The sequence below is a fragment of the Artibeus jamaicensis genome, unplaced genomic scaffold, assembly GCF_021234435.1.
Source record: "Artibeus jamaicensis isolate MK-2021 breed Jamaican fruit bat unplaced genomic scaffold, CSHL_Jam_final contig_464, whole genome shotgun sequence".
NCBI classification, from domain to species: domain Eukaryota; kingdom Metazoa; phylum Chordata; class Mammalia; order Chiroptera; family Phyllostomidae; genus Artibeus; species Artibeus jamaicensis.
The window spans coordinates 5517316-5658970 of NW_026521842.1; the positions used below are offsets into that span (position 1 = coordinate 5517316).

The window sequence follows — 141655 nt, forward strand, 5'->3', positions numbered from 1 at the left end:
GAAGCTCAGAGAGTCCCAAAGAAGTTGGACCCAAGAAGAAACACACCAAAGCACACCATTATTATATTAGCCAAGATTAAAATGAAGGAGAGAATCCTAGAAGTAGCAAGAGATAAGGGGACAGTCACCTACAAAGGAGTTCCCATCAGATTGTCAGCGGATTTCTCAAAAGAGACCTTACAGGCAAGAAGAGGCTGGAAAGAGGTATTTCAAGTCATGAAATCCAAAGACCTACATCCAAGATTGATCTATCCAGCAAAGCTTTCATTTAGAATGGAAGGGCAGATAAAGTGCTTCTCAGATAAGGTCAAATTCAAGGAGTTCATCATCGCCAAGCCCTTATTATATGAAATGTTAAAGGGACTTACCTAAGAAAAAGAAGATACAAAATATGAACAGTGAAAGGACAGCAAACTCACAGTTATTGAGAACCACAGCTAAAACAAAAGCAAACTAAGAGGATAGCTAAATTAGGAGCAGAACCATAGAAATGAAGATCACTGGAGGGTTAGCAACAGGGGAGTAGGAGGAGGAGAAGGGGAGATAAGGTGCAGAAAATAAGTAGCATAGATGGTAGGTAGAAAATAGATAGGGGAGGCAAGAATAGTATGGGAAATATAGAATCTAAAGAACTTGAGACACGTGGTCATAAACTAAAGGGGGGGAATGGTGGGGGTGGGGAGGTGCAGGGTGGAGGAGAATGAAGGGGGGAATAGAATAACTGTAATGGCATAATCAATAAAAAAGTGAAAAAAATAAATAAAATGCTGGGTTTTTTTCTACCTTTTAATTATATTAGCCTGGGAACTGTGCTTTCAAAGAGAGACATCTAAACTGTTTGGCAGTTATGAGCGTGTTTCTCAGAGGTCACGCAAGTTGGGTCCAGGTCGTCACACTCGCTTTTCTCAGCTGTTAAGTCCCACCATGTTGAAGCAACATCACGTAGCTCTGGTGTATTTGAACCCCATTTTGCAGCTAAGTATTTATTAACTTGATCGTATAATTACCAGTGTGTTTCCCATGGTGATGACATTTTGATTTTTCTCTCTCCTTGCTGCCTTTTGCTTCTGCAGAGAGCCGTGCCAGACACAGGAAGGATGGGGAACAGCGAGAGCCACTCCGGGCGGCCCGTTTGTTTGCATTTTTTCCCGCAGGAGCAGGCCGAGGTGGACAGACTGTTTGATGCTCTGTCAGAGAAAAGCGACTCAAGTACCTCGCCCAGATCCTTCTCCCTGAAGGCCCTGAAGGCAAGTGCATGGTCATCATCGGTTAATGTTTAGTCTGGAGTCTGTAAACTACGGCCCACAGGCCCAAACCGGCTCTCTAGTTCTGTAAGACTCAACTTTAAAAAGCTGGTTTTCTGTAGAGAGCCAGACAGTATGGACTTCCACCTCTGCAGGACACTGTGGCCTCGGTCACGGTGACACTGCTCTGCCTTCACACCAGGCTTCTGACTTGAGATGGGACAGAGGGCTGGCCCTGCTTCCCACCCCTGACTGTCATCTCCCGACTTCCTGGTGACAGACCAGGATTCGTAGGTCCAGTAACCTCGAAGTTCAAGTGTCCCTTTGCCTTTAGGATTTGTAGGCGATCGATGTCCTAGGAATCTTATGATGCTCCTAACAAAATAATGTTTCAGAGTCAAGGTTCCCCTGACAAGGAGTTAAAACTTCCCGTTTCCCCAACTTTTTGTCCTGTTCCATGGGGCTTTAACTGCTTGTCCTGAGGGCTCAGGCTGAGGCGAGACCCTGGCAAAGAGACAACGCCAGCCCAGCTCCCTGGGCCGCGGGAAGGGAGGCAACGTGGAGGGCATTTCAGTGCCTCCTCTTCTGGGACACGTGGAATAGGAGCTGATGGGCACTGGGGGCCCCCCAGCATACTCACTATGGGTGAGCGGCCGGCCAGGGAGGTTATGTGGGTTACAGCAGTGTGGTATATGTACGTGTGCACAGGTATCTCCACTAGAGCAGAGCCACCCGTCTGCCTGGTCCCCCAGCATGCTGGGGCAGACAGACCCAGCCCGGCCAGTTAAGGGCTTGACTGCAGAGTCGGTGGCAGTGTAAGTGTTTATCGAGAGAAATATGGGTAAAATTGATCAGAGAATCTTGGTGAGTGTATAAAGTTTCCTGTGAGATGGAATTTACGATTGCTTTCCTGGTAGAATTTGAAAACACCGACAGAACTAGAGATATTCTTTCTGAGTAATTAGGTGAGACGCGGCTTCACAAAATCTTGGAATACCGACGTGTCTCGAACAGTGTAGGTAGAGCTCTTACCGGAGAATCCAGTTTGCAGACCCTGCTATGATGGAAGTTCGTGATTTGCTGTCTCTTACCGTTTATGTTTAATCCCTGGACCAAATCTGATCTGATGTTGGTCAAAAGGAAAGCAGTATTTACAGGATGTAATTGGAAAGACATTAAGAACTAGATTTTAAATTGAAATAAAAATTAATTAAAAGTGCCTATGGAGCACAAAGAACTGAGATAAGAAATGAAAGCTGGCTAATATAGTTGGAAGTCTGCAGTGTAGAGGAGACCAGTTTAGCTATAAATAGACATCTGCACTGTCTGTTCCTACACTCAGACATGCAGATGGCCGCTGTCAGTGCAGGATGAAGGAGATGCTCTAAGTAGAGCGAGAGGGCCGGTGCTGGCCACAGGCGGGAGTGACATGGCCGACCTGGGGAGACTGGAAAGTTTGGAGATATGGGAACAGATTGTGGAAGAATCTGGTGGCCAAGATGAGCCATTGGCCAGGTCATGTTATGTATGTGGTATGGTGTGGTGCCTTGGAGGGGGAGAGGGTACAGGTGAGGCTTTGGGAAGGCAGCGTCCTGGTGTGGCAGTGGTTGGCCTTGGTCTCCTTGTCACCATGTTTAACTTGTACCCTGTCTTGCCTTTTCTCCTGCTTGTCCTCCACAGAGCCACATTGGGGAAGCTCTTCCCCCAGAGATGGTCGTCAGACTGTACGATGGCATGCGGAGGGTTGACATGACAGGAAAGGCCAAGGGGCCCAGCGGGAGTGTCTCCCAGGAGCAGTTCACAGTGTCGATGTCCTACCTGCTGAAGGGGAACTCCAAGGAGAAGAGTCTCATGATCCTGAAAATGGTTTCTGCCACAGGTGGTCCTGTGAAAGCAGGAGAAGTCCAAAAGGTAGAAAGGCCACGAGGACTACTGCAGCCATCCCGAGTGGTCTCTGTGTTCTTGGGTGGGGGACTCAGGATGGAGGCATCATAGAGCTGTCTACCTCTGGGGAACTCAGATCCCCTAACTGGTGGAGGTCAGAACTCCTGGACAAAGGCCTTGGCAAAACCAGACTAGCCATGGGTGTCATTAGAAAAATGAGTAACTACCTAAGTTCCATTATCTTTTCCCATAGAGGGCCATTGTAGTTGACATTCAAGAGGTAAAATGCTCTTCCCCTTCTTGATATGACATAGGTCACTGTTCATGGCTGAAAGGTCATTAATAGTAAAATTGTAATCTTTAAGTTTACAGAGGATCTCGTTGGCTCTGTAGTGCACGTGCTAACCCACAGACAGGAGCTGAGAGGCTGGACTCAGAAGAAAGCCCCAGGCCCCCCGCCCAGGGTGCAGGTCCTGGCTGCTCAGCTGGTCTCCGAGATGAAGCTTGCAGGCAAGTGCCCTGCGTGTGTGCCATCGTGCTGAGCCCTTGGTGGTGGCGTACAGTGGCCCCACACTGCCCCGACTGCTGTGGCCTTGCAGCAAAGTGCTGAAATCTGAAAGCGCGAGTCTTCCTCCTTGGGGAGACTGTTTCGATTGTCTAATTTGGTTTGACTGCTCATAGTATTTCCTTATAATCCTTATTCTTTAAGGTCAGTGGTGATGTCCCCACATTTACTGCTGATTTTAGTCATTTGAGTCTCCTCTTTCTTTCTTGGTCAGTCTAGCTAAGTGTTTGCCTATATTTTGTTGATATTTTCAAAGGGTCAACTTTTGGTTTTGTGGGTTTTCTCTGTTGTTTGTCTAGTCTGTATTTCATTTACTTTTACCCAAGACTTCTATTTCCTTCCTCCTGCTTCCTTTAGGTTATTTTGGTTGTCTCTCTAGTTTTTTAATTTTTTTAACGATTTTTAAAATTTATTTTGAGAGAGAGGGGAAAGGGATGAGAAAGAGAGATACATCCATCAGTTGCCTCTCTCACACACACCCCTCTGGGGACCTGGCTGGCACCCTGGGCATGTGCCCTGGCTGGGGATCAAACCAGTGACCCTTTGGTTCACAGGCTGGCACTCAATCCACTGAGCTACACTAGCCAGGGCATCTTTCTAGTTTTTTAAGCTGGAAGGTAAAGATAGTGATTTAAAATTTTTTCTTTTTTAACATAGGCTTTTTTTTTAATATTCTTTTTTTTAAGGTTTTATTTATTTATCTTTAGAGGGGAAGGGAAGGAGAGAGGGAGAGAAATATCAATGTATGGTTGCCTCTCATGCGTCCCCTGCTGGGAACTGGCCTGCAACCCAGGCATGTGCCCTGACTGGGGATCGAACCGCGATCTTTTGGTTCGCAGGCCCGTGCTCAATCCACTGAGCTATACCAGCCCCGGAGGGAAGCTATACAAATTTCCCTCTAAACACTGCTCCATTGCTTCCTGTAAGTTTGTATATTGTGTTTTTGTTTTTACTCATTCTCAATATTTTCTAGCTTCTCTTATGATTTCTACTTGGTCTGTTTGCCATGTAGTTGTTTGTCATTCAATTTCTGCACGTTTGTGTGTATCCCAAATTGCCTTCTGTTACTGGTTGATAAGTTTATTGTTTTGTAGTTGAAGAACATATGTTATATAATTTCAGTCTTTTTAAATTTATTGAGTCATGTTTTATGATCTGACATGCTGTTCTGGAGATTGTTTTATGTACACTTGAGAAAAATGTGAATTCTGTTATTGTTGAGTGAGAAACAGTATATGTTTAAATTTTTTAAAAATATATTTTATTTATTTTTAGAGAGAGGGGAAGGGAAGGAGAAAGAGAGGCAGAGAAACATCAATGTGTGGTTGCCTCTTGCACGCCCCCTACTGGGGACCTGGCCTGCAGCCCTGGGCATGTGCCCTGACTGGGAATTGAACTGGCGACCCTTTGCATCACAGGCCCGCCCTCAATCCACTGAGCTACACCAGCCAGGGATAAATTTACTTGGGATTTAAAATACCTTCTGGGGCATCTCTGTGCAAAGTAGACTTGTTTTATACAAGTGCTACTGTTTTATTATAAAGCTGGATTTTTAAATGCAATTTGAAAATGGGTTATATTTTAGAACTTCATTGAAGCGAGGTATTTGGAACTTGGGAAGAACAACATGATGTGTATGAAGTGCTACTAGTTTGTCTCCTGGTGTGGCCGGTGTATCACCCCCGCTCTTAGTGGGTAAGAGACAGAACAGGATGGCAGATGGTGCCTCGAAACTGCTGCGCACAATTGTAGTTAATGAAACCTGCTCTTCCTGGTAAACTGGAGGGGCGCCAGGTAAGTTAGCAGCCACTGCCTCTCCATCCTTTGCAGATGGCTTTGCTGGGGCCAAAGCCCTGGACCAGTGGCTTTGGTGCAGCGTTCTTGGAGCTGTTGCTGAGAGTTCTGGGGCTCGCTGAGGGTGTGGCTGTCTGTCCTGGGCCTCTGAAAAGGCCTGTGCTGGGAGGGGAAAAAAGCATGAGTGTTGACATTGAAGTGTTTAGATTCACACCGTCCAACAGATGTAAATTCATGCACGAAAATAAAACACATGGAATTTTAAGTATTCTAGTAGCCATATTAAATAACAAAAAGAAACAAGTGAAATTGACTTTAATAATGTGTCCAAAATATAATTTAACATTGGCAATCAATCAAAAAAGATGGAGCTATTTTGCATTCTTTTTTCCGTACCAAGTTTTTGAAATCGGGTGTGCATGTCACACTTGTTGCACGTCTCAGTTCAGACAAGCCACATGTCGAGCGCTCAGAAGCCATGAGAGGCTCCCATGCTGGGCAGCACAGGTTTAGGGGAGTAGATACAAGGAGATGTAATCACCGCTAATACTGTTTTCCCCTCCCCTAGACGGCAAGAAGCTGCCGGGGCCTCAGTGGCTGGACTGTGACTGTGACCTAGCTGTGATCGAGGACTGGGTGTTCAGGGTCCACCTGGTGGCCACATTCCTGAGTGTGGTCATCCACAGAGGCTTTCTCCTGCACTTCTCCCTCGATCTACCCACTCTGGTCCCCCAGCGTGAGGTTGACCGGGGCCAGGAGTTTGAGAGTGTCCTGGACGTGCTGTCGGTCATCTATGTCAACTCCCACCTGCCCAGGGAGCGGCAGCACCGCTGGCGCCTGCTCTTCTCGTCCAAGCTGCACGGGCACAGCTTCGCGCAGCTCTGCGGGCACATCCCACACCGGGGGCCCTGCGTGCTGCTCCTCGAGGACCGCGATGGCCATGTCTTCGGTGGCTTTGCCTCCTGCTCCTGGGAAGTCAAGCCTCAGTTTCAAGGTAAGACTGACTCGGCCACTGAAACCCAGGGGTAGTGCAGCACTGGTTAGGAGTCCTGGTCAGACGGCTGCGGCGTGGGGACCTCTCGGCCTGGACCAGGGGAGCGAGTGTCAGAAAGGATGGGCACGTTTCCTTCATCATCTCCTCCAAGGGTTTGTCTACACGCGTTGGTGGGGGGACATGAAACATGATGCTGCTTTGTGGTGGATTTCACGGATTGCGTTTTGATTCTGACAGCGGGGCTGGGTGAGCAGGACAGGTATGCTCACCCTGGATGCCAGTTTTCTTAAATGACGCCAGGTCCTGGCTGTGGGAGTGGCGGGGCTGCGGATGCCTCACGCAGGGTTCTTTCAGATGGAATGTTTTCTCTCACGGGACCATCTTCCTTCCCTAGGACCTCCTGCGCCTCTGCTTTGCTGCTCCTGCCGTGGTTTTCGGTTTTGTGGTTTTACTGGAGTTGGGCAGTTTTTGTGGGATCTTCAGTGCAGCGAATGAATAGCTCTAAGCAAATTATTCCCCTTCCTCGGGGAAAACGCTCTGGCAAACATTTTAAAGGACCGTTGTTGAAAACGCCCACGTGCTGGGCAGACTTGGGTGAAACTGCCTCCCCAGGGTCTGCAGTCACTGCCTGTCCCACGGTGTGTGGCCCAGCTGCCCGAGTCTGTGTCTCTCAGTGGGGCTCCTCGGGGCCAGCAGCTGTGACATGGGGGGCTTTTCCTAGTGACTCTGAGAGACCAGGTACCTTCCCGCTCTCACTCCACAGGCCCAGTGAACTCTGGGCAGGGGTTAATACCCTCCCTGGCTGGCTGAGTGGAAGAGGGGCTCCAGGGACCTGAGAGTCAGAAGATGGAGGAGAGGGGCCTCTGGGACGGAGACTGCACTTCCGAACCAGGCAGTCATCGGCTCCCACCCGTTCTGCCTGTGACCCCCCCCCGCCTCCCCTCGCCATCTCGCTCTCAGCAGTGCAGCGCAGCTGCCTTCTCACTGGCCTCTACTTTTAGTCTCGCCCTGCAACCCATTTGCCATATCTGGCTCTTCTGGAAACCCTTTAACAGACCACCCCCCAGCCCTCAGGGTGGTGCACCTCTTATCTCCTTTTCACAACCCACTCCGGTCCCCCTGCCATCCCTGCTCAATCCCACTGAACTTCCTGCAGCTTCCAGAACAGGCTGTACTCCCCTCGTCTCAGGACTTGGCACGTGCTGCTTTCTCCCTCTTCCACCTGTTTGGACAACCAGCTTCTTATTGGGACTCAGCCCAGGGTTGCCTCCTCCAGGAAGCCTTCCCACCCATGTGAGGGCCGTGTGCTCCCTGTGGTCCTCCATCAGGCTGCCCACCTCGGGAATCATCCCTGTCTTTCCCCCCGCTATTCAGAGCGTCTGTCAATGGGGGTGCTGTGTCCAGGTGCAGAGTTGCCATCACTGGAGAGGGTTTAGCAGCGGCAGCAGCCCCTTTGCCTGAGAGGTGTGGATGGAATCCTGAGAGGAAGGTTGGGTACCTCCTTCCTGGAGATCCTGTTATTTCTAGGATTTTATTTTCTCTCAGTTATAGAATGTTCCAGATCTTAAATGCAGTTGCTGCTACCAGCTCTTTCAGAGGACCGCTGGGTCAGAGGTCCCCAAGACTACCCACACACCAGTGACTCACTAGCAGCACTCATGGACCCGCCCTAAAGCTGCGCTCACAGCCATGGCTTATTTCCATGAGAGGATGCAGAGTGGGACCAGCACAGGGAACAGCGTGTGGGGTGTAGTTGTGGGGTTCCAGGCACTGGCTCCCAGAGTCCCCTCCCAGGGGGGTCACACAGGACGTGCCGACCCCCCAGCAACAAGCTGTGATGACAACGTGAAGTGCTGTCCAGCAGAGAAGCTCAGTAGGGACTCGGCGCCCAGGGTGTTGTTGGGGCCGGTCACATGAGCACCCTCTGCTGGTCTCGTCCCAACGCCCCGGACTCCCGGGGGAAACAGGCGTTCAGCACAGTCCCTCTGTTTGCACAAACAGTTTGGGCACAAGGAGCCATTCCGATCAGTTCTGGGGGTGGTGGGGACCCTCCTGAAATCCGAGCTCCCCGACGCCAGCCGAGGGCCAGCCTTGGAAGCAGGCCTTCCTGGGGCCCACGGTCTCAGGCCAGCAGGAGCCCCACACTGCACACCCACCTTCCTTTGCCACAGCCTCCCAGGGAGTGGCACATCCTCCCTGCAGCAGTGCTGCTTCGAGGCTTATGGGAGTGACAGTGGCCCTTTCTCTGTGTGGTTGGAGGCTGTGCTTTAAAAACAGGAAGAAACCCCCTGGAATCGTTTTTACAGACAAAACATTCGCTTCTTCCAACTCCTTTAATATTAACTCCAGGTTAGCACCGAAGGGCCTAATGTTTTATTAACACGCAGAATTCCTCTTCCTGAAGAACCGCGGAAAAAATGCAATTAGCGAGTTTCCCAACTTGGGTTCATTCTGTTCTGAAATACGGGGCTGGAGCTCCAGCAGAGGGCAGCCTTGCACCAGAGTCGGGTCAAAACCAGACTGCGCTCTTGTCCATTTGTTTTGGAAACAATCCCTTCTGTTTGAGACTTGAAGTGGAGTGACCGATACAGGGTCACTTCAGTTTTACTCTGTCTTCTGTGGTGCAGATGACAAGCCTGTGGCTTTGGACTGAGCACGGAGCCTCAACAGTCCAGCTCTGGTCCCGGGCAGGGGCAGGGGGCAGGGGGCTGAGTCCTGTGGGCCTCGGCTCCTGGAATCGTGGGAAAGCGGCGTGTAAACTGTGTCCCAGTGGGGGTGTCCAGTATCGCTGTTGTGAGCATTAGATGGGAGCCTCACTGTTGGTGTGTTGTTTTTGCAGGTAATACTGACTCCATGGGTCCTCATCATCACCCTGTCCTAGAAAGACTTCCCCCCACTCGGCCTCCCTGCTGAGGGCCGGCCTCCTGATGGCCTAGAGTGGGGTCCTTGGCAGCTGAGGGGCCTCTGCTCTGTGGCCCCATCACCTTGCTTAGTGTTGGGACCGAGTTATACATTGGCTGAAAGACAGCCTTGGGGTTGCAAAGCAGAGTGATGCCATGCCCAGCACTGGGGGCAGCAGGGTGGGACCAGATAGCTCGTTGCTTTTAAAATCCTGCAGTGACCGCCGGCCTGCTTGCTCCTTAGTTAAGGGGGCACCCGCCTTTCCTGACTGGGATGCATCCTTCTGATGGACAGTGGGCAGACTCCCCATCTGTGCTTCTCTGGTGAGAGTGAAAAAATGTTCCCAGCAAGCTGATGTCGTTTTATTTTTAGTTGTCACTCTCACCCTCGAGCCCTCAGCTCATCCTCTGGGGCCCTGTCTTCTGTGCGGCCTGGGAGCGGCCCACGGGTCTGCAGTGGCTGAGCCCCCGGGTGTGTGTGAGCTCAGGGCACATCTGGAGACCCATGTGATGGCCCTCACTGCTGTGCCTTCACAGCGGTGGCTTGTTTGCACTCCTTGCCTCTGTCCGTGGGCTTAGGTCGGCGATCCTGCTCATTTGTGCTCTGGTCACTTTCAGGGGACAACAGATGCTTCCTGTTCTCCATCCTGCCCAGCATGGCTGTGTACACTTGCACGGGCTACAACGACCACTACATGTACCTGAATCAGGGGCAGCAGACCATCCCAAATGGACTGGTGAGGACTGGGGAAGAGCCGGGCCTCCCGCCTGCTGGTGTCCATCCCGGTGGTGTGCCCAGGCGGACACTTCCCGACATTTCGGGGCACTGCATGCATTTGGTCATGTGGGCATGCCGCGTTCCCTTCACGCTGCCCGGGTTTCCCAACTAGGACAGAATTTGTCTTGTGGAAGGACGGAGTCTGTTGGGGTGTTTTGGTGCTTTGTGTGCATGTGGTGGATTTGACCAGTTTTCCTTGTAGTCAGATGGTTGGCCTATGGCCTTCATTGCTGGACATGGCATCAGTGTCAGACCTGTCACCAGGCCCTGCTGCCCTGCCACTTGCCTGGATGAGGAGCTGGGGGAGGGGCAGGCCCAGGGCTAGATGCCCTGGACCCATGGGGAGCTGTCAACAGTGACTCACAAAACAGGGTGCAGAGCTCCAGTTGGGGTGGCCATACTTCCTATTTGCTCTGTGCTCTGGCTTGGAGACAGCTGCAGGAAGAGGAGGATGAGGGTGAAAGCTAAGGGAAGGCAGAGGGGCTGGGGTGGGCTGGGGGGCAGGTTGAGGTGAGGGGCCGTGCCAGGTGCCCATGTATATACACACCAGCCCGGCATCTGCAAGCCAGCTAAGTGTGGGTGGAAAATGGGTCTCTTGCCAGCACTGCAGCCAGCTTTTTTTCTCTGCTTCTTAACAAAACACTCCTTTTGGGAGCTTCCAGCCCTGTGCTTATAGTGCCAGGGGCCAGGAAGGCTGGTCCCTTTTGGCAGGATGGAGAGTGCCCCTTGTGCTCCTTTCCAGGCTTGTGCTTGCCTCCCACGGAGCCACCTGGGGGCCCCCCAGACACCTCCCAGAAAGGGCAGTTTGGTGACTACAGCGGCAAGGGCTTTGGCCTCAGGAGCAGCACCCAGCAGGTCCCCAGGAATCGACAATAATTAGTCCAAGGGAGAGAAGCAGCTCTGAGAATCGATTGTATTTTCTTGCTTTGGTCTGTTGCTCAAAAGTAGTTCCGGGTCATCAGGGACACAAGGAGGCACCCAGACAAGTGATCGGGGAGGAGCAGCAGCAGTTCTGCTCTCATTGTCGTGAGCGTAGAGCCAGCAGTGTGGTGGGAGGTGGCAGGACAGCCCTGCAGCACCACCGCTCTGCTTCCTGTTTCCTCTCCTTGCAGCTGACATACTGAGAGAGTGCCCTGGCCTCTGTGGGGCGAGTGTCCCTGCCTGCAGGGCCTCTGTCACCGAGTTCTCTGGGCCCCGAGGGTGCGCCTTCTCTGTCCTCTGCTGTCAGCCAGCGCAGCCCCATGAGGAAGAGCCCTGAACTGGGAGTCCGGACTCCTCAGTGATTACTCCAATAACTTGTAATGGGATATGTACCAATCTATATATTTCAGTTAAAAGAAGAAAATTACATTCACTTCTCATCCACCCTCCCTTCAGACTGGTACCTGGGGCTGATGTGGGCTTGGAGGCTGACATTCAGGCCGAGGAGGTGCTGATGGCCTTCCCTTCGCAGGGCATGGGTGGGCAGCATAATTACTTTGGGCTGTGGATTGACGTTGACTTTGGGAGAGGACACAGCAAGGCCAAGCCCACCTGTACCACGTACAACAGCCCTCAGCTGTCAGCTCAAGAGGACTTCCGGTTTGAGAAGATGGAGGTGTGGGCGGTTGGAGACCCCTCCCAGACAGAGCTGGTGAGCGTGGGGGGCGTTTTTCCACTTTCTTGGCTTTACCCCTTTTACTGGGTGGAAGCATCTAGAGACAGTTCATTCTGAATTTGTTTCCATCAGCTCTCATTTTCAGTGGACACTTTCAGCTGGCCAGAGAGATGCCAGTGGGTGCACAGCAGAGTCCTGTTAGGGTGTGTGGGGTGGGAAAGGGGGTGGGGATTAGCAGAATGAACCACCAGGGAAGTGGGGCCTGCCCAATGTGGGAACTTGGGTGGGTGGGTGGCCTGATTCGTAAGATGTACCAATCTATATATTTCAGTTAAAAGAAGAAAATTACATTCACTTCTCATCCACCCTCCCTTCAGACTGGTACCTGGGGCTGATGTGGGCTTGGAGGGTCTGTGGTTCTGCAGTGAGTCATCGTTGGGCGTTCTGCACCTTGTCACCTCCCTAGGGTGGTGTGCCAGGGTAGGGGAGTGTCAGTGAGGGAGCCAGAGACCCCACCACATTTCCTAGTGGCTCCAATGGGATATTGATCCACTCTAGTAAGCTTGAAACCAGCATGGCGTCACTGCCTGTTCTGCACTGCATGTCACTGGTCACTGAACTCACCCGCTCCCCTTTTCCCAAGGCCGCCCAGAGCAAGAGTGTTCTCGATGGGAACATTGAGGCCCAGGTCCTGCTGCATATCACTGGGCACACTCGCCACAGCGACGGGCTCCGGGAAATCCCCGACCAGGAGTGAGGAGGAGACCGGAGCACGAACCCCTGGACGAGAGCACACAGCTTGCCCACCTTGTCCCCGTCCTGTGCACGCCCGGTTTTGACGCAGAGCTGCGCTAGCCACGTCCAGGTTGTCCTGGACGTGCTCAGTCGGGACAATAAAATTTCTCTGATGATTAGTGGGTATATGTCCCAGGTAACCCGAGTGTCAAATCAGTAGCTTAGCTCTTTTATACTCTGTTAATTTAGACCACTGAGATGCAAGGACACTGAGACGTTTGGGGTCTCTGGTGGAGTCAGCATTTCATGGGCAAGTGAGTGCTGTGTGTAGGGGGTTCCCTCGCTGGGGGTCTCTCAGCCTCTGGCCAGGCCTCCCCAGTTAAAGTGCCTTGACTTCCATTTGGACTGGTGAGGGGCAGAGGCGTTTGAATGGGAATCTCAATGTTTTTCAATGTGTTAATAGGGGGAAATAGTCCAAGATTTTGGAGATAACAGTGGCATTGGTCTTCACTAGGTGTTTATGATAAGGGTCCCTATCTGCCTTCTTAGCTGCTTCTAAAGGAGTATGTGCCATGAGCGAATGGGAAAATGAGGAGACAGAGGCCAAGTTGGGTTTCTGTTGCTGATCTGGTGTGGGGGACGTCTGGAGGCCCCTGTGTGGCCCGTCGCATGCGTTAGTGGTGAGGGGCTTGCAGCACTGTCCTGGGCTCTGGGCCTCCAGACACGCCCCTGCCAGGACCGGCTCCCTGCTCCTCTCCGCTCCCACGGGGAGGGCTGGCAGTTCCACGGTTTGGGCTTGATTGAAACACACCCCAGAGCTCCTGCCATGTTAGCAACCGCTTAGGTGGGCTGGGCTTCCGAGCAGAACTGCCACCTCCCAGGCCTGGAAGAGCTGTGTAAACACACTGTGCGAATCCCTTCCTTCAAGGAGCTGGGGGTTCCTCCCTCAGACATATACCTCATCCTCCTGTCTTTTGCTATGCACTTGGACCTTTTATTACAGAGTTTACCCTGATTATAAGCCATAGCAAACTGAACTGTCTGCATTTTGAAGGTTTTGCATTTTCTACCAGGAGGCTCATCAACCTTTGCACTTAGCAGTGCCCTTGACTGAGCAGAGGGACCCTGCAAAGTAGCCTTCACAAGGAAAGCGCACACTCAGGCAGTGCGTGGAGGGTGTGCGGGGGCAGTAGCGTGACACACACAGATTTGGTCATGGTTGATTTTCCTTGTGAAAAGCCAGTTTTGCCCTGGCTGGTGTGACTCGGTTGGGTCTTGTCCTGAGAACGAGAAGGCCACCAGTTCGATTTCCAGTCAGGGCTCATACAAGAGGCATTTGTCAATTTTGCTCACATTGATGTTTCCCTTTTCTCTCTCTCTCTCTTAAAAAAAAGAGGGGCCAGATTATAAAGCTTCTCGAGGATATTATGTGGCTTCTTAACTGGGGTAGCAGTTATAAGATTTGGGGATCCTCAGATATTCTTACCATAAATCTGAAGGACTGGGTCTTGAATCTTCAGTTTGTTGTGGAATTAAAAAAAATTAAATAAATGCAGTTAAATACCTCACTAATAAAAGGTCCATTGGCGTCTGTACCCTGAGCGCCCTTTACTGCTGCCTCTGCCTGTGGCCATCAGAGGAGCTTCGGTTTTGTCTAGGCGTGTGTTTTCTGCCTCGCCCTTGTTCTCACAAGAGTACAGATCACAAATGGGCACAGGTTTCCAAGGACTTACACTTGCGCACTTACACGGGTAGGAGGGTGCCCAGTCCAGGTGCTTGGGAACCTGGGGGTGCTGCCCTTGTGGTGGGCCTGCCGTTCTGGGCGCACAAACCCCTAGGGCCCCAGTTATGGTCGGGCCACTGGCCTGCCCCACCGGGCCCCGCCTGGGACCAGGAGACCTGCGATGCTCATTTTAACAAACGTTCTTTTATAGGACAGGAATAACAGTTCACACTGGAAGGACCAGCGGTCTCCCCATAAGTGAAGACTGGTCAGCACCCAAAAAGGTGCTAGAAGGAAGAGGTGCAAAAATGCAGCTCCTGATACAAACATGGCTGTTATTTTCCCCTACAATATTTTTTAATGAAAAAAATTACTATATGTGTACATGGCAAAAAAAAAAAAGGTAAAAATATAAGGATGTAATTTGAAAGGGAAATCCTCCCCCCTGCCCCCCCCCCCCCCCCCCCAGCATTTCCTTCCCAAGAGGCAAAGTGCTCCTGACGAAGCCACATAGGTCTCCTTCCGAGGTAACTCTGCACAGTCGGCCTGTGTTTTACACTCTGGTGTGTCTCTCACTTCTTACTGGGGGAGATGGCTCCATATTCACCCGTCTGTCTCCCTCCGTTTTCATCGACTGTGTGACGTCCCATTACACAGAAGCACCGTCATTTCTAGTGTTCAGCCATCCCCGAGTGCGGAACATTTTGGTCGCAGCTGACTGGCCGTGGTAAGTATCCTGTGTATCTTGGTGTGATGTTTGTCTGGAGGATGAACCCTTAGAGGCTGAGTTGTTGGATCAAAAGGTGCATGAATTTCTATTGAGATATTGACAGGTTAGCCTTTTGAGCTCAATTTATACTTTTAACATACTAGAGTGCTTGTCGGCTGTATTTTCACCCACACTATTTAAATTTGGGTTTTGTTTACCTAATAACATGAAAACTGTAACTTTGTTTTGTTTCTTTTATGCATGATAGTGAACAGCTTCATTTCTCAGAAGCCAGCTTTATCGTATCCTTCACCTAGTTTTCTAGAGTATGGGTCTTTCTAACTGATTTACAAGAGTGCTTTTTCTGAATGAGGCAAGTCAGCATTTGATGTGTATGGCAAATATTTTTCCAGTTTGTTCAACATTATTTTTCTTCACATAAATTTTGCATTTTATGCCATCATATTTGCCAGCATTTCTAAGCTTTTCTCTACTTTGAGATAAAAAAGTCCCTGTTTTCTTTTACTTCTGTGCTTCCTATTTTTACAACATACATCTTCAAACCATTCAAAATGTATTTTAAAATGCACTTCTATCTTACCCCAAAGTAAATTTCAGTACCTTTCATATTAAATGGTATGTCTCTTTCCCACTGACTTAAAGTGCTACTTCTTCATTAACTGAATGTCTGAATGAACTTAGATTGCTGTTTCATATTTTAATTACTGGAATTTGGGGGTAAAAAGATGTAAGAGCTATTCCCCTGTAATGACTGTTTTTCAGAATTTTCCGTCATATACTTGCCTGCTTATTTCTTGTCACCTTTGGGAGCATTTTGTCTGCTTCTAAAAAGTTTGGGAGTAGCATTTTCGAGATAGCATTAAATATAGATTATGGAGGCAGAACTGACTGCTGGCTAAAAATTTATGATTCTTGCTGTCCAAGAACAGATTGCTACGTAAATTTTTGTTGTCGTTGCTGGCACTATAAGTGGACCTTTTTCTTCCCCCCTAAAATAATTGATTGAACATAGAAAAGCTCTTGAATTTCCTGTATGTTTTCATCCCGTTGCCTTGCTGAATTCTTTCATCCACTGGCTCTCAGTCCTGATCCTGCATCGGGGCCATCTGGAGGACGACCTCCACTACAGGCTGTGAGGCTCCTCGTCTGGAGTTTGATTCAGTACGTCTGGGAGGGAGGGACCCAGGAGTTTATATTTCTGATCAAGCTCCCAGGTCATGCTGATGCTTCTGGTCCCGGGACCTCGCACTGAGAACCGCTGCTGTTTACTGTTCTCGATTGTCTATGATTCCCTGGCAGTGTGCAGGTGGTATCATTTTTTTTTTGTCTGAAATCTTTATCTTTGCCTTCCTTTCTGAACCACTGTTTTTGTTCTGCTTTTTGAAAGCTATTTCAACATCTTTTTCCCCAACCACTTTAAAGCTGTTCTGCTGTGTTTCAGTCTGCAGGATTTCTGTTTCTTTTTTTTCTCAGCTTTACTGAGATGTAATTGACATAGACTGTTGTGGAAGCTTAAGGTATGTGACGTGTGATTGCAGGTAATACGATTGCATACCCGGAAATAAAGGTAATTTCCCCAGCCTTCCGATTTCCAGACCTCTTTTGGTATATAAACAGGACAACACTCCAACCAGCTGAGGCACCCAGCCAGGGCCGATTTCTAGACCTCTTATTCCTTTTTCTTGGTTAATAGTATCCGCAAATATTTTTGAGAACTTTTTAAAAAAATTTAAAAAGAGATTTTACATATACTTTTAGAGGGAAGGGAAGCAAGGGAGAAAGAGGGAACAAAACATCGTCGATGTGCAATTGGTTGCCTCTCGCACTTCCCCAGCTGGGGACCTGGCCTGCAACCCAGGCATGTGCCCTGACTGGGAATTGAACCGGTGACCTTTCGGTTTGCAGGCTAGTACTCAAACCACTGAGCCACACCAGCCAGAGCTATTTTTGAGAACTTTAAAACTATAATACATCCTTTTTATTTCTGACCGTAATGGAAATGCATCTAGTCTCTTATCATTAAGCATGACACTGGCTGTGTGGACATATTTCACATATGTAAGTATTTTCATGTAAAGGAAGTACCCATTTGTGTTTATGTTATTAAAAGTTTTCTATCAGGAGTAGTTGTTGAATTTTAGAAAAAGTTTTTAGCATCCACAATTTTCTCTTTTAGAGTTATCACAAGCAATAGGGCCCCAAACACTGAGCCGCGAGCGTGTTCTAACTGCCGCCTTCCCGGTGTGCTAGTCAGCGGCCGGTGTGGGCACTGTTGCAGCGACGAGTGTAAGTGGGTTGGTGGTTTCTAGTTCTGTGTTCTGTGTTGGTCAGATTTTGTGACAGTCATGCTTTAGTTTTAAAGTTCTGCTAGCTTTACAAAAATAATTCAGGACCTCTCCCTTCTCCAGGTTCTAGAAAATGCAAATGAAAGACATTCTTAAAGTTTGGATAAAGTTCACCTGGTACATTTTGATTTGGTAGGTGAGGACGGGGTTAACTTTTGATGACCTTATTTATTTGTTTTATCATCTGGGTTGTTTTAAATCAATACTGGGATCAATTTTGATAATTTTTATATCTCCTTCCTAAATTTCCATTTTATTTAAGTCTTCAAATTCATATAAGATTGACTAAAATATTTGAAATCTTTTGTGGATTTTTTCCCATTTATTTATTTTTAGAAAGAGGGGAGGGGAGGGACAAAAAGAGGGAGAGAAACATTAATGTGTGGTTGCCTCTTACGCCCCCTATAGGGACCTGGCCCACAACCCAGGCATGTCCCCTGACTGGGAATTGAACCAGTGACCCTTTGGTTCATAGGCTGGTGCTCAATCCATTGAACCATACCAGCTAGGGCCTTTTGTGGGTTTTGTCTTTTGTTTTCTTTTCATTTTTCCTAGATTATGTTTTACCAATTTTTAAAATTAATTTTGTTTTCATATTTCTTCCTAATTATGCTTATTTTTGTCAATGTTAAACTTAAAATTTCAACTGCTCATTGCTAGTATATAGAAATACAGGTGATTTGTTTTAACCTTGTATCTTATGGCTTTACTACACTCACTTATTTGTTTGACAAAGATTTTTGTTTAGGTTCCTTGGGATTTTCAACATAAACCATATTGTCATCTGTGAATAGAATCAGTTTTATTTTCTCCTATCCATTCTCTTTTTTGTGCCTTTTATTTTTTCTTTTCTTGACATATTGCACTGGCTAGGAATACCACTACTATGTTGCATAGGAGGGGTGATGCTGTACATCCTTATTTTGTTCCTAATCTTATGGGGAAAGCATTCAGTCTGTCAGCATTCAGTGTGATGTTAGCTGTGGGGTTGTTTTTGTTTCGTAGATGCTCTTTATCAGGTTGAGGATGTTCTGTTTGTAGTTTGCTAAGAGTTTTTCATCATGAACGGGGTTTGAATCTTATCAAATACTTTTTCTGCTTCAGTTAATATGACCATGTGGTTTTCCTTTCTTAGACTGTTAATATGGTGGATGACATTGATTTTTGAATATTGAACTGGTCTTCTGTTCTTGGATTAACCCCACTAGGGCTAATGGGTCTTGTACTCTTTGCATGTGGCTGGATCCAATTTGCTGTTTCACTGAGGATTCTTGCATTTGTGTTTATGAGGTATGTTGGTCTGTAGTGCTGTTTTTATCTAATTTGGGTATCTTAAATGTTTAGTAAAATCTACCAGTGAAACCAGATTTCCTTTTTGGGGAAGAGTTTTAAATACAACTTCAGTGTCTTTTACTGGTTATAGAACTTCTCAAATTATTTCATCTTCAGTGAGTTTTGGTAGTTTCTGGTTTTCAACGAATTAGTTTATTTCTTCTAACTTGTTGAATTTAGTATTGCCTTATTGTTGGAATATTTTGAGGGGTTTATAATGATAAACTATCTTTCATTGCTAGTATTGGTAATTCTTTTATGTCTTCGATAAACCTTTACCCAGACTGATAACCACTGATTTTTTTTGAAGAACTCACTTTTGATTCTTTTCCTCTATTTCTGTCAATTTCACTAATTTCTGCTCCTCACTATTTTTATTTTGGTGAATGTTTCTCTGCACCCAATGGGTGGGGTGTTTTATAGCTGCACATCAAGCTAAGTTGCTCCATGGGGCTCCAGTCTACTATATCCTTGATGAAAAGGTCTTCATTTGGGTATGGTTTGGTTTCTTCATTATATTGGGCTGGCCAAAAATGTGTTTGGTTTTTTTTCCATACAATGGTTCTAGCAGCACTGAATTGTTTTTAACTTCATTTGAAGCAATTTTGTTAGATTGTATTGAGACAGCTGGCATATCAGTGTGCATTAAAAAAAACGTATCAAAATTGGTGAATTTTTGTGTAGCCATTTTAATATTGAAGTTGGAAGAAAATAACAGTTTTGGCATATTAGGTTCTATTATTTCAAGAAAGTTTAAGATGCAACTGAAATGCAAAAAAAAAAGATTTGTGCAGTGTGTGGGGAAGGCGCTGTGACTGAGCAAACGTGTCAGCAGTGGTTTGCGGAGACGATGCTCCACGGTCTGGTGGACCAGCTGAGGTTGGTAGCGATCGGACGGAGACACTGAGAACAGTCAGCATCGTACCACACAGGAGACAGCCGACACACTCAAAGTGTCCACATCAATGAAGTTACTGGTGAAAATGAAAAACGAGTCTTGTTTTTTGGAAAACACTAAACGGACTTTTTGGCCAACCCAATACTTCATGGCTCACATTTTGTGTTTTATTTAGTAAAATTTTACCTATCTCATTTTTTCCTCTACAAGCGTTATTGTTTTATCTTTTCCATTTACAATCCACTTTGGGTTTTTTCTTTTTTTGGCATGGTGTAAGTAATGGTTAAGAGTAACTTTCGTTGTCATTGAAAGTATCAAGCGACTCTGGCTCTTTTTATCTTTTCAAGGGGAAGCACATCTTGGGCCACTTTGCTGAAGGACTCTGAAAGGCAGAGGGGCACAGGAGTGTCCTTGGCTCAGGGCGCAGTCCCGCAGTGGTCACCTGCTGCGTGTGAGCAATCAGCTGGCCTCCATTGCTCAGCAGTTGCCAGAGGTTGGCCGCTGCTGGGCGGAGGCCACCCCTGCCTGAAGGGTCCTGCCGCCAGCCCTCTCAGTCTTCTTTTTGCAGGGACGGCACACAAGGGCCCCTCCCCACTCAGCTCTGGTATCACTTGGCTGAGGTGGGGGCAGAGCGCCATAGCGACCTCCCCAGGCTATATTACTCTGGAGGGGTCTGGACTCTGCCTGGGAGCTGCAGGGGTTCACTCTGACCGTTGACCTGGCCCAGGTGACGCCATCCTGGGTAGCCTGTCTGTGGCCGGGTGCCATGATACTTCATGTGCCAACTTGAGCTAGGCCATGGTGTCCAGTTGTTTGGTCAAACACCAGTCTAGATGTCTCTGAGATATTTTATGGATGGAATGAACCTTTAAATCAGTAGACTTTGAATAAATCAGGTTACCGTCATAATGTGGGTGGGCCTCACCCAATCAGTTGAAGGCTTAGGAGAAAAGACTGAGATCTTTGAGGAGGGATTCTGCTTTGGACTTGAGCTGCAGCCTTAACCCTTTCTCTAGCCTGTTACTCTGCCCTGAAGGTGTCATACTTGCCAGCCCCAACGATGATTTGAGCCAGTTCTCTCCCTCCACTTTATTGGGTTTTTTTTTTCCCTAGAAAACCCTGCTAATAACTGGGTGGTTATAGTTATGGCCTCATTTCCTGAACGGTGAGCTTCCTTGCTGGTCCTCCATGCTGGCTTTTGCCCAGCTGCAGACGGAGGACTGGGACAGAGACCTCTGCCCTGCTGTCCTTCAACTTGAAGGACAGACACATGTTAAGGACAGTCTTTGGGGCAGTAGGCAGTAAGACTCATTGTCAGACAGGCAGGAAACATGCCAGTTCCTGGTTCTGGAGGGAGAGGCTGTAAACTGTTCATTTTAAAAGCTGGGCCTCGCCCTGGCTGGTGTAGCTCAGCAGAGCTGGGCCTTCACGGAGGCGGTTCGGGATGTGGCTGCTTCTTGCCACATGTGTGGTCACGAGCCCAAGGCTGTGGCTTTTCAACCTGGCCACTTGCAGGAAAAACACTAATTAAATCCATCAAAATAATAATCAGGCTCCTGGCAGAGCACTTCACAAAAATACCCGAAGCCCCATTCAGTGGAGGAGGAGATGGGGCCTCCGAGGGGCCAACAGCAAGCAGAGAAACAACCAGACGCCTGGGCCCGGGCCCAGCCCCCATCTTCCCAGGCTGCCAGGTACCCGCGCATCCTGCACGAGTGGGCTGCACCACCATGAGCTGCAGTACAAGTACCTAGGCAGACGTGGTTTATAAAAATCACTGTGATTTAATAAATAACAAGGTCTTTCTGTACAGGGTCCTCATAGTCTGTCCCAGAGCCCGGAGGGAGGGGATGTGTAGATACGAGTCTGGGCCAAGCTTCTTGCTGGCTCCCCAGGAAGAACTCAGTGAGTGACCTAATGCTGCGGTGTCCTGAAAACAGCCCTCTTCAGACATAAAAATATGGTTATTTAGGGGCTTTTACACGGGTCGGGGGCCACTATACAGCTTCACAGTGAGCCCGGGCTTTCTGGGCTCTGCAGCAGAACTTTTCACATAGTTTGAGGAGCTCTGACAAAATGAACACGGATGAGGCCAGGCCAGTTAAGAGCAGCAAGTCTGAAACGGGAAGGGGAGGACAGGTCAGAGAGCACAGCTTGTCCTTCTGGCCACCAGCCCCGCTCTGCCCAGGACTCTGCCAGTTCTCCCCAGTGTCAGGGCAGCGCCCAGCATGCAGCTGGCTACGGGCCTGCCATGCCGCTCTCAGGAACTGACTTATGGAGAGACAGGCAGGGGGTCAGGAGCTGGGGCCCAGCTGCTTCCATTGCCCTGAGCCCCCCGAGCCAGCTCCACAGGGACCGGTAGCCGTTCCAGGTGGTTCAGGGCAAGGGGCAGGTGTGCTGGGTAGTGGGCATGTCACCAAGGTCAGCAGCCCCTAACCCTCACTTCTGGCCCCCAGCCCCTCTGACTTATTCTAGTGGGTTAGTCCCCAAAGTCTCCCCCGGACCCCGCTGTGTCTTACTGTTGGGAACCACCCCTGACCCCCTATCGTCAATGATGCATGACACAGGTGGTGTCCAAGCACAACACAGTGTCTCCTTCAGAGCTGGTGAGCTGCCTTAGTGCTCAGGGATGGGAACACCCATTAAAATGTGGGGGCTCTTTTGTCTGTGCCCACAGGGTATTCACAGGAGACCTACTGAGACACTGCTTTTCAGATTTTAGGGAGAAAGAGCCAATATTCCCCAGTCTTGCCTTAGATCCCCTGTACTCTGCCTGGGAGCTGCCTCACCTGCCCGCCCAGGGTGGGGTTGGCTGATAGAGAGCTCAGGCCAGAAGGGAGGGAGGAGGCAGGAGGCAGGAAGGCCGTGGTGTTTGGCTCTGCTCCCTCCAAGTTCCTGTGGTCAGTGTCCCTCTCCAGGCGCCTGCCTCCCCCTCAGGACCCAACCCTCCTCCCGCTTCTGCTCACTGTCATCACAGCCTCAGGCAAAGGAGGTCAAGCCCCCTTGGGCAGCTCCCAAAGAATGAACAAGGGTCTGCAAGAAGCCTAGTTGAGGATAGAGGAGAGTCCTGGGGGCTCTGGATTAGGAACATGGGCTTGGCCCCTAGAAAGCTGGTCACTAAATCCTATCACTTTCAGCAAGAACTTCTGGGTGGCTGACGCCCTGTAAGCAGGTGTCCAAGTCACACTGGCCCCTGTTTAAATCCTCCACTGCCTGTGGGGGACAACTCACTCCTCATCTGAGGCTCACAGCATGTCACAGGCTAAGCCCAGACTGTCACTGCACCTGCCATCTGTGCCCTGAGCCTCCATGCCCTGTGGGGACCGAGATGCTAAATCCCCTTCTGCCCTGGGCCGTCCATGTCCCGTCACGTGGCCATCCTACCCAGTGCAGGCACCAGTCTGGTCCTTTGGGGATGGAATGGCCCCAGGTTGGGACTTAGCAGCCCCCCTGCCCAGGTGTGTGATCGCCACGGAATCTGGGGAGCCCACCCCCTCCTACTCACCGAGCGCCCCCAGGTTCTCCGTCTGGAATACCCTCTGCAGGGGTGGGACGTAAATCACCGCCAGCTGCCCTAGAACTGACCCGAGCACTGAGTAGAGGAACATGCGATTCCGGAGGAAGCCGATCTCGAATATCAACTTGGTCTGCAGGAGAGGGGCACATAACTCCCCCTCAGACAAGGGTGCCTGTGTCTGAGGGCCCCTGGGGGGCTCGGGCAGGGACCACGCTTCTCACTGAGAACACAATTCAGTTGTACAGGGAAGGAAGCTGAGAGGGCCCTGAGGGCGGCAGGTCTCACCTGAGAGCGACAGGTCAAGGCATTGAAGAGGTCAAAGAATACAAAGCAGGTGAAGGTCATTGTCGTGGTACGCGGGGTGCTCGCCTTGTCTTCGGGGATCTGGAACATAAGTGCATGAGAGGAGGGGATGCAGCCCCTTCACCGAGAGCCCAGGGAGGGAGGGAGCACCTGTGATCGCCACTTGTGTTCAGGTCACCGGACTTGGTTTTACTGGGAATTGATCAAAACCTCCTGTCAGTCTTGAGTCAACTAGCGGGACCCAGAAGAGTGTCTCCTGACTGCCCCGTCCCCAGGACCTGGCCCCTCTGTCAGCACCCGGGAGCGGCTACTAACGGGCCCTGATGTTGGAGGGAGAAACCATGGATTAGGAAATGGAGTGTCCCTTCCTCCAGCAGGTGACACCTCTACAGTTCTACATCACAGAGTGTCACTTCCTACAAGGAAGGCAGAAGGACCCCGACCCCACGGAGAACTGAGAGGCCTGTGAGGCTGAATGAACAAAGCCACTGACCCCTCCCTGGCTCTGGCCCTGCTGGTGAGACCTGCCTCAGGTCCCATTGTGGTTGACATGGAAGGGGTGGGGTGGGTGCTGGAGCCCGAGGCGAGAAGGTTCTGGGCCGGCTCCCAGAACTTCCCTCTGCTCTGGCCCCTGCAGCAGTCCCCATTCCTGTCTGAGCTCATCTGCTGGGTGCCGCTGCAGGGACCCACACTGAGGACCTGACTGTTACAACAGGAAGGTCTGTGTCTCTGCCTGCACTGGGCTAAGGACACAGCTGGACAAAGGTGGGGCCTCTGCCACTCTCCCGGGCAGGGGCAGAGTCTGGGAAGAAGCAAAGCCGCTCTTAGAGCACAAGAGTGGCCTTCTAGCGTCCCATCGCCCTTCCTGCACACGGGCGATTGGGGCGGAAGGTCTTCGTCTAGGTCACTGGGTGGCTCAGGAGGGGGCTCCCTGAACTTTCAGGCCACAGAAAGATGATTCCTAATAAGATCCTGCCAACTATCACCTCCAGGAATAAGACAGGAGTTTCTTTTAGTAGATTTCAAATTATTTCCTGGTGACAATGGAAAGAAGCAAAAGCATGTGTCCCATTGGAAAAAAGCCTGAATTCTCTTCTCTGCCCCTGAGGCCTCACATCCTCCTGCTCCGTCCCACCTCTGCAAAGTCAACTCCTCGTGCCCCCGCCCCACAGCAGGGACAGGCCCCCTTGCCCCCCACACACCCAGCTTCGTATCAGCCGCACAGCCAGGCACTGAAGGAGCCGAGCGGGCGAGGACTTTCCTCACCTCTTTCCAGAAGATGAAGAGGGTCCCGCTGATGATGACAGAAGCCGACAGGAGGATCTTCAGGATGAGGGCTCTGCTGAGGATCATGGCCTTGACATTCCTCGGGGGCTGCCGGAGGGCGTCTTTGTCCACCGGCTCCACCCCCAAGCTGCTCAGAACAAAAAGGGAAACTTTGGAATGAACCACTGAGAAAGGCAGTTTTGAAAAGGCACGCAGCAGTCACACAGAAAAGGAAACCTGAAGCAGAGATGTGTTCAAGTCACCATCAAAGGCGCGGCCAGGATGGGCAGGTAGCAAAGGCCGCCCTGTCGTCCCCTGTGAGCCAGAGCTGTTCCCAGCCTCACGGGGACCTCCATGCCCTCGCTGGAAGCCGGCCCTGCCCTTCTGACCTGTCCCTAACTGCCCAGTCCCTTGGCTCGTTCCAGGGAGTCCCCCACAGCCTGAACCCCAAAGGCAGCCTGCCCACCTCCACCTGGACAACCGGCACCCCTACCCAACATCTTGACCTTGGAACCACACCTAGTCATTCCTCTGCTCAATTTCCATCACCACAAGTGGCCCCAAAGTTGGGCCTGGCCTGTTGCAGCTGGCCAGGGGAAACAGGAGCCAGGCCCTGCCCACCATGGAACTCCCTGTCCACTGAGGGGCAGCTGCCTTCAGCCAGTGCCGAGACAGTGGTAGGTGGTGTGCGGTGCTGAGGAGGGAGTGGGGTGGTTGAGGCCCTGCTCTGAGCAGTTATGGCTGAAGTCCTGGCCCTGTCCTCAGGAAGAGCATGGAGAAGAGGGAGCCCTCCCTCTGGGCGTGGGAGGGGACAACCCAGTACAGCCCTCTTCCCTTCAGCAGCTGTCACTGGTGGTGATTAAATTAACAACAGTAACAATAAACCAGCTATCTCGGGGACAACACCTGCTGTGCGCTCAATCCCAGCAAAGTGCTGTTTGCCTTGGTCTTCCTCTCTCCAAAGCCCATTCTCCCTTCTGCATCAGCCAGCCCGCCGAACTCTCCCTTCTCATTCATTCAGCCCGTAATTGGCTGAGCCCCTCCTATATGCCAAGCACCACTGTAGGAGCTGGGGGTCCTGCAGGGAACAAAACAAAAACCTTGCCTCTGCGAAGCTGACGTTCTAAAAGGGAGATGGACTATGTATAATTAGATAAGCAAGGAAATACATGTTTTCCTGTCTGGGGAAAAATGAAGCAGAGTAAGGTGACTAAGAGTGAGGAGGCTGCTGTTGGAGTAATCAGGGAAGACTTCTCGAAGGCAGTGACGTGAATGAGCAGGATGAGGCCATGCAGCTAGCCCAGGGAGAGCATTCCAGGCAGAATGTCCCACTGTGCCCCATGCTGCCTGCAGAGGTGCTTCAGCGTGTCCAGTGCACTCCACTCGCCGTCTCTCCCCCAAGCGCACCGCGGAGAAGTTTTCTGGGGCTCCTTAGGGCCCGTGATAGTGCCTGTGCACCCCTTGCACCAGGCCCCGGTGCCGAGGAGGGGTGCAGTCAGTGGAGGCTGGCAGAAGCAGCGCGGCGGCCCCAGCCGGCCGGCGCCTCACCTCTGTGCCGGTGGCCCGTCCATGATGATGTTGATCCACAGGATCTGCATGGCGTTCAGAGGGTTGGGCAGGCTGCACACGGTGGACAGAGTGATGAGGCTCAAGGCCGAGATGCTCCTGCAGGGCACAAGCCGCAGGACAGGGCCCCGTCAGCAGCTGCTCGCCTGATGCGGGCGCAGCCCTTGATGGCACGGGGACAGGCTGGCCTGGACTTACGTGCTCAGCTGAAATCGGACAAAGTTTTTGATGTTGTGAAAAATCCCCTTGCCTTCCTCCACCGCATTCCTGCAAGAGATGAGAAAGCATTTGCTTGCAAACAAGGCCTGGTGGAAAGCCAACTCTGGCAGCTGCTACATGAAGTGTCGCCTCTGGGTGACACTGTGCTTGTACCCCTCCTTCCTGTTCCCCTTGCTGGCATTATCAGGAACACACTAATAGAGAATGATGATATCCCAACAGGCTTCATCAGCTGCTGGAGACAGGCCCCTCAGCCGGGGTCACCCTTTTGTCCGAAGTCTAAATTGATCTGTCGTCTGAACCCTGGGACCGCAGCCCCTGCCCAGGACTCCTGAAGTGCCTCATGCGCCTCTGTGATTCACCAATGGCGAGAGGCGCGGCCAAACCACTGAAATCCAACAATTAGATCCAGGGGCACAGCAAGAGAGAGAGCTGAGGTTGAAAACATCATTGTATTGTTAGAAGGCTCTTCGTGAAAGTGCTTGAGCCCCTAAGGTAGTAGAAAACTGTCTAAACCCTCCCCTTTTTTACTAAAGTGTTCTGCAAAAGAACTGAAGCTGTAGAGCTAGATATTAACTACACTTTCTTACCAAGAGGAACTGTTTTAGGAATTCCTAGGGTGAATCCATTTATAAAGCAAAGGCCTCTTTTGTAAAGCCAGCAATCACACCAAACTTCAGAATTTGTTTAGATTTTTGATATTTGGTTCAAGGAAAGGTTTTCCCCACCCCCAGTTATTGTAATTTACATAAACCACTCCGGTGTTAATGACCTGGGTGTTCTGTCCAATCTCTTTTCAGTGCCTGCAATGTATGTCCCAACACAAACAGCACTAGAGTCAAACTGAAAATACTTGTTTTCCTCAAACTGAATACATTCACTTGTTTAGTGTTTTTCATTTAACACTAGAATGTGAGCATTTCTCTGTCATTAAAATGTTCTTTGAAATGGTTTTGTGATGGCCACACAGGATCCCCTCTTGCTGCTGGCATTTAGGGACCCAGGATGCCCTGTGCGTGGCGGACCCAGGCATTCCTATCAGTGCACACGTTAGGGTTCTGCTGCGCCTGTAACATTCCCCTGGTGCTGCCTGCCACTACCCAGGGTAGCCCCCACGGCTCTGCTCTAAGTGTTTTTTGGGACTGGGACACGTTGTATCTACAGATCAGCAGGTTAGGGGAGAGCTGGTTACCCCACACATTTTTGGCACTAAAAACACCTGAAGAGAACTCACATGATGGCTGAGAAGTCATCATCCACCAGGATCATGTTGGCAGCCTCTTTGCTGACATCAGTTCCCGTCCGCCCCATGGCGATCCCAATGTCTGCAGACTTCAGGGCTACAGCATCATTCACCCCATCCCCAGTCATGGCCACGATTGCCCCTGACTCCTGCAAAGCCTTTGGAAAGAGCAGGCAAGGGGAAGCATGCAGCCTGAGGCCCTTCCTTCTAGATCCTTCCTCCCCCCGATGCTCTGCTGCCCACACCATGTGGCTGACAGCAGAGTCCCCTCTCTGGACAGCACTGGAGGCACCTGGCGGGAGTCTGATCCCAGCTCTACCCCAGTAGCTGTGGGAATGAGCAAACCTTGATCCTCTCCACCTTAGTTTCTCCATCTGCCAAATGGGAACAATAGTCCCTCCTTCCTAGGGCTGTGGGGAGGCCTAAACTCAGACCACGGATGTGACAGTGCCCCGCAGTAGCAAGGGCTGGGACATGTTGTCCATCACCGTTAACAAATAATAATCAACTCGTCCCCCGAGCCACACAGTGCCAGCATTTTCTTTGAGGAATAACTTGCATAGAGATTTACTGTGCAAAACAAAAAACCCCAAGAACAACATAAAAGAGGCAATAGAGTCAAAGGGCAAACTTTTGAAGCGTACACGTGCGGGAAACCACGCACATTTGCAGGGCTCATTCCAGTACTTTCAGTTTTTGATACACAATCTGAACATCAGATCCACTCTTTGGCACCTGCAGTGTGCCGGGCACTGTGCCAAGAGCGTCATAGGCCTGGCTCCCTTCGATCCTCTTGCCAGCCTTGTGAATTAGTGGGTGCCGTTCGTCTTTCCCCGCTTGACAGACAAGGAGATGGAGGCCTGGAGGTACTTACAAGAATATGCCAGAGAGCACTCGACTAACAAAGGCCAGCCTCTTTTTATTTTCCCCTTTGCATCACCCAGCTCCTGCCCCTTGATTTTGGTGCATGGGGTAAAGGGCCCCAGTTCTGCCCTCCCCAGAGGCTGGGTGAAGGGCACCGCTGAGGCAGCTGCCCTGGACCTAGGGAAGGAAGACCCAACTTGAGGATGGCTGGGCTTCTTCCACTGTGCGCCCTGGGCCATCCTGTGGAGCAGAGCCTTCACCGATGCCCTGGACTTTACCCCGGATGACAAGTGAGGCAGAACCTGTCCCTGCACACAGCTTACCTTTATGATTTTGAGTTTGTGCTTTGGGCTGGTCCTGAAGAAGACAGATACCTGGATATAGAGGTGTAAGAAAGCAGAGTCAGTGAATACAAAGCTGGGAACACACACCCCTCCACCCCCTCCCAGTGACCCCCGGGAGGACCCCACCTTCCTGACACGGTCGGCCAGCTTGCTCGGCTCCAGACTTTCCACCTCCTCCCCGGACATGGCGCTCAGCTTCCCATTGCACAGGCCGATGTTCCTTCCTGCGTGGCAGGGACAAACCACTCCAAGGGTTTGCTCTGAGGCCTGCGCCTATGGTCCCTTCCCCCGCCTCACGCCACCCACCTGACCTCAGTTCCTGCCTTGGCCTCAGAATAATAAGAACAAGACCACAATGGCTACCATTTACTGAGCGCCTGCTATGTTATGGGATCTAATTCCATCCACAGAATTAACCTAAAACAAAGGCCTCCTGACCCTGCACCTCAAAGATCAGGAGGCTGAGAGGGGAGTAACTTCCCCGAGGTCACAGAGCTGGGCATACTGGAACCTGACAGGGTTCTGTCTGCTTCCACAGTGCCAGGCTGCCTCATGGCAGAGGGGCAAGAGAACCAAGGCGTGACAACCCTCACAGCAGTAGCAAGAGGAGTAGTGGGAGCGGGTTGCTAGCTCTCGTCCCCTGCTGATGAAGAGTCTGGGGGTCGGAGTGGCTCAGTGGTTTGTCAAGGGCACAGAGCCGATGGCAGAAGCCGGACTGGAACTGTGCACAAGGATTGATGCTGCCTGTGAAGATGAAGTGAGATCACGGATGAAAAGCCCCGGCACATAGTAGGTTCTCATTATATTGGGTTGGCCAAAAAGTTCGTTTGTTTTTTTCTGTATAATGGCTCTAGTAGTGCTTAGTTATCTTTAACCTCATTTGAAACAATTTTGTTAGACTCTATTGTGACAGCTGTCATATCAGCCTGCATCTAAAAAAACTATTAAAATTGGTGAATTTTTGTGTAGCCATTTTAGTATTGAAGATGGAAGAAAATATGCAATTATTATCCTTTATTATTTCAAGAAAGGCAAAAATACAACTAATGCAAAAGAAGATTTGTGCAGTGTGTGGAGAAGCTGCTGTGACAGATGGAACGTGTCAAAAGTGGGTTGTGAAGTTTCGTGCTGGAGATTCCTCGCTGGACGGTGCTCCACAGTCGGGTAGAGCAGTTGAAGTTGATAGTGATCAAATCGAGACATTAAGTGAGAACAATCAACATTATACCACGTCAGAGATAGCCCACATACTTAAAATGTCCAAATCAATAAAGTTATTGGTGAAAATGAAAAAATGTCTATTATTTTACGGAAGTAACTAAATGAACTTTTTGGCCAATTCAGTACATGAGGTCTTCTCCGCTTTTGGACAGTCTGCCAGCATTTTAGGGACAATGGCTTTAAGGGTGAAACGCAGGTGCCCAAATCTCAGAATCTTTCCTGGGCAGCGAGGTGAGCACTCCCGACCAGGATCTCTGAGGATCAGCAGAAGGGGTGACCCCACTGTAACGGACTGCAGGTCCTTTCCTCCTCGCCCCCCTCCCCCATTACCTATCGCCAAGGCCGTCTCCAGGGCATCCCCCGTGATCATCTTCACGGACACGCCGGACTCGGAGAGGACCTGCACCGCTTCTTTCACACCGGCCCTCGGAGGGTCGATGATTCCGACAAGACCCAGAAATGTCAGCTGCCCCAGCTCGGGCCCAGATGCCAGGGCCAGCACTGCAGAGAGACCAGACCCACGGGAGTGTCATGGGGGTGCAGGGACCGATTTTACCCCCGGGAAGCCCCAGCCCCCACTATGTTGCAGTCCCTCCTCTGTCTGTGAGGGGCGAGGGCACTGAGCTCCTGACTGTGAGGGGAGGCAAAGGTCTTTGCGGTGGTCACCAATGTGCAGGGCCGAGGTGTCACCCTGAGAGAGCACGAGAGACGCGCTAGAGACAACTTTCCTATCAGAAAACAAGACCTCTGTCCCGGGGTGGTATACAACCCTCACCCCGCCCCAGCAAGAGTGGCCGTGAGGAAGTCTGCAAGACGGCCTACGATGGGACATTTCTGACAATTGTCCTGGTCTTTCATTTGCTCTGCTCTCATTTTGTGACCTCCAGCAGGCTGGGGGTAGCTGCTACCAAAGGTTAAAAAAACATGTGGGAAGGAAACAGGGCAAGAGGCTCTGTTCGCTTGTCTTGGTCTTGAGTCTGTTTCGGTGGCACAGAAGCCAGGCCCAGCTCCAGGGGACAAGTGCTCCGAGAGGGGATGGCACGAGAACTGACCTTCGTCGCCTTACTGATAATGGAGGGGCCTGTGGCCCAGAAGCCCCCAGCTGCACCTCCCTAAGGCAGGTGCCATGTGCCGGTGCTGAAGGCGCCGTCCTCCCCTTCCCGCAGCTAAGTCCCCCGCCCCCACACTCGTCAGCCAGCTGCTAGCCAAGTACAACCTGCGCTCCCTGAAGGGGAGAACCAAGGCAACGGAAGTCCCATGCTTCTCATTTTCCCCTGAGGGAAGACAGTGCTCCAGAGTGTTTTTAGACACTGTCTCTGAAAACAGGCTGACAAGTGATGCGATAGGAAACGTGGTTTTTAACGCTCAACCCGTCAGGAAAGGCATTGGCCCTGGTGCAGGAAGTTAGAAATGGCCAAGGAAGAAACGTCTGCCTTGATTTAAAAGGGTTCTAGGTTTTCCTGACAGTAAGTAATGAGCAAGAAGATCAGTTGGGAAAATTGTTTCTGGGTGTCCCGGGCATCTGTCTCAGAAAACTCAGTACCAGGGTTCCACCTCTTCTCACACACAAGCCACATCTGGACAAATGGGTGCAATTTGGTGGCAGGGGCTCCCTACGAACTGCACACTTGCTTCACTTTCATGGGCACACTGCCTGCCTGCTGTTCTGACCAATCACCTTATTGACTAAGGACCCTGCATTCATGCACTTGAAAAGTCAGTGTTATGTGCAGACTTAGAGCTTGGGGCTGGGGCCACAGTCACTGACCCCGCAGGCCGAGCGACCCCATCTTCTTCTCCTCCTGCTGGCAGAAGGATCTCTGTTGGGGTGTCAGGGGCAGAGGGATGCCCCCGTTGTTGTACATGGTGCAGTAACGGATCACTTCTTCGAAGGCCCCCTTCATGAAGTAAATGTCTTCTTGCTCCTTGAAAAAGATGAAAGGAAAAAGATCTGTCGCTGGAGGCTTCAACTCTCCATGACTGTCACCTCTACCACAGAGAGATGTTCACAGCAGGGTTCTTTACAGTGGACTGCCAGCTGTCCCTGACATAAGGCATATCAGATAAGTCACAGGAAAGCCACACAATGGAATACCATACAGCCCATAAAAAGAACGGGGCTGATCTTTGACCCCTACCACTCCACTCTACATTAAAAGTTACCTTGTTAATGTCACTGAGATTATCCAGTACATTTCATTAATTGATCATCTCTCACCCAGTGTTATGTTCTACGTATGTGATTGACTGTTAGATATCTACTTGTATTTCAGAATGTTCTATCCCAGACTCTTAAGGGGAGTTACCTTGGGTTGGGGATGGGTAGGGAGAGAAGAAGGGAAAAGTTATAAGGAGGTTCCATTTTAAAAATCACATTTCCAACATTTTTTGATGAGGATATATTAGAATTATCTTCATGGGGAGATTTAAAGGTACCAAGACATTTAAAAATAATCCGTAACTCCTTTTATGCATCCAGAATGTACATGCCCACCCACTCATGGCGAAGGCCTGGAGTGAGCTGGGCCTTCCACCTTGAATAAGATGGGAAAGCTCACCGTGGACTCGACATGATAGATCCCAGAAGGAGTGGGACAGAAGGGGAAGGCTGGAGGAGAACATGGAAAGTAATAATAAAACTTTTTTAAAAAAGTTTTTTCAATTGTAGAAAATCTGAAAAGCTACAGGAAATTTTAAAATAAAAAAAGGGAAAAAAAGACCAGCCAGTTGCCTCCCACCCAGGGACAGCCATGAACATGCACGTGTGTTCACACTGTGGAGGACCCCCTTCGGGACTGCGGGGCGTGTCACCCATGGTGACGGTTAAATGAGCGCAGGTGTGTAGAGAACTTAGCGCAGGAAGGACCGGGAGTTAGCGTTGGGGTCGATGTCCACAGAAGCATTCTGTTGCTCCAACAGGAATGACTCAACAGCTGCATCACACGCCAGCACGCCTCGCATGGAACACGCATCTGAATCCGCAGCAAACCCAGGTGACTGGGTCCCACCCCTAGAATTTCAGGAGTTCCAGGGTGGGACCTGAGAACCCACATTTCTGACAACTTCCCAGGTGATGCTGATATGCTGGTCCAGGAACCCCACTTGGAGAACCAGGGATTCAGACAACAATCTCAGAAGAAGACCCCAGACAGTCAAAGACGTAATTGCTATTGACTGTATTCTCATGTATCTGGAGCCTCATGGAAGTAGCCAGAAACTTGAAACTCTTCTCCCTGATGTCTGCATTTTGCTTGAATTGGAGGTAGGGAGTGGGTGGGGGGGAGGGCAGAGAAGCAAACTCACCTCATTCTTGGGGCTGCATTTCACCGCCATCCACTTCTGCTCCGAGCTGAATGGGATCTCTTTTTTCCTCACGTATGAATCTTTAATATCACTTAAGTCCATCTAGGATAATAAAATGAGACACTTTCCGTGAGTCATTCTAAAGCAATCTCTATGCAAATCTCAGTCTATTTAAATTATTCATTATTCAAACCATCTTGGGCAGATGAGAAATCCAAGCAGTTAGCTCACAAAGAAAGGCCATTTGCTTTCCAATGTCCCAACCAGGAAAAACAATTTCTCTTTTCTCTTGTCCCAGGAACAGAACCACATGGTCTTTGAAATAGCTTCCAGCTGAAACCTGCTCAGAAACAGAAGCCTGCAGGGTTTCTGTCAGGAGAAATGTTCAGACTTGAAGCTGTAGCGATTTCCCAAAAAGGACCCCTGGGTTAGCAGGGTGGCCTGTTGTCACAGCCTCGGGTCCTTGCCAGGCCTGACACTTGCTGGCTCTTCGACAGTTTGGGGGCCAATTACTTTATAGCCCTGAGCCTCAGTTTCCCCAACTGTACACCAGTCCTAACCTGTACATTTCACTGCCCCACAAGGGGTGAAAATTGGTCCAGGTGTGGAGCAAAAAAATCTATGTATTCATATGTAAAGCATAGATGTGCATATAGTATATGAACAGATATACCATATGTCTGTGGCTTTAAACTTCCATGGAAGGAGTGATTAGAAAAAAATGTCTGAAAAGGCTCCTTAGGAGGGTCTTATGGGATGCACCGTGTCCCTCCGAAAGATGTGCTGAAGTCCTGACCCCGGCACCTGTGGAGGTTCTTATTTGGAGACAGGGTCACTGGAGATGCCACCTCAGCAAGACCAGTCTTAGGGCAGGCCTAATCCAGTACGACCGGTGTCCCAACGAGAGGAGGGCAGTGCCACGTGAGGCTCAGGCAGAGCTCAGAGTGACGCTCTGCAGACCGCGCAGCGCCTGGGATTGCCGGGAGCAGCGGGAGCGTGGCCTGCCGACCCCTTCGGTCTGGGCTTCCAGTTTCCAGGCCACGAGAGAATCCATTTCTGTTGTTCTGGGGCATGCAGTTTACAATCGGATGCTTTGTTTTGGCAGCGCTGGGAAACTGACACGGGGGCAAAGGTGAAGGAGACGACAGCCACGCAGTGCTCAGCACCATGCCTCTCACACTTCAGCTGTTATTTACTTTATTCTAAAAGGCATATTCAAAAGTCCCAAACCAGGCCCCCCAAATAGTTTGGAGCCGTGAAGGAGTAAAACCCTAACGCATAAAGAAAGGGGGTTCTGCAACCTCTGCCCTCTCTATGCTGCCTGGGGTTGGCAGGGGGAGCAGGGCAGGACTGCTCCCGGGGAGTCACGCCTGCTGTCCCTCCCTGCAGCGCAGCGGGCGCTGTTGAGTGGGCCTGGCTCTCACTGCTCTGAAGGGGGCGACACGTGCTATTGGTATTACTGATATTCTGGAGAGACTTCCTTCTGTGAGTGGAAGGAACAGGATATGGTGTAGCCGTGTCTTACAGCACCTTGTTCACCTTCATGGAGATGCACAGAAAGGGTAACCGTCCTCCGCACTCATCCACCCACCCCGCATAGGCTCCTGGAACACGCCGTTCCAGGCTGTGACACGGGCAAGGGGCAGAAATGAGGGGCCCCGGGTCTCGTGCTAGGAAGGAGACAGGGGAACAGATGGGGATGGGACAGTGTGGCAGCTTGGGGTGCCTGAGTGGGCAGAGGTGTCTACGGAGGCGGAAATGGCAGGGAACTTGAAGACAATGTCTGAGGTAGTTGTGAGAAGGGTTAGAGCACAGGAGGCAGCGGCTGGAAGTGGAGCGGCTGGGAAGGAGTGAGAGGGTCTACTCCCACAGGACAAGCACCCATGGGTGGGCTTCTACCTCGACAAAGGGATCTGATCGGACCTCTTCTGTCATTTGCCCCCGTACACAAAGCAGAGAGGCACCCCCATCAACCCACCACCCATCCCTTCAATCCTCATGAGCAGCTGCTCCACGCCAGGCACTGGGCCCAGAGTGGGGTGCATTTCTGCCAGTCACAGAGCTCAGGGTCTAACCACTGAGCCCCGGAACCAACTGAATGTATCAAAAGGAAAAAAAATATCTCCCACCTTCATAGCCAGGGCGATCAAGGCGCCTTCCGTGGGCTGTCCCATCATGGTGTTTTTTCCGACGACAGCATTGTTGGCAACACAGCCTGCCTGAAAGGGGGTGTTTCTGAATGTCTGTAGTTAATGTTCGGAGCCAGCACCTGCGGGGCCCTGGGCTCCCTGGGGCACAGGACAAAGTCAGACACTGAGACTTGAGCCACTTTTGGAGTCTGGCTGGGGTGGGGGTGGGAGACAAGATTTACTCCTCAAAACACACCGGGGTCCCCACACTTCAACATGAGCACAGTAAATCTCCTGGACTCTGCTGCAAGTTGGTTGTCTTCAAGGCTTGCTGAGCAAACCCAGTGGGAAGGCAGGCAGACTATTGGGGACAGTGTGGGTGATGGTAAGCGGCTGATACTGGCCATGGGCTGCTGTTCAGGGTGACCAAGTATCCTGGGATTAGACAGTGGTAATGGCTTGCACAACTTTGTGAATATACTGAAAACAACTTAACTGTATAATTTAAAAGGGTGAATGCTGGGGTATCCGAGTTATAGCTCAATTAAAAGTAGTAATGAAAAAGAAACACACCAAAGAGCGTGGGGGAGGCCCAACTTCCCTCCCTCACTGGCTGGGTGATCTTGGGTGCTCACACCACTTCTCTGAGCCTATTTATTTATTTTACTTACTTACTTATTTAAAGAGTGGCCTTCTGGTTGGCTACCAGCAAGAGGACCACACTCTCTCTTCATTAAGGTTTTGTTTATTTATTTTTAGAGAGAGCGGAATGGAGGGAGGAAGAGAGAGAAACATCGTGTAAGAGAGAAACATCAACTGGTTGCTTCTCATATGTGCCCTGACCAGGGATGTGGCCTGCAACCCAGGCATGTGCTGTTACCAGGGATCGAACCAGCGACCTTTCACTTTGCAGTGCAACGCCCAACCCACTAAGCCACACCGGTCGGGACTGAGCCCACTTCTTAATCTGCAGACTATTGAGGTAACAGGACAGGCCTCACAGGGTTGCTGTGATAATTAAGTGGCCCTGGAGGTGGGGCCTGTGAGGGGCAGGTGCTCATTAAATGTCATAAAGGAAGACAGCTGAGCTCAGGCTTCTCGGAGGGCACTGCTGTGCGGGAGGACTAATGCGCGTCTCTGGGAGGACGCATGTGGCTGGTAAGTATGAGTATGGACAATACCAGGAGGCAACACGCATCACGGGATTATCGTCCAGCCATCACCGAGCTCCTTCTCTGTGCGGGCTGCTCTAAAGCCTTCCCAGCAGGCAGCGAGGCAGACAGAGGGCTCTGGTTCTTTTCTTGCCTCTGATGTTTCCATCTGTCTCCAGGGCCACTGTGACAGCCTGACCCCTGGGGGCAGCCCCACCTAGAACCAGTTGGTCCAAGAATTGTTCCTCTTTTCAGAGCAAATCCCCATCAGCTCCATTTTAAATGCGTATTTCTCCCATGGTGCTTTGTGACACTTACCTCCACTAATTTCCCCACTGAGACATTGGAAAACTCCTTAATGACTTCCTTTGATGGTAAAAGGCAGACTGTCCCTTGCCCATTGTACCCAACTCCGCTGACCTGCAGGGCAAAGGGGCAGAGAGGATGGCATCAAATGTCAAAAATACGCTCCCCAGGTTGACCCCTAGTATCTTTTCTGGGGCTCCATCCCAGGGGCAAAACCGTAGCCACAAACAAGGCTTTGGGCATGAGGATGTTCCCGGCAGGACTGTGCATTAATCAGAGTAACTGCCAGTAAACTGGGGTAATTTTCCTCAACGGGATATTCTGCAGCCAGGAAAAATTCTGGTTAAGAAAACTACATAACAGCACAGAAGAGTGCTTACGTGTGGAACGGAGGCAGGCAAACTTTTTCTAACACAGTCAGAGGGCAAACATTTTAGTATTTCGTCCGTGCAACCCCTTGTGACAACTCAGCTTCACTGTTGGGACTAGAAAGGAGCCACTGACAACAGACAAACAGAAGGGGTGGCCGCATGCCAACACGGCTTCATTTACAAAGACGGGCAACAGCCTGCGGGCTGCCACTGCTGGCCCTTGGTGTGGAATATGTTGTGAAAAAAGCAGCAAGATACCAAACTGCACATTCGGGGAGCCAATGCACAGGCGAGACTCAGAGCCACAAATGGACTAATCATGGTGAGTTTACATGGGAGGTTATGGATGATTGTTTTCCAGCTTTTAATTTTTATAATGTGCTTATCATTACAGTTAATGAAAAATAAAGATGGCACCCAAAGTCAGTCATGCTCCCTGCAGTTATCGGTAATGAGCAACTTGCGCAACGTAACTGTCCTTGTTTTGTCCTTATCATCGCCTAGAAGACTCCCTGTGCTTTCCCAGGAAGGAAAGGGGCTGGCAGGGCACACACTTGCCTTGGACCGTGTCAGCTCACACAATACCCACCTCGGCATGGAGCCCATCAGACGTCACAAGTTGGGTGACAGTCATTTCATTGGCAGTCAGCGTCCCCGTCTTATCAGAACAGATGACGTTGCAGCAGCCTGGCACAAGGGAACACCAGGATATGGAGGAAAACACAGGCATCACCACAAGTTTCAGGCTTATGAAATACCCAGCTTGAATAACCATGGCACCAAAACATCCATTCAATTCAATTGATATGAATTCAAGCAGCTGGAGTCCCTCACCTAAAGTCTCCACGATGGGTAACTTCTTCACAATGACCTGCTTCTTGGCCATCCGCAGCACTCCCAGGACCAGTGTAACCATGACAACGATGGGCAGACCCTCTGGAATGGCGGCCACAGCCAGGCTGGATGGAAAGGCAGACAGATCACCTTTCACCCACACTTATGAATGTTGTGAATTCCAGCTGGGAGCGGCCACAACTCTACCTGGTGAAACTTGTCTCTAGTGTCCCCAGAGCCTCTATTGTCTCCGTTCCCCATTCCATGATGCACCTGCCCTCTTCCTCAACATCCACTGCACTGAGCTCCATCCCTGCAGACCCTTGCTTTTGGGAAGGGACCTCATCTACCAAATATCTACACTTCAGCATGAATTTGTCTGCCAATTGTTTTGCCTCTTTCAGTGCTTTTGCATTTAAATTGCTCTCATTTATTAAAGAGAAAAGTCTCTGGGCCCTAGGACAGGAATTTCCAGAATCAGGCAATAAGTAGAAAGTGGGATTTTTTTGGTTCAGAGGGTCCTCCCTTAAATTTTACCTTTCATGTCTAATGGTTTAGACACTTCTGGTGAGGAAGACAGACAAGAAATTAAAATCGAGGGAGGCGCAGTGACACGGCTATGCCTTTGCCTGTTGCAGCAGATCTGTTTTGGGGCATCCACGCTCTTCTTTATCACCCCTCCAACTCTTTCTGTACGTGTGACCCCGCTCTCCCGTAGCCACGGTTGATGGGATCAGAGGAGAACATGTGATCTGCGCTGAACCAATAAGCTTCTCTTTTTTGGGAATCTGAGCTGGGATTGACAACATGGGTCCCCCTCCTGTGGGCAGTGTGTCAGCATGTGGTAGGCTGCTAAGAAGGGGCTCTTTCTGCCTCAGTTTGGCTCCAGAATTGGGGCTGACTGCCCCCACAGTTCCCCATCACTGGCCGGCCAAGGGCAGAGGTCTGGTCAAGGGCCAGCTGACCTCAGGGCAATGGGGGAGGCAGGAGGTGAGCAAGGGGGATGGTGCTTTTGCACAGAGCTGTGCAAGAGAGCATCACCATGCCACGCCCGCCACGGTTCGCCCCTGCACTTGAAACTGCAGCAGAGTCCTGCAGGCCTTCAGTAAACTTCTGAATGCACGAACACACCGGCAAACATGTGGTGGGTGTCCAGGCCCACACTGGCCTCGCACATTGTGAGCACTGTATGTGGGCTGGTTAATAATCAGAGAGCCCAGCTGAGGAGGCTCATTCAACCAAAGTCACACACGTGTACTCCATCCAATTTAAGACAATGCTGCTTGTGAAGAACACCATTATCTTGTGCACCACTAAGAAAGAGCAAGACACAGCCAATTAATCAGCAACACAGGCCTTTATCATGTCACTTATAAGGAGTCTGACTTCAGAGAAGTTAAAATGTGAAAACAGATGTGCATCTTAGAATCAAAGAAATACAGTACATGATGGTGACCTTTTACCCGAGACAGCGGAGCATCGTTACATAAACCAAGGTGACCGAATGTGGCCCAGGGGCTGCCGGTTTCTATGGTGATGGGAAGAAGGCGGCGAAGGCCGCCTCGGTTTTATGGTACAGGCTGGCAAGACTAACTGAGCAAACACTTTCAAGGGCTATGAGGGGGACTTCCCCCCTGTATGGCGTGGGAAGGGTGGCTTTGTACCAGGAAACTTTCATAATCAAAACCAAAACGAATCTACAAACTAATAAAGACCAGGGTGGACCAGGACAAGCAACATACCTCAGGTCACCCCGAGTGTCGCTCAAGGCAGAGGGATTGGGATGAAGTGTTTAAGAGAATGATTCTCATTTCTCTGTTTCGGAGAATCTCTTCCTCACCGGCTACCCTGCCGGTTCTATATTCTAATTTGGCCATTCTGAGGGACTTGAATTCTGCTAAAAACCTCCTTGCAAAGTCACAAGGGAAACGAACAGTTAATTTTCTCTGAGTGACAAGTTTCCCAGAGATCAAGGAGAACAAATGAGACCGAAGAGAATGTTAAGATGGAAATCAGGAGTGAGCTTGGGGTTGGAGGGCAGGGATGGACACGGAAGGCCTTTTTGTTGTTTACCTGGAAATACTGAATCACCATTTGGCTCATGGCACTTTCTGTGGTTATTAGACGGGCAATGGACTGTCAGTAGACAAGTGGATAAAACAGCTATGGGACATTTCCATAACAGAATATGACTCAGCCACAAAAAAGAAAATTTTACCTTTGCCGCAGCACGGGTGGGCCTGAAGAACATTGTGCTAAATAAGCCAGTCAGAGAAAGACAAACACCACATGATTTCACGCATATGTGGAATCTAATGAGCAAAGGGAACCAATAAGCAAAATAGAGACAGACTCACAGAGAGCAGGCTGACAGCTCTCAGGTGGTGGGGGGGCCAGAGAGGGTGGAGGGACTGAGCAAAGAAGAAAAAAAGAGAAAGAACTCATGGACACGGACAACTGTGGTGATTGTGGGGGTGGGGAGTGGGTGGACGCGGAGAAATGTATAGGGGGATAAATGATGATGGAAAAAATTTAAATAAATGTATAAACAAACAAATACTTTTTCTAAATGGGAGTGGGCCCTGGCTGGTGTGGCTCAGTGGATTGAGCCCAGGACTGCAAACCAAAGGGCAGCTGGTTTGATTCCAGGTTGGGGCACATGCCTGGGTTGCAGGCCAGGTCCCCAGCAGGGGGTGTGCGAGAGGCAACCACACATTGAGATTTCTCTCCCTTCTCTCTTTCTCCCTCCCTTCCCCTTTCTCTAAAAATAAATAAATAAAATCTTTTAAAAAAATGGGAATGGGACGCATCATTTTTGGGGGGAGGCTCTTGAGCATCACGGCACCTGAGTGCTCAGGCTGCTCCGTCCCTCGGCCGTCACCCCTGCCTCAGAAGGCTCAGCAGCCCCAGCACTCTTTTCGGGAGCTCAACCTTCTTCCCTGGTCCTGCTTCTTGCTGGGTCCTGACTGCGACAGTTTCCCATCCCGGCCTCACTCTCAGAGTGCACTTCCCGAGCTGGCAGCATCAGCGGCCACTGGGAGCTTGTTAGGAATGCAGCGTTTCAGGCCCCACCCAGACCTCCCGAGTCTGCCCAGTAACCGGTGTTGCACAGGCTCTCCCAGGACCCTGGGTTTCTTTAGCTAACGTCCAAGACCCTGCTCGGCAGTGAGCCACTCATCCAGGACGTCCTTCCTCACTGCCAACTCCCCTCTCCACAGTGCAGCCTGCCGCTCGCTGCCCACCGCCCCCTGCTCTTGCTCCCCTGAAACAAGACGGGTTCCTGCCTCCCATCACCTTCAGTCTCCATGTGAAGAGTGGCCAATGACTTTCATCTCTCTGCTCCAAGAGAACAGTGGTGATGGCATGGCCTGGTCGAGAAGCACTCTGATGAAATAATGAGAACCGAGAGAAAGGAGCCCGTCATCTGCCCCGGGATCTGTGCCTTAGCTGACCCCACCATCTCATTCTGCTCACCCGGCCCAGCCCCAGTCCCCTCCTGGTGTCCCCCAGACATGCCTGCTCCTTCCCACCTCCAGGCCACACTCGTGCCCTTCCCCCTGCTGGAAGGCCCTCCCTGCTCTTGCCTTAGCAGGCTCCTTCTCATTGCTCCAGCTTCGACTCCTTGAAGAAACCTCCCTGGCCACCTTTTCAGGGCACATCCCCTCCTGTCTCTCTTTTTTATTCTCTGACTCTGCAATTGTTCCCTTTGTAGCACTGATTATAAGTCATAATTATTTATTAACAGGCACTTAAATTTACATTTGCTTTCCCAGTGAGCCTGCAAACTTCATGATCCAGCTCCAGCAGCGCTGGATGATGCAAACGGACAGTCAGCAGATGTCCCATAAATACCTGTAGGGCACGCGAACCAACCAATCTCTGATGGCCGCCAGGGTGGGCAGCAAGGGGCACTGCCAAGAACCTGGCTTTGGCTCAGAATGCAGCGGGTTTGAAATTGGTCTCTTCCATAACCCAATTCTGTAACTAAGTGTGTTACCCTTAACCTCAGTTTCCCAGTCTATGAAATGGAATCTGTGGAGCTTTGTAACAATGAACTGAGGTCACGTGTTCCACTTGCGCTCCTCCTCCTTGTCACAGCATCACTAGACCCCTGGGTGTGCCCCCTTCACCACCTGGAAGATTCTACGGAATCTAGGGAATCCCACCGCTCTCTCCATTTGGATCATGTTCTTGGCAGTTTCAACATCTATGTCGATGGCCCTTCACATCCACCCAGCTTGTACTTCCTTGAACTTGCTTCCCTGTTGAATTTCTCCCCAGCAACTTCTGCCTAGTGTTGTGGGTGAATTGTGTCCCTTCACAAAGCTATCATTAAAGTGCCAAGCCCCAGGACCTGTGATTGTGACCCTATTTGGAAATAGGGTCTTTGCAGATGTGACTAACTGGTTAAGGTGTCCACCCTAGTCCAGTATGACTGGGGTCCTTAAAAGAGAAGAGACACAGAGATGGCCACTCAGGGAGAGGCCATGTAAAGACAGAGGCAGAGACTGGAGTGATGCAGCCACAGGCCAAGGACTGCAGGCAACGCCAGAAGCTGGGAAAGGGGCACGAACAGATTCTCTCCAGACCCTGCCAACACCTTGACCTCCAATGTCATGCTCTAAGTGTGAGATGGATTTAGTGAAAGCAATACGATTAGGTCGCGAGGTCAGTGTAGACACTGACACAGATGGGTAAGTGGCCATCAAAAGCTCCATGAAGATGGTTTCTATTTTCTTTTATACCCTTTGCCACACCTAACTGCTCAGGATATAAAGTTGGGAAACCTCGGCTGACATGAGATCACAGCCCGGCACATTCAGAACACCCTGGGCCCCGTCACCGGCGGCCTTACAAGCCCTTTCTTGCGGCTGTTGCAGAAATGCGATGATGAGCCTGGCACATTTCAGGAAAAACGTCCTGAAATCCAGCAGGCCTGTCTGGACAGCACAATGGCCTGCCTTTCACGGTTCCAAAGCATTTGGGAGCAAAAGCCCAAACCCTGGTGGCAATCCACTTATTTATAGATCATTTAAAGCAAAAACCTAAAGACAATGACCTGTTAGTGCAGCTTCTTATACCGAGGACTATCTTTTTCAGATATTCTGATCTGGTTTGGATGTGTTTCCTAATGGAAAAGGTGGACTTTATTTTTCGTCTTGGAATCAGTTTCAGATGGAAATTTTCAAATGTCTGTCATCTGTACTTCGCTTTTATGATTTCTGTCGCACCTGCCTGCCTTCTGTATTCTAAGTACATAGCATTCTTTAAACCAGCTTGTCTTCTTTATCTTAAGGTTTAAAAAAAAAATCTCACACCCCCAGGATTTGGTCCTAATGAGATTTAATTTGTTAAAGAAATGGCAAAGTGTCTAAAACCAAAGACGTTTCTGATTTCCATTCATTCCAAAAACGGTTACAGAACAGTCCTGAGAGAGGACGCACACCTTCCCACGCACTGATTTCGCTGGCCTGTCCCTCCATCAACGCACATGGTACAGCGCGACCGAAAACCAAGGCTGCTTCAAGGACCTGCATGTGAACCTGTTCCATCGCTAACCGGCAGGTAAGGGGCATCCCTTCATTCTACACAGACAAGCTTGACCAGGCGCCAGACACATGTACATCGAAGCCTTAAAGAGAGGTTCCGCTGCCCACACTGGCCAGTACTGGGGAGGCAGCACCCCGTGGCCTCCAGGTCCCCGCCCAGGCTGGGGGGCCCAGGCCCCTGGGAGGTGTGTTGCTCCGATGTACTGTAGTGACAGTTACTGCACGGCTGACTGCCAACAGTTGACGTTTATATATAAACCAAAACAGCCCCAGAGGTGCTTGTAATAACAGCCTTTGGTGCTTTCTTTAGTTGTCCCTTTTGGGATATAACGCCCATACCATAAATTCCCCTTTTAAAGTGAGTATGTAACTCGGAGGTTTCTAGTATATTCAGAGTTGTGTGACCATCACCAAAATCTATTTTAGAGCATTTTCATCACCTCTGAAAGAGCCCCTGTAACTTAGCAGTCACGCCTCATTCCCTCCCCCCGGCTCCTGGAAACCACAAATCTAAGTTCTGTCCATGGATTTGCCTATTTTGGACCTCTCCTATAAAAGGAAGTTACACAATACGTGTAACTTGTGTAACTTGTGTGAAGTTACACAATACGTGGCCATTTCTGTCTGGTTTCCTTCACTTAACATCCCGTTTTCTAGGGCCTTCCGAGCTGTAGCAGGCGTTGAGGCTGAATCACGTTCCACTGCATGTTTTTCATCCATTCACTGCTTGATGGGCCTCTGAGCTTGTTTGCACTGCGGGTTTTATGTGCTCTGTATGTATTTTTGCTCACGGACATTAAAATAATTTTCCACATATCACCTGAAGCATCTTGCCGGCACCAGCAATGGGGGGGGGTGTCACCATATGGAAACCACGGGGCTTAACATGAGCCTAGAAATGTGTTGGCTTTTCTGTGTCCCAGAAGGGTCACCGGCTGCCCTTCCATGGGGACATATCCAGTTAGTGACCATCCCTGACATTCTGCCTCCCTTGTCTTGGTGAGCAGCCGTGGAAAAGCTGGGGCAACTTCAGTCACTGCACAGCACCTGCTCCCTGTCCCCCTCCACATTGTCCACTGGGACTTGGGGGTGTGACTCTCGCTTGTTAGAGTCACCATGTGGAGGAAAGGCAGGTTCCTTGGGCTTAAAGTCAAGGGCCCTGAGTCCCAGTCCTGCCATCAGCTGTGTGGCCTCAGTGGCATGTCCCTTACCCTCTCCTGTAGATTCTTCTGTAAAAGAAGGACCTAGACCGTGCTTCAAAGGAATAACCGGAGCAAACACACACTGTGCACCCTGGATGGTTGCAGGGACCTGCACCTGCTCTCCTGTCATCCCCGCCATGACCCCAGGAGGGGCTGTCTCATCCCTCCCATTTTACAGAGGGGAAGACTGAGGTGCAGAAAGTACAGAGGTTTGCCTAAATCGCATAGCTAGCAGGGGATAAGGTTGGGATTGAACCCTAGGCAGGCTGGCTCTGGAGTTCACATTACTAGCCAGAAAGACCCAAACTCATGGGCAAAAAGTGACAGGAATGGAAACTCCAAATCGGATGCTTCCACTTGCTCTGTGAGCTTCCCCCGGGCTCCCCAGCCTGTCAGACGGTGTGCTGTCGGGGGACCATGGCTTCCCCACACTGCTCCTGCTGCCCAGCCTCCCCACCTTGTCTTGCTGCACTGGCAAGGGAGGGAGCCCTTACCTGACCCCGATCGTGAACATGCTAAGAAGGTGCTTCCCTTGCAGCCACCCTGTGAGTATGATTATACCTGGGGAAGAGACAAAAAAACAAAACATGTGTACACACACACACACACACACACACACACACACAGTATCCAACATCTCAAGGCAGGACGGATTTCAACATCATTTCCTTAGAGAGTTCACAGCAATATAGACCTGGGCCAATGATGAATAGCCTCAAGGACTTTAACTACTTTTCCCTTTTTAAGGAAGATACCTTCGCACCTACAAAAAAGAATGGTTTTACTTTTTCAGGAAAGGATCAAGCCAGTTCCAGTAAGGAAGAAACAAGCAGCTTGTTTTGGGCTGTGGTACATATCCACAGATTATTCCAGAAGTTCCCCTGAGCCATGTGCGCCCAGGACTGGACCCCCGTCCCCCCAGAGCTGTCTGATGGGCAGACAGTGCTGCCTCCATGAGGGGCAGATGGGCCCATTTCCTAAATCGTCTTATCTTGCTATGATCATGATTAAATACATCCCCTTTTCCATTTTCTCCTTCATCAATCATTTACCCAATGCTTCCTAAGTACCAGGCCCTGGTTTTGGTTTGCTCTTTATTAAGTCATTGACTCAATAAATGTTTACTGAGCGTCTACTATGGGCAAGGCACTGGTTGGTCCTGCAGGTTGGGAGCAAAGGGCACAGGCTCAAAGCCAGAGCTGGGACGGCAGGAAGGGCAGGTGAGGGGACCAGGGCAGCTCCACCAGGATGACCCAGCGTGAAGCCTGCATTCAAGTCTGCGGCGCCATGTTCATGCTGTCCTTGGTGAGCTGCCGAAGTCCATGAGGCATAAGCCCAAGCACTGCCTACTTAGCAGCACAGAAATATGGCTGGGCACACCGCTAAACTACATTTCCCAGTCTCCCTCGCAGATAGGCAGGCTGTGTGACTCCATTCCCACCAACTGAAAATGGACAAAAGTGAGGATACTATGTCTTGGACCCTGGCTTAATAATTTCCCATACAAGCTTCTGTGCTCTTTCCCCAGCTATTGGCTAAACAGAAGGCTGACCAGCCTCCAAGGACCCAGAGCAAGGGAGAACAAGAGTGCAGTTGGGGTCTGGGGCCCCAAGTGGGCATTTGGAGTCGAGCTATCCAAGAAAGCCTCTGGACCAAGGACATGACCATGGACTAGGATGTGAGCAGGAAGTAAACTTTGACCACACTATCATTGCACTGCAGGGGCTGCTTGTTGCAGCAGCTAGCCTGGTCTGACTAATACAGTTTCCTTTGTCACTGTCAGAGAGTCTCTGGTCTCAAACCCCCATCTTCACTCAGATGAGCGGCAAGATGTGTGAGAAGCAACGGTAGCCATTCAGGGCGGCTGCCCTGAGTCCCCAGGACCAAGAGCAGACACTGCTTCACTCACCGATTATGCAGAACGAGAAGAGGGTCAGTTGTTTCCCCAGACTGTCCATGTCTTTTTGCAGAGGAGTTTTGGGAGTCTGAAAGGATGGGGACAAGGGCTTTGTCAGGTGACATGTCAGCATCCCTCAGCTTCTGCCTGGCTCATGTGTACCCTGATCCGAGTGACAATTACACAGGGTACACTTACATAAAAATTCATTGACCTCTATACTTCATATCTGTGTACCTTATTGCCTGTAAGGTATGTCTTGACAAAAATCCCAGTGAATGTCTTAAAATAAAAATGAACTTTTAAAAAGTATACTCACATTTTTCAAAGTATACTCATTTCTAAGGGGTGGGCAGAGCGGGTATCACTAGCCTAGAATAATCTCACACCCAGCTTACAAGAAAACCAGAGCCCCAGTCGCCCTTACCTCTTCAGCCCGCATCATCTTAAACACTTCTCCAAACTGAGACCTTTCCCCAGTTCCGATCACGACCCCCTGCGTTCGGGAGAGGAAGTGTGAGATCTGAGGTCAGAAGCCCGCTGGTGAGGGAAGCCAAAGCCCCCAGCATGCCCCAGGGCTCACCTGACCCTTCCCATACTGCACCAGGGTCCCCATGAAGACGATGTTTCTCAGGGTGGTGAGGTCCCCCTCGCCAGTCAGTGGGGTGTCTGTCTTACTGCATGGCTCAGCTTCTCCCGTCAAACTGGACTCATCTACCAGGAGGTCTGTGACCTAGGGCAGCAAAGGGGAAAGACAGTGGAATCTGCCCTCGCCGCACCCTGTGAACTGCTTTTAAAAGCACAGAACAGAATCTAACACCTTAATGTCAATTGCCAACAGACAACAAAAAAGGAACACCACAAAATGAGGAGACAAACATCGGAACATGACCAGATTCTTCAAGAATTGGAAAAGAGTAGGAAAAGCTTTGACTGTGTGGCCCCTCTCAAAAACTATGAAAATCTTGTACCTTCTTTTACATTATTTTAAACTTTAATATAACATTTTCTGAACTAATTAGGCAATGGGTAATTTAGAATATATCTTTCAACGTACCTGTGCCAGGCTCCGAGAGGCCAATCCCTCCCTCAAAACCACACACTGGGCAGTGCTGGGTGGGGATTTGAAACCCGGGGCCCTCTGACTTCCAGCACGTGCCCATCACTCCCCGGTGCCAGGCACCATTCCGAGTACCTTGCATCTACGAAGTCATTTAATCCTTACATCCACCTTTTGGGCATTAACACTCCTGCCTCATTTTACAGATGAGGAATCTGAGGCACAGAGAAGTTAAGTGCCTTGCTGCAGGTCACACGGCTTGTGAATAATAGGTGTCAGTTTCAAACCCAGCCAATACTCAGCCCCAGGGCACTAACCACTCAGAGGCACTGTCTCTCCATAGCACCAGTGGCCGGTATCTTCCTTCTCAGCTGGGCTGCCCAGCATCAGGACAGACCCAGCAACCCTGGAGTCCCCACATTGGGAGGCAGAGTCCTCTCTTGGTGAAGTGGACCATGTCAGACTGGCTTCCCCAGTCTTCTCTGGGGACAGTGGTTTCTCTAATGGGACCCAAGAGTCCCAGACCTGGACGCTGAACACCGGCACAGCAGTGGGCGGGCGTGGAGGGGATGGGGGAGTAGGAGGTAAGGAACCCATTCTGATGCAGAAAGGGGCACTAGCATGTGCCTAAGAGAGAATGCCCTAACTAACCGCACCCCCCCTTCTGAAAGTTGGGGCAGAGGGCTGGGAAAGCCTGAGGGGCCATCTGGCCCCTGTCCCAACTTCAAAGGCTGGCCAGGACATTGTAAACACAGGGCCCCAGAAGTTGGTTCCTGCCTCTTCACCTCTCTCCATCCTCCCCACCTCCAGGCCGCCCTTCCAACAACATGCTGTTCATCCTACAACTCCTGACAAAATAAATAAATCGGGCAGATAACCTGTGCCTAATCCTTTATAGCTGAAAGCTTTGAATAATTCTTAAGCATTCTTGGAAGGAATCATAGAATAGATTATCGCTCTGAACTTGATTAACCTTTTCTTGAGAATCCAGGACTACCTCCCAGAGCCTCGGGGCTTGTTCTGTGAGGCTGTGGCAGCCTGGCACCCACAAAGGGTGGGGACGCGGCTTGCCCCACACCCCATGTCCCCACACTGAGCAACTGCAACAGCTTGTGATACTTTTTCATGGCGTTGCTGGTTCTGGTTCCCTTCTCCCTAGGCAATCTGATACCACCTCTTTCCGACCTGAGTGAGGCTGTTCTAGAGGGAGTTTTGCCTCATTCCTCAACCCCACCCTGGTTCAGTCTGCGGCTGCAGTCCACTGCAAACTAGAAAGTCACGCAAGCAAAATCGGTTAGGCTTATACTTAAAATGAGAAGAGATTATTTGTGAAATACAATTTGAAGAGCTTTGTGTTTGAAATTAGCTTGTTTGCTGCCTCCTTGACTTGTTTGTTGCATATGTGTGCATGAGCATGTGTGTGTGTGTGAGCATGTGTGTGAGAGAGAGAGAAGGCCTGCCTTCGATATGCACGAGTACCTACGTATCCCCCCAACGGCGGTCTGGGACCCCTCACCTCGGTGAGACGAATGTCTGCTGGGATCCGGTCTCCGATCGAGAGACACACGATGTCTCCGGGAACCAGGTCTCGTGCAAGCAGGTGCTGCAGCTTCCCTTCTCTTACGCTGCATTGGGGATATTAAAGAGCAAATCACCCGCTGGCATGCCGTTTCTGTGCACTTTGATAAATTTGAGCAAAGGCTATAGAAACACACTTTCTCTTTCAGTTACGGGCACAACTTTGTGCCTTTGTGGTGGTGTTAGGTTTTAAATTCATGTATCCTAAACAATTTTGGGGGAAAATGTGTGGCTTCTGGGAGGCCCTGGTCCTCATCAGAAAAATGGGACTTTCACTGTTTACCCTGCCTGGAGGCCACGTGGCCTCCAGAAGCTTCTGCAGGTCTCAGTCAGCAGTTCTAAAGTTTCCTTAGTGGAGCAGTAACTTGTACCCTCGGTGGAGACACCACTCTGGTCACAGCCTCGTCAGAGCTGGGAGCAGCGGGGGACCACCGTCCCACAGGGCCACGGCCACTCCTTATGGCCACCGCCTCTCGACAGTGGGCGTGCTTCTGCGCACAGGTTCTGGCTGGAATCCCACCACACACCGCCCTCCTCCAGGATGCTGCAGCTGCCTCCCTGCTGGACTCCTGCCTCCCTCCGGCCTCCTTCAATTCAGCCTGCGCACGGCAGACAGAGAGCTCTTCAAACACAAAAATCAGATCCGAACTTCTTCTTGCTTCAAGCCCTCCGATGGCTTTCCAATGCCCTTGGAATTCAACCCAAAAGCCTTGCTAAGGCCCTGTCGACCTGGACCTGTCTCTTCCTCACCTCCTGCTGCTCCTTCATCACACCAGCCAGCCCTTGAACACACCCAGCTCTCTCTAGTCTCAAGGATATTTGGTGACCTTAAATGCTGGAACGGACATTTCCCTTCTCCTGGATCACTGAATTCAATCTTGTTCAAGTACCTACCCTCTCCCCCACAACTCTAGGGGTGGTCCTGACTGGTTGAGATCATTTGGGGTGATTCCCACCCCCTGTTCATGATTGGCTTAGGCTCAGGCATGTTCTGTAACATTGGCCCAATGAGACACTAGTAGACATTTGATGGGGCTCGTGAAAAAGGTTTCCTCACTCTGTAAATACTAACACATACACATACACAGAACCTCTTCTTTCTGTTTGACCTTTCATGTCTGGTTGTGATGTCTGGAGCTGTGGCAGCCAACTTGGGACCATGAGGGGGGCCAGAGAACATAGTCAACAAGCTGAGGATGGCAGATTAAAGGAATAAAAGGCCCAGGTCCTGGGTATCATCTTGAATTAATTAACCCCACTGCCACCCCACCTCAGATTCCTTGCCTTGAGACAACACAACTTCCTCGTGGTTTGTGCAGCTGAGTTTTCTGTTCCTTGAAGCCAAGAGCACCTGTCAGATATATGTCGGCTCTTCCCTCAGATCTTCCCATAGCTGGCTCCTTTTTTTACACCTTGTCTTCAATATCAGCTTTTCCTTATATGTCGATTAGTTATTTAAAATTATCTCCACCAGCCACTATTGCATCTCTGTGGGGTTTTTCTGTTTCGTTTTGATTTTTGTGTGACTTTGGGTTTTGGGGGGTCTTTTTGGCTTGCATATATCCGCTGCATTCCAAAATTTTGTTCATGGATATAACCCCAGCATTATTTGTTCCAGCACACAGTAGGTGCTCAATTAATATTTAATGACTGCACAAAGGATGGAGGTAACGCAGGAAAGGTCTGCCCGGCAGGAGTTTCTCCTGATTTGTGCACTGGCCCGTGGAGACTCGGAGAGCGAGCCTGCGTATCCGCCATGCTCTTCCAACTCTGCCAGGGAGCCTGCCACCGCTGCTTTTGAAAGTAGAATGTCTTTTAGAAGTAAGACTTCTGAGGGCATCAATAATGTATATACTCACCTAAAAGGCCAAGACTTGGTATTTAAACCTAAGATTGAATCATCAAACCACATCAATCATTTATGTGTCCCTTTGCTCATATGTCTCACAGCACACACCTGGATTTCTGACGGCTTCGCTCCTCCAGTTATTAAGCCCAGGCACTTTTACTGCCCCCAGTGACCCTCTCTTGTGCCTCCACATTATCCTCTTTTTGTCTCCATGTTGTTATTCCTTATTTTCTGCTACACACACACACACACACACACACACACACACACACACACACCCTGCTGATTCCTTGAGAGGCGGGACTCTGTATTACTAGATCTTTCTATCCACCAGCTCTGTGGCTCAATGCTCCCATATATACCCAAATATAGGCCAAGGTTCTTTCCCAAGAATTGTCCTTCAGAAAATAGTTACTGCGTGTTTAAGTCCTTCCAAAATACGTCAGGCCGTGTGATACTTCTGAGCAGCAATGCGTATTTGGGAAAGACACATGACCCAGAAATGACCTCAACCATTCTAGTCAGGATGGGGGAGAAAATTTTGGCCTTCTCGGAAATCGTTTCACTTTACAGGAAGAACAGATGTGTGGATTGGTGGTATACTACAAACTAAATTAAGAAAAAGCCAGGCGTACAGCACGCCCCCTTCCCTGTCCGTTGGCTTCCCCCACCGAGGGCTGCGGTCCTCGTAGACACTCGGAGCCTGAGCTGTGCCACAGGGGAGCCGCTAGCCCCCTGTGGCTATTTTATTTTTTAAAGATTTTATTTACTCATTTTTTAGACAAGAGAAAGGAGGAAGAAGAAGATAAACATCAGTCTGTGGTTGCCTATCACGTGCCCCCCACTGGGGACCTGGCCCACAACCCAGGCATGTGCCTTGCCTAGAAATTGAACCGGCGACCCCTTGGTTTGCAGGCTGGCACTCAGTCCACTGAGCCACGCCAGTCAGGGTCCTTCGTGTCTATTTTAAATTAAACTTCAATAAAATGAAGGACTCAATTTCTCAGTTGTCCTGGCTACATTTGAAATCCTCAGTAATCATATGTGACTAGTGATGTTGTGCAGGACAGTGCAGATTACAGAACATTCCAGAAAGTTCTACTGCACAGTACTGTCCAAACTGAAATGCCCATGAGGTACTGACAGATATTTTTTGTCTTTTTTTTTCCTTCTTAAGCATCTTTGGTGAGGGCTGTGTGATAACAAGCTGCAAAGTGGAAACGCCCAAGCCGGCCAGAGGCCGGTGCCCACCGGCAAATGCCTGCAGTTCACGCGCCTGTCGTCCCACCCCTCAGCCAATGTCCTGCTGCCTCGGCTTGTCGAAGCCCCGCATCTTGGCCTCGTCTGAGCCCAGCCTTCGGAAATCCAGTGAAATTCTGAGTGCTCTCAGCCAGAAAAATGCACACCGTTTCACACGGCGTATGACAGGTCTCCTGGGCCACCCTCCTCCCAGAGCCACGTCCATCATCTGTGGCCCCCAGGCTGGGCAGCCTGATTAGACGCTAAGGACGGAATGGAGGCCCAGAGAGATGGAATGACGTGCCCGAGGAGGCGAGCAGCCCAACGACAGGACAGGGACCAGGCCAGAGCCCCAGGACGACATGGTTCTCCTATATCACACTACAAGGGACACGGATTTTGCCAAACTTGCCGCCAGCCCACTGGCTTCTCTGATGAACCAAGAAGTCCCAGGCGGGGGTGGTCTCTGACTTACCAGTTACATTCGGGAGGAACCAACTTGGTCAGTTCTTCCAGAGATTTCTCCGACCTGTACTCCTGGTGGGAAGCACATCAAACGCACTGTTCAAAGTGGGGAGTTCCACAGAGCTCCCATCACACCCGGGTCACCCCAACCCGGACCCCAGGAAATAAATACACACCTGGATGAAGGCGACGGTGACCACAATCAGCACGGCCTAGGGAGCAAAGGGGATGGGCGTCACCACCCAGCTGCTCAGCCAGCGGCTGAGTCTGTGGGAGGTGAGGGGCGGTTATCATCTTTCCAAATAAATATCCCTTTTTCTTGCAACACAAGTGTACTGTGCAGAAACTTAGAAAAGTGCCAAAAAAGGGCAGAAAAATCACCCCAACTCCCTCCGCCTGAGGTTCACATTTTGGGGTATCTCTCCAGATTCTTCTGCCTAGACACACGTATATAACACAGGATCCTATGGTATGGACATTCTTTCTATAAACTGCCTTTTCACTTGACATACTGCAAACATCCTTCCACATCAGAAGATGTGGATCTAAGTTCAGCCTTTTCAACAGAGGCAGCAAATTCACAGTGTGGAATGAGTCCGTTTTTGTATTTTAAAAGACTGCTTGACAGATGGGAAGAAGCTGGAATGATATCCATCAAAGTGTTCAGTAGAAGCCATGCATAAAAGGTCCCATATCGTGTGATCCTATTTATATAAAATATCCAGAATTGGTAAACCCGCAGAGACAGAAAGAGATTGGTGGTTGTTGGGGGCCAAGGAGGGGAAATGGGAGCAAGTGTTCGACGGGCCTGGGGTTCCCCTTTAGGGCGAAGTGTTTTAGATCCAAACAGAGGTGGTGGTCGTACAACACTGTGTGTGTACTAACTGTCACTGAATCGTTCACTTTAAAACGGCTGATTTTTTTGTTATGAGATTTTTTTTCCACTTAGGTTAAAAAATGGTTTTAAAGATTTTATTTATTTACTTTTAGAGAGAGGGGAAGGGAGGGAGAAAAAGAGGGAGAGAAACAGCAATGTGCAAAACATCAACGGGCTGCTTCTCACACACCTCCATGCAGAGACTTGACCTGCAACCCAGACATGTGCCCTGACCAGGATTCAAAATGGGGCCTTTCACTCTTGAGGGACGATGCCCAACCCAACGGTGCTCAGTGGTTCTCTCTAGGTAATGGACTACAAACAGTTATTCTTTTGTTTTTATTTTTCTTCTTTTTTTAAATGTCACTGTGTGGTTGCCTCTCACGCACCCCCTACCAGGGACCTGGCCCACAACCCAGGCATGTGCCCTGACTGGGAATGAAACTGGCCGCCCTTCGTTTCCTAGGCAGGAGCTCAATCAACTGAGCCACACCAGCCAGGGCCAAACAATTACTCTTTGTACCGCATGCACAGCCAGGATTGAACAATTCCATCCTGGCACGTGGGAGAGGAATTCATTGCAATGGTGTTCCCAACAGCAAAGACCAGAAGGCACCCGGGTATCCACCAGAGAGCAATGGCCAAACAAACCAGGACACCTCAATATGGGGGCCGAGGAGGATGTGGATTTGCTTTCCTGTCTTTCTGCTGCACATTCCACTTTTTTCTCTATAGCCAAACTCTTTTTTCCTTGCACGATAAATAAGCAAACACCCAGCAAGCCGCTGGGCAGCCGGGGCTGGGGGCCGGGTGCTGCTCCCAGTGCAGTGCACTCACCACGGCGATACTGACGGCGTCCTCGTACTTCTTCGTGAGGATGCTCACCAAGGCAGAGGCCAGAAGCAGCAGGATCAGGGGGTTCTTAAACTGGAAAAGGAAAGCAGGAGGCGTGGGTTCGTGTCTGTTCTCACACAGAGCAGCCGGGCTTCTTACACCACGTCAGTGTGTGCGACACAGTTCCTCACGGCCAGGCTTCCAAGCCAACAACTAGTGGCCCAAGGGCTGGGGGAGAGAGGCCACCACTGTCCAAGGTTCTCCTCTGCCTGAAGTGCCCCACAGTCTTTTCATTGACACTGGCTTCCTGGGGGCCACACAGCAGACAGGAGGTGGTACCAATGGGGAGAACACACCACATGCCCCGGTGCTGCGCTGGACAGGGATAATCAGACTCTTCCTGGCTCGTGGCCTCCTTCTGAGCCCACACCTGCAGGGGGACAGGCAGCAGGGGGTTGTTGAAAACTTGCTGTGCAGGGGGACTGGTGATAAGCTGGAGAAACAGTAATACTAAAAATCAGAAATATTTATCGGACACACGTGTATGTTATCATTCCTGTTGGATTAGTGAGCAACCTGAGGCTCTGAAAGCACCTGAATGTCCCAAGGATTCAGGCCAGCCTGACTCCCAAACCCGTGCACCCACTGCTACACCCCAATCAGGGCGGGCGCGGGGCAACCTTTAGTAAGCAACTTATCGTGTGCTAAGCTTTCTCCTTCTTCTGTAAAATTCAGAACGCTGTTTATTTGTCCCATGTTCTACGTGGGGAAAATTGGGGCTCAAGGAAGTTCAATAACTTGCTCAAAATCACAAAGCTGCAAAACGGGATTTGAACCCTGACATCCTGATGTTAATAGGCCTTTGCCTCATGATTCCGGGGCAATGTGTCTTGGTCATGCTAAGGGTGAATTCCTAATGGCGGGTCTTCTGAACGGGAGAAGTAGGGCTGCCTTGTGAAGTGGTGAGTTCCCCGTCACGGGAGGGGACAGACAAGAGAAGCACAATGCCTGGCATGTGGCAGCCATTGCTCAGCAAAAGCAAAGAATTAATAAGCGCGTGCAGATAGACTTTCTGTACTCATCAAGGGGGTGGGCGGTGATCCTGCAAGTATTCCCACAGATGGAATAAACATGCTCCCCACTCCTGGATGGTGAAGAGATGTTATTTCTGGAAAGACCCTGGGTAGAGGCCGGGGGAAGAGCATTCGGTGTGAGGTGCTGACCAGGCAGAGGCAGGAAGGAGGATGGCTGGGGAACTGGGGGAGTGGGTCCTAGTGAAAGGGGCAGGTAGGGAAGACCTGAGGAAACCCAGCTGGAGGAAGAGACTGTCCCCCACAGCCAGTATGCCAGCCTCCTTCCCTGGGCTCCACTTCCAGGCACCTCCCCTGCCTCCTTCCAACGCTGGGGTTCCAGGAGGCTTCTGGGCTAGCCAGAGCCATCCGTACACCCAGAAGATTTTCTGCCAACATGCATCAATGGATGACATCCCCAGTGCACTGAGAACCAACCAATGAGCAGGGTGGGCCCTGGAGGAGAGTGGAGGCTGAGGATGCTCCAAGGAGCACTGTGATTGGTCCCTGAACCAACCAGTCAAGAAAGCTTTAAATGCTGAGTCAATAGAAGGCAACCTCCTGAGACCAGGAAGGAGGGAGAGGGGCCAGGGCCACAGGAGACCCTGGGAGCCTGGGAGCAGGCATGGGAGGGGGTGCAGAAGGTGGGTGGTGGTGGGAACCAAGGCAATCTGAATGCCTTCAGGTATCTGGGAAATTCTACCTCCTACCTGGGGCTTTCTGAACTGGTATTGGTGGGTGATGTGATAACTTCTACACTGGAACTTACGGTCATGTGTATTTTAAATTTTTCTTTCCTTTTCCCAGGGGCTCCAGGCATTTGATGTGTGTGCCCTCCATTTAGTATGCTGCCTGCACCAACAGCAGGTTCAGAAGGGCGGGGGCCCTGCAGCTGCGGCCTGGTTTCACTGCTCAGCATCTCCACTTACTACTCTGTGACTCTGGGCTCCAGTTGCCCAGAATGACAGATAAACAACAGGCCACCCAGTTAAATTTGAATTTCAAATAAACAAGAAACTTTTTTTGTGGTCTTAGTAGGTCCCACACAACATTTGGAACCCACTTATACTAAAAGATTGTTTTTTTCTTTTGTTTAGCTGTCTGAAATTCACATTTAACAGGACGTTCTGTGTCTCTTTTTGCTAAATCTGGCAACCCGCATGCCTGGGGAGATATTCCAATTGCCTTGTATTCACCCATCTCGTGTCGAAATGGGGATTAGGAGGAAGATAAAACTAATATTTACTTATTTACTTAGTTAGCATGGTGCCTAGCAGGTAAAAATCCCTCCATGAATGTAACAACTGCTATTCCTGACCGCGGCTGCCTGGGGAGTCAGTGATGTACTCCTGGCCATCCCTCCTGCTGGCTAAGGGCAGCCTGAAAGGGGGGAGCTGTTTTTATCCTTGTGGGACAGCTGTCCTGCGCCCTGGGACAGGCCCAAGGACACACTCAGTCAATATTTACAGAATGAAAGGCTGCCCCACCCTCCCCAGTTACACTTGTGGGGAATGATGCCTCAGGTCCTACCTGATCCAGGTATTTCTTCCACATGGGTTCAGTGTTGTCGGCGACAAACTCGTTCCAGCCGTGGACCAGCCTGCGCTGAGTCACCGAGAACTCGGACAGCCCATTCTCTAAGTCCACCTGGGGGAGAGGGTTGAGCACAAAGTCACCGGCGGGCCAGTAAATGCCAAGGACCCCAAGTCACAGAATCCCCACTCTGGAGGCCAGCCACCTGCGTGATGCACAAGGAAAATGGGCTGTCCACAAAGAAGAGGGGACTTGTTTAAAGGCTTTAAGAAAACAGGAGCAGAGAGAGAAAGAAAAATCACAGTCCCATTCTTTTTCAGTTCTATTGCACTCTTATCCTACAATTACCCTACAATTACAGCAGAAGAAACCACTCCAGGCCTCAGTTCGAACAAATGCACTTTTCACACCAAAATGCAGAAACATATGTTCTTGGAAAAAAAACCAAAAAACAAAACAGGCCTTGCACATATAGACCAGCACAGCCACTGCAGGAAAAAACAGTATGGAGTTTCTTCAAAATAATGAAACAGAACAACCATGCAACCCAGCAATCCACTTCTGGGTATAGGTGTACCAAAGGAGCTGGAAGTGGGTCTGGAAGAGAGACTTGCAGACATTATCCGCCGCATCACTCTCAGTAGCCAAAAGGTGGAAGGAGACCAGAGGTTGGTCCATGAGTGAACTAGCCAATCACAAAAAGACAAATGATGCATGACTCTCCTTATCTGAAGTGTCTAGAGTAGTCAGATTCATAGAGGTGGAGGGGCTGGTGCCAGGGGCCAGGAGGAGATGCTGTTCAATGGTGTAGAGTTTTGCAGGATGAAGAGGGTTCTGGGGATGGTTGTATAGCAGCATGAATGGACTCGTCACTACTGAACTGTACACTTGCTAATGCCTATGATGGTACATTTTGTGCTGTGCATTTTACCACAGTTAAAAATAAAATTTAAAAAGCAACAGAAAAAAAAGCCTGTCCCTAGAAACAATACTTGCTAAAATTATTATATCAGGCACACGTTATGCCAGACACGATCTCAAGCTCTTTACACAAAATGACATTAAATAGCTCATTTGAGTCCGTAATTATGGATGGAAACTTTGTTGTTCTGGTTGCTGCAAAGGTACCCTTGTTTTTGAAAAGATGACAAGACAGGCCCACCAGTGGTCAAGGTGACAGGGAGGCTGCGTGGATTTCCAGATTCCTTTCAATAGAGGAAGAAATTCAAGCGCATATTCTAGGTAGGGTAAAATGTCTAGGCAAGGAAAAAGTATTTCCTTCCCCTCTCCAATTACTAACAAGCAGGATTTGAATTTAAACAGACTTCTGAATTCTTCTCATGGAAAGACGGGCATGAACACTCATGTACAACTTCCTTGAAATGAGGCACATGCGTGTTGCACATGCCTCATTTCAAGGAAGGAAATTTTCATTCACTTTCCCCTAGTGTGGTCAGTTATAAGTGAACATGCAAACACATTATGTTTGCTCGGTTTCCTAGGTAGAGAAAATTAAAAACATAAAATATGCAACATCTTTTAGCCTCAGAGGAAAGCTTCATGGAGTGGAGGTGTTTTGTGTGTGTGTGTGTGTGTGTGTATTTTTAAAATTTTTGTTTTGTTTTGACTGGCCAGGAATTCAAACTCCCTTGAGAAACTTGTGAGAATTTGGTTTCTGTGACTGGCAGCTCCGTGGATGATACATGATGAAGGGCGTGAATAGGAGGTGGTTAAGGGTTTGAGCTTGGATTCACCTCTGCTGTGCTACTGTGTAACTCGTGGGTTACGGCTTCTCTGTGTCTCTGACCAAGAGAAACACGGAATCCAGTGTTTGGGGGCCGCCTGTTCTCTGGTAAGGGCCTGGTGAGTGTTAGTACTATTGACATCAAGGTTGGTAATATTCCACACGGGAAATCAGAATGGTTCAACTCCCATAGAACAATATATTGTTTAAACGGTGATAAATGAAAATGTATTATAGCACAGAATTCTAAAGCAGTGTTCAGGACTCTGTGTTTCTTTCTTCTTCAACTAAAAACTTTCCCACAACCAGCATCAAAAGCAAATTCAATTCTTACGTGAAACGCTTCGGCCAAATACTCTCTCTGGCATTTGCTCGCCTCTTTGGGTGGCAGGGCTACCACCGCCTTCTCCTTTTCAATGGCTTTCAACTCACACTGCTCATCAAACTGAAAAAAAAGCAGGATGGCTGTTAGGCAAGTTGAGGTCTGGTACTGATGCATCTTTTTAAAGTGCAACATGCACACAGAAAATGTGCACAGCTTCAGTGTACAGATAGAATTCTCTGAAACTGATCCATCCACATAACCAGCCTCAAAAACAAAGGCACAGAAATGACCAGCCCCTGGAAGCCCCTGCACACCACGAAATCACCAGGAGGGGAATGGCCACCATAATCTGTCGTAGGTGAGTTTGGCCAGGGTTTGAACTTTATCTGAGTGGTCACATGTGGTACACACTGTTTCACATCTGGTTTCTCTCACTCCGTGTTGTTGGTGTGAATCATGCAGCATGTGGCGTGTAGCAATGGTTTGCTGATTTCACGGTCACACTGGATTCCACTGAATAAGCAGAACAGCACACCCCCGCCCTTACCCCTGCTTTTGTGTATCCATGGTTTCAGTTACCCACAGTCGACCGTGGTCCAAAAATATTAAATACAAAAGTCCAGAAATAAGCAGTTGATGAGTTTTAAGTTGCTTGCTGTCCTGAGTTGTGTGTTGAAATCTCATGCCGACCTGCTCCATCCCTCCTAGGACAAGAATCGTCCCTTTGTCCAGTGCACTGGCGCCGCACACACTCCCCACGTGTTAGTCACGTCTGTTGCCTTGGCGATCTGATGGATGTCCACGCATCACAGGGCACGTGTTCAAGGAGCCTGTATGTTGCTTAACAATGTTCCTAGAGCACAATAGTAGTGATGCTGGTGAATCAGATATGCCAAAAAAATTATGAAGTGCACCTTTTAAGTGAAAAGGTATGCATGTGCAGAGAAAAATGTAGTACATACAGGATTCAGTACTATCCCAGGTTCCATGCGTTCACTGGGGGTCTCGGGACTCCACGTGCCCAGCAGATGAACAGTAGTAATGCTGGACATGTGGGTTGTTTCCAGTTGTGGGCTAATGCGGATGGACATGTTTTTAGTGCAACCTTATTTAACAGAATTGGAACTTACAAAGCTGACAGAGCAGGGCAGCAATTTACATATTTAAGATCCTGAACCTTGAATTTCTGGGATTCTCAATCAAGCATGCAGCGTACTGTAGAGAGTGTCCCCTGATGGTGATAGATGGTATCACAGCCTGTTCCACGAGTTGTTTGGAATAACCCAAGAAAAGGGAGGAACCCAGCTGAGCGCTGGGTGTCTGATAGGCTTGGGAAGAAGCCATATGAAATACCTGCAGGGCATGGGAGGGTGTAACACAGAGGAGACCTCAGAATCACAAAAACATGAAGTGTTTTTGCCAAATTATTCTGAGTATTCCTATACCCAGGACATGATAATCATCTTTTCTTTTTCCACCAGGTCGTTGAGCTCTTGGAAGGAGGAAAGGGAGAAAGACATTGGCTAATCTCTTCCCTCCTCTTTCAGCTAGAACACCGGTGGCAAATTCCCCTTCTTGCCAGAGCACATTCCCACACCCGCACCGACCCACCTCACACACACAGACACACAGACACACAGGGGCTCTCCCGAAGGCCTGGCTGGCTGAGAGAAGCCCTGCCACCCACACCCGTTCTGGGTGTGCTCCTCACTCACGCCTCCGACCGGGAAACGCGGGAGTGATCACTCAGGTCTTCCACGGGCTCCTCCACCGTCGTGAGCTTTCCTTGCGTCATCGTTACGGTCACCACACAAGATTCACCTTTAGAAAACCGCGTCTCACAACGTGACACAGAATGTTTCCTTTGTTCCCAAGAACTGGTTCTGCCGTATCAGATAAAGTGCTCAGTTCTTGCTCACACCACACACAGAGGGTCCTGGGGTTTTAAGACCTGCCCGGTGGCTGGTCTGGGTCTTGCCATTTCTTTCCAGCCTTGACCACACCTGATTCACTTTTCGTACAGCATCCCAAGTGCCCCTGAAAAACGTAAACCCAGTCCTCTCCCCCCGCCAGCTCTCTCTCACTCTTTCATACACACACAAACACACACCACACCTGAAACACCTGGAGAGATTCCAGTTGCTCTCAGGAGAAGACCCAACGGTCCCCCCTTTGGCTTTAGCAGACCCCACCTCATGTCCACACCTACGCCAACCTTTACAGAATCCTGGCCTCGTTTGGGGCGGCCTAGCTAGAAGCCCACTTCACAGGCCCGTGAGACACAGTGCTGTCCATGGGAGGAGTCCTGTGTCCCCCCAGAAACAGGCCCCTCCAGTGGCCCTGAAGGAATCCCATGCACACTCCCCTGGCTGCCACACCATAGTCCAAAGCAGGGATTCTCAGCCAGGAGCAAGTTTGCCCCGAGGAAACTTTGGCAACCTCTGAGACACATTTGATTATCGTAACTAGGGCGTGAGGATGCTAGTGGCATTTGGTGGGGAGAGGCAGACATGCTTCCAAGCACCCCACAGTGCGCAGGACAGCCCCCGCCACAAGGAACGGTCTGGGACAAAAGGGTCAGTAGTAACAAGGGTAAGAAACTCCGTTTCTGAAACAGATGGGTTAGCCTATCTTGACATCTTCCCAGACCGGATTAGTCAACCCACTCTACCCTCCGTGCATTCAGTAATATTACACAGAGAGCCAGCCACCAAAAGAACCAGAGGGACCCAGCGGATGTGGCGGCCCAGCCCCGGCGGAGATGGCTTCTCTCTGTTGTCCTGCTGGGGACTGAGTTTCTCGGAGCGGTCGGGGAGTCCACAAGGGGCTCTGACAGAAACTTGAATCTACGCAGTGGACACTCATCTCAAAGAATTTCTCTGTATTTTCACTGTTTTGAAAAGGTCCATCAACAGATAATTTTTTTAAAAGGTGGTCTCTTCATACACTGGAACAGTATTCAGCCGTGGCGTGGAAAGGAAGGGAATTCTGAGACACGCTACAGCAAGGGCAGCAAGTGAGTGAAACAAGCGGGTCATGAAAAGGACAGGTACTGTGTGACTCTACTCGAATGAGGCATCTAGAATCAACAAATTCAGAGACGGAGAGTAGGAGGGGGGAGAGTTAATATTTAATGGGGACAGAGTTTCAGTTAGGGACGATGAAAGAGTTCTGGATTCGGACGGTGGTGATGGTTACGGAGCAACGTGAATGTACTTAATGCTGCTGGACTGTGCGTTTTAAAATGGTTAAGAAGGTAAATGTTATATGTTGTTTTTTTTACCACAGTGAAAAAACCCAGGTAAACAACAACAAAAATATCGAAGAACCCACCCCCCTGCCGGCGTGGGTGCAGACTAGCTGGAGTTCCCACCCCGTCTCAGGAACCCACGGCTCCGAGACGCACAGGGCTGTCCCCAAGCTGGGAGCTGGCCGGCCAACTGGCTGAAAGTCTGTGTGGCTGGGGGGTAGGAGTGGGGACAGGCAGGCCGGGGCGGGGGGCGGTGGCGGCCTGGCTGAGGGGACTCCTGCCGTGGGGGCAGAGTCTGAGCCCCAGCGGGAAGGCACCTGCACCCTGCAGGTGTGTGACCAAGAGAACCGAAAACGGGGACTCAAGTGAATACGCGTTTCTGGGTGTTCACAGCAGCACCGGGCTCAGCAGCTCACATGTCCCACGGTGAACCGTGAGGAGTAAACTGAGCTCTATCCATACAACGGAATATTATCCAGCCCCAGTCCAATGAAGCGCTGATCCACGCCATGTTATGAATTGAACTGTGTCCTCTCAAAACACATACCTTGAAGTCCTAGCCCCCAGTGCCTGGGGGGGTGGGGAAGAATGGGGAGTGACTGCTCATGGGTGTGAGGTCCCCTTCAGGGTTGACAAAGACGTTCTGGAGCCCGCTCTCGGAGGTTCCACAGAAGTCGTGGTTGCACAACATTACAAATGCCCTCAATGCCATTGAGTTGCTCACTTTAAAACGGCTTATTTCATGTTATATGAATTGCACCTCAATAAAATAAACAGTTGAGCCATTTTCAGGTCACAGATAGGAACTCCCTCCACCACCTTGAACTGCCTGAAGGTCTTGGCCCTCCGCCCACCCCAGCTCCGGTGGCCGACCTTCTCCTCAGTCTCCACTCTCCCGCCATGAGCGTGTGGACACTGCTTAGGCCTCTCCCCCCAGCCCGAATGCCCTGTCTGGGCTGCTCGCGGGGGAGGCCACACCCCCTCCTCTCACGCGTCACAGTCGTGCTCAGGAACGAGTGGTCTGCGTGGGCATCTTCAGTCTCTCTCCTCCTCTCCACCTCTCCACCCACCTCCAGGGGCCTCCCAGGTACCCCCTGTGTTCCTGGGTCTCGGGACGTGGCCCGGGACCCGAAACCCCACCAGCGAGGGCCCTCTTGGTCTCACTGCAAGGCTGTCATTCTCAGAAGGGGGAGCTCTTGGACTCGGAACTGAGCTTGTGGCCTTGGTCCCCTACCAGCAGGTGGGTGACCTACTCAGGACACTCGGGTGTGGCCCTCTCTCTCCCTTAACAGCACACGGTTTGGAAATGTCTGTCTGGTTTGAATCACAGCATGTTCCGTTGGTAACGAGAGAGGCACATCTAGGGGGGTGCCCTTGGCAGCACCCCCGATTCTCAGTCCCTGTCAAGGCCAATTCAGCACTGAACTTCCCCTCCTTTCTCCTATGTGTCTCCTTTTCTAAAGTTCTTTTTTGTTGTTGTTGTTGAGGTGAGATCCACAAACATAAAATTAACCATTTTACAGAGTTCAGTGAGTGACATTGTGCACATTCACCCTGTCGTCCAGCCACCACCTCTATGTAGGTCTAAGACACTTCCGATGCCCCAAAGGAGACCCCACCCCATTATCAGTCACTGCCCATTCCCTCCCCCGGCTCCTGGCAACCACTGATCTTCTGTCTGTCTCTACGGCTTCACCTCGTCTGCATTGCTTCACATAAATGGAACTGCACAGTATGAGCCCTTTTGTGCCTACTTCGTAACCCCCGAAGTACAGTTGGCCCACGGCTGACAGACCCACGCCGGGGTCCCTGGGCAGGCGATAGCGAACGGGGCCTTCCTGAGCCCCAAAGAAACAGTGTGGAGCAAGGACGTCTCGGAGTGTTTTCACGGAGCAAAGACAGCTCGGTGCCAATATTTAACCTAGCAGAGGCTTTGGAGGGAACTGCACAGGGCAAACATGGCACCGCAGAGAGAGGAGCTGGCTGAGGAAGGAGCAGGCGGCCCCTGAGGGAGGACCAGCCTCCCTGAGCCAGAACTGAGCTTTCTCTGTCCTTCTGCCCAGCTCAGAGCTTCGGTTCACTTCAAATACTGACTGAGTTACACCCCAGTGATTACTTCCGTGTTTGACAACTGACACAAACGTTTATTTCTTCAATATGTTTGTCCAGAACCTCGCCTTGGCAGCCTCAGACCCTCCCTCCTGAGGGTGGGGGTTATAACAGCAGGGACTCCAACGTTGGAGAACCACGGGGATCTTGTAAAAATGCACCTGCCATGGCCTGACCCCGGGCCAGTGGAGAAGTGGAGCCCAGCCACCAGGATTCCTAACAGCCCCAGGTGGTTCTCATAGGCAGCCAGAGCCCAGCTGAGGGCACTTGGCTGGGAGATGCATTCAAACAGTAGCCCCGTGGGGTCCTGTTCTTAAGGGGCCTCCATGTTGAAAGACAGAAACGCCCATGGCCAGCAGGCCGTGCCCCAGGCAGGGGGTGTCCAGGGGCCTGGGGGGAGCTGTGGATGTCCAAGCAGGGAAGGGAGGCCCTTCTGCTTCCTTGAGGGGAAGTGAGGGTGAGGCCCCAAGTCTTTCTGGAAGTTGGACAGTCGAGGGAAAGAGGTGACAATGGAGGGGTCCCTAAGAACGGCTAACATCAGCATGACAATAAAACAATACAGCCCTGGCTGCAGCAGTCGGTTCTAACGACACAGCAGGTGTGAGCAGGCTGTCAGACGTCCTGCCAACACTGGACTTGCACAACCTCATTCAGTCACACGGCCGCCCTTGGACGTGGGTGTGGTCTCTATGCCCAACCTACAGGTGGGGAAATGGCTGAACCGGCCGGCTCCCCGGCCAGCACCTCTGTCTGCCCCATGAAAACAGGAGAAAACGTCTTTGTGTGTTTTGTGTGTTGTGCAGATGGAAGGAAATAGGAAAACCTTTCTGGGTCTTCCGAGCAGAGCAGAGGGCGAGGACAGTGGGAGTCAGAGGTGAGCTGAACCTGACCAATGCTCCCAAATGACGTCCACGTCGTAATCCCCAGAACCTGCAAACACACAACCTTACGTGGCCAAAGGGACTTTGACTATGTGACTTCGTTGCTGGTTTTGCGGTGGGGAGATGATTCTAGATGACCTAGTGGGCCAGTATCACAAGGGTCCTTGTTTATAAGAGGGGGCAGCAGGGCCAGGGACAGGCATGTATCAACAGAAGCAGAGGCTGGAGGGACACGGATACTGGCTTTGAAGATGAAGGGAGGGGCCATAGGCTGAGGGATGCAGGCAGCCTTCAGAAACTGGGGAAAAAAGACAAAGAAACAGACTGTCCCCTAGAGGCTCCAGAAGGAATGCCGCCCGGCTGACAGAGACCTGTGAAAGCATGTGTACAGTTTTATGTTCCCCGTCTGGCTGTTTGTTACAGCAGCCCGAGGAACCGACACACCATCACCGTCAGCCCCGGGAAGGAACCCGCTGCCTGGGCTCCCAGACTCCCGGTCCTCCCTCTGCCCAGCTCACTGCTGCCCCACTGGACCTCCAGCACCGGACCATCATCCTCAGTGGGACGTGGCTGGCCTTACTCCACTTACACCTGAGCAACCAGCACAGTGCTTGGCAATTAAAGGTGCTTGAAAATGTTTATGGAAGGGAGGGAAGGTGAGGCAAGTTCTGAGCTGCCTGCAAGGGCTCAGTGCCCTGTGTCAGGGGCCACACAGGACCAGAGGGAGCGGCGAGCAGCAAGGACACTGCAGACAGCCCGAGGGGGGCAGCGGTTAGAAGTCTCAGGCTGCAAAGCATGTGCTGCTGCTGTTTAAAATTTTTTTATTGATTGATTTTAAAGAGAAGGAGAAATATGATTGGTTGTTCCACTTATTTATGCATTCATTGGTTGTTTCTTATATGTGTGGTTGTTTCTGGTATGTGGCCTGACCAGAGATTAAACCCACAACCTTGGCATAACAGGACCACGCTCTAACCAACGGAGCGACCTGCTACACTCTTTCTCTCGGTGGTAGCCGGCCTGGGCCCGGGCCCAGTCTCCCCTCCCTCCCTCACTCGTCCATCACCCACTTCCTACTGTGTGCAAGATACGACTGTGCGTCTGGTACCTGGGAAAGCAGACACAGTCCCTGCCCTCGGTTGGGAAATTATATAAGCAAGTTTATTGACAAGAATAATTAGGACTAGCAGGAAGAAAGAAACCATACAAGTGCCAGAAGAAACCACGGACTCCATTTTTTAAAAATCTCAAGCTAAGAAAGGACTTTCCGAGCTCAAGACAGAACCAGATGCCATGAGGAGAAGACTGAAGAATTCCCTCCGTAAAGATGAGACCATCTTCTGCGGAAAGCACTGCACGCCCAGCCTGCAGATGCACCTGCGGTGGGGGCAACGGGCATCTCCGCCAAAGAAGACTCTTCCCCAATAAAGGGCGCTCACCCACGAGGATGGGAGGCTCCCAGCTCACGGGGGTAGGACATGAGCAAAAGACAGAAGCTCGGAGTTCACAGAAAGGAAATGACAAGTAACTAGAACATGAAAAGATCATCAAATCCACTTAAAATCAGAGGCACATACTTAAAAGACTCCAGTACACCATCTCTCCTGTCTCTGTTAGGTGAGGTTCGAGAAGTCAGTAACTTGAGCAGCTGGCGAGAGGCAGTGGGGGACAGAGCCTCTCATCTGGTGGCGGGGGTGGGGGTCATCGGGGCAAGTCCTAATGGAGGGCAACTTGGCAGCAGCAAAGTTGAAAATGGACCAGTTCTAGTAGTTTCTTTTTCACAGACCCTCCCTGCAGGATGGTCACCGTTCAGTCCCTCAGTGCAACATTCTCTAACAACCAAATACTGGAAACGGCCCACACGTCCACTAGTAAAGAGCGGATTGAATGAATCATGGTGCCACCATAACACGGAGTGTTATGCTGCCGCTGAAATGCCCTCGTGAGCTGGTTGAAGGCTGAGACTCCTCCCTTCTGTCACAATGAACCGCAGATGAAGCTGTATCGAGTCCACAGAAGATCAATGGAAAGTCCTCATCAGAGCATTCAATCAAAAACCTTAACCCAGGTTACACTATCAAGCAAAAGCTTGCTCTAGAAATGGACACCAAAGAGCCTAGAGCCCAGATTTGGTTTAGATTCGAAGAGCTGGGCACTGAGCCCAGAAAAGATCAGAACCTGAGGAGGACTCAGAAGCAAGCCAAGACAAAGATCACCCGGTGGAGAAGGTTCGCAGGCAAGGAGGCAGATGGCGTCATGTCCACACTGCCTCTGGCCAGCACACCCTGGCCTCAGAGTGGCGAATACCCTGCCACTGGCTCCAGAGAGCGGCTTGCTAAGGAGAACGGATTCCAGACTCAAGACTCCACAACTGTAACTCATTCTCTTCTGCTGCTGTGTGGTATTTCACCCATTCCGCCGTGTGGATATCCCATAATCTAATGATTTGCATGTGGTTGGGCACTTCGGTCCTGTCTGGTTTGGCCTGTTAGACACAACACCTCTACGAACAGTCTTTGAGCAGACACAAGCCTGCGGCTCTCCTGGGCACACACCCAGCAGTGGAACTGCTGGGTCACAGGTATACACTCCTTTAGTAATAGTAGACTCTGGTATCACTAGCAATAGATCAGGAAGAAAAAAAAAAGTACACAATATTGTAACACATTAGCCTTAGGTAAAACAAAAAGGAGAAGACTCCATTTGCTTGTTTATAAGGCACATCTCAAACGGGGCCTGAAATACACAGGCAGTGAGAGACTCTGAATGGACCCCCTTTTGTACCTTTTTGAATGTTAAGCTGCAGTAAGAATCGATGATGCAAAGAAGGAAAAGACAGTACTGATGAAACCTGGGGGCAGAGCTGGTGGGGGAGGGGAGGGGCTTCCTAGTAACAGGGACACTCAGAAAATGAAAGAGCAGATGAACAGAAGTCAACGCAGGAAGGTGGGGAGAGGAAGAGCCCCAGGCGGGTTGCAGTGTGGACTAAGGCCGTGCCCAGAGGAGCCAAGAGGCAGCCGCTCCGAGTGCTGTGGAGCACAGAAAACAGGGGCTCAGATCCCGGGGCAAGAGCCTCACAAATGAACTCAAGGGCCTGCCCAGCACGGCCTAAAGTTAGAAGGAAAACCCCCGAAATACAGCGGACTTGGGGAGGGAGTATCGCTGGGCCCACCTCTCACCAATCTGGGCTCTGATTCTAGTTACCCTGGCCACTCACTCTGTGATCCTCGGCAAGCCCCCCCGACTGCTCTGAGTCTCAGCTTTCTCCTCTGTAAAATGGGGATAAGGAGCCCCACACTGAGGACTGCTGAGGCAGGCAGGGCTTTTTTAATTCCAGCCTCAGGTCAAGATGGGTTTCAGAGGTATTTCCCAGTTCTTGAAATTACACCTAGGTACTGTCTGCTCTGTGTGTGTGTGTGTGTGTGTGTGTGTGTGTGTGTGTGTGTGAGAGAGAGAGAGAGAGAGAGAGAGAGAGAGACGGTGGTGCACCCCCAGGCAGCAGAGAACTATGACAGAACAAAATGAGATATCCAGAGCTTGCATCTTGTTCACAGGTGGCCAGTGTAGTCAGGGGCCAAGTGAGGAGGTGGCCGAGCTAGGTGAGGGCCAGTTCAACCACGAGCCAACAGGTGGCTGGCAAGGTGAGGAGACAGGTTTAGTACAGGAAGACTGTGAGATAAGCAAATATGCTGAGGGACCTGGGAACCACCCTTCTCACTGGTGGTGGAAGGAGTTACAAATAGAAAGAGCTGGCGCTGGCCTTGTGGAGTTTACTGCACTGGAGCCTATGGTTCACACACCACACGTGCACGCACACCTCCTCTGAGAGGGTCCGGGAGCCACGACACCCCAATAGCGTGAGCACACCTCACACCAGCTCTGGTTCTCCGTGCCATTCCTGCAGTAGAAAGAGTCCAGAATCTGGGAGAGATGGCTGAGCCAGGGAAGGTAGCAAACGAGCCTGGGATTTCTTATTATGCCAGAAAGTAGGGACAGGCTCAAAGAATGATGAAAAGTGTCCAGAATTCACAGCTGTCACCATGAAGGGGCTCTTGTTGGACAAATCTGGGATGATCTGAGCATCAAAATCAAAGACAGGAACAAATTTCCACGTGCTTAATAAACTAGGAACGCATGACTTCACAATGATACAAGAATGAGTAAGTAAAAGACCAAAGCAGTAGAAGAAAGGGGTAGCGCTTCCTTACACCAGAACGCCAGGTGGAAATGCGGGAGGAACAATGGGATTAGAACACCATTGTCAAAGTAAGTCTCCAACTCAGGCAAGGTACCTCAACAGATGCTGACACTAAAGAGTGAAGATGGTCTGAGCAACAGGCTACTGACACAGCCTCAACTGTCTCTCCATGAGCACTTGTTAATGATAATGGGGAAGACAGCAACTTTATACAAGAAAAAAGCCTGGCCATTAGGAGTGGAGAAAGCTCCAGCATAGAATTCAGGCAGCCCCGGGCCCCAGTTGCTGGGAGAGCGGTTCGACCCTGGACAAGTGTCCGCACTCTGTAAGCCCCAGATTTCGGCGGGAGTGTTTGCAAGGATTCCAAATCACACGGTGCCTCCACAGATGTTCATTGGAACATTGTTCTGATCATTAAGACAGGAAACCATCAAGATGCCCATCAATAAGGGTGGGTTAAGTAAAAATGCCTACACAGCAAGAACACCGCTCCTGACTTGTTAGCACTGCAGGAATGACTCCCTGCAAATTTTTAAAAACACACAGAGTTGGATGTGAACGACAATTACTGCAATCAGGAGCTGCCCGAATGCTTTCTGCCACCCTTCCACCCCGCCACAGGTCTCTGATGCGTACAGGGGGAAAACAGAGGCATGGCAAACTGAGGGACTTGCTGTGGGTCTCACTGCCGGCAAGTGGCAGGACCAGAAGTTGCATCCAGGTAACCTGGATCACAGGCTCTAATGCTCTTAACCACAGCCTTTCTAGAACTGCATAGAAAAGGGGCCAGGAGAACTCCTGCAAATAATCTGATTATTGCCAACTGATTAGATGCAAACAGTACCTACCCCCCTTGACACACAGACCAAGAAAGAAAGTGGGAACAATGTGGGGGAGTGAAGGAGTTTCACATTGTACAAAGTTTTCTTGTGGTTTATGAAACACAATTATGACAAGTTTAGAAAAGAAAAAAGAAATAGAAGGGAAAAATATGTGTAGTTCCTGGTTCACAAAAGGTAGGAGATTAAAAAAAACTAATAGGAGCATAATTCAATGAGGGTGAAACTATTGCTCAATGTCAGTGTGCTGGTGTTTGGGGGAGGGACGTACAGGGAGGGACAGTCACAATGCGCTGGTGACAACAATCACAGACACACTGAAGGGATGCAAGCTTCTCAGTGGCTCGGTGAGAAGAACAATGGAGTCATCATGCAACACATGACGGCTGAGGCATCATGAGTCAACTTTAAAATGACGAACCACTGAGAAGTGCCATGGCATTGCCAGCAGGACTTCACGTGAATCCAGTCTTTGCACATAGTCATCGCCACAGCTGATGAGCACCAAGTATGGTAATCAAGAGCAACTGAAGAAATATTCTTTCCACAAAGCCCGGCGCTCGCCTTATCTTCAAGTGAACCAGCCAGTTCTACAGTTAGCCACAGACGGCCTTTCAGAGGTTGCTTAGCTGGCAGCCGTGCTCAAGTGGGAGGCTGGTGGTTCTAAACTAAACTAGCAAACAATTTCTTGGGATATTGAAATGCCATTTTGATCATGCACCAGTAATTAGATGTTCTCAGCACAAGCATTATCAAAATCTAATCAAAAAGTCTAAATAAAGACTAGAACTCAAGACTGATAAAAACACTAGCAAACGTAGGTAACTCTGAAGCAGTCTATGTGTGAGATGTGTCTTTTATGTGAATGATCTTGTTTACAAAACTATTTGTTCCTACTACTGTGGTAGGTAGCCTCTAAGACAGCCCTCAATCATCCCTGCCTTCCCATATACACCCTTGTAACTCCTGCCCCTTGGGAACAGGCTAGTTAGACCACCCATCCTTGGGGAAGCGTCCTTGAGGCAGTCCTGTGGGGAGGACCACATAACCAGGGTCAGAAACCTGCAAACAACCACAGGAGTGAGCCTGCAAGCTGATCCTTCCCCCTTCCATGACCCACGTCTGTTGGAACCCAGTCTTCTCCTGCCCAGCCCGAAGATGATAGTGCAGGGTGCAGCCATGCAGTTTTGGTTAAGAGATGGGAGCCCTGAGGCTCAGAGATAACTTCCCCAGAGTCATCCTGCGAGCAGGAATTTCTGGTCCAGTGTTCTCCTTACCCAACAATCAGGTCAGCAAGGAGAAGCTTTTTCCCCCAGCAATTATGGGGGGGGGGTTCTCTCTTTTCATTCCACTGGAAATGCAGCCAGAATGAGGTATCTTTGGAGTAATGAGAACCGTGCTTACTTCCTGGGCTTCTAACTCTGGCTCCACCCTAGTCCCCTCCTCAACCACCTGTCCCCGATCAGTAACTCTGCTCTTTGTTCTGCGTCCCTCATACCTGAGACCACCAGAGACCCCTGGGTCTTAAACAGTAACACTTCTCTCAAACTGAAGAGACCCAGGAGGAGACACTGCAGGTTCTCAGTAATAACAATGACAATAATGAGGGTGACTTGCAAAATGCTTGGGAGGTTCAGTGATCACCCAGGACGTCACATACCACATGTGCCCATAAAAGGGTTAGGACTACTGTGGAAACGACCACTGTAGTGGTCGTTTTGCTTTGCTTCTTTCTTGAATTTTCTTCAGAGGAAAAGATGTTCAAACTGGAGGGTGTAAGTGTGAGAGCAAAGGAGGTGTTCAGGCTGTGAGCCGCGCTGGCAGTAAACAGGGCACCTCATCCGGCCCGCCTCCCTCCCTCATTACACCCCCCATTTACCTTTATTGCAATTTCCTGGGTTTGCACAAGGCCACCTTTAGAGGTCACTTTGTTTCTCAGCCTGCCTTTGCAGTCATCAGTGTGCTTGGTTGCCTGGGTCATCCATATGCCTGTCACACTACACTGCCCAGTTGTCGCACACCTGTTTAGGGTGCTGCTGAGAGCACAGGCCCACAACCAGGTGGGTGAGGCCCTGTCCCTCCACACCTACAGACAGGTCAAGACCTGCCCCACCCTAGAGGGGCCCCTCTTCAAAGCTTTGGGGAAATGAAGTTCACTTTGGTGCAGAGCTTCAACTCACCCCGGCATCTCTGTTCATGTTATTTCACACCTGCCACAACTGGGTGATACCTGGGGACACCTGGATGCCTCATAAAACCTGGCTGTAACCAAGTGCACATCAGGAGGGTTTAAAAATACACAGCTCAGTGCAAAAATCAGATGATGAAAATTAAAAAATATAGAAAAAGAAAGTAGAAAAGGCAACCAAAAACAAACAGACAAAAAAGCCCTGGCTGGTGTGACTCAGTGGATTGAGTGCTGGCCTGAGAACTACAGGGTCACAGGTGTGATTCCCAGTCAGAGCACAGGCCTGGGTTGTGGGCCAGGTCCCCAGAAGGGTGCGCGCGAGAGGCAACCACACACTGATGCTTCTCTCCCCCTCTTTCTCCCTCTCTACCCCTGTCTAAACACTGAAATACATAAAATATTTAAAAAATTTTAAAAGGCAACCATATTGGCAAACTAACTTCAAACTCCTTTAACAAAACACATCGTACTGCATGTAAGTAGAGAACAGATTTGGGTAAAATAATGAAACTACACCCGATCCATGTTTGACCCACAAATAGCTTCAGAAAAATAGAGCTTCGAGAACTGCTAGTTACACGGTCCTGTGGTCTATCGCCCTAGTGCCAGAATTCATGTGATAAAGTGCACAAATATTTAGGAATCTGACAACCAAAGTGTTTTGACTATTGTCATTCTTTGAGAGGAAAATTAGATATTTGAAATCAAGTCTTTCCAGCTGATCTTTTCATTAAAAAAGTAAATTGAGCCCTGGCCAGGTGGCTCACTTGGTTGGAACATCATCTTGTGCACCAGAGGGCTGCAGGTTCCATCCCTGGCCAGGGCGCTCACCATCAATTTTTCCATTTCTCTTTGCTATTCCTCCCCGCCTCCCCACCACCTCCCTTCCTCTCTCTCTAAAATCAACAAACATTTCCTCTTGTGAGGATTTTTTTTAAAAAGTAAATTGAACTTTGTGTTTTCCCTTCGCCATTCAAAAGGCAGCTCTGTATTCTCACGAGCACCTGCAGAGGAATTTTATTTTTGAAGGACTGATTAAGTTGGAAACAAAGACACTGCAATGTCCCAGAGATGCTTTTGCAGAAATCCAGTGCCCTCCCCTCCCGCGTTGTGCTGCAAGTTCTGCGGACAAGCTAAGGAGAAAGTTGTAGGGTCACCAGTCACCACTGGCTTCTCCAAGTGGAAGGGCTTTTTGGGGGACAGCTTTGTCACGGTTTGTCAGCTGGTTAAAGACTCCCCTCCGGGAGACGTCTGTTGGTTTATCCTAGAGGGTCACCTGGAGGTTGCGAAGTCAACATACAAACCCCAGTGGTTTTTAAAAAGCACACTGGAGACATGAGAAGTGAGGCGGGAAGGCCTGGCTACTGTCACCTTGCTCGTCACCATTGTTGTTACTATTGGTAAAACATGTGCCCTACAGTTTTCTGTTGCTGTTGTTTCTCACATGACTTTTCCTCCCCATTTTAAGCAGCTTTTAAAATCCGTCTAGCAGTCTAGTCCTTGGAGACCCAAGAATTTCAATTCTTAGAAGTTGGAGAAACCTAGGGTCATTTTCTAGCTGTGTACACTCTGAGGGTCGTATTTAACATGTCTTGCCCTCAGTTTCTTTTAATATATGTTTATTTTATCGATTTATTTTAATTGATTTCTGAGCAAAAAAGAGACATCGATTTTGTTGTCCCACTTGTTTATGCATTCATTAGTTGCTGTCTTTGTATATGCCCTGACTGGAGATCGAACCCGCCATGCTGGCCTATCTGAATGACACTCTAACCAACTGAGAGACTCGGCCAGGGCCTCGCCCTCAATTTCGCATCCACAAAATGGGCTGGAGGCAGAAGGCTAAGTGGCGAGGGTGCCTGGCCCAGAGCAGAAGTGCGACCGCGACCGAGCTGGAGTTGCTATGAAGACAGCTTCTCTCTGGAATCCAGGGGGGGAGGGCGGGTTGGAGAAGAGCGGCCGCTGGGCGCCGACGGGATTTTGGGGTGGGGTGAGGTAGGGTGGAGGGTCAGGTCCCATGCCCTGCGCCCGGTGGGCCAGACTCACCAAGGTTTCCGACTCGCCCCGCTCCAACGGCTCGTACCGATGACCCCCACCTGAAAGGCCGAGTTTCTGCAGGAACTTGGAGAAGCGCGTCTCAACCATGGTGAGCGGGCGGAGGCCCCTCGCCCAGCCTCCGGTCCCGCCAGCGGCGCCCTTGCGTGAGTGTCTCGATCCCAGGCGAGGCCCGGCCTGGCTGAGCGCTCCCAAGCCTCCTGGGCCAGGGCCAGGTTACCAGGGAGCCGCCTACCTGCCCACTGCAGGTGAGGGCCCGCCCCGGGGCGGGGCTGCGCACACGGCGGCACGGTGTCCATCTGGCCCTGCCCCGCCCAGCGAGTTCCACGGGGACTCTCAGGAGAGCATCGACCCATGGAGACCCCGGGGAACTGCGGTGGCGCCTCAGAACTCGGGCTGTTTCCCCAACTTGCCAGATCATGAGAACCACCTAGAGAGGAATGGGGAGGAGGAGGACGAGCGAACGCTTGTTTAAAATGCAGATTCCCCAAAACTTCCCTGCCCTAAGTCCTCGATCTGGAACGGGCTGGAAAGCAGGATTTTAACAAGCGCCCAGGTAGTTCTAGGGAGCCGAGTGGTTAACCTCAAGAGGCTGGGAGCACCGCGGACGGGACCTGAGTCAGACTCCTATCGCTGCTGCGGCCTGGTCCTCTCTGAGCAGCCGCTCCCTGGTCTGTAATGAAATAAGGCCAAGACCTGACCTGGCGGAGGTTTGGCGGGCTGGGGTGCCTCGGAGTGAAACCCAGGAATGGGAAGGGAGTTTGAGAGCCTCCTCCCCCAGCCTTTGTGCTCTGCGTAGTCTTGGGTGATCTCTGAGCTCTTTATTCTCATTTAAAGAATGGGTTTCTGCAGTTGCCAATTGTGGGACCTTGGAGAGTTTTCTTAGATTGTGAGAGCCTTAGTTTACTCATCTGTAAAATGGTCACCGTGATAGTGCCGCCTCCATGGTAAAATGGAGAAGACTAATGGACAGTGTTGCACTGGAAGGGCCCAGGGCCAGGCAGGGCTTGGCACACGGTGACTCATGGTGTCATCGCCATCACAGGGAGCTGCTCGGCTCCAATGCCTCCCACATTTGTGAGCGAACGTGTAGTGTACATGGTGTCCAGCCTCTGAGGGGATGTATTGAAAAGGGTAAGAGCTTTGGCTTCACACAGAAGTGGGATCCATAACAAGACCCACCACTTAGTAGGGAGGTAGCTTTGGCCAAGATGGCTTTTCTCATCTGCAAAGTGGGGTGACTTAAGGACTCACCATAGGACATGGCATGTGTGTCTGTCCATTAAATTGTGCTGCCCCTTTCCCGCAAATTTTTGCCACCCGCCTCAACTACAAGGAGTGGCCATCTCAGCCCTGTTCAACCTGATGGGAAGTTCTGGTGGCCCTTCTTGTTTATCCTGCCTCTTTACAGAAACAAAAGCTGTCCAGCTCTACCACTTCCAACAAAGGCCCAAGAATAATGGAGAAAACAAAACTCTGGTGTGTGTCAGTTCACATTTGAACCTCAGGCTTGTCCCGTTCACATGTGTGACCTTGGGCAACTTTCTTCACCTCTCTCCACCTCAGTTTACTCATCCATGGAATGGGGGTGACAGTACTTACCCAGTCACGATTCCAGGAGAAAACAGATGGCACCCTCAAACTGAGTGATTTGGGGAGAGTGTGATAAACAGACTATTTACAAAGGTGTGGACGGGGCATAGAGAAACCAGAGGGATTGTGCAATTTCCAAGATTAGGTGCAGTTAAAAAGTGCTACCACCCAAGGCCTGGAAAGCAAGAGGAGAAAGCAATTAGTTGGAGGAGGTTGCTGTGTGGAGCTGGGGACTTAGGAGAGGGAAATGGCTCTGAAAGGCAGCCATGGATGCAGCCTCCTGGGTCAAAAACTCAGAGAAGAAAGGGGAGTGGAGAGAGGTCTGCAGAGGCAACGGGGAGATAGCAGGCACAACCTCACTGTCCTGTTGCACATGGGTCTGAGCTAAGTTTACATAGGTAGAGTAACTAGCAGTACCTGACATTAGTAGGTCCTTGGGAAATTCCATTATTAATATAAAAGAAGACAGGGTGATTTGGCTCAGTTATATCTCGAGTTCTTTCCAACTGGATTCTGTTATTTTAAGATAGTGTTTGATCCAGGGAAGAAAAAAATGCCTTGTTGGCATAGGACTTCATGCTTTTCTAAGGGCGTCATTTCTTCAGGTGGTGCAACACATACAGGGAGTGATGTGTTGGTCAAATGCTTTTCTCTTGAAAGCCCAGCCTCTTGAATCTGATCACCGTGGCCTCTGCTCCAACTTGGAGAGGTCAAGGCCAGAATTCAAGGGTCAGGTTTGAGAACACCCAGGGTATTCAGGACTCTGTGCAGTGAACATCGTGAAACACCTGGACCTGTTGGGATGAAATAAGAATGGACTAACCACAGAGAAAGCAGTTAAGGAGATAAGCTGTGTGACTGGAAGCAGGTGAATGGGTACCTTCAGACTTCAGTTTCTTTCATTTTTGTTACTGTCGCACTGTGATCAGAAAATGTAGCCTGAACACATGTCTACTAAATTGTCTTAATTTACTGAGACTTTGTGTCTGGTTTGTATGCACTTTTTTTGGTAAATATTTCAATAGCACTAGAAAAGTTGGTATATTCTTCATAAGCGTATTGATAAGCTGTACTCTGCTTTGTAAATTAGTTCTGTAGCTATTCATTCTTTTTAGTTATATTGTTTATGTCTTTATTTTTGTCTACTGATGTGACACAGGAGGATAATGAAGAGTTTAACACTTCCTAGTCTAACTGCTTTCCTGTCCATTTTTTCTTTGTACATCTGAATGTTTGCTTTTTGTATTATGCTTCTTCATTGGTTAGTGCATATGATTTACCTGTTTGTTATAACTTTTGCAGCTGTCTGATGCCATCTGCATGTCATTAAAATGCATTCCTTAAATTCTACTTTGTAGAGTTGATATTGTCACTGTTTCCTCCCCATGTCTTAGATCTGTGTGATCTGTATTTGCTCTTAGTTTTGGCTGCCTTTTTTCATTTTCCACCAGACTGTAAGCTCTGTGGGAGCAGGAACTCTTCATCATTGGGGCTGCCAGCGTCTGGCATAGTAGACAAAAATATTTATTGAACGCATCTCTCTCATAAACAGCAGACTCTTGAAATGTATTTTTATTTAATTTGAGATTATTAGCTCATATTAGCTTATATATTGTGTCTACATTTTATGGCTGTTACCATGAGACTGAATTCTAGCATCCTCATTTATGTTTTATTTCCATGCTTTTTGAGATATTTGACATTATTTATTTACTGTCATCTTTTACTTTGAATTCAGAATATGTGTCCTATTGAAAATTTCACCAGGGTCATCTGAAAACACTTTAGTAATAGAGGCAAATATTTACAGCTCTTCTTTTGATTTCCTCTTACAGATGTAAAGGAATTTTGTTTGTAGTTTCTTCTTTCTTTTTATAACTTTTGCTTCATTTTCTATTCTTAGTAATCTAATCCAATCACCCATATTATTATTTTTTAAGTATTTTTGCTATGTGCTCTCCACTCTCCCCCCAGAATTACACCCTGCTGTTTATATTTGTTTTCAACATCCTTTCTTAGCTCTTTCTGTGGTTGAAAACCATGGTCATTACAACTGGTTTCAAGCTTTTTTTTCTTTGAGAGTTTTTTTCCTGCTGACAAAAATCAATACAGACAAGACAGTTTGCTGGGCAACTTTCTGCGGTTGGCAGCTCCGAGTGATGGTGACACATTCACGGGCACTGAGAGTCAAGGGTGGGACTTGGCCAAAAGCATCCTGCCCTTCTTGAATATCTGCTCTGGGCACCTTGAGCAACGAGTTCATGCTCTCCGACTCCCAGTCACTCTCTGAAGGAAAGTGGTGTTATTTCATTTCCCATAAATTACCTCCCAGCAATACGCCCTGTAGGGAGCTTCAGTGCAATCCCAAGGCATCTGAAATCGATCTGGTAATAAACCTCACTCATGAATTATATGGCTAGCATTTGAAATCATACTTTAAGAGGGGGAATAGTATACAAAGGCCATATTTCACACACACATATTTATAATTTTAGAACTTAGTAAGAAGTTATGGCTCTTTACACAAATCCTTAATTCCGTTTGTTTTTTAATGGCTGAGCAATAATATAGTTGTTTTATAGATGAAAAATTGCAGTTTAAGGAGGTAAGCTGCTTGCATTCATTCAGCAAATATTTTTAAGCACCTGCTATGTGGCATTGGAGATAGACCCCTGAACACAACAGACTCTGTTCTTCAATCTTGTAAGCTTATCTCCTAGTGGGCGCCAAAGGCTGCAAACCAGTCGATGTGTAATGCCACCAGTGGATTGAGTAATGCCACCCCCCATGCTCATGTTCTGTCCCCAGAAACTGGAAATGTAAGCTTATTTGAAAGAATAACATTTGAAGATATAGCTAAGGATCTTGAGATGATCATCTTAGATTGAGTGGGTGAGCCCTAAATCCAATGACCTGGTGTCCTTATAAGAGACAGAGGACAAGAGACACGCACACAGGGGGAAGGCCACATGAAGACAGAGGCAGAGGTTGGAGTGATGAGGCCACCGGAGGCCACCAGGAGCTGGGAGAGCTAGGGCAGGATCCTCCCCCTGGAGTCTCCAGAGGGAGCACGGCCCTGCTGACATCCTGACCTCATATGTTTGGTCTCCAGAGCTGAGAGAACAGATTTAGGCCAACCAGTGCATGGCCACTGTTGCCGCAGCCCCAGGCCACCAGTAGAGGACAATGCTCTGAGGACAGGCGAAGGAGATCGGGACTGGACAGTTGGTGGTGCTCCTGTGGCTAGAACAGTCAGGAGAGGGGACATTTGAGCAGAGACCTGAATGAGATGAGAAGTGACCCTCGTGGATATCTGAGGGGTCAGCATTCCAAGCAGAGAGAAGGGAAAGAGCCAAGACCCATAGTTTGCGCCACCACAGCGAGACCCATTTCTGTGCGACAGTTCACACATCTGCACCAATGCTGTGGCCACACACACACACACACACACACACACAGGCTTAGTGCCCCCAGGAGAGACAGGGCCCAGCCCTGTGGACCGTGACGCCAGGTGCCAAATGAATGTGCCGTGGGATATGCTAAATCCAAAGAGGTAAATACCTAGTGCAGATGCCACCACTTCCTTACCTTACAGCCGAGGCAGACATCACCATTTACTCGGGTGAAATTTACCCGCTGGCCAGACCGGGCCTGGGAATCCTCCTCCTTTTCACACTTGAAGTAGCTACGAAACATTGTTTGGACCTGGTACATGAATGGACCTATGTTACCCAAAGGTTTCAGAAGAGGAAGAAATGACTTTGGGGGGGCAGTTAATGGAACCTTCTAGAAGGTGGTGGTGTGGCCGAAGGAGAAGATCTGCATATGTGAAGTCTGCAATTTACATGAGAATTCACACATGCCTGATGCCGTCTCCACTATTACCTTGTTACATGGAACAGTTTCATTGCCCTAAAACCCCCTTCATCTCGCCATCATGCCGAACCCCTGGCAACTACTGATCCTTTCGCTGTCACTATGGTTTTGCATTTTTCCAGAGTGTCATGTAGCTGAACATTTGACTCCCTTTCAAAATCTACTCCACTAAAAATTTCAAAAGCATCCAAACCTGTTACCCAAGGTCAAGAGGTTTCCAGTCCCAAGTGAAGAGACCCCAGGCCTCCCGTATTTCAGCTCTCTAGTTTGTGCTCTCCACGGTCACTGGGCAGTGACCAACCACTGGCTTTGGCTAGGATGGTCCCACTTTCAACACTGAGGGTCCTGGAAGATCCTAGAAAATCCCTCTGTCCCAATATGGTTTCAAGATTCATGACTATTCATGTTACCCCCTCGCTACTCCTTTCTCCGCAGGTTCAAGTCCAGACTCTTGCACACCACAGCAGAACCACCGAGCCCTGGCCCCTGCCTCTCTCCTCACCTTCTCACTCAAGCCATACCAAACTCCTTTGCTTCCCAAAGGCCCCAGGGGCAAGCTCTCTCCCTTTCCCCTCCCCTTCCCCTTCACTTGAGCTGTCCTCTCTGCCTGCCTTGCTTCCCCGGGGCCCTCTCTCTCAAACTCTCCCTGATAACTCCTGCTCACCCTTCGGGTTTTATCTGAATTATCCCTTCTCCTGGGAGCCCCCCCATCCTTGGACCAAGTAAGATGTCCTGCAAAGGGATCTCTGCCGTCCCTGTCCTTTCCACAAAGTTGTGGCACTGTATTCCACTTACAAGTTTAAAGGAAGGTGCTAAGAGCAAACAGCTCGAATGTCTATCAGCAGTGAACAGATAAACAGGACACGATTCATTTGCATGGTGGAGTATTACTCAGCCATAAAAAGGGAAGGGCCGATCATGCTACAATATGGGTGAGAACCTTGACAGCATCATGCTCATTAAAGAAACTAGACACAAAGGGCACATATGGTATGATTCCATTCATATGAAATGTCCAGACTAGACACAGCTATGAAGATGGAAAGCAGCCAGGTGGTTGCCAGGGCCTGGGGGAGGGGGAGTTTGGAGGTATGAAGTTTCTTCTTGGAGTGATGACAGTGTTTTGGAATTGGGGGGTGTTGCAGGTCCTTGTGAATATATTAAAACCCACTGAATTGCACACTTCAAAATGCTCAAAATGGTGAATTTTATTTCAACAGAGACACATTTTAAAGGAGGCACTGGATATGTATTTGTTGAGTGGAAGATGAATGAGTTAGTATTTTAGTTAAACCAGGAAGTCTGATCAGAAGTTAAATGTACAACTTTTAATATCATTAGAGTTCAGAGGTCTCAATTATTATCTTCGATAATTGCTAGAACCTAGTCTCCCAAGTTAGGCTGTGCCTAGGGGAGTCAGTTCTCAGTGACGTTAGCTCAGACTTTCTTTTCCTGGGTTTGGTGAAGCCTGCCCCAGCCCCACCTCCCTGGGGCTGAGGAATTCTGAAGGGGCTAGAGATCCCTTCAAGCAAGGAGGCAAAGAGGCGGTGGTCTCCTTGCACCCTCCTGGCTCCCCCTGCCATCAGTCCACCGTGTGACAATGAGTTACCTTTCAGAAATGAACACAGAGCCAGCTCAAAGCCCTGTGTGGCCTCCCATAGCAGATGCTGCTGGACACACCCATCCACACTCACCTGGAAGTGAAGGCTGTTAACCTCGGCTTGTTCTTTGAAGGACTTTATTTTGGCACCTGGGGCCAGAGACAGGGAGTCGATAGCCTGCGGCACAGTCTGCACTCTGTCCCAGGACCCTCCCAAAGGAGCAGGGTCTGGTGGCCCACGGTGTGCTTTTTAGGAGAACGCCCCCTTTGTTTTCTCTGCCTCACTCTCCCCTCTGCTACGTCTGTGTCCTGGAACCTCACCCTGGGTTCCGGGAGCCCGAGCAGTAAGATCAGCCTCCCGCTCCTGGCCCGGGAGGTGCCCTGCTGTCTGGTCCCATCTGTCAGCCCATCTGTCAGCCCCACTCCTTCTGCCCCAGCCCCACCACCTGGCTGTTTGTCAAACAACTTATCCTGGTCCAGCCTCCTGGCCTTTGAACTTCACAGGTCCCTCCACCAGACTGTTCTCCCCACAGCAGCTTGCAGGGCCCAACTGTGCCCCCCTCAGTCCTTTCAGGCCCAGACTCACGAGCCCCTCCCAGGGCAGCCTTCCCCCACACCCTGATCCAAGCCCCTCCTCACGCTGCCCTTCGGGTGTTCACTTCGTAATAGCCCATCGAGTGGAACTGGTACTTGGTGTACTTTTCTGCAAGTAAATTTTGCTTTACTAAAAAATTCTGTTACATTTTTTAATAAAGCAGATGAAAGTTCAATGAGAAAGAAGATATTAACACAGTCTTCATGTACGTCCCACAAGTCACTTATCAATTACAAGGGGAAAACAGTCGCTCTCCGGTGGAGAAACGTGGCAGACTTGGCGTTCACCAAGTGTCCCATGACCAGAGACACTGCAAGTGACCTCACGGGGCTCCGGACGTGAGGTACCAAGGAGAACCCGTCATTTCGGGGCTGTTCCTGGCCAAGCGCTCAACACATTTCATCACAAGGAAGCACCATGCCCACCTGCGGGGCCTCCTAGGAAATGAATGGCTTGTGCTCTTCAAAAATGTCAACATCAGGAAAATCAGGGGCAGGCCATCGAATGTTCCACATGAAGAGAGACTAAAGAGTCATAACAATTAAATGCAACTTGTGATCTTGGATCAGATCCTGGCCCCAGAAAAAGTACCTTTATCTTTTGTTATAAAGGACATTAGTGGGACAAGAGGGGAATTTGAGTGAGGTCTGCAGTATTGCACAGGGCTGGGCAAATGCAGGCTTACAGTTGCTCATATGGAAAATAATGTAATGATTAATAAATAACACAAGAATAAGCTCTTTTGCATACTCACTGCTGTTCACCTACTTTTGTCCACCCCTGTATTAATGTGAATTTCTGATTTTGATCATTGTACTCTAGTTAGGTAAAGGAATGCCCCTTTTTGAAAGTATATTCTAAAATCTTGCAGGGTAAAGAAGGGAGGGGAGGAGAGAGAGTGTGTGCCTGTGCACGGACTTTGAGAACCTGGCGAAGATTCTGTGCAAACCTGCAAAGGTGCAAGTCGCGCGATTCCACTATATAGCATTCTTGATGTGACAGCGGCAGAGAAGGAGAACAGATGGGCTGGGGGGTTAGGGATGGTGTGGGGAACGCGTGTGACCGCGAAGGTAGTGAGAGGATCCAGGTGGTGATGGAACGGCTCCGTGTCTCGGCGGAGGTGGTGCTCATGTGAATCCATGCAAGTGACCCAGTGGACAGGCCCCGTGCACCGCATGGCGGCCTGCCGGTTCCCCTGGCTCCGGTGAGGCACCATTGGAATGTGAGACGTGACCACCAGGGGGACCTGAGTGAGGGGTACACAGGGCCTCTCTGTACAACGTTTGTTATTTTCTGTGAATTTGCTAATTATTTCAAAATTAAAAGTTTAAAAAGTAAAAAAAAAAAACCAGTGTTCCTCTGTCACCTTACATGCCCCTATCGGGATGTGGTTTTCCATGGCTTTTATTCACTGACTTCATGGTTCGGTTTATGGGTACCATCAGGGCGCTCCCCCACTGGACTGGCACCCCATGAAGGCAAGCAGAGAATGTGTCTGCATCCCTCCTGCTTCGTCCCCAACACCTAGAAGAGTGTCTGGCACATTGTAGGTACCAAATTGATAACAAACAAGAGAGCCATAGCCAGAGGCAACCGAGTGCCTTGGCCACAGCGAAACTGAAGGGAAGCAAGACCAGGGACAGTGGCCATCTGGGAGCACAACTGCCCCTCCGGGAAGACAGGTGCTCCCAGGGGGCAGGACAGGTGCGGCAGCTGCACCTGCAATAGCTTCCTCCTTCTGCGGGTCTTGCCACCATTTGTACCAAGTAGCCTGGATACAAAGAGATTTCCGGTAACCAGTTTGGGTGGAAACTGTGAACCCAGTTCGACCAGTAGGAAAGCAGGTTTATTCATTCAGCAAGTATTTACTGAGAGCCTACTGAGAGGAGATAGGTTGCTGCAGGAGGGTGGGGACAGTACTCGTCACAATGCTACTGGCTTGGTGGCAGGCGCTATACTCCCATTTCTGCCCTCACTTAAGCCTCATAAACATGCCCTATTTGCTGTCAGCACCCCCCTCCCCGTTTCACAAAAGAGGAAACATAGAGGATGATCTGGTTCTTCACCCAGATCCCCTGAGACTCCCTCTGGGGGCTCTTCCTTTAAAATGCGGCCCCTGTGGATCTCTGGGGGCCAGACCGAGCAGTGCCCGAGACCAAAGTGCCTGGAATGTTCTTACCCCCAGGACTTCCCTTGACCGTGACTGGTGAGCCCAAGGCAGAAGCCCAGCCCCTTGCCACCAAGAAGGACAACTCAGGTCCAGCTCACCCTCCAGAGGTCCCTGCTGGCCAGGCTGAGCCTGGGGTCTAGCCTGACACTACACCCTTGCCTTTTCTGTTCCCTTCGCTGCCTTACCAGCTGCTGCTAGAAGGACGTCCCTAACAAACCTCCTGCCCTTTGGTCTTGTCTCAAGGACTGCTTCTGGGGAGCCCAATCTGGCACAGGACTGGGGGCACAGAGTGGTTGAGTAACTTGGCCACGGTCACACAGCTGAGAGAACAGGGGAAGCCAGCAGCTAGGTCCCTGGCGTCAGATTCCAGAACCTGCACTCCTACCCATCACGCCGCACCGCCTCTGAGGAGGGACTCATGCATTCACACAGCCTGTTGTGACCACCCCCTGCAGCCAGGCTCAGAGCCAGCGACCACCAATGGGATCCTCAGGCCCCTCCTCAGAGGACAGACTCCACACCATTCATTTGATTATTCACCAATTCAATAATTCATTGTTGAGGACCTACTATGTGCCTGCACCATGCTAGATGTTGAGAGGGAAAGCCCTTAGACAGGGTCCCTGCCCTGCACGAGCTCTGGGTCCAGTGGTGGAGGAGCGAGCACGAGGTGAGCGGCAGCAGGTCTCTGCGGCAGGACCCGGGGAGCACAAGGAGCACGTGGCAGCACGCGGGGAGCTGACACACACTGGACCTGAACAGCACGGAGCAGTCCGCCTGGGGCAAGGGCTGGGGGCGCCACACCCGAGGCCCTTGGCTGGGGCTGAAAGGAGGACATGAAAGCAGAGCAAGCCTGCTGTTGTCCGGGCGCTGGGGGAGACGCCCGCAGGCGTTCCCGTGGGACGGGCACCCAGGCTCCAGTTTGACGGCCTCTCCACTTCTTTGGGACCTTGAACCATGTATTTCACTCTCAGCCTGGGCCTCTCTTATCTCTGTAAAAGGGGAACAATTATACACACCTTGCAGGTGGTCATGAAGGCTATGTGAGCATGACCTAGCCCTGGGAAAGCACTGGATAGAATGCAGCAGGGCTGCTAGGTGGGCTGGAGCAGGTCAGGCAGAGGTCCGGGGGCACGGATCACACACCTGCAGACGCTCCTGGTCGAGGACGCGCACCCTTTTGGAACCCTGACAAAGCCGGCAGATGGACTAGCAGTGGTGCTGCCCCCAGCGGGAGCTGTATTTGCAGAGCCCTGTGGGGGGAGGGGGTCTTTGGTCCCACAGGTGGGCCCCACACCCAAGCGCTGTTCACCAGAGCCTGGAGCTCCACATATTCCACGGGTCTTTGGGCGGAGTCAGGCAGGGGAGAGAACACGGCCAGACAGAGACTGGGCAGGATGGCAGTGGACAGAAGGACTGGGACAGACACCCAGGGGAGAAATCCACCCTGGGCCAATTCTCACTCGACCACTGACTTCCAGGAGTCCTCCACAAATCTCCCCGCTTTCTCAGCCTCATTTCTTACAAGTGAGAGAGCAGAAGAAGAGGAATGGCCACCACTGGGGCTGTTTGGAATAGACCGGAGTTGAAATGAGATGAGGTTAAAGCACCCAGTTCAACAGCTGCTCCTGACCTTGAGCTGAATGCCCAGCCACACCCCTTCACTCCGAAAATCCCTTCTTCCCAAGGTGATTGTACTGGTCTCTATTTTGCTCATTTTAAATGTTTTACACATTTGTTTCCATTAAAACACTTAATTCTATTTATTCTTCAGGGCCTGCCCTGCATGATGGGATATGATACATTTTAAAAAATAAGAAGAAAGCTTTTTTTTTCCTTATCTTGGTCTCAAACTTTTTGTCTTAGCTTTCAGAAAACTCAGTGTGGTGTTTAGCTTTCAGTCACTGCCGAGCTTCCCCTGGCTGTATCAGTTAGAAATCACCCAGCTTGGCGGCAGAAAGTGACTTTGGTTATTTTAAGCAAAAAGAAAGGGGGATTTAGTGGAAGGATTTCAGGTTTACCAGGACTAAGCTGGGGGGGCGAGGGAGAAGATCTGCCCTTCTCAACTTCCCGAATAGGAGGTGGGACACTAGTCCCCTCCACCCACCTATCCATCCAACAGTTACCGGTGCCTTTTATGTGTGGACATTGTGTGAGGAGCCGGGGTGGGGCCATGAGGTGGTAGAAGTTAAGCGGCCAGGTAAACGACCACAGGGCCTCCCTAAAACAGGTGTTGAGATTAACCCTTGCCTCCCACCCCATCGCAATTTTCTCACTTTCTTGCTTTGGGGTCCCCCAGAAGCAAATCCTGAGAAGAAGATTTGAATGCAAGCAGTTTTCATGGCGACTACAGGAGACACTGGGAGTGGGAGTGGGAAACTGAAGCTGGGAAGGGAGGGGACCCATAAAGAAGCACCGAGCCCGTTGCCAGGATGGGCACCAGACTCAGTGTTGCTGGGGACTTAGAGGAGAGAGGCAGCTGGAGCACTGACCCACCGGCCTCCATCCCTCCCAGGGTGATGGGGGTCCTGGGGCATTGGCTCTGCAGCACTTCAGCTTCCGGTCCACCCTGCATGGGGGGGGGGGGAGGCGGCTGAGCATGCTCCTGCAGCCAGCAAGATGCCCTGGCAGGGCGTCCAGGTGTTCTCAGGAAGCAACCTTTTTGCAGGACAGGAGAATGCTGAGGTCAGGGGCCGGGACACTGAGCACTTACCACACTGAGGTTTATGTACAATGCAAAACGCTTTCCCACTCATGTTTCATTTGTTGATAAGTCTGCTCTGCCCACTCTTCGGCATAATATAAGTTAGGAGTGCTGGAGACCATTCTTGCTTTTCTCTCTGTGCCATTTACTGTGCCACTGGTGAAACAAACCTCAGCAAAATCGGGAGAAAAATGCTCCTTCTTCTACAGCTGTGAAGAATGAGGCCCTGTCCTACCCCACAAAACTGTCCTGGCAATTGTTACTATTTTTACCTTGGTAAATGTGAAATAGATAATCTCAGACAACCACGTAAAACAAAGTATGACTCAATAAGTTATTATCAGCTGTAAACCCCACGAAAACCACCAGCTGGAACAAAAAGTGAAACTCGGTCCCCTTCCCCTGGAGCTTTCCAAATGTACCCATTCTCCTGACTCGTATGTTCCTATGTTCATCACTTCCCTGCACACTACTCGAGTTGGGTCTTGTCCTTTAAATTTCTCTAACCCACAGGTTTCCCGTCTGTATTATTTTCCTGGGGCTGCTGTAACAGATGATCACAAATTTACTGGCTTAAAGGAACGCACATTGACTCCCTTACACTTCTGGCGGTCAGAGGTCTTATACAGTCTTACTAAAGTCAGAGTATCGGCAGGACTGTATTTCTTCCAGAGCCTCTAGGGGAGAGGCCATTCTCTTATCTTTTCCAGCTTTTAGAAGCCACCTGCGCTCCTTGGGTCATGACTCTTCCTCCATCTTCAAAACCCACCTGCCTTCAACCCACCTGTTTCCCTCTTACAAGGATCTTGTGATGTCATTGGACCCACGAGGTAATCCAGGATTATCCCCTCCTTATCTCGAGATCCTTATCTCAGTCGTATCTGCAAAGCCCCTTTTGCCTGGTCAGGTCACTTTTTGACAAATTCCGAGAATTAGGCCGTGGATGGTTTGGGGACCGATATGTTGCCAATCACTCCATCCATCTCTTTCCTCCCTCACAGGTTCTCTATTGAAACACCCAGGCCCTTTGACCTGTATCACCCTCTGTAGCCTGGATTTTGCAGATTGCAGACTCCAGATGTTCCTCTGTCCTCGGAATTTCCTGGCAGTGGGACCCAGAGGCTGGGTGGGGCTCAGGCCCCCTCTTCTCGCCCCCTGTGTCCTTCCATCGAAGGCTTCTAATGTCTGCGGGTCTCCTCTTGTGGTGGTAGAGCTCGCTGACACTCAGTGTCCAGAGCCACAGATTCCCTGGGCTGTCAAAACCGTAATATTCCAGCATTTCCTTTTCACTTATGACTTGGAGTCCTTCCATACAGAGGTGCTTTTCTTCATCTGCAGTTTGTTTCCAGTTGGTACAGGAAAGGCGGAATCGCTGCTTGAGCCTTCCCTTTGCCGGTTCCTTATCATCCTCGGAAAGAGACACACTACTTTAAAAAGCTTTTTTTGTGAACTCATGAGTTTAGACATAGGGGGTCTCACTTTGTTACACGCTCTCCTTACTGAGGCTCAGAGGTCATGTCTTTGGCCAGGGGAGCCTCTCCAGCTGCTTCTGAGTCCTCTGATGTGACCCTGGGGCACCTCCTTGGACAGCGCCCCTGCCATTTGGGAAAACAAAGCCTTCCAGCCTCATCGTGCACATTCCCAACCCTGGAATCAGCCATTTTCCCAAGGATCCCTGCTTAAAAATTTTTTTAAACAGGGAAATAGCATTTGAAGGCCATGCTTATGTGTTAGGCCTCCAGAGGGGACCTGTTTTTCCAAGTCTTTTCAGGGGGCAGGGCTAGCTGACAAACGTGTATTTTTTAAAAATGGAATTCGTGGCGCGTTCACACCGTGGCCTCTGCAATGTCCGCCTGTGGGTGGTGGTCATCCCCCTTCCAAGCTTGCTGCCCATCTGCTTTCTGATCGGCGTCTCTGCTCTCTCAGAGCTGGAAATCCTGTGATACTTCTCTCACAGGCGCGGAGCTAACTGAAACAAGATCTCCACCGTTCTTTTAGACTTCCCAACTACTCGAGTTTCTGAGCCTCGGAGACAAGCAAACATGGGGCCAGTGTCATAGCGGAGTTAGCTCAGAACCCAGCCCCAGCCTCGGCCTCCTGGCTTTCCAACGTCCGGCCCCCAACCATCCCCATTGTTCTCCCCCTGGGCCCCAGGGGATGAGGACTTTCTCGAGACTCCCAGAGGCATCTCATCACGCTCTTGCAGCTCAGACACCCCTCTCCAGTCCTCTTTCTGGGATTGGGGAGCCCTGAGTGACCCCAAGCTCCTCCTTCGCCATCTCTTACCAGGTCGCTGCCTTACAGCCTCCCCACCTGGTCTGGGGGGGATCCCCTGCTCTTCCCAGCATCCCTCAGATCAACTTCCCACTCTCTGTCAGGAGACTCACCCCTCGGAATCAGGCCCCTGGTGATAGCCTGGGAACTTAATCCCAGGTGTCCTACGACGGTATGTGGGTTAAACCAACTACCTTGGCCCTGCCATGCCTGTTTTGGTAAGGACAGCTGGTCTTTCCATAACACCAGCTGTGTACCAGGAAGCATTCAAAGTGCCTCATATACCTTAACCAGTTTCTGCCTTAAGGCCAGCTTAGGAGGCAGACGCTATCACCACACATTTCATGGGTGGGGAGACCATGGTTCAGAGTCACCTAGGAAGTGAGGAAAGGAGCCACTTCCCACCCACTGACCATGGGGCTCAAGACATGGTGCTTCCGACCAGAAGACGGTGCAGTTCCGCCTGAGACCAGTCCTCAGAGCCTGCGTGAAGTAGCGACTTCATGTAAGGGTGGAATCTCTTCCTACACCGACTATCTTTTCTAAAACAGTAGTTCTCAAGCTTGAACTAGCATCAGATTCCCCAGAAGGGTGTGTTAAAACACAGATTGCTGGGCACAACCTCAGGGTTTCTGGCTTAGTGCAGTTGGGATGGCCTGAGAATTGGTATTTCTTTTTTTAAAAGATTTTATTTATTCACTTTTAGAGAGAGGGGGAGGGAGGGAGAAAGAGAGGGAGAGAAACATCATTCCATTTTCTTCTCACACCAAGACTACTACCCTATGTTACAAGCTGTCCATACACCCAGGCAAAAATCAAAGAAACTCCTGGGGCACTTACCGGTTCCAACACAATTATTCCCATTCAGGTGGTCCTGCGATAATGACCTTAAAAAATAAGTCCTCGTCTGTTAGAGATGCATTCTGAAGCAATCACAGGTGATGTATGTAATGTCTGGGATTTATTTTAAAATACTCCAGCCTCACCTCTTGCAAAAACTTGAGGGTATAAATGAAACAATGGTAGCTGGCTAATGAGCCCAGAAAGATTATACTGCTTCCTGTGTCTTGTTTATATTTGAAAGTGTTAATAATAAACCTTGTGTTTTTTTTAATTAATTTTATTTAGTTATTTTTCAAGTACAGTTTTTTGTCTATTTTTCCCATCCCAGCATCCCCCGTGATTTTGTGTAGATAGAAAAGTTCTGCTTTCCCCACCTAGTAACTACATGAACTTGAGACAGAAATTGCAACATTTGAGCCTCCATTCTTTCGGCTATCAAGCAGATGATGGCATTTTTCCATTAGCACTCACCTTGGCACATGACCCATGAAATTAGAATTGCCCCCACTTACTCTGCTTTCCACACATTCTCCAGCCCAGGCCTGTCCAGGGCAGTGCCTAATGGGCAGGGGACTTGCTCATCTCAAGGTGCCTGTTCAGGAAGTTCTTGGTTTGAGTGTGGACCTAGCCAGGAACCTGCCTGTCTGGGAGCAGGAGGACTGGGTGTGGAATGTGAAGCAGACAGGTCGAACATGAGTCCCTGAACGTGAGGCCTCTGGGCGGCCATGGGCAGCACGGCTGCCGAGGAGCTCCGGTGGCGGCCCCACACTGCGGCTCAGACCCGCTGAGTGTCTCTTTACGTGGTAACCAAGTCTGGAGCAGGAACCCTGGCACCCGGATCAAAGGTGGTTGCCAAACTGTCCCAATCTAGGTATTAGGTTTGCTGTTTTGGCTTAGTTTGGATTACAGTTAACAGAAACTCATTTATGTTTGCCTAAGCCAGAGTCAGAGGTGGCTGGCGACGGGGGGACTAAGAAGGTGTTTCCTTGAGGAGGGCAGCCAAATCTCTTACAATTAGATAAGATTAGTCCTGGAAAGCTGTCAAGAACCCCAGTGGCCTCTCTCTCACTCTCTGTCTCTTTGTCCCTCTTCTTCCTCTTCTTCAGATACACCGCAGGAGGTGACCGCCATACCGTTTGAGTCCATTGTCTCTGTCCATTCAACCCGCAGAGCCCGCTAGTGTTGTCTAGCCTTTTCTTCCTGTGTGCCAGGCCTTAGGCAAAAGCTCCACTACCAGGATTTCATGTAATTCCACAGTAGCCATGGAGGAAAGTGCTATTTTTATCATTCCAGCTTCCAGAGAAGGAAAGTGAAGCACTGAGGTTCAAGAAGTTCCCTGAACCCACCTATTTGAGAGAAGAGTCAGGGCTGGGATTTCAAGCACCTCGCACCCCTGACTGAGCCAAGCTCCTAGTCACCTGCCACATTATCTTCTCTCATCAAAAAGACTCAGGAACATGTTCTTGACGGGGTAAGAGGAGTCTGATTGGCTTAGCTTGAGTCAGGTGTCCTATTCCTGGACCAATCACTTGTGGCTAAAGAGGTGGGTCTCAGAGTACGAGGCACAGCTTTAGAGAGCCCTGCTCAGATGCTGTGGTGAGCTGGCACCTGGTCCCAGCGGGATTCCACGAAAGCTCCCTTCCTCCTTCCTTGATATCCCAACCCTTACCTTCCACAGACACACAAAACCCTACTGCATTTATCTTTTCGCTAAGAGGGTCAGAGTGACCTGAGTTCAAATCCTGCCGCTGCCATTTTCCTAATGGTCTGCTCTCGGGCGAATGACTTTTATCTTTCTGAACCTCAGTGCCTACACATGTGAGTGGGACCACAATGCGGGCCTCTCAGAGATGTGGGGAAATTCCGATAATAATAACCCATGGTCAACTCCTCAGTGGTTCCATATCGAATTCAGGGTCAAGTTCAATCTCAAGATGTAAATTGGCTGGTACCTACTTAACTTTCTACCCTGCATCCTCCCACTATCAGAGTGGCTCCTTTCTCCAGCCATACTCAACTGCTTGGATGTAGGTCCTTGAACTCCTCTGGTCTGTGCCTTTGCACATACTGTTCCCGCTCTCTGGATGCCTTTCCTCTTCTCACACCACCTAACTTAGCTAACTGGCTCCCTGCTGTGGACTGAATTGTTTCTCTCAAAAGATACGTCCAGGTCCTAACCCTCGGAGCCCCAGAACCTGTGAATGGGACTTACTTGGAAATAGGATCTCACCAGGTATATCTAAGTGAAGGATCTTGAGATGAGATCATCCTGGATTTAGGGTAGGCCGTAAATCCAACGGTCAGTATACTTATCTAAGAACGAGCAGGGGGAAAATGGAATAGAGAAAATGAGAAACAGAGCAAAAGCCCACGGGGGGGGGGGGGAGGATGGAGGCAGAGAGTGGAGTGATGCGTCTACAAACCAATGGCGTGGACGGCTGGCACCAGGAGCTGGGACAGAGGCAAGGGCCAGATTCTCTCTCGGAGCCCTCAGAAGGAACCAGCCAGGCAGACAGTTTGATTTTGGAACTCTGCCTTCCAGAGCTATAGAGAACAATTTTCTATTGTGTTAAACCACCCAGATCCTGGTCATTTGTAAGGCAGTCACTGGGAACTCACACTCAGAAACTTAGCTAGACAGCCCCTCCCCTGAGAAGCCCTCCCTGACTTCTCACCCTGACTAGCTGCCCAAGGCCCAAGTGTGGCTTTGTCCTGGCACTCACTCCCCAGGGTGCCTGTGATAACCTGTATACCTGTGTCTCTCATCCAGACAACCGGTGTGTTTGCCTCTGGTGGTTTAGAGGACAGCAGCCTCCCTCAGGGGAGAGGAATCCACTGTGGAGCAGGCCTCCACACTACCAGTCACAGATGCCACTCTCATGCTGGGATTTCAGGCAGACAGGGGCCTGTGGGGAGAAGTCTGTTGGGGGCTGGGCACCTCTCACCTTCCCGACCCAGGGCCTGTTCACCTGCTCCCAGATGGTAGCAGAAGACCTTCCCTGGGGTTATAAGATAGGGTTTATCCTTCACTTTCATCATCTGGAAGGGCCCCACCTACTTTCCTTTTAGAATACCTGGCTGACCTGTGTGTGAATGTTCTAGAAAAAGACTTGAGGCCATGCAGTTAGTTATTCCTGGCAGCTCAGATGGAAAATAGCCCCAAGAAAGGCCATAACTGGGGTTCTTAACCCAAGGAACAGAGAGACTGTGTAATTAAATTCATTCTTACAGAAAAGCTGCTTCTGTGGGTGAGGCCCCTGGCTTTAGCCAAGGGTCCCCAGGGTCCAGTCACTTTTTTGGTGGCCTCGGAGAAGCCCTCTGTCCCCAGCAGGCAGGACTGGAGCAGCCCCTGGGCTTGCACACTGTTCCCACGCTTTCTGGTGCCCCTGCCCAAGGCCTTGCTCCGAGGCCTTGTTAGGAGGGTCGAAGCCCCCTCACCGCCGGCTGCCCTACCCGGCTGTGACGCTGTCCTCAGACTTTTCCAAGCTGCGTGGCCATGGGTGAATTGCTTCACCCACTTCGGCTGCTTCTGTGGAACTGGAGGAAACCAAATACGCTCCGTGAGGGCACCGGCGCCAGCTTCCTGGTTGTGACACTGTGCTGTAGTTACGTAAGGTGTCGCCAAGCAGAGGTGGACCTCCCTGTTCATTTCCTCATGTGTCACATGAATGTTCCATTGTTTCAAATAAAATGTTTTTTAAAAATTATGTTTAGAAAAGAAAAAAGCCCTGGTTGGTGTAATTCAGTGGACTGAGTGCCGGAGTGTGAAGCAAAGGGTCGCTGATTCCATTCCCAGTCAGGGCACGAGCCTGGGCTGCAGGCCAGGTCCCCAGTGCGGGGCGTGTGAGAGGCAACCACACATTGACGTTTTTCTCCCTCTTTCTCCCTCCCTTCTTCTCTCTCTAAAAATAAATAAATAAAATCTTTTTAAAAATAAAAATTATGTTTAAAAAAGAAAAGAAACAGGAAGATGAGCTTAGTGTGAGATATAATCTGACTTTGACAATTAATGGCCAACCCTCCCAAAACAAAAGTGTTCTTTCCTGCCCGCAGTCTTTCCCAAAGGGGTCCCTGTGGTTAGTGCCTCCCAGGGGACACGCAGGTGTGACATTTCTCTCCTCCGAATGCTGCCAGTAGAAGAACGCCGCAATGACGCCAACATTGCATCAGGAACTCAAACTCTACCTTTATGTGTTCATTTTTCTCACAAATTAGACGCTTTTTCTTTCTGTTTAAAAAAAGAAAAAAGAAGTTCCTACCCCTGCGGACACTGGACCCGGATTACTGAGGTCTGTCTCCTCCCCAGCTGTGCGCCAGCTGGGTGACCCTGGCCCAGGGACTTGGCCTCCTTGCGCCTCAGGCGCCCTTGTCTGTGAGGGATGTTGACCGTGTCTTCCCTGTGGGTTGGGGGAGCTAAGAGGGACTGTTCGGTTCTGCAAAGGGCTTACAGGGCGCCTGCCGGTGCTCAGGAGGCGCTGCTGCAGGAGCAGTGAAACAGTGCAGGGTGACTGCTCGGAACAAACGGGGTCCCCGTACCGACTAACTGCCCAGTTCTTGCTGCCTAGCTGTGCGTGACCTTGGGCAAGTCACAGCATGTTCTGGGCTCCTGCTGTCCTCCTTTGTGAAATGAGGTCTCTGGTGTGGACATCTAGGAGACTGTCTGCCCACCCCCATGTGTGCATTTTCCTGGCCCCCGCCGCCCCGTGTACCACCCCATCCCTACCCCGCCTCCTCACTGACCGGGAAGCTGCCAGTTCCTTCCTCACCCTTCCCTTGGCCTCAGGTGAGGGGCCCAGGGCTGGGGGGCCTTCCCCAGGGTGGCAGAGGGGCAGAGAACAGCTTTTGTTGCATCCTGTTCAGGGGGTGGGTGTGCAGAGTAGAGAGTCTGAGCTGCCGGGGCCACGTTTCCCATCACGAGGAGGTGGTCACTCTGTCCAGAGAAGACAGAGGGACCGGAGACTCCAGTCTGGTTCTCACTGTGCCTGAGGCCTTGTGGTCCCTTGTTGGTCACTTCTCCCTTAGAGGTAATAACAGCAACCAGAATGATGGCAGTCAGCACCTGTACAATATATGCTAAGAGCCAGGAGTTATTCTGAGAACTGTGCATACTTTAACACTTTTAGTCTTCATAATGGCCTGGCAGTATCTTCACCCCCTTTTACAGATGGGGAAACCGAGGCACGGTGAATCACCTGGGCAAGGTCACACACTGGCAAGGGTCAGAGCCAGGACTTGAACCCCGTCAGCCCAGCACCAAAGGATGTCCCTGGCCACTCCTTCACCCTGCCCTTCCCTGAAGCCCTATTTGCCCAGCTGGGTGGACCTGGGATCTGTCACCGCCACCCGCAGAGTGGATGTACAGCCCCCCAGGCCCCTTCAGCCCCAGGCTGACCTCTCAGCCCAGAAGAGCCTGGACAGGCTTCTGCGAGTGTCTGCTATTTTCACACCCTCATCTCACTCAGTCCTGGGGGAAGCATGCCAGGTGCTATTCCCCATTCTGTTGCGGCAGACGCCGAGGCCATGGCTGGCACCCAGCTCCAAGCCCAGCGCTGTCTCATCCCTTCCTGAGACTGCTGGACCCTTGCTCAGACCATAGCTCAGGTGAGAAGCACCATTGCTGGTTTCCAAACCAGTCAGGTCCAAGGAAGGGGTGTGGCCCTGCTCCAGGCTCAAAGCTCCAGAAAACACAGCCACTCCCCAGACAGGCCCCGAGCCCTTACCTCACTGCCTGAGACCACCCGTTCATCTGTGTGGCCCGCCTGCACACTGGGAACCCGGAGCAGGGACACAACAAGAGGGCAAGCAGTGAGGGCAGAGCAGAGGCTCCACCAGGAAGGGGGCTCCCAGTCCCTGGGGCAGTGGGATGCAGGGGCAGAGCCCCCAGGAGTCAGCAGGCCCCGGTTCAACCCCCACTAGAATGTGAGCGCAGTGCGGGCAGGGCCCAACCGCAGGCCACCCCTCTTCATGCCACAGACCGCAGGCTGGGCAGCACGTGTCACCATCTAGGCATAACTTTGTCTGTAAGTAAAAGGCAAAAGCACTGCCAACCACGCTGATACGATGCTCTCACCTGTCCATCTCAAACTTAGTAAAAACCTCATTCAGGCTTATTTCGACAGGCTGTTAACATAAATGCTAACCATGTATCATTCTGCACATACATCAGAAGAAAACATCTGTGAAATGAGCGCAATAAGGAGGTATGTCCTAGGTTATCATTTTTGGACCCAACCCTTCCAAGTCACTTTCCACGCAGAAGGGCCGGTATCTGAGTTTTTCTGAATCCCCAAGGGCTCTGTCGATACAGACTTTCCTGGAAGACGGTTCCCCTGCTGTTCCTGGAAGCTGCCACCCAGTTGCTTACGCCCGACCTGTGCATTCCAACGGGCTGCCTGCTGGCCGGGACTAGGCCATCCTAACCCCAGGGGCGTGGGCAGTGAAAAGCGTGCATCTTGGAGAGATGCACCGAGAAAAGGTAGTTAGCGCTTGGTAAATATTTGACAGAATGGATGTATGAATACACGAATGAATAGGTGATGAATGAGTGGGATGTTAATGAACTGCCCTGAACCTAAGAGGAAAATGCTCCACGGAACTTACTAATGAATGGAGTGATAGAAATTACTTAGGCTTCAACCAGAGGTTCTCAGCTGGGGCAGCTGTGCCCCCAGAAGACGCTTGTGCCAAGATAACAATGACAATGAATTATAACCATGTGCACTGAGTACTTACATACATCCATCATCTCACATAATCCTCCCCAGCAACTCTGAAAGGCAGCTACTCTTATTGCACCCATTTCACAGAGGAGGAAACTGGGGCTCAGACAAGGTAGCACCTTGCTCAGGATCAGAACCCAGGCTGAGCAGTCTCTGCTCTCTCTGCCCCATCTCAGGGGCGGCCTACAGAAGTGAGGGCGAGCTTAGCCCGGTCCCCAGAGCCATGTGGCAGGACTGCACATTAGCAGTGTCCCCTCCTAGGCTACAGTGGTCTGGGGGATGTGCTTCAATGGGCAGAACTAGCAGAATAGCTGGGTCTCCGGAGCCCGAGCTGTGGGTAGGAAAGACCTGGCCAGAATCCTGGCCCTGGCACCTACTGACCGTGTGACTTTGGGGAGTCCTTTCAGATTTCTGACACTCACTTGGTTTTCTTGACTGAAATCCACACAGGGAGGGCTGGGTGCACTCAGGTCTCTGGTGGCTGTAAGTGCGTCCACTGTGCGTGGCCAGCCATGGGCAGTGGGGGAGGCACAGTCCCTCAGACCGCGGGCCTCAGCCCTGGTGAGCCTTGCTACCTGTTAGAACACCCTCTCGGTCAGGAGCTACAGCCAACTCCAGGCCCAGGTCCCTTCCAGACCAGTGAGATTGACCTTCCAGGACATGTGGGGCACTGGATATTTCATGGGTCACCCAAGCTGTGATCTACCTGAAATTACAGGCACAAATTCCACGATGCAGCTAGTGCGTGGAATGAACAGACATAAACCCCACTCTGAAGGACAAAGCCTCCCCCGGGCAGGGTGACAGACGCCCACTTTATGTACCTTTTACAGGAATCCCCTGTGATTCATGTTCCATGAAAAACCAGTAAGACTTCCCCAGCAGTGTGAGCGCACTGACGCTCAGAAGTGGCGCGCACACAGGGCTGTGGACGTCCGCTTTAAACTGGGCGTGGCGGCTTTCCTGGAGAGTGCGGACCGCATGGGGAAGAGTGTGCGCATGAGTCGGGGAGGTGGGGGGAGCGCAGCGGAGAGGAGCGTGCTTGTTTTTAAAATATGTGTGCTCAGGTGTTGTCTCCACATGTGGAAGGAAAAAGCTGGAGTCCTGCCAAACAGTTTGTGAATACCAGCCACCATGGCCCGTGTTGAAAGCTGGCTATGAGGGAGGGGCGGATGGAGGCGGTTCCCCCACAAGCCTGTGCACAGACGCAGGAGGAAGGTGCCCCCAGCGTCAACGGCCCTCCTCGTGGGCAGCCCTTCCCCGTCATGGAGGATGCAGGGAGCCTGAGACACACTCGGCGCCCCTGCTGCTTGATGGGACGACCGCACAGACCATTTGCACGATGAACGCGCAGGCCCCTGGCTCCACAGCTGCTGAAAATTTCATTATATCAAGAGCAGGGCCCTTCTGGGTGACTGTGCAGGCCCCTGCCCCTGGGGCTGGCCCTGGTGGGACGCCGGCTGCCTCTAGGCCCCCACCCCACCTCGGGGTTGGCACCGAAGCTACCCTCTGCAAACCTTGACACCTCACCTTGTCTGATCGTCTCCTCTCCCGCTTCTCTGCCTGATGCCAGTCTCTCCCAGAAACTTTCCCAGTACTTGGCCATCACCACACCCTCCTCCCAGGGTCCGCTTCCGAGGGCTCTGAATGAACACAGTTCACATGTGGCCGGGAAGCAGAGCTGAGCTGAAACCCCAGCATCACCCGCCCTCCCTGTCACCCTCAGGAGTCAGCGGCTTCAACACACACGATTTAAGATCATCAGGTAGCTAAAACTACGAATCACATGTGAATGGGTAAGTTCATTTTTATTTTATAATGAGTGAATACATTCTGAGAATATGGGTATATTTTGAGGCTCTGGGAGGAATGGGTAGACGCCTCCCATGGTCAGACCTATAAATAACAAAGCTGTAAATAACAAGACATGGAACTCTGAGTTAGGGAGGAGCTCTGTACCTGCTCACAAGGCAGCGGCTTCTTCCCATCTACAGAGCTGCTGGGTCACACGAGACCCTAGGCATTTCCATGACGATGAAACAGGACCCAGCGCTGGCCAGTGGCTCCCACAAAGCCACCCAGCCACCCTAGGTTGGGAGCTAGATGTCCTGTCCAATGGCACCTCCAGGGTCGTGCTCTGCTGCGCTGGGTGAAAGCACTTTCATCCATCTGTTTTCAAGTCTTGGCAGCAAGTGAGGGATGTTCTTGCAAATTAGCTGAGAGGGAAGCAGAGAAGAGATGAGTATGAGCCCCTGCCTAGGCAGAATAAGGAGTCACACTTCCGTGTCACCTCTTCCTCTGCCCCACCGGGCACCACAAAGATGCCAGTTCTGCCAAGACTAAACTCTTAACTCACTGCAAAGTCTCCATGGGCACCATCTCATTTAGTTCCTAACAAATCCCTCCCATCATTTCCGTTTTATAGGTGAGGAAACTGAGGCTGGGGAGTTGAAATCGTTGGCCTATGTCATGCAGTGGGGGAGCAAGAGTTTAAAGCCAGGCCTGGCCAGCCCCTACAAGCCATCCTGCAGTGCCTCCCCACGGGTTCCCAGCACTTCCACCTTTAAGGCGCACCGTCCTGTGGTGGCTGAGACACGCTGTAAGGACTGTCCCTGTCATCAGCAGGTAATAGCCACATGCTGGCATCAATCCCAACTGGCCCTACATTTTCCAGGAGGTCTCACACCTGAATATTCTGGAATCTAAAATCTGATGTTAGCTCGTCAAGGACATCCTGGGGAAACGGCCTGTTTTCAAGGGCTTTGGTTCACCACAGGTTGACTTTCAGCTTTCACAGGGGAGGGTGGGTATTTGGTTTTCCCTGGGAAGACCCCTCCAGTTGCTTCGATCCTAGAGCCTCTGCATCCAGCCGCTTGCACCTCACCTTGGACGGCATCTGAGAGCAGAGCCCGTGCCTCACCTACAACCCCCTCCGGTGCCGGCCTCCCCAGCCATCCTCTGTTCCACAGGGAACAGGAAGCAGTGGCTTCCCTGTGGTTCCTCCAAGTCAAGATAATTCCTCCATCAGGGGGTCTCCTAGCCTGGCTCCTTTTGCCCGGGTGCCCTTTCTCCAGGTCTTCCTATGGCAGCACCTCCGCATCCTAGATCCTGGCTCAGATGGCAGCCCCTCGCCCCAGCCTTCCGTGATTTCCATCGGACTCAGCTCCCAGCCTGGCCATCGCTCCGCACCACGTCGCCTGCTGTTCCCTTCACAGTTCTCATTGCACTTGGTCACTTCCTGGTTGGCTTACCTGTTACCTTGTTTGGTCTTCTACTAAAGGACGTAGGATATGTAAACCCCACGGCAGCAGGACCTCTGCTCTATTCACTGCCTCACCCCCAGCACAACGCGGGCTTGCTATAGATGCCATGGATGACTGCTGAGCATCTGAGCGTCTGGCACATGCCTGTCTCTGAGCTGGTACTCAGTAGTGTCATGTGACAGAGGGAGGGACGGACTTCGTGGGAGAGTGGAGGACTTGTCTGCCCTTTCATGGATGCATTGGGACAAAGGAATGAAAGGAGATGGAAAGGTAAGTTATGACCTAGTCAAGTCTTTGGATTTAGGTCTAGCGGGTATAGAAACTTCCACGTCCGACAACACAGAAGAAAGGGCTCGAGCATTCACTTTGAATTTATAAGGGAGTTTAAAATCCGACCTACGGGTTAAGGCCACCTCACAGCCTCCCACTGGTCAGCCCCGTGATGAAAGCTACCTAGGATGCCTGGCTGCACAAAGTCACCCCTGCTGTTGACGCAGCACTCCTCCCACTTACCTGCTGTCACTGCGTTATTGGAAGTGCTTCTGTGGTCCTTTTCCATGCTCTGCCACCAACTTGTAGTTGCCCTCTGCAAGAAGAATGGGGCTGCGTTGGGGCAGGCGTGTCGATTCCTGCTCAAAGGCTCACCAGCCACTGCGAAGACCAAACACCTTGGCCAGGCCCCGTCTCCCCTTCTCCCACAAGTGAGGTTGCCCAGTCCCTACCTGCGATCTCTCCTTTTCCCTCACCATGGTCCACCGCCCCGGGTTCTGGCCCTGCCCACAATTCTGGCTTCACCTCCTGGCCTCCCCGACTTGCATGCTAGATACACCAGCTGCAGGGATGCTTAGTTGCTTCCAACCTCACGATTCTGACACTTGCTGTTACTAAAAAGCCGTGGGGGCTTATTGTTTGAATTTTCTGTTTGATATTAATTTCATGATGGCAGGGACTGGGTCTGCCAAGTTCACAGATGTAGCCCTAACCTCCAGTACAGAATGAGGAACAGAATGAAGAATGAAGAAGCAGAGAATGCTTGATAAATGTTTAATCAAGATATGATAGATGGGTCGAATGACTGAATGAGTTATTGAATGAATACATGAATGGATGAAGAGATGGGTGGATGCATGATTGGATAAATTATTAAATGGATGAATGATTGAATTATTGGATGGATGGATAGATGGATCAATAGATAGTTGAATGAGATGTTGGTGTCAGTCATATTTTTTAATTCTGTGAATAAAAGTAGGAGGGACTTAAACATCTCCAGCCTCAGATCCTGAGGTCTGGCACGAATCCGTATTTGCTGTGTCCTCCTCTCGACCCACACCTCCTCTGCCCACTGTCAGACAGCAGGGCTCCTACTTCGTTTACCAAGTCTGGTCTCTATTTCTTCTGTGAGAATCCCCTGAGCTGCCGCCTCCGTCCCTGTCTCAACCACCTGCATAGATGCCGCCCACCCTCCCCCTCCCAGCCTGCAGCCCAAAATGGCCCCCGTCCTCCCAGGCGACACCTGGAGGGCTGCCCAGGTTGGAGGAGAGAGTTTCACAACAGAAGTGTCTCGGCATCCCACCACCTTGACCCCCGAGTGTCGTCTGATGGCACAGAGCGGCCAGGGAGAGTGCGGCCATGTCCCTTCTTAGTGGCTTCACAGTGTAGTTCTCACAGTCACCCATGAGGTTTTTGGGTTTTTTTTCACCCAAGAAGTGCTCAGCGTCCTTTTTAGGACTCTCTGCAAAGAAAGAATGTTTTCTTCTCTTACCTGGATATTCTTTCTTATCTCTGTGATTTAGGAATGACTTTTCTGGAAAAAGAAAAAAGAGAGAGGTTAAATGCCTTTCAGGAATTTTATAAGGCCCAAACTAAAGAATTATTTGTGTTTTTCTTTCTTTCTTTTTTTTAAGGCTTTTATTTATTTATTTTTAGAAAGAAGGGAAGGGAGAGAGACATCAATGTGTGGTTGCCTCTTGCTCGACCGCTACTGAGGACCTGGCCTGCAACCTAGGCATGTGCCCTGACTGGGAGTTGAACTGCCAACCCTTTGGTTTGCAGGCTGGCACTCAATCCACTGAGCCACACCAGCCAGGGACATTTGTGTTCTCATCTCATTCTATTAAGAGTGTACAGTAGACTTTTTCCAGAGGCTCCATGACTTTGATATCACAGCTGTTCCAATGCAGAAGCAGGTGAGAGAATCCAGTTCTCTCCTCTTAATTCATATGCAGAATTGTAAAAATGTGAAACCATACCATTCTTCTCACTATTATTTTTTTGTATTGAAAAATAGTTATTTTTAAGAAAAATGCTATTTCTGTTTACTACATAATGAATTTATTGCTGTCATTTTGATGAATTAATATATAAATACTTTTAGTGTCTCAGCTTTAGTTTCTAGTATGGTAAATATCACAGCCACACAAAGAAGAGCTCTATGGGGTCCTCAATATGTTTTTAGCATAAAGGGGTCCTGGGACCGAAAAGTTCGGGAACTACTATATTCTCAGATGAGCTGGAAACCATTTCAGCATATTGTTCAGCAAATGTTATTACAAAATATGTTCACATAGGGAGTAAATGGCTTTTATTTTTAAGAGAGAATGGAAGGGAGGGAGAAAGGGAGGGAGAGTAACATCAACGTGAGAGAGAAACATCGACTGGTTGCACCTACAACCTAGGTATGTGTCCTACCAGGGAATCGAACCAGCAATCTTTCGCTTTGCAGGATGCCACCCAACTGACTGAGTAACATGAATCAGGGGTATTTTTTTTGGGGGGGGGCGAGTCCTTTCAAAAGCAATGCAGCAATGTCAGCACTGCAAACGCCAAAGTAACTGGAGAATGAATCTTCCCTCAACTGCTTTGCTAATTCCCTCGGAGCATCCTACGCACCTTAATTTTCTCACCTGGAAACGGACAAAAAGACAGTATCTCATAAGCTATTGTGAGGATTAAAACAAATATAATTTCATTTATAACACATATATGCAAGTATTAAGAGGAACCATATGAAACTGCCATTTTTGTGTGTAAAAAGCAATCAACTCTTGGTGATTTTGTATGTCTCGATTTCTTCTCCCTGTTGATTGTCATTAACCCCGCCTCTTCTCTCAGCCCCCCACCAGCAGTAGAACATCTGGGGGAGAAGGGCATCTGGCCAGAGCACAGTGACTCACGCAGCACTGCCTACATCGGGTCGCTCACTCCTCCCCATCGGCGCATCGGCCTTGCTTGGCAGCTGCAAGGTTAAACAATCCTATTTTATGCACCTGAACTCATATCGTGCTATAGGTCAATTATATCTCAATTCAAAACCACTCTATGCACAGCTGGGCATTTTGCTTCCTTTTGTTGTGTAGCCACCTTAAAAGTCATCCGGGAGCTGGGGACCAGCACTGGCGCTCACTGTACGAGGCGGTGGAGGCCAAGGAGGCAACAGGCCAAGTTTTAGTGTTTTTTTCCAGACCAGAGACTGAAATATTCCTGCTCCCCCCTCTCCTTGGGGGTGAGTTGCAGCCCATAATGCCAGCTCAAGGCTATGTAACCTTCCTTTATTCTTCTCATGACACAGACGGCCACGTCACTCGTCAGAGGTGAGCATGGGGCCCCACCTCCCACATCTCAGCCTTGGCCACTCAGCCTCTGAGTGACTTGAACCCCTCAGAAAAATGCACTGGTTCTCTGCCCCTGTTCTCTGAAAAGTCAGGTTTACTGTACATGTCAGTGTTCACTTTCCTCAGAGAAAGACACGGGCCCCTCAGAAGTCAGGCTCCAGACTGCTAGGCTGCAAGACCTACATGGTCATCGGCCCCCCAGAAGTTACCTCTTAGAGGAGACTGGCCTCTTAGGTGTGGGCACGAGATCTGCAACTGATTCTCAAATAGTCCCCAGAAATAAACATGGACATTTATATGGAGAGAGAATGGGGGTGGGTGGGGAGAGGGAAACAGTGATAAAGCAAATGTGACAATATTTTAACAAGTGATGAACGGGGTGGAGGGCTCGAGGCACTAGAGGGTGAGCCAAAGCAGGTTCACAGGTGTGAGTACGTGGGACAGAGCATTATTGTTAATGTATCAATGCATTATTTTCTATGCAAACAACTGTAAACCTACTTTTGCCCCACCCTGTGTGCCTTTCACTTTTCTGTTTGTCTAAAGTTACTTAGAGTGTGTAGTTTAAAAAACACTAAGATAAAAGGCTTCTTCCTTGTTTGCCCAGGTCAGGAGTGCCCCACTCCTCCCTGAGACCTTTGCTTCAAGAAGCCGTTGGAATTCAGGATATTTCCGAACTCCCTGTAAGTACCAATTGTTCTTGCTGAGTGACAGCCCCCAGGCCTGGGGCCAAGACTAGAACTGTCATTTACATTCTATCTGCAAGGCTCAGATTTTCCATGAGAGGGGAGGAGACACACGCACACACACACACACACACACACACACACACACACATGCGCGCGCTCACACACACACATGGGCTTTGGAGCTGGTGGACGGGCTCGAAATCTCCACCCTGCTCCCTGCTAACTGTGTGCCATGTCTGGGCCAGGTCTTCAACTCATGCCTCCCTTTCTGTGAGACAGAGAGATAGCAGCGTACATTCCCTGAGGACCTACTATGTGTCGGGTACTGCTCTAATCACTTTACACGTGTTCTCCCCTTCAAGCCTTGTAACTGCTCCATGAAACAGTTACTACCATGACCATCACCAGCTCCTTTTACAGATGAATAAACTGAGGCTCAGAAAGGTTAAGCTGCCTGCCCAAAGTCACCGGGGAAGACAGCCATAGGATTTGAACTCCTTTCAGGGCTTCTTCACCTGCACTTTTGACTGTGGCGCTGCCTTTTGGTTATACTTTCCTCTTTACAGGCTTGACATAACAGCTTGAAGGCAGTACCTCTGAGGCACCCACTCGACCGCAGGCATCATCTAACTGATCTTTTTGCTTTTATTATCTCCATCCACGAAGTGGGTCTCATACAACTAAATGGGCTAGATCAGGAACCGAGAGAGGCAAAGAAGTTCCAGGCCCTTTCAGTTATGAAAATGACATTTCGGTCCCAAGGGCTCCTGACTCGCCCGCAGCTCTCTCCTGATAAAGGCTGTTTTCCCCACACTCTAGCCCATTCCCACAGGCCGACTGCCTCGGGGCTTTGCACCTGCTGGACCGCATGCCTCGCCCACCTAAGTCTGATTTGGTGTCAAAGATTCTGTTCTGGGCTTGTGAAGCAAGAGGCACGGCAGCTTGACTATTACAAGCCCATCTTACAAATAAGGGAAATGGGGCCTGGGAAGGTTCCATTTGGGACACTTGGCAGTGAAGGGACGAGTGGCCGCTGGAGTCCTGGCTGTCTGGTCGGAGAACCCGTTCGTAACCCCAGATCACTAATGGAATGTAGGAGAAACCACAATTCTACCTAACTGGTTCAAATCCTTTCACGGGCAAATTTTTTTCAAAGCTCAGAATTTCAGGGATCAGGATTTTCAGGACAATTCTAATGTCTCACAATCGTATTATTTGCAATGATAATGTTGCTAAAGGTGTACCTGATTTAATGTGTATGTCTTTCTTGAAACACTTTGGAAAAATAAATTTTTAAGTTGGAAAAAAAATAAAAAGCCTTGGCAGACCAGGCACTCTGGTGTGACCTTTCGGCCAGTAGGGTCACTGTAATTGACCCTGTGTGACCGAGGGTGCTGTCTGCGTGCTCAGAGATGCAGACACGGGGACGGGGTCCCGGAGTGTGTGGATTCGAAGCTCCAAACGGTTCACCTTTGATGAGCCACCTCACATCTCCCTGGAGTTCCAGAGTCTTTGCTTGCTGCACATTTCTTCCAAGTTCACACCAAACCTCTCAACCTTACGTCTTGTGTACGCAGGGCGCTCATGGGTTTCAGGTACTATCATCGGTCCTCGCTCTTCCTTGCTGATGTCCTAGCCCTTCTCGGGAAAATTATGCAAACTAGCGTGATGCTGTCCGTGCCCCTTGCTGATCCATTTATCACCTTCTTCCCCTGAGACAAAGACTAACTAAGTCACAGAGAATGGTCCTAGCAGAAATTAAGGTTAAAATATCGGATGTTTACTCAGGCTGCTGCATGTAGGATTTAAATGAATCCCCATGACTGCAAAAAGTGGCCCCATTTTACAGAGAAGGAACCTGCAGTTCAGAGACTGAAGCACTTGACCCCAAGGTCAGCCATGGAGGAGGCGGGAGAGCTGGGGTTGAAGGCCAGTGCCACGCCCAGGTGAGGGGAAGGGGTGGGACATCTGAAAGCAGAGCAGGGCAGCCGGGGGACAGGAGGAGCCCTGGTCCAGGGGCAGGGGACGGTGGTTTTCTCTGCGACATGCAGGGGGTTACGGGAGAGTGAGGCTGGGACGGGGGCCAGGAGCAGGGACTGGACCCCCACACTCACCTGCTTTCTGGCGCTGCTTGACGCAGTGCCCGTGGTTGGGGATGCCCTTGGCCATGTCGCCCGGTAACACAATGTGGCACTCATAGCCCGTGGGACAGAGGAGTGGCTCCACGCCGTCCGCCGTGGTGCTGCAGGGCTCCACTGTGGGGGGGACGCAGGCCGGGTCTCAGGGGCGCATCAGCCAGAGGGGCCACCTCTCTTTTGTGCCCCCCCTGTTCCGGGCTGTGCCTTGGGCCTCACTCAGGGTCACATGTGCACATGCACACAGGCACACACCCACACACACACAGAGCACTCCAAAGTCACGTGATCCCAAACATGCCATCTCATGAATAGTGCCATGCATACATGTGTTCACTCACACACCCAGAAACACATGTGGTCATGCTTACAGTCACCTGTGTACACACATTCACACACAAAATCCCTGACACACACACATGCTCACACACATAAACCATCCCACAAACTCCTAACACACATATATACAGTACACATACAGCCACCCACACACAGGTTCACAAATCCTACACACGTACACATTCACACTTACAGTTACACACACTTACATGAACTCAGGTGCACAAATATTCAGCTATACACAGCCACACAGTTTCTTGCATGGCTGCACACAGTCTCGCACACAGAAGCGTGCAGAATCACAAGCACGGCTACGCACATGCAAGTGTACGCACTTGAACCCTCATGGCTCTCTGGGCCCCGGGCTGACGTGTGCTGCCTTTCAGGGACTGCTGTCCACCCTCCCGGAGGAGGCCGCCTCACCAGGAAGCAGCAAACGATCTTAGGGATCAACACCGGACCAGGCCCCCTCCCTCTCAATTCCCTACCAGAAGGAGTCCCCATTCCCCGGGACAGTCAAGCCCCGCCATCGTCCTTCTCTGTTGGGGTGCAGCAGGACCCTAGAGGTCTGAGTTTTCGGGGACAGTCAGCCAGCTGGAGCAGGAGCAGCCCAGTTATCGGTATTCTGGTGGCACCTGAGAAGGAGGGATCCTGGCTCTGACACCAGGTTTGGGCTTGTCCTGTAGGTACCTTGAGACACCTCCTTAGGACCATCCAGGAGCCAGCCGTTGCCACCAAGCCACAGAGGTTTGGGCTCCACCAGCCAATCTACAACTAACAAAATAATACATGGTTAAATTGGGGCCCTCCTCGGGGGTCTGAGAAGCGTGCCAGCCCCAGCATCTGGAGTGGGAGAGCCTACATTTCTTGGCAAAACACAGAGTCTCCCTGGGGGAGAAACACCTCGCTCCCCAGCATACATTTGTCCTTTCTTTTAGTAATAGACGTTTGAGTTTGGGCGGGCTACTGGGTGGCCAAGCTGGAGACTACATTTCCCAGCCTCATTTGTAACTAGGTGTGTCCATGTGACTGAGTTCTGGCCAATGGAATGTGAGCAGAAGTGATGATGTAACTTCTGGTCTTACTCTGGCATTGATGCTGGTTTTCTCCTTTCCCACATGCACCCTCCCTTTCTCTTCCAGGCTGGGAACCCTGCGGAGCCACAGGATGGAGGGAACCTAGGTCCCTGCCTGACTGTGGATCAGAGCCACCTGGCTGCCATGGACCATCTTCCTACCTCTGGCCTATTAAGTGAGGGAGAAGTAAACACCCAATAGCTTGGACCTCTGGGTTTATGGGTCGTTTTGTCGCAGGAGCACAGCTTCTTCTATAACCAATATATTTTTAACCAGAAAAGTGACCCACTCAGTAGACTGGAAGGTCTTCAGAAACCTAAAGCAGGGGTTGAAAGCCAAAAGTGCCCCTGAGGGCAGACAGGTGACTGAGAGGAAAAAAACAGGCCAGGTAGGACAAACAGGTGTGGCAAAGTGGAGAGTGTTTCTGCCTCCAAGGCTCAGGTGCTGGTCCGCTCTGGCCAGCCATTCCCACTGTGTCCAGAGTGGATTTTCATTTTAAACTATAAATCTGTATTTTAATAAATAGAAATATTCCGGTTTTTAGACATTGGCAATGGCTTAAAAATTTTAAGCACCTCGGAGATCAACCAAAACTGGTTTGAAATGACAGTCGTCTGTGGCCCCTGCTCTAGTGTGAATTAGAAATGGGCAAAAGGAAGGAGGTGCAGGTGCTGTCAGGCTCTCGGAAGGACCAAGACGGGCGTCGGTGGAAGTGCTGGTCAGCTTCTTCTTCAAAAGGATGTGAGACGACTGCTCACCGTGTGGAGATGGAAGCAACAGGGGAGCAAACCAACAGTTTACAGTTTCCAAACTAGAGGGATGACTGTTGCATCCACCAACGCGAGAGACAAACTGTCAGAAACTTTCAGGATTCAGAGATGTTATTTTATTGGCCAAAGTTTTAACCTGCGCAGGGGCGGACTCTCAGAGTGTCCGGAGACACGGTGCTCATAAGAGCTGCAAACGAGAGCCGCGCTAAGCTCTTACGGCTAAGTTTTTATAGACTCAAGCAAACAAGCATTGTATAGAAGCAAATGTGGCTGTTAGCTACTGGCTACTCGGGTGGCGCGAGCATGACCTAAGCTTTCTGGGTTTTGAGTAATGGAAAAATTCTAATCTAGACACTTGAACAGGTGGTCCTCTACTTGTTCAGCCCCACTGGTTTTGCAGTTCCGCCTTCTCCACTCCCTATGTTCTTTCTTAATTTCCTTGTGGTTTCTGTCTCTAGGCCAAATCTCTTTAAGGCAGTCCCTATTTTAACCTCTATTTTTCTGGTTTCAACAATGACATGACGAGATTCTGCGGCCACTATCATCAATCTTCTGGGTTTTCCTTCCCACACATGATAAAACATATTTTCAGTAGGAAATGTGTTAGTGCTCTTTGTATTCTTTGCATTGGTCAAAGGCTTCTGAGCAGCAGGGAAATGTGCGCATTTTGCTCTACTTTTTGGAATACTGAACCTTGGTTAAGGCCTCCAATCAATTTGCAGACTCTTAAAGGCCTGGAAGCCCACGATCTTGCCTCTCTTTCCTTCTCTAGAACTTCCTGGGATCTCCTGCTAAATAAACTCCCCACACCCCCACCCTTATGTCAAGATTTGCTTCTGACAATAGTCTCTCTGCCCTATGGGAATGCAGCAGCGTGTGTAAGCCTCTTGGAACAGGGCCTGGTGCATTTCAAATCCTCTGGTTCTCACCTTGAAGCAGTTTTGTCCTCCATGGAACATTTAGAGAAGTCTAGAGATATTTTTGGTTGCCACAGCTCAGAGTGCAGGAAGTGAGTAGAGGCCAGGAAGACTGCTAAACACCCTACAGTGCCCAGGTCAGCCACCCCGCCCTCCCTCCACCCCCCACCTCAATTAGGATTACAGTGATCCCTCACCTATCAAGGGAGTTACATTCCAGAGCACCCCCCATGACAGGTGAAAATCAAAGAAGTAGCAGCGTTATATTTATTTTATTATTTATATATTTTTAAGGCTTATAAACCCTTCCCACATTCCTATAAACCTTTCCCACACTCTTATAAACATTTCATATGCTCTTAAACACTTTCTACACTCTTAAGCCTAAATAATTTTAACAACATATAAAATTCTATATGAGTACAGTATACCGCAAAATCCTGCAATACAGAATTAGATATATATTTTTAAAAACCCGCACTACAGTGAAGCCGCAATAGGTGAAGCACGATATAGTTAGGGACAACTGTACTAACCCCAATGCCAAGAGTGCCAGGGGTGAGAAACCTTGTGTTAAATATTATTAATACAGTCGTTATTATGACTAACTGATGGCTCTCCCTGTTGGCCAGTTAAATCTAGTCATTTTATTATTTTATGAATCATTGATTCATTGAATAACTTTTAGGGGTCTAGAGACTGTTTTATGTGTTGGGGGTACAGAAGTGAATGAAATAGACCAAATTCTCCTTATGAAGCTGACCTTCAAGGGTGGGAAGCAGTCAGCAAACAAACAAATAAAACAATATTCCAGGCTGGGCTACAAATGAAACTGAGGCAGGGCAAGGGGGTAAGGAATGGCTGAGGAAGGACTGCCATTTTGAGAGGGAGCTCTTCCCCGAGGAAGTGACCACTTGTGGACAAAGACCGGAAGGAAATGAGGAAGCCAGCTGTGTGGGTGTCTGGGGGAAGGAGGTTTAGGCAGTGAGGGACCCCACATATGGGCCCAGGTGCTGGAGCGAGGGCCCACATCCCTGCCCTGGGGGCCTCATGAAGACTGGATGGAAACTCTAGCTCTGTCTGCTGTGTAACCTCGAGCACAAGACAGCTTCTTTGAGCCTCAATGTCGAACTGTAAAATAGGGCCGATAACAGTCTTCGCCCCCTGGGACTGTGTGAGCGGAAAACAAGGTGATGTGTGGAAAGGCCACAGGCATGTCATGATAGTCGCACAGCTCGTGCACGGCTCAAAAGCCCCCGGCCCAGGCGGCGAGGGAGGCTGGAGCCCCTGCACCCTGTGGCAGGCAGTCCAAGGGAAGGGGCAGCTTTCTCACGTGCACACTGGAGGGAAGCACCATTCTGTGCTTCCTCCACCAGGAGGGGACAGTGTGCTGCCTGATACAGAGCCTTGTAGGAGCCTCTGGGCAGGAAGTACCTGTCCAGTCTCCGAACAAGAGGCAGTACTCAAAAGCACGGGAGACTGTAATTATGGACAGCATTAAGGGTGCTGAATCCCCTGTCACCGTGACCTCACTCCAAAGAAAACAAAGTGTGGCCGCTCTTACTTTGGCCTCGGGAGGAGGGGTTGCGGCTGCCTTTGCAGAGCCGCCCTGGTGATTAAGGCCCTTGGAAACAGGCTGTTATTATCTAAGGCTCAGCCTGAGCAGAACTGAAAGTGGAGGAAACGTTGCTACCCTTATCCTAACCTCCGTGGGACACTTCTGCTCCACCCAGAGGGAGGCAGCCGTCCAGCCCCTCCCGCCGACCCCACCCCCGCCCCAGGCCCTGCACCACGCAGTGCTCCCCAAGGGCTCCTTTCCATCCTGTCCTAAAACCTTCTCTCCAGAGGCATCTTAAACTTTTTCTGCCACAGCCCTGACGGGGCCTCAGCACTTCGGGTCCTCAGACCTGCGTGAGCTGCCCACCCTCATTTCAGTCGTTTTACAGGTGGGGACCTATGGAGGTGACCTGCTAGATGGTGGGTTTGAACCCAGCAGTCTTCGTCCCCCTGCCTCTCTGGACGCACCCGTCTGGTCTGCTAAAGCCCAAGATTTGCATCTCAAATGCCCCCAAGACCAGGCATCAGGAGTGAGGGGGACCTGCGGGGCCGGTGGAGACCGGGGAGTACCGCTGCCATCCAGGGGCACAGGAGGCTCCAGCAGAAGGTGGCCCAGGGAACGCCCTCCAATATTTTAAGAGCCAGAAATCCGGGTTTTTATGAGACATCTCCCCCATCCTCACAGGAGGGGATGCACTTTTCTAGACTAGAGCTCTCTGAGGCAGCAGCCCTGAGTACATCCAATGCTTGTTCCATGAACTGAAATGTTCCCATTTCACAGGTGGACCCGTCCCGGTGGCCCAAGGTTAAGCCCATCCGCCTTCCTCCCAGCCCGGCCTCCCTCTCCCTCCGGCAGTGCAGGCCACTTCACCCGGGCCCCGCCACCCCCGGGGCCCGCCATCCCCGCCACCGCCTCATTTCCCTGGCCCCAGCAGCGCCTACCTGGCGGGGGCGGCACCAACTCCAGGCAGGTGTAGGCGCAGCCGTTGTAGCAGCAGCGTTGGTCCGACGAGCACTCGAAGTCGGCCCGGCAGCGCGCCACCTGACAGGCGCCAGGGGGCAGCGAGCGCGGGGGTGGCGGGCAGCTGTCTTCCGACTGCCCGGGCCCTTCCTCTTCCTGGGCCTGCGGGGAGACGGCCGCGTCAACGGCGCCCCGCGGAGGCCACAGCCCGCGGGACCCACGCTGGACGCCAGCGCTGCTCAGAGCTTTGAGGGGAGGGCAAGTTGCTGGGCCTCTGAGCCTTCGTGTAAATGCAGCAGAAGCAGCCTCAGCCGGCCACTCTGAGGATCAACAGATGTTGTTTCTCTTTGCGATGGCCCCCAACTGAAATGACTGCAAGCCATCGACAGCAAAAAGAAGAAACGAAACGTGAACGGTTTGTGTGTTAAGCGTATATCCTGATATATACACGTGTATATCACGTTTTATACACATATAACAGGCTATATGTGTGTATATGTATATATAAAATGTGGGTACATACACATGTATTTCTATATATACATATAAATCTTATAATCCATATGGAGCTTTGAGAATTTACAAATCATATATAGAATGGATAAATGTACAAAACTTGGATAAATCTCACAAACATAATATTGAGCAAAACCCCCCCACAACTCACAAGAGAACACACAGTCTGTTTATATTTTTAGTTCAAAAAGAGGCAAAACTGTTGTCTAGTGAGAGAAGTGAGAAGAGTGGCCACTCCGGGTGGTGGCCGGGAGGGGTGTGGGGGCCCCGGGGGGCTGGCCCTCTCTGTTTCTTGCTGGTTCACTTTGTGCAGATTCATGGATCTCGAGACACTATTTTTTTTAGCTTTTGGTATTATGTTTCAAAAAAGTCAGTGAGACACAGCACTTCACATATAGGACATAGGGGCACATGACCAATAAAATAAGCATGTTAGAGGGGAGACTGGGAGAGTTTGTCACACCAGGCAACTCCCTCCGGGTCCCTCTGACACTGGAGCCCACACCTGCCGGGAACACTGTTCTGCTTCTGGATTTGAAAGTGGAGCGTGGGGGGGCAGGTCTCACACAACCCTGTGTGCGCTCACACATGCACACACACAGTGAGATACAGAATAGGCTCATTGGGAAGAAACACTCCGGCTTGCCCTGCCTTCTGGCCTATGGCTAAACTGCTCCTGCCATCTAAATTCCTATTTACAACAAAAGAAAAAAGCAAACAAAATATAACCAGAGACTTTAAAATTAAGAACAATCTAACAATAGCCAGGGGGGAGGGGGGAGGGGACAGTGGGGAGAAGGGTTTTCAGGAACTACTATAAAGGATACATGGACAAAACCAAGGGGGAGGGTGGAAGCAAGGGAGGGAGGTGGGTTTGGAGGGAGTGGGGGGAGTGGTGGGGAGAAAATACAGACAACTATAATCAAACCACAATAAAATAATTTATGGGAAATAAATAAGTAGATTCCTATTTACCCCCCCTACACACACATTTCAAGCAAATAATGCCAGTCTGCAGACGGGAGTGGTATGTGGCCATTGAAACTTGCCCTGAACCTGCTGGTCACCAGGATACTGAGGTTTGTGAAGAAATGAAGGTAAAGAACAGTTTGTTTGCTATGCACCTAACTACATTTTCAAATATACAGATACACACATACAATATGGAGATATTGGTATAGGTCTAGAATATGTTTTGGAGGCAAATACAAGAAGACAAGAAACTGTACAAGAACACACAATCCTTGCTTTGGGAGGCAAATTGGGTTGTGAAAAAAAAGAATTAGGTTGTTAGGCAAAGGGAGTTTTCTCCTCATTCACTATTTTGTTATATATATATATATATATATATATATATATATATATAACTATCACAAAGAGTGTATGTGTATATGTGTGTACATATGTTTATATGTATATATATACATATAAAGTATGTGTATACACAATATATATTTTTGCCATGCACACTTTTTTCAATTTCAAGACAATTAAAAAATTTTAAAAACTGTAGAAATACTTACAAAAAATTTGCAAGGATAGGAAAAACACATGATATGTTAGTAAACAGAGAAATAAAAGGCAAGATACAAAATGGTATATGCCATCTATTCGTAACTATAAAGAGGGAGGTTCAAAGGATGCCTGAACATCCCGCGCAGCTATCGCGGTGGCTGCAAACTCCGTGCACTGCTCCCAAAGCCCTGTAGAGGGCGTCCGATCACCGAGAATAGGTCCCTAGCCGGCTCCTCTCCGAACTGTTAAAATTAGCAGGACTATCGGTGTTAAACCTTCCTCAAAGGTACGGTTCCACCCCCCAGCAAGAAATCAGAGGGAGAGCAAGAGAGGAAATAAAACTGTAAGCAAGTGGGGAGGAGAATGGCCTAGGAGGGGTGGGTCTCCTGGTCCCCACTCCAGCTTCATGCAGAAAAAATTTTCTCCCTTACATGGGTCGTTTAATTTGTGAAAAGTACAAACGAACACAAATTCATCATTTGCAGATAAGGAAAGGAAAGTTTCAGGAGATTGGCGGTTCTTCCCCCAAACAAAGGGTAGATGGGAGCATGGGACTTCAGAGGCCCGGTTCAACCTTTTCACTGTCCCCTACTCCCTCTGGTCTCCCTGATTCCAAGTGCCACCATGAATAATTTCCAAGCCGCAAGTAGAGGTTATTATCCTATGTCATTAGCTCCTGTTCGTTCTCTTCAGAATTAATGACATTGGACTCACTCTGGGGCCCCAGCATTTCAGTCCTAATCGAATGTGGCAGCTGCCCTGGCCTCCTTCGGAGGGTGATGGGAAAGCCCGGGCATGGTCTGGGGGAGCTGGTTGGCTTTTCCGCCTGGCCTGCTTGGATGCCAAGCTTTGTTTACGAAATTTAACGAGACCTGGAGATGAGAGTGAAGTACTTTTCACCCCCCTCCGAAACCTCCCAGTGCAAGCTGGTCCCTAATGGCACCCCGACAGGGCGCTTCCCAGAATTGGGAGAGAACAAAAGCAACAAGCGCCTTGGCAGTCAAGTCTCCCGGGTTATCTGGCGCCCTGGCAGCAGCAGTTGGCAGAGGGTGACAAAGCGCTGCTTTCCCTGAGGGGCGCCCATGAAAGCATGAAAGGTTTCCAAAAATAGTTCGTGTCCTGCAAAGTGATATGCAAAGAAGGTCCTAAACAAAGGGTGTCTCCTGGAGTTCTGAGCACGAATGGACTTTTAAAAAAGATTTTATTTCCTTATATTTAGAGAGAGGAGAAGGGAGGGAGAAAGAGAGGGAAAGAAACATTGATGCGTGTGAGAGAAATATCGACAGGCTGACTTTTGGATATGCCTGCCGGGGACCAAACCTGAAACCCAGGCGTGTGCCCTGACTGGAAATCAAACCAGCGACCTTTTGCTCTGTGGGAAAATACCCAACCACCTGAACCACACTAGTCAGGGTGAAAGAGTGGACTTCTGTCAAAGAAACAAGTAGATCACCCTCAATGACTTCCCAGACCATGGGGGAGGGTGGGTGTCGAAGGGTTAAAGGCCAAAGTCCTTGGCCTGAAGCTCAAATCCGAGCTGCCCCAACCCCTCCATGTCTGTCCTCCCTCCCACCACTCTCCCCCTTGCTCATTCCTGTCCAGTGTTCTGGCCTCGCTGAGGTCCTTGGGGCAGGATAAAACTAGTCCCACAGCTGGGCTTTGCACGGGCTGTGCCTCTCATCCAGATGCCCTCATGTTTCTGGCCTTTATCTCCTAACCCCTGATTACCGTGGGAACACTGTGTTTGACAGACTCATCAGTTTCAAGTCTTTCACCCCCTACAACATGCCATCTTTAGGCACTTGGTTTTGTTACCACTGTGTCCTGGGCACCTACATTTTCTGGAGCCCTAGCCAGCCCACCCCTCCATTGCCACTCTGTCAAAAGGAAAATAATAGCAGGTCAATTCCCTCTGAGAATGAGGCAGCTCACTCCAGACTGACAACATCCTTCATGAAAAACCCAGAGCGACCCATGAATTTCATCTGCTATTTCCAGGACTGCTGAGGGGTTATAGAGCAGGTCTATTTCCAGACAGCTGCTGGACACACATGTACAGCGCTGCTCAGACAGCAGCTGCCCAGGGCTGCTTGCCTTGCTTGGACAAAAATGACTCTCTTAAGGTTATCTATCAGCCTGGTGGCTGTTTTCTGCTCCTTGGGGAGAGAGCCTTGGAGGCCTCTGTAGATTTGCAAAGCTATTCTGCTGCTATTAGACGAGCAGGTTAGGAAAGTGTCAGTTCTGACTCCTTCGGTAGGAAGCCCAATTTTGCTAGTCCAAGTCTGATTCCACTGAAGCAAACAGCCTGGATGTCCAACCGAAGGGCTCTGGACAAATAAATGACAGCACATCTGTACCCTGGAATACCATACAAGCTTTCGAAAAGGGGACACATATCTACCATATTAACATATTCACCATATATATTGCTCAATGAAAAACCAGGTATGAAACAGTAAGAATAAACCAGACACAATTCCATGTACTATATGAATCCACTTATGTGAAATGTTCTGACTAGCACATCTGCAGAGACAGGAAGCAGATGGGTGGTGGCCAAGGGCTGGGGACAGGGAATGGAGAGCAATTGCTCCATGGGTCTGGGGGTTCCTTTGGGATGAGAGAAATGTCTTGGAACTAGATAGAGGGGGTGGTTGTGCAATACCGCACGAGCAGCAAATGCCACTGAATTGTGCACTCTAAAATGCCTATGTGAATTTTATTCTAATAAAACAATTTTTAAACAATATGAGTAAAATCTCAAGAAAAAATGTGTGTGGAAAAAACTGTGGGGATGCTTCATAAATACATCTAGGCAGACATACCCCCAAATGTCAACAGAGCCATGTCTTTGAGGAAGAATTTAAATTATTTTTCCTCACTTATAACAGTCTGTCTGAATTTCTTTTACAATAAACATCATTGTCATAATCAGGAAAACAATCGAAACAGTTTCCTTTTAAGGAGAAAGAATCCAGTCTCCAGACCTCTCTCAATTTACTCAAGTCTCTCCCTCAGCCCTCCCCACCCCATTCATTCTGCTAGCAAAACTTTCCCTGTCTTTGGAATGTTCCAGCAACTTAACAATCAGACCAATAAAAGTGTACCCCAGGATTTGTTTGCTCAGTGCAGGAAGAAAGCCAACTTTCCTCTAAGCACTAATCGCTCTTCCTTTGGAATTTGGACGTCAAAGCTCTAAAAATATGTCTCTCCCCAGAACAGAGGACACGGAGTTCAGTGTACATTGATGAATGCCATTTCCTGATGCCCTGAGACCTCCGCGCTGGGCTCTGAGGGCAAAATTTGGTGCACAGCTAATGAGACTTCCTCAGAGAACTCACAACTGGCTCTCACGCTGGTGACAGCCCCCACAGCAGTGCAAGCCGAGAGCAAGGCTGCAGACGCACCAATTCTTTGACTGGTGTCCACTGAGCATGGCTGTGCACCTGGAAGTCTTTTAGAACTTTTGATCCCATCTATCCTGTTCTGGAAGGTTTTAACATGATTTATTCACTCATTTAATGGTGAAGGCATAGTTCCCAGGCCGACTACCCGCCAGGCACTGGACTGGGTACCAGGAGAGCTGAGTTGAACCAGGTGACGTCACCCTTGCCTTCAGGTGCCTAGGCTCCTTGACAAGTGACAAACACCAAACAAAACATCACACAGATAAAACAAACTAATAGTTTTTTTGTCATCTGCAAAAGTAGTTCATGAAAAACTAAATTAAACCACAGTAAAGAAACAAATCATGGAGATAATAATGGAGTTAAATGCTGGGAAAGAGAAGTGAGGATGTCATGAAAACGTTTAAGGGAACTCTAAACATAGACCAGCGCTGAAAGGACCAGGGTGAAGCTGTTGGGACTCAGGAAATGAGGAGAGTGGAGGGGACGTGTGAACAGGTCCACGCCATCGCCTCTCCCACTCTCGCAACTTCGCAAAAAATAAAAGAGAGGTGTTAGAAGGCACTGGAGCCCACAGAAATAACAAGGGCTTCGGAGGAACACCAGTTTTGCACGGGCTGCTGGCTGCTGCAGGCTGTCGTGCTCACCAAAAGACACAGCTCTGGGCGGACTATGTGCAGAGGGGCGCGTGAGCAGGATATTCCCCGTGATCCTGGCTGCCGCAGTCCCTCGCTGTCCCCTCCTCTGGGCAGGCACCTCTGGGTAGCGTGCAAACTGCACAGACACTTCCTGCTGCCCTTCATGGGAGCTTAGAGGGCAAAGCAGACCCACGGCCGCAGCAACGTGCCTGGATCACTGGGCCACGCAGTCCCCAGGCTGACATGGCAATGGCAATGGGCGCCCCCTGGTGCATGTGCAGAGGGAATCCTGAGAGTGGATGCGTGGCCAGCTCCTGGCCTGGTGCACAGGACGTGCTCAGGAAAGACTTGTTGAGAGTTTCACTGAATGCCAGGAGAGAGAAGACCCAAACCCCAGCTCCCTGCAACTGACCCTGAGCTCCCATGAAAGGTCACTGGGCTACTTACAAACATTGCACTTCTGTCTTATCTAGCCTCATAAATATTTGGTTCTGCTTTTTGTTGTTTTAAACAGCGCAGATGTAGAGAGGGTGGCTCTTTGCCAGGCACGGAGCTGCAGGCTCTCCATGGTCTTCTCATTGGACTGCAAAGCAGTCACTCTGTTGCTGCAGATGAGGAAACTGAGGCTCAGAGAGGAGAAGCCTTCTCCTTACAAGCCTCCCATAGGGGTCGTGTGGGAACAGAAGGCAGTGTCGTCCTCTCTGGCACTGCCTCTGAGTCCTCCGGGCTGTAATTGTAACGCACGGGCATTCAGGAAGTTCCTCAGGGCCTGCTGTCCACTCTGTGGAGGGGCGGGGCTTGAGAAGGTGGGAGAGGACGGCCAATGCAGGGGGCGGACGGCCAGGGGGTGGTCAGTACTGACCACCAGCTCTCAGGTTACAGCCTTTGCCAGTGTCCATGGGCTGAAACTCCCGCTGGGGCTGGTTTCCAACTACCAATGGAAGGGTGCCGAATAAGGAGATGCAATAGCTCCTCAATAGCTACTATTTCCACCACACAGATACCATCAACATAAGTAATGTTGAGGAAGAATGAAATAAGTACAGAGTAAAATAGTTCTAATGAGTACTTCCTTTTTAAAATTTGAATCACAAATCTTACATTTATATGATTTTGTTGAGGGCTCTGTTTAACCCTCTGAGCGGGTCCACTCTGGCTTCAGCGAGTTGCGGGGCCCCTGGCCTCACCCCACCCTGACCTGCCCCATAACCCTCAAGGGCCCAGGGGTCTGCCTCAGCTTGGGGTGGGGGCTGTGGAGTCCACATGAGAAAGTCCCGTCTCTGAGTGTGTAGGGCTCGCTTCCTAGGACTCCCAGATTCCCTGCTGAACATTTGCTGGGAAGTTAGAATCAGAACTGAAAGGGCCCTGGAAGCCATCTGGTCCTCTGCCTTCATTTCCCAGGAAACAGCCTGAGGCCCAGAGAGGGCGGTGAGTAGCCCAAGGCTGCACAGCTCATCAGAAATGCTGCTGAGATGAATTCCTGGCCCCTGGCAAGCTCCGCCTCCTTATCAAGTCAGCAGCCTATTTTCCCCAAGGGTTTCTCGGAGACAGGTTCTTGGCACAAATCCCTCCTGGTCAGAGCACTGGGCAGGTATCGACGCTGTCAATAACCATGGAGAGTTCCAACCCAGTGAGGGGCACACTGGATGTGCGTGCATTGGACAGAGGGTGGCCAGGAGCAATTCAGTTTCTGAAGCCCATCCAGGCCTGTGTTCTTAAGGAGACTCCCCCCATCCCCTGTGCTCATCGTCCCCAGCCCCCACCCCCAGCCTCGACATTCCTCCCAGTGAGATGTCATCCTGTCTGCTCCTGCATCACCCCGGGACAAGGTAGAGATAAGACCAGATGACCTGTTGGAAATCTTTCCGCGGTCCCAAGTGCTAATGCCTGAGAGGATGAAATCGTCCTTTTGGGCCAGCAAAGAGCATGGGACAGTCAAACCCGAGAAGGCCTCTCCCCCTCCTTGCACACACAAGTCCTCTCCTGTAGTGAGGACAGCCCCCTCAGGGGCTCCGAGATGCACCGTTTCTGCCTCCACCCCTCAGTCCTCACGGAGTTCCAGGAAGACTTTCCAGGAACGCCATTCTGGCTAGGGCCTCACCTCCTCCGAAAGCCTTCTGTGACTATACCATCTCACACGAGCTCTCCTTGCCCTAAACACCCTACCATCCTTTTACACACGACTACTCTTTTCCACTCCCAATGGTCTCCTGCCTGACCTGTGGAATGTGAGCTCTGCGGGATGAGATTAGCCTCAGTGCAGGTTCATGCACTCCACCGTGCTCATTAAACAGCCCCTCTTCCTTGTCTCTATCTGGCAAACTCCTATGCATCCTCCAAAGCCCCAGGTTAAATGCCTCCAACCCTGGAAAACTCTGCCTAACTCCCCTGGGGCAGAGCTACATAGGTTCTTCTGTGCTTCCATTGCATTTGCCCATAGTTTCCCCACAAGAATGCACTGGATGCCAATTTACTGACAGGTACCTGGCAAGGTACCAGGAACACTACGCTAAATGAAACAGAATCAGGCTGTGCCCTGAGGAACCTCTATTCCACCTGGGAAGGCAAGCATCCCCTGGTTTCGCAATTATTTAATTAAACGTCATCCAGATGCACTGACTACTTCCCACACACTAAGAACTTCATGCATATCATCATTTAATGCCCACTCGTATGCACAGAGTGCTGGTGTTATTTCCTTGACCCTTCTATGCCTCCGTGCTCCCAGGGCAGGAGGACGGTCCTCCCCACTCCTGCCCTCTCCCCCAGTCCCCTTCCTGCTCTATTTCTCCTGTCAGCACTTGTCATCAAATGCACTAGGTTTTCCTTTTATTTCTCACTCGTTCTCAGGCTCTCCGACCATAATGTGAATTCCTGAAGACCGGGATCTGACGTCTGTGTCCCCACAGGCTAGGACACTGCCTGGTAAACAGTGGGGATCAAACACGCTTATTGAAGGAAATGCATCATTCTGTCATTTTCAAATGAGCAGATGAGGTCACTGGTGCTCAGAGAGGCCAAACGACTGGCCTGACGTCACATAGCTGGTGTGCAGCAGAGCCAGAGCTCAAACCAGATCCCCAGCTGCAGACACTGGCTGTGACAGAGGCCAGCCCTTTGTGCTGCCCTCACCTATCACCTGGCTGCTGCTCCCGCTGGACTGTGCCACCCTCTGGGGTGGGAGCTGGTGTCTCCATCTTGTACCCTCTGGACCCACCACAGTGCCTGGCCCAGAACAGTGCCCAGTAAAAGCTTTCTGAATAAGAAAGGAACTTCATGAATGCACAGTTACATTGCAAGAACCTCTGGTTACTGACTGTTGAGATGCAGCACTCCGTTTTAAGTCCCAGACTCAGGTGCTCTTTTGTCAGGAGAAAGTACACTTTGGTAGGCAAAAGCACTTCCCAGTCCCCTTGCACATTTTTTGGTGTTCTCGTTGCTTCTCTGCTTTCAGACAAGGAGTCCTTCGAAGGCACGAGTTCTGTCTGCCCACCACCCGACTTCAACACTCACAGATAAAGAAAGACACCCGCCCTGCCCGCCCACACGTGGGGGTTGCTTACAGAATGTACAGTGTCTGGGGACCTCTCATCCTTTCCCACCCTCCCCAGCCCGGCACTCACAGCACTTACGTGGGATTTCTTAGGCAGCCTCAAATGCAATGCCCGTTTCCAGATATTCTTGGCAGAAGTGGCTTCAAGGAGAAGAAGCAGAGAGCACAGAATCCAGACGACCTTCCTTCTGTTGCTGCCCATCCTGCAGCTGGTAGAAGGGGTTTCTTCCCAGACGTTCAGAAAAGAAGGGCCCTTTCCCCAGATGGGTCCTGTGAATGGGGAGCAGAAGTGTGCATACTCTGCTAGACTGTCTTAGCTCCATTTAACAGGGTCCCTCAGATCATGTGTCCATGCCCAGCACACGCCCCCCCCCTCCAACCCCACCCCCAGTGGTGGCCGCCCCCCTGGCTATTTTTAGTTTGCCCTATAACATCTGGCCCCAGAGATTCCAACCAGGCAGTGGTCAGCTGGCCGGCAGCGGGAGGAGGCACCTCCGCTTGCTTGGAGACGTGGCTGGGAGTGGCCCTGTCACATTGGGATAATGAGCACTTGCTTGCAGGCTGGGGCGGTCTCTCCAGAGGAGGTATGCCGGCTTCACAGCTGGGAGAGCTGGGTGGGTGGGGGTGGGCACACAGGGGAAGCAGCCCAGCAGGCTGGGTGGGGATTCTAGCTGCTGCCTCATCCAGATTTTGAGCTGGGCTGACAAACTGTCTGCCCACAAAAGCTTCTTAGAAAGACACTGCTGGATGGGGGCTGGCTGAGCGTGTGGCCTCGGGAAGATGACTTACCCCCTCCAACCCTGGGGCCCTCCTCTCTAATGCGGGCATGTGGACAGTTTCTCATGCGGACACGTGTGTTTCCTGGGAGAGTTCAATGAAACCGTGGTGTGAAGTGCTTCACATAGATCATCAGTGTTCTATAATGTCAGTGTGTGTGTGCTTTACACAGGGATCAGTATTTCACAAACTTTATAGTCCACCACCTGTTCACAGCAGCCCCAAGACAGGTACTGTTTTGATGCCCAGTTCACAGATGGGGAGACAGAGGAATATTGGTGTGAGGTCAGGCAGCTGGCAGCAGGGCGGATGCTCAACCCCAGGCCTGTCTGACCACGGTGACACACTGCCAGGGGAAGGGAAAGGGACCCAAGCTCTGGACTTAGAGGCACCTGGGCCAAGTCCCAGCTCAGCGTCCGTCTGTGTGACGCTGGGAAATTCTCATCTGCAACTGTTCCTCAGCTCTTTCGTCTGGAACACCAAGTCTGTGGTCATTTGTTATAGTGGCAGCAGGAAGCTCATCCACCCCAGAGTGGGATGTTGGCTCTACAAAGTCAAGTATCTGGGCCTTATTGCCTGCACCCCGGCGCCTTCCCCAGGGCCCGCCTGCATCAGCACTGAGTAAGTGCTGGCTAGGTCTCCATTTGTGCTTCCCTCTGTACATGGCACAGGGCTTGACATACAGTAGGTGATCAATAAATGCTCTTCAATTGAGATATCGGCTCTGCAGTAGTATTTGGACCACAGGCACCCTGGGTGTCCAGCAGTGACCCATCAGTTAATTTCTTGCCAACATTAACTTACAAAAATGACCCTTCAAAGTCTCGAGGGCAGCGAGGTGCCTCCTCCTGGAACGGAGCAGCACTGCAGGTTTTATGCGGAAGGAGAAAAACCTCTGAGAGGGGGACTGGCATAGAACAAGTTGACTCAGGAATGCAGCTACTGTCCTCTGAGCAGGGACAAGCAGGATCTGGTCAGACAGCCAGCCTGGGGACTCCCAGCTGCAGGTCCTGGTGGCAGCCAGGGTCTGGGGTCCAGCAGATTTCAAAGCCAGCAGCTCCTCCCAGCCTCCTGCCAAGCCTCAGAACTCTACGTTCTAAGTGGCAGAGGTCTTGGTTGTCTGAGCGCTGGTGACCTGGACTTGATCCCAAGCTTAGTGGGCTGTCCTCCTGTGAGTATGGCTCCCTGCAGATCTGTGGGCAAGGTTTCCTCTGGGAAAGCCTTGGGGTCAGCCAGGCCTTTCATCCGCTCCATTCTGAGGGCCTGTGGTGAGGCCTGCCTGCTGGACTCTGACAGCTGCCGCCTGCCTAAGGCTTCCCACCCTCCGAAAAGGGAGGAAAACATAAACAGCACAAGTGGTTAGGGGCCTCACTCTAAGGAGCAGAGGACATGGCTCCCGGTCACAGGCTCTCAGGATAAGTCCCCCCCTCCACTCCTGATGAAGCTCCCCACCTGATCACAAAGGCTTTGCGCTCCTTCCTCAGGGAGGCAAAACATTTTCTTTCATGGTGTGCTCTAGGAGAGGGGGACAGGGTAGCATTGACTCACACTTCACACTAAAGTGTGAATGACTTCCAGTAGAAGGAAAAATAGAGACAAAAGGAGGAACAGAATTCATTCATTCATTTCTTCCAACATTTGAATGCCTACTATGTGCAAGGCCTACAGATACCAGAGAAAGCAAAACCAAGCCCAGCCTCTGCGTTTATGGGACTTCAAATATGTTTAATAAACACTTAGATGGCTTTTCTTTGTGTGTATGTTTTTTTTTTTGTTGGTGGTACCAGACAGTTTCAAGTGCTTTAAAAATATTTGCTCATCTAACCCATCGCAACTCTGTTAGCTAGGTACTCTTACTATCCCCATTTCACTACAGAGAAACTGAGGGTCACAGAAATGAACAACTGTCCAACTATATGCAGCTGACAATTGGCAGAGCTGGGATTCAACTCAGACATTCACTTTTGGAGCCTGCGCTCAAAGCCATCATGACACCGTGAGTCCGAGGGACAGCTGAGTTCCGGCGAGAAAGTACAGCCTGCGGAGCTGACCTAGTCAGAGGGCCATACCTGAGGGCAGAACGTCAAAGCTGGAGCAAGAATGGGTTCTCAGTTCCAGCCGACCAGGGTAGAATGCCCCGTCGGGGGGAGTGAGCGGGGGCAGGCCGCCGACCCTCGCTGTGGGCTGAGCTCTGTGGCTCAGTGGCTTGGTGCCTCGGTGGCTCAGTGGTGCCAGCATCCAGATCAGGCCACTTCCTCTTCAAGCCCCGGCACAGTTGCCTGTCCGGATGCCTTCCTCTATTACAAAATAGTAAAAATATTTTAAATGCTTTATTGCTCTTTTTTTATCAATGTTCATTAATTTAAAAAAAAAGACAAAAGCAGTACTGAGGAGGGGTAGTAAGAAGCTAGGAAAATTCCACGGCAAGTAGAATGAGGAAAGTGAGACAGATATCTGAACAAACTGGCCAAGCAATTTACCACCAGATGCAGAAAAAGCCCCGGGTGCCTAGCAACAGGCAAAACTGGCTGGATCTGAGCCCCAGGGTGGCCGTTCCCACTTGGACACATCAATGGTCAAGCGATGGCAAAGTGGTTCAGACCCCATGACCTTAACTCCCCAGAGATAACATCCAGGCCTCAGTTGTATTTCAGCTGCAGGCCCAGAAAAGCAGCAAAACCAGGCCAGCAGCTAATGACCCCCTGCCCTGGACTGACCTATCAGTGCACACCCTGGCCCTGAAAGGGCGCACTGGAGAACAGATGAATAGTCTATTGAAATCTCCTCCAAGACCTTTCTTAAACTCCCAGCCTTTAGAAACCCTCAAAACACAGGATCCAGCAGGTGCTCTCCCTCCCTTTCTCGATTCCTCCTCTCCTCCCCCCACAGGGGAGCATCTCCTAAACTCTAAGGGACCCCACCAGACTTGCAACCGGGGAGCAATGGGCAGCGGCAGCTCATCCCAGGCTACCCCCCTGAACCTGCCCCCGGGGCCCGCTTTCTCTGACTCTCCAGCGAGCTGACTGCAGCCCCCCTTGGCTCACGTTGTTCCCACAAGGTTCCTAGAGCCAAAGCAGCCCCGCCCAGTCTCTCTCCTGTGCTTCTCCCATCCTAGGCCCTTCCTTTCTTGTTTTGCTGTCCCCAGCTTTAATTAAACGTCCTCTTCAAATCACCTGGATTCCACCCAGTGATTCCACTGCTGGGAATATACCCTAAGAATCCAGAAACACCAATTCGAAAGAACTTAACGCACCCTGATGTTTATGGAGGCATTATTTACAATGGTCAACTGTTGGAAACAGCCTAAATGCCCATCAGTAGCTGAATGGATTAAATAACTGTGATTCATCTACACAGTGGAATACTACACAGCAGGAAGAAAGAAGGAGTCCCTACCTTATGTGATGGCATGGATGGAGCTGGAGACTATTATGCTAAGTGAAATAAGCCAGGCAGTGAAAGATAAATACCACATGATCTCACCTATAAGAAGAATCTAATGAATAAAATAAACTAATGAGCAAATCAGAACCAGAGACATGGAAACAGGGAACAGACTGACAGTGACCAGAGGGGAGGGATGAGGGAGATAATGATGGAAAGAAGGGGAAGGGACTGGTCAAAGAACATGAATGAATGACCCACGGACATGGACAAAGGTGCGAGGATGGACTGTGGGGGTGGGCTGGGCGGAGAAGGGTGAAGGGGGAAAAATTGGGATAACTGTAATAGAATAAATAAGAATATAATTTTTAAAAAACTTTAAACAAGTAAAAAATTTAAAATAAAAGCCAAAAGAAAATCCCCTGGGCTCGTGTCATAAGATCTTTCCTGCATGAAATCAAGAACCCGTACACTGCCAGCCAGCCAGCCCTGCTAAGGGTCTGATCCCCTTTCCAGTAATAATACAAGCTGGATTATGTTTTTTTCTTCTGATTTTAAGAGAAATTAAAACACTTTCCTCGGCCTCTGAGAGCCTTGTGGGCCCTGGCAGCGTGCCTCTGTGCCTGTGGGGGAAGACAGCCCGGGCCCCCAGATGCTGGGGAGCCTCAGGCAGGCCTTTGCACTCTTGGAGCCGGAAAGCAGGGCGGGGGGTGTGGGGGTGTGGGGGGAGGGGTGTATGGAACATAGGTCTGCCAGGCCCCGGGGAGGTGCTGTGTTCTCTGCAGGTCCCTCCTCCCCGTATAATCTGCAAGAGCGGGCTGGGGTTGTTGGTGGAAAACTGCCCCGGAGTTGCACAATCAGCCTCCAGAACCTCGGAGCCCAGCTCTGCTCCAGGCTGTGAATGAAAGCAGATGTGCACTGGGCCACCTGATTCCTGGAGAGCCAGACCCTGACCTCGGTTCACCCCCCCGCCCCCCCCCCCCGACATCCTATCACCGACCTCTACGTGGTGTCTGGCTCCCCCTTAACTCACAGCTGCAGTCCTCCCAGCCAGGGAACTCCAAGCTTCTTTCTCTGACTCCAGTTCCAGCACCAGTGAGCCCACTGGCCTCCTCCTGACCTGGCCAGTGGGGGCCAAATTCTTGAGAAACTGACCTCTCGGCTCTGGCCAATGTGACCTCCCACGGGCTGAAAGGTCAGGTTTGAAGGTGACCTGGTTCTCCGCCCCCTTCTCCCATGTGAGGGCCCAAGCTGTCAGCAGACTCAGGTCCTTCCAGCAGCCGAGCCAGGTCACTGGGCTTCTCTGGGTTTTTTTCTCTCCAGGACTTGGACCCATGCCAAAGTGGGTTTTGACTAGTCCACTTGTTTTTATTTTTTTTCCCAAAGCAAATCTGATTGTGAGCCACCGACGACTGCCGCCACCCCACCCTGGCTCCATTCCACCTCCCAAGCCGAATACCTTGCCTTGGCTGTGTTGAGACGAAGGTAAAAATGCACAATCTATAGTCGACTTCATATGGTCACTTCAGTCAACTGGGCTGCACAGTTAGCATTGCCTGCAGGAGTTTCGACAACACCCACACGGACCGGAACACCCCCTGGGGGGCCAGGGTGCTGACCGTCGGTGTCACCGACATAACTCCAGCCGGGTCTGCACACTCCATAGTAGAGACCTGCCATCCAAACAGAGCAGGCGGCAGGCAAACGGGGTGACATGCGACCCACTGGTGGACTTGGGTCGGAGGGCATCGAAGTTTCTGTAGTGTTCTCGGTTTGTGTTACATCCAAATAGGGACATAAAAAATTAAAGGGGCAGCATGTATAAAGAATTCTTGCAACTCAGCCACAAGAAGACAAACGACCCAATTTAAAAATGGGCAAAGGACTTGAGTAGGCATTTTCTCCAAAGAAGATATACGGATGCCAATAAACACATGAAAAGATGTTCCACCCCCCAGATGACAGAGGAATGCAAATTGAAGCCGCAGGGAGAAAGCACCTTCCGCCCACGGGGGGGGGGGGGGGGGTGGCGAGCATTAAAAAACAAACAAACAAACAGTAAATAACAAGGCCGGGCCAGGATGTGGAAAAACTGACCCCTGCCTGCACACTGCTAGAGGGAATGTAAAATGGGGCATCCTCTGTGGAAAACAGTCTTGCATTTCCTCAGAAATTTAAACATAGAATTACCACACGACCCAGCCATTCCACTGCTAGGTATGCGCCCGAAGTAGCTGAAAACGGGAGTTCAAACAAACCTTGTAAACAGACGTTCATAGCAGCACTGTTTACAAAGCCCCAAAGTTGAAACACCCAAATGTCCACCAAAAGATGAATGAATCAACAGATGCTTATAGAGCCATGTGACATAGAAAAAGCGAAGCCATAAGAAGGAGTGAAGAACTGATTCACACCGTAACACGGATGAGCCTCGGGAACATGAGAGGTGAAGGAAGTCAGACACGCACGAAGTGTCCAGGGCGGGCAGAGCCGCAGAGGCGGGAGGCAGAGGAGAGCTCTGGGCGGGCTGAGGGTGTGCGACAGTGGGCAGTGACCACGTGGGTGTGGGTTTCCTTGGGGGTGAGAACGTTCTGGAACGAGGCAGAGGTGGTGGTTGCACAGCACTGCAAATGCACTAAATGCCACTGAACTGAACATTTTAAAGTGGTTCATTTTTTAAGGTGAATTTTACCTCAGTAAAGTAGAAACAACTAAAAGGACCAGGTAAGGAGAAACCAATTCCAGTTTTGACCACCAAGATACCTGCAGAGCCGGTTCTTTCGGCAGATGGCTCGACCCTCTGCTTACTGACCACTCCCTCATTCCCTTCTGCCTCTGTGGTCCTGATGATGGCTCAAGGTCGACCTCATGGGGGGGTCAAGGTCAGACAATCAAGGGAGAGGCTGACACGGGCTCCACAAAACCTGAGCCAGGCAAAACCATCCAAGATGTTGTTGGACAAGAACGTCATTTTAAAAAAAGAACAAAAACAAAACCTCAGCTCCCCAAAATGTGGATATGAGAACAGGCCCCTCTGCTGATGTCTGGTCTGGGAGGTGAGCTGCAGACTTCACAATCTTTCCCCAGAGGAACGTCTTAGCTTACCAGGGAAGTGAGTGTTTCCCACGTTCCCCCCGCCTCATGCTTTGCTGGAGCGTTCGCCAGTGCAGAAGGCCCTGTGATGGAAAATCACAGGGGGTGGGGGTGGGCGTGGTGAGGGTCCTGGGCCCTGGCACGGGTTCTGGTACACAGTGGGACCCGGATAAACGTCGAGAGAAATCCCCTGTATCACAAAGGGGGATGGTCCAGGGGGCAAGGGTAGGGGGTTGGGGGTATGGAGACACAGGCCAAAAAAACAGGTAAATTGTGCTAAATGCAGTAAGGACGCAAAAGTCCGAGTAAGTGATTATGGGAAACCCCCCTTCAGAGAGAGCGGTGAGGAGCTGTGACCAGAGAATGACAACGAAACTCAGAGATGAGGAGCCCCACAAGCTGAGCGGGAGGGTGTGGTGGGAAGAATTTTCCAGGCAGGGCCACTGACTCCGCCCCAATCCCGCTGGATTGGAAGGTTACGAGGGTCTTGGAAGGTAGAGAGAAGGCTCTTACCATATCCAGAGAAGACAGGAGGATTTGGAGTAAAGGGTGGTGAGAACAGGATTTCAAAGAGCGATCACCTAGTGATGAGGGTGGCTGACTCCCCTACAGCCTAACTCCCAATGATTAGCCTAAGCCATCATGTATTCACAACCCCCTCAGTGGGGATTGGTTCAAAACTGAGTCTGTCATCTCATCTGGACCAGTGAGGCATGAGGGGCAATCAGGTGAGGTGCTTCTGGGAAAGTGGTCCTCATACCGGGGAGACATGCTAGAAAGTGATGGTTTCTCTGCTCATTAGGTTGTGATGCCAGGGTCTGCAGCAGCCATTCTGTCACCATGAAGAGAGTTGGTCGAAGAGTGAAGCCTACACTGCAATGGCAGCATGGAAAATAAAACCTGAATCTTGCCCTGGCTGGTGTGGCTCAGTGGACTGAGTTCCGGCCTGCAAACCCAAGGTTCAAGGGTTCGATTACCAGTCAGAGCATATGCCTGGGTTCCGGGCCAGGTCCCCAGTAAGGGGTGCACAAGAGGCAACCACACATTGATGTTCTCTCCCTCTCTTTCTCCCTCATTCCCCTCTTTCTAAAGTAAATAAATAAAATATTAAAAGAAAAAACAGTCCTTGGTGACATTGCTAAGCTACTAAATTTAGTCCGTTTGGGAGCCGTCCTACCTCTGGGCTTCTTGTTACAGAGGACAACTAATCTTCCTTAAGTTTAAACCATTTCAAATGGAGGTTTTTGTTACTGACCACCAAACACATCCTGACTGATACACAACTTCGAGTCCCGCCTGGCTAGTGAGCATCTATGAAACCAGAAGCTAAAGGAAAATGATGGTGGGGGAGACTCACATTCCTGGAGCATATGCAGATGCCATATTCTACATGACAGGCATCTTACATAGGCTTCTCCTGAAGCCTTGGACCAGCCCTTTGAGGCAGCTACTATGATACCGCTCCACTTAACAGAAGCGCAAACTGAGGTTGAGAGGTGAAGACACTTGCCTGATCCCAAATGGTGGGACTGGGATGTGAACCCAGGTCTGCGGTGGCACTCGGCCAGCCTGCTCCCCGGGGGCAGTGATGGCACTGCCTGGCCAGGGAGGGGTCTCAGCTGCGTGGAGCCATCATTCTCTGCGAATATCTGTCATTGCCTAAGAGCGGAGGACGGCCATCTGCCCCATGGCCGGCAGCCTGCCAGAGCCAACAGCCCACCCGAGAGAGAGACTGGGGGCCTGACTGGGTTCCACTGGACTACGGGGAAACCGTGGTCACAACCCACGGAGTCGTTCCACTCGAGCCCATCCCTCTCTTCCCTGGCGGACAGTGAGTCCGGCAGCCACTTGGTCGAGAGCAGCAGACTCTGAGGTTCCTGCCGCCCTGCCCGGCAGGGTCCTCCGAGGGCACTTTACCTTGGCGAGAGTTTGCAAAAGCGGGAGAGAAAGAATCCTAGACCTTTACTGGCAGCGCCTAGTGCGCGTAAATCTGTCTCTTGGCAAAAACAAGCTGTCCCGTCATAAATCCCGTGACGGGCACATAAATTCGGAAAGCCGCTTCTGCCTGCTGGGCACATCGGGCCACGGCCCTGGCCGGCAGGGGACAGTCCACTGCTCAGGCCCACTCTCCCACCCTGCTCTTCCTCCATCCCCTCAAGAAGCAGCCCTCAAATACTGAACTTTCATTTATTTTCCTTATCACAAAGGCACAGGATTTGTATCATTAGAAGTGATGACGGATATTTCAAACAGAGGGGATTAAAGCACAACATGGTTACACAGGCTACAGAAAGGCTGAGAAACCAAGCAAGGACAGTGAGGCGACCCAGAGATTAACAACAGCCAGGAGCAGCTGCCTCGGCCCCAAGACAGTGGGGACAAAGAGAGGGGATGGTGCTTTTCAGGGTGGTCCAGGATCTGGGGTCACCCAGAAGCCCTCTAACCACAGGAAGGCCACCTGGTGACCCTGGAGCCACAAGGGAGACAGCCACTGCTGACGGCCCTGTCCAAGGCACAGAGATGAGGGCAACACCCTGGCTTCTCCCTTCCTCCTGCCTTCCAGCCCCCCCGTCAGGGCCTCCCACTGGCTGAGCCCAGACACAGGAGTTGGGAGCCTGCTGCCTGTGGGAGCCGGTCCCTTGGTAGCGTCTTCCAGGCGGAAGAGGGTGGATCTGGGGCGAACAGGCCCGGGACCAGCACAGGTAGTCCTTGCAAAACCACTCCCACCACACAGTGACTGCTCCATTTTCTCCCTTCCCTTGCTCCTCTTTCCTTCTGGGTTCCAATCAAAAGCTGATAGAACCCAAAGCAATGGCAGAAAAGCTTCCGTTCATTTGTAAGCTCACTGAGCACCTACTATGAACCAGGAACCCCTTTCTTCAATCAGAGCAGCTTTGATTGTTTCCACTGTCGTCAGCTCACTGCACGAGGACAAGTTAGGGACAAGCACTGAGCAACTTGACCCAGCACGGCCCCTTCCCCCTCATCTTCTCAGTTTTTACTTCCTACCCCTGGATAAAACTTGGCAGCGTTCATAACTTTTGGGGAAGGAAGTCATCGTTGGTCATAAAAACAGCTTCTTACGTATTGTTAAGTCCTGCCCAGTGTAACATTGAAACTGTAGGTTTACCTGAGTTTGCATGTCCTCCCCTCCCTCCTCCTGAGACTCCCGTCCGTCCTGGAGGTGAGGAACGTAGCATTTCAGCACTGTCTCTATTTTTTACCTCCGCCTCCCGTCCCATTGGCCAGCGGCTGTTAGGGCCTCTCTGGAGACGGAGCAGGCGATGCAGGGAGATGTGAGGAGCAGAAAAGGCCTTTCTTGGAAGGTCGATCGATGGTCGGAACCTCCGTCTCCGGCTCCCTGGTGTGGGTGCAGTTCACTGTCCAGCTTCTCGCCTGAGGGTCCTCCTGACTTCTTCCCACTGAGCTCAGTGGCCATGTCGCCAACTTCCCACCCACATGCCCATTCCGGTGCTAGCCAACTGAGTTGGGACCCCCACCTTTGCACCCACTGGCCTGAGGTGCCCTCTGGCCATGCAGAGAGTCCTGCTGGAAAAGTGAGGGAACGGATGCCCTGGGAGCAGCCACTTCCTGTAACGGACTCTCCAGCTCCCTTGTCCCCGGGTGGGGACAGCGAGGGGACAAGCGACTCAGGAATGTGTCACCCTGCCCGTCTCCCAGAGGCCCTGTCTGGATCAGCCTCCGGGCGCCCACAGTGGTGAATGGTGGACTGTGCCCCCGTTTTGATCCCATTTTCTCACATCTTTGCTAATACTCCCTGGGGTCACCTCCCACCCTGGGGTCACCGCCCACCCTGGGGTCACCGCCCACCTAAGCTACTGGCACTCGAATAGCTAGCTGTCTAAAGCTGCTCAGGAGAACACAAATGAAGGCGGTCTCACCCCTGATGGGAAAGCCTCGTGGACAAGCGCCTGTGAATCAGGACGACCCTCAGGGGCTGCTGCCTTTCAAGGTGACCGGACGTGGTCCATGCTGAATGCCCCCAAACCCTCAGCCCTCAGCATTCATGAGTCCCTGACGCCAGCCCCCCCCTGTAAATGTTTTTGTGTGTGACCCATTATCAGCCCCCTCCCCATGTAAAATTGTCTGAGAGAATCCCTTTTTTAAATTTTTTATTTTAAATATTTTATTTATTTTAATTTTTATACAGAGGGGAAAGGAGGAAGAAAGAGAGACAGAAACATCGAAGTGTGGTTGCCTCTCACGTGGCCCCCACTGGGGACCTGGCCTGCAACCCAGGCATGTGCCCTAGACTGGGAATCAAACTGGTGACCCGTGGTTCTGCAGCCCAGGCTCAATCCACTGAGCTGCACCAGCCAGGGCGAGGATCCCCTTTTAAAGTTCCTCCTTCCCATCCTCGTCGTGAGAGTTGGGGATAATCCTTTTCCTTTCTCCGGGACGGTGGTCAGGGTAGATGACACAGGTAGACTCCTCCTCTCAAGAAACCCTCCCTCCCAGCTCTTCAGCACCCAAAGGCTTCTTAGGCTTTTCGTGCAGCTGGGAGGTGCGGGACGAGCTGATGGTGAGGGGCGGGCCTACTAAACTTCCCTCTAGGATGTGGGCTCCTGACATCAAGTGTCTGGCTGAAACACCCAGGTAGAGAGAGGTGCATTTTGTTATCCTATTATACAAATCTGGGGTTTCCAAGGAAGGTTTCCCTGGGAAGCAAAGATTTCCTTGAAAAAAAGTAATAAGCCACAACATTGGCTAAACCACCACATTTCCTCCTGGTGGCGATGGTGTTGGGGGGTGTTAATGTGAGACCCCACTTTTCTCTTCTCTCTAGGTGGGACCCTACCGAGCCCTCCAGCAATCAAGGAGCAACATCTCTGATTCTGAATAAATGTGTGTAAAAGAAATCTAAGAAAACGGGTCCAGGATGGACAGAGTAAGTGAGCACAGCTGAGTTAAAGGAAAGATTAAGTAAAAGAGGGAAGGAAAGAAGGGAGGAAAGGAAGAAGGAACGGAGGAAAGAGAGAAGGAGGGAGGGAAGAATGGAGAAGAGGGGGGAGATTTGTTTAAATTGAAATTGCCAACAGACGCTGAGAAAGCTAGGGGCCCTGGGGAATATCCAGTGGAGAACAACAATTAATTATGAAGCCCAGGCCAGGTGCCAAGGACTGAAGTAGGACTGGCTCACGACGCCCCCTGCTGGAAATAGCCCAACACCGCGAGGAAAGAAGTTGGGTATTTATACCCAAGAACTACAGTGTGTACTTTCAAGCTAGATGGCCTACTTTCCTACCTTATCAAAATGAAATCTGTCATACATTGATAAGAGGTGGTCTGACTTTGATCTATCACCACCACCTCATTTGATTTGTTAAGCAAGTTACATTGACGATTCCAGGGAAAGGTGAACGGCCAAGGAGGCCCATTATCGCACCGTTTAACCATAAAACACGGGGTGGGGAGAGGAGGGCAGATGTCCAAGTGTAAGGAACTCCACGCCCCAATTGAAATCGTGTATAACTCCACTAACTTGGGGAAATGTTCATAATATAATGCTAAAAAATAAAAATAAATTCTATAGCAGAATGTGTAGTATATTTCAATTTTTGCAAAAAGTGTGTTTTATGCAGGTGTACATAGGAAATGTGGAAGAATGCACACTAATGTGTCAACATCGTTTTTCTCTGGGAGAAGCATCATGAACCCCCACTTTTGCTCTCCTGTGCAGTCTGTTTTCTACAAATGACATAGGTTATGTTAGAAAATGAAAGTGACTCTTTGGTATTGAAAGGGGACAGCAGTAGGACTGTTTGACCTGCCAAAAAGAATGTTTTCCAAGACTTTGCAAAACTCTTTGTTCAGAGGCAGTTCAGTTATTCACATTTATCAGCTCCAGGTAGGTCAAGGTCTAGAATCCGATCCCTGTGTCAGCTGGCCGTCATATTGGAGTCATACCCAAACTCCTGCCTCATGAACACTGGCTGCCTCTAAAGTGGTAGAAACCAAGAAAGAGTGGGTTTCTCCCAAGGAGAAACCCAAGGAGACTCCTCCTTGTCCTGGGAGAGCACCATCGTGCACTTGCACACATGTATGTACACATGCACACACACACACACACACACACACACACACACACATACCTGAAGAGGCAGGCCAGGCGCCACCTTCTGCCCTGAAGGCCAAGGATGCAACCCTACAGCAATCCAGTCTGATAGTGGTGCCTGGCACATCACAGACAAACCACAAGAACTGAAAATATGGATTTGATTCGATGAAAAGGTGGGCTGAAGTAAACACCTGAACAAGTGAAATACAGGGAATAGACGGAATGACGTGGAATGGGATGCATAAGCTGAAGCAAAGTGGACTGGTATGAATGAATAAATGAATGAGTGAAATGACCTAACTGAATGAATTAACTGCAATGAGCAAATAGAATGGAGTGGAATGAAATGAATGAGATATAACAAATGAACGGAAGGAGCTGGGGTAGAATGAAATAATAAACGAATGAATGAACTGAATGAAGAAAAGAAGACATGGTTGCTGACCACGGGGGGATTCTGTTCTGCTGGGGTGGGGGGTGCTGGGCAGGAGACGGGTAAGTCGAGGTTACAGGAGCATTTGACTGGTACCATGCTACTCACAGGCCCTGATGGAGCAAAGGGCATTTAATCTTATAATTTAACCCTTACAGCTATGGCTCTTGGAGGTTGGCTCCTTCACTAGTTTCATTTGGCAAATGAAAAAATGGAGACAGGGAAAGCTTTAGTCAACGCCCTAAACACTGGGTCAAACACTGGGGAGAGGATTCTGATGTAGCTCATTGCAGGAGGGGTGTCAGTGGAAGCCACGCTTGTGGAAGGGAGAGGTAGGAGGTGGGGCTGGGGGGTTGGGGGGCATGTTGGCAGGGATGCAGGCTCAAAGGAGGCCTCAGCCTACCCCACGGGGAGCTCTGAAGCTGGGGTGTGCCCTCCCCGGTGACCAGTCATGGGACACAGGCCATTTATTCTCTCGTAGTCTTGAAGGCCAGAACTCTGTAATCAGGGCGTCAGCAGGGTTGGTTCCTTCTGAGGATTCAGAGGGACAGTCTGTTCCACGCCTGCCTCTCTGTTTCTGGTGATGGGAGGCCGTCCTCGCTGCTCCCAGATTTATGGACACGTCACTCCAACCTCTGCCTCTGTCTTCTCACCGCCTTCTCCCTGTGGGTCTGTCTCTCTTCTCTTATAAGGACACTAGTCAGGTTAGATTAAGGGCCCAACCAACTCCAGTATGACTTCATCTTAACTAATTCCACCTACAACAACCCAGCTTCCAAGTAAGGCCATATGCACAGGTATAGGGGCTCAAAATTCAAAATATCTCTTTCCTTTTGGCAGTGGGGGCAGGGAAGAGGACACAGTTTAACTCATAACATCAGCCAAAGAATCTCCCAGAGAGCTGGCAGCTGAGCACCGTGTGCTGCCAACGGTGCCCTGGTAACTGGGAGACTAAGTCCTTCAGCGATGAAGGGGTCGGAGTGTCAGAGCGTCCAGGGCAGAAACCAAGGCTCTGCTGGGGCCACACGCTAACAGGAGTCAGACAAGGCAGGACTGGAACCTCGTGCTCAGTGTGAAGAGCTGGCACTGGATCCTGTTCTCAAGAGGAGACGCTTAAAGGAATTTAAACCAGAAATGGATTAAATCTATTTCCCAGAGGAGCCATCCTGATAACTCTGCAGAGAATGGACAAGAGTGTAGTGAGAAGGCAGGGAGGACCAGCTAGGAGGATGGGATTCCAACTGTGGTCAGCAGAAGAATGGCCCCAAAGACGTGCACATCCCGACCCCCAGAACCTGTGGATAGCCCCTCACCTGGGCAAAAGGACTTCGCAGACGAAATTCAGTTAAGGAGCTTGAGATGGGAAGATTATTCTGGATTATGTGGGTGACCCAGTGAAATCATAGGGTCCTGTAAGAGGGAGGCAAGAGGGTCTCAGTCAGGCAATGTGACGAGGAAGGGGGGGGAGGGGGAGGGAGAGATTGATTTGAAGATGCTGTGCTGCTGGCTTTGAAGATGGAAGAAGGGGCCATGAACAGAAAATGTGTGTGAGTCCTCAAAACCCAAAAAGACAAAGAAACAGATTCTGCCCTGGAGCCTCCAAAAGGAACCCAGCCAAGCTGATGCCTCGATCTTAGCCCAGTGAGGCCCTTTCCAGGTTTATGACCTCCAGCACTCTGAGGTTTGTGTTGTTTTTAAGCCGCTAAATTTGAGTAATTTGTTACAGCAGCAATAATAAAATAATACACAACTAAGGAAGAAAAGATGGGGGTGAGAAGGAGCGAGGCTTGGGGACACTCCTGTAGTCAGATCACATCACCATCCTCCAGTGGAACTCACTCCGCGTGTTTCTGACCTTGACTTACAGGGTCCTCGGACCTGGCTCCATCCTCCTCCAGTTCATCACCACTGCTCTCTTAGCGCCCCAGCGCCTGCCCCCACCAGGCCTTGCTGTCTCTCAAACACACCAAACTCGTTCCTGGACAAAACCTTGTCGCTTGTTACTCTCTCCACCTAGAATGCTCTTCTTCCAGAAAAAATGTTTGTAGGTCTGTCCCCTTATTTATATTTCAGCTCAAATGTTACTTCTTCAGAGCAAGAGGCATTCCCAATTACTGTAGCTAAAGCAGCCACTGGGCCACTCTCTTGCCCCATTTTAATTCTCTCTGCAGCGAGTATCACCCTCGTATCTTCCTGTTTACTTTGTTTATTGTCTGTCTCCTGATAAAGAAGACCAGCTGCAGGAGAGAAGAAACCTTGCCTGTCTTGCACACCGATGAATCCCCAAGGGCCTAAAACAGAACCTGCAATGTGGTAGGCATTCAAATATTCAGAGATGCATGCACGCATGCATGGGTGAATGGAAGGAAGGAAGGATGGATGGATGGGAGAAAGGATGGGGTGATGGAAGGATGGAGGGATGGAGATGGAAGGAAAGACAGAGGATGAATGGATGGGTGAATGGAGAATGAGTAGATGGATAGGAGGAAGGATAGGTGCAAAATGCTCTGAGAGGCGGCCGCCAGATCAAGCCGGACAGCCATTGCGGGTGCTGAACTCTTCCCATCTGTGCTGCAAGAGGCCCGGCTGCTCCACATCTTTCTGACGAGGACTTTTGTTGCCAAGTGACAGAAGTCAACAGGCTGTTTGTGCCTCTAATCCTTGGAACCAGACTCCATAATCTTCTTAACTCATCATCAAATATTTATATTTAATGAACTCTCCACCTGATGCCTGGCTCTCCCCACCCAGATATTGACTTAGCGGCTTTCTCACAGGGTTTGGTAATCCCAGTTCAAAGCGTTAGCATGAGCTTCTCCCACTCATGGGGCCCCTCCAACACAAAAGACTCCCTCACATCGCTTATCTGTTTAAAACCCTCAGGGAGCCAACTGTGGCTCACAGAACAGGCACAAATTCCAGGGCACTCGAAGTCCCTCACGTGCTGGCCCTCAGCTAACTCACCAGCCTCATTGCCCACCCTCCGCCTGCTGAACACCCTGGGTGCCATCGTGTGAAATTCGTCCCCAGTCCAAGGACAGGTCCTGTTCCCCAGGCCTCCAATTACCCACGTGTGCTGTTCTCTCGCCCTAGTGCACGCACTATTAGAGCTTCTCTCCATCCACGGAGTGTCCCTTGTTCTCTTTTTTCTTTTAATTTTTTAAAATTAATTTTTAGAGAGAGGGCAAGGGAGGAAGAAAGAGAGGGAAACATCAATCAGCTGCCTCTCTCACACATATCTCAACCTGGGACCATACCTCCAACCCAACCAGGGACAGAACGGGTGACCATTCACTTCACAGGAAGTCACCTGACCCAGCTGAGAGTCAGGGCAAGGCCCTCATTCTTGAAACGCAATAATCAGGGCATAAAAATTGTACTGGTCCCTTAAAGACAGTGTCCTCAAGACTGTAGCCATCATCACATCCTGCCCAAAGCTGACCCTTCTGTGTATCCGTGCTCCTGAAGGACCCACCCCATCCCCCAGGGCAGAGACCCTGGAGGAATCCAGGAGGCTGTTCTCTCTCTCACCCTTCACCCCCAGCTAATGCCAATGCCAAGTGTCCCTAATGTGCGCTCCTGCAGCATTCAAGCCCTCCCCACCTCTCTCCTACCCTCTCTTACTCCTGGGTCCCAGCCCGCTTCCCTTTCACTTGAATGAGGCAAAGGCCCTTCCACTGAGCAGCAGGCCTTTGCTACCCTTGGAATAAAATTCTAAGTTCTTTCTTCACCTCTTGAAGGTTAAATGGTCTACCTCTGCAGAGGTGGGGCCCACCTTTGGAGCTTGGGACAGCCTCTTCAGCCTGTGACAAGGATTGGAGGGTAGATAGCACTGTGGGGGCCAACTCAAAACACTCCTGCAGGTTATATTCTGCCTGGGAGCAGTCAAGGTCAAAGTCTGCCACTGCATTTTGTAGCCTTATAAGAACTCTGCTACAGAAGGTCACAGAGCAACGTAATGGCAGAGTGCATATTCATGACAAGTTGTTAGGACCCTCCAAACCTCAATGTTCTCATCTGCAAAATGGGACAACAGAACCTCGCTCACTGCGGGCTGGTGGGAGGATCAGATGACAGCATGCCCGGAAGGCGCACCGCTGTGGCTTTGCTTCCCACCTCACTCTGCCACCCCGGCTGTCCGGCTTCATCAAAACCCCTTCATATTGGTAAATATCGACTGTTAAAGAAGAGCATTAGCTTAGCACCAACAGCTTCTTATTGTGAATTCACACGGCTGTTTTCTGTGCTCTGCGACGCCGCGGTTATGCGGCAGCTGTGCAGTGTGTTCTCTCTTGAAACTGTTTTTGAATCACATTTTCAACTGGTGGTTTTCCAATTTTGCTAAGGTCAAGTTTTTAAGATTATGCTTATAATTTATATTTTAATATAAACATAATACTTAACCAAAATATTAAAAGGTCCTCATTTTATTAAAGTCAAGTTAAAATTAAAAGCAAAAAAGAAAAAATAGCTCTCACCCGTGAGCTGCTGAGACCACACAGCCCCGAGTCATGCTGGTGGTGTCCTTCCGCTAAAGGTTACCCTTATTCCAGTTAAGTTTGGAAATGGTCTCATGCACCATTAACCACTTGGTGGAGGCGTGAATTGTCCTACGGCACCATTTTTGCCAAGGGGACGGATGGCCTGAGAAGAGAAATAGAAGGTTCGAGGATGTAATATCCCATAAAACTAGGTTTTATGACCATTGAGAAGATTAAGCTTCTGTGCACCTCATCGTTCATTTCGAATGGTCTCAGAGGACACCTTTCAGTCCCCAGGTGAAAGCTGATGATTCAGACGGCGGTAACAAGCAATTGCCTTCCAAATGATCTGGAAAGGAGACTCACCCTGGTCCCAATGTCTTGACTTTGGTGGGGTTTTTTCTGTGTTTTTTTTAAATGCTCTCTCCTTTGAGGCACCTGATGAGAACTAAATATACTTAAAGTGGTGGCAGGGCTGAACGATAAAACAGCTATTAGAGGGAGGGAATTTTTCCAGTGGAGCTGGGAGAGCAATTAAATCCCTGGGCTGAGATATCCAATCATCAGCACCCCTACTCCAGAGGCGGAGGCCCTGCTGGGGAGCAGGGAGGACGGAGGCCCTAGGGCTGCTGCTGGTCAGGGCCCTGGTCAGGGAAATGCAAATGAGCAGGCCGGTCTGGAGTCAAGGTGAAAGCAGCAGGAAACAAATGCAATGCCTCCATCTCTGCCCTGGTGAGCTTCAGGTGCTGAGGCCCATAGGGCAATATTAGGGAGTCAAATGCACTTCAACATCAGGTCTCCCCCCACCTTTTCTTTTTAATCATTAAGGGTTGCCCAACTGCACCAATCTGAGGTGGCCTCAGGCCCCCAGATTACAAACCCCTAATGGAGTGGTTGTATAAATAAACTCCTGAGTTCACTTACCTGCTGCAAAATCCTGAAAGTGGTATCTTCTCTGTGGAGTCTTCGTTTTCTCATGTGCAAAATGGGGGTGAATGGTAAGCTCGCCTTCCAAGACAGCTGTGAGAGTTAAATGAGTCCTACAGCAAAGCTGGGCTGGGGTGCAGCTCATCCGTCACCACCGCTCACCCCTAGCCCTTCATCTGACTGGTGGACATGTTTAATTTCTTTGGCATCCAACCTTTTGGTGTCTCTGGGCCACACTGGAAGAAGAATTGTCTTGGGC

The 141655-nt window shown here is 50.4% G+C and overlaps 3 protein-coding genes across 5 annotated transcripts in view; 1 reads left to right on the forward strand and 2 right to left on the reverse strand.

Annotated features, from left to right (window-relative positions):
* Positions 1-13871, forward strand: part of MEAK7 (MTOR associated protein, eak-7 homolog) — a 21502-nt gene extending 7631 nt beyond the window's left edge. The window contains exons 3-9 of the mRNA XM_037142416.2: positions 1074-1247; positions 2925-3155; positions 3494-3638; positions 6056-6481; positions 10000-10118; positions 11613-11792; positions 12400-13871. Of these exons, the coding sequence (XP_036998311.2) occupies positions 1098-1247; positions 2925-3155; positions 3494-3638; positions 6056-6481; positions 10000-10118; positions 11613-11792; positions 12400-12513 (1365 nt within the window). The 5' untranslated portion in view covers positions 1074-1097 and the 3' untranslated portion in view covers positions 12514-13871. The remainder of the gene's footprint in view (positions 1-1073; positions 1248-2924; positions 3156-3493; positions 3639-6055; positions 6482-9999; positions 10119-11612; positions 11793-12399) is intronic.
* Positions 13872-21140: 7269 nt separating this feature from the next.
* On the reverse strand, positions 21141-75119 carry ATP2C2 (ATPase secretory pathway Ca2+ transporting 2). The gene is made up of 27 exons (XM_037142417.2): positions 74890-75119; positions 59388-59498; positions 57307-57423; positions 54710-54799; positions 53172-53207; positions 53006-53067; positions 49381-49489; positions 47388-47537; positions 47232-47300; positions 46817-46892; positions 45402-45468; positions 38157-38281; positions 37912-38009; positions 36964-37065; positions 35495-35584; positions 33366-33467; positions 31831-31987; positions 30393-30563; positions 28968-29065; positions 28821-28871; positions 27625-27791; positions 26370-26438; positions 26154-26270; positions 24606-24753; positions 23322-23420; positions 23025-23166; positions 21141-21635 (listed from the first exon to the last, which is right to left on the reverse strand). The coding sequence occupies exons 1-27, from the start codon at positions 74986-74988 to the stop codon at positions 21517-21519; spliced, it is 2841 nt and encodes a 946-aa protein (XP_036998312.2). The 5' UTR covers positions 74989-75119; the 3' UTR covers positions 21141-21516.
* A 23942-nt stretch (positions 75120-99061) lies between these two features.
* On the reverse strand, positions 99062-127632 carry WFDC1 (WAP four-disulfide core domain 1). 3 transcript variants are annotated; one of them, XM_037142419.2, is made up of 8 exons: positions 125069-125252; positions 122302-122492; positions 112575-112755; positions 108003-108086; positions 106953-107093; positions 102301-102342; positions 101049-101121; positions 99062-99488 (listed from the first exon to the last, which is right to left on the reverse strand). In XM_037142419.2, exons 1-7 carry the CDS (start codon positions 125235-125237, stop codon positions 101063-101065), a joined length of 867 nt encoding a protein of 288 aa, XP_036998314.2. In that variant the 5' UTR covers positions 125238-125252; the 3' UTR covers positions 99062-99488; positions 101049-101062. The 3 variants fall into 3 exon arrangements, with proteins under 3 accessions (XP_036998314.2, XP_036998313.2, XP_053522731.1); XM_037142418.2 differs by having other exon boundaries at positions 122293-122492; XM_053666756.1 differs by lacking the exons at positions 99062-99488; positions 101049-101121; positions 102301-102342 and adding an exon at positions 127417-127632 and having other exon boundaries at positions 107008-107093; positions 107948-108086; positions 122293-122492; positions 125069-125296.
* Between the last annotated feature and the right edge of the window lie 14023 nt (positions 127633-141655).

Coding starts and splice junctions, on each gene's coding strand:
- WFDC1 (XM_037142418.2), bottom strand. CDS start 125,237: ATGCTGGCACCACTGAGCCACCGAGGCACCAAGCCACTGAGCCACAGA. Junction 102,343..106,952: donor CAAGCAGCGCCAGAAAGCAG/GTGAGTGTGGGG, acceptor TTCTTTTTCCAG/AAAAGTCATTCCTAAATCAC. Junction 101,122..102,300: donor AGATAAGAAAGAATATCCAG/GTAAGAGAAGAA, acceptor TTCTTCTTGCAG/AGGGCAACTACAAGTTGGTG.
- ATP2C2 (XM_037142417.2), bottom strand. CDS start 74,988: ATGGTTGAGACGCGCTTCTCCAAGTTCCTGCAGAAACTCGGCCTTTCA. Junction 57,424..59,387: donor ATTTGGCCGAAGCGTTTCAC/GTAAGAATTGAA, acceptor CCTCTCCCCCAG/GTGGACTTAGAGAATGGGCT. Junction 47,538..49,380: donor CAGACATTCGTCTCACCGAG/GTGAGGGGTCCC, acceptor TTGCTGCCCTAG/GTCACAGACCTCCTGGTAGA.